Here is a 144,179-nt window from a genome sequence, read left to right as displayed (position 1 = left end):
ACTGTAATTCTAGCAGAAAGAAGGAAATGCATAGATTAAAATTATATGGATTATGCCCTATACAATGAACCACCAAAGATTTTAAAACAGTAGCAATTCCATTCATATTTAGAAGCTCCAACCAAAAAAAATTACATGCCATGAAAATTCTCAACAAAGACTTGCATGTAGCTCACATAATTGAGGAAGTACTAATAATAGCGTGTCTGTTTGCACAGGCAACATTTCCACTGTGGGCCTGAATTGTGATCTCAAACATGCAGAAGAAGATATTTTGTTGTGTGTTGCTGGTTGGAGACACAAAGTATTGGAAATCATCTGAGTGTGCTGCAATGTGCAGCCAGCCTATGCTGCTAAGGAAGCACTACGCACATCCATGCCACGCTGGAAACAAAGCATCTATTGAGTACTGCAGAAGGTGCTTGTGTTGTGGGGTTTTGTGAAGAACATAAAGAAGCACAGGAAATTAACCTGTGTTGCAGTTTTAGACAAAAATGAAAGCCCTTGCACTTCAGCATCAACAGTCAGTCATCATATAAAAATAACTTGTCCTGACAGATGAAAAGTATATTTCTAAGCTCCTCCGACACAAGCAAACTCAGTTCACAGCTACAGCTTCTCTTTCTGGCCTATGCTGTGTATGTTCAGGCCTGCTCAGGTCTCCAGATAAGCGATGCTCATACCCTTGTTTCTAATAGTGGCCATTAAAGGTTTTACCCTAGAAGTGCACGTATAGTAGCAGCAAGGGAGCCTCACATTTCTAAAGCTTTATTCTTTTCAAAGCCTCTAAATGAGCTGTATGTAGACCTATCATAAAGTATTTGCAAAATATTTTTGTTAGATGGTACTTACTATTAAGTATTTCGTGCACGTGCTGAAGATAACCCAGAATAATTTCACAAACTAAAATTTAGACTACTATACAGGAGAATAATCAACAAGAATGATTAAGGATGATTAATAATGACCAATATATAGCAGAAGTTATCTTATATACAACATGCACACATGGCAAGCCCACATTTGAGATAAGACGGTTCTTCATTTAAATTCCTCAGTTGGAAATTCAGACCAGTAATTAAGTCATAATCCTATATAATCAACTCACACAGTATCAGTAGTTCTGTGCATGGAATAAGCTGTAAGAACAAGCTATTAGGTCCACATAAAAGGCATTTATAATTCTAAGCACCAAAACAAGCACACAAACACCAGAGCTTAAAAGTCTGTTGCTCTTTTAGTAGTAGACATTAGTTGTCATTATCAGTAATATAATCACTCTCAATAAAAACACACAGCAAGGTTTGTTTTCAAACAACTCCAACCTTGCCCACTCTGTTGGAATTAATCAAAAATACAGAAGATGCTTATCCTTGAGTAAAAGACACCACAGAAAGATCATATGCCAGTCACACCCCTCCAGATCTGCCACGACACAGTCATTCCATAGCTCAGGCTGCTTCCCAGTCCTTGCGTGTATTTGGGCCGACAATGCTGTCTGTGTAAGGATTGCTGTCCCCTCACCGACCCCACAGTCATCTGAAAGGCAGTGCAGAGGCCAGATCCAGCCAAGAGCCACTTCCATCCAACTTGCCGCCTTTCCACTCAGGGGCTGGCTGGGAGACTGTAGACAAGAGGCAATAGTTCTTACTGGCAACACACAAAGTCCAGCTCGTGCCACATGCCTGACAGTCCTGCCAGCTGCTGTCATCTTCTTACACCAGCTAAATACCTCACCAGGTAGCCCCAGGCCACGTCCCTGTACCTGAGCACATGCCACACCACAAGCGACAACTGCCAACTCCAATATCTGCCTTAGCCTATGCAAAGAACCCAACACAAAGAGCAAAAGTGTGCCCTGTTAGAGAACATCCTGACATCTTGGTATGGACAAGACTATGGTGCTTAAAGTCAGGATTCCATCCAAGCAAAGCTTTATTCTGCACCCTTATTGCTTACGGGCTATATAAATGACCTTTGCACACGTGAGCGATCCTACCCTACCTTCCGTAAGTGAACACAGGGAAATTTAGTCATTTCAAATCGGTGGATGACTTGCAGAATCACACCATCAGCAAGGACTTTCCTTATTACTCTAAGGAAAAAGCTCCTAAGGGGCCTTTCTTCCCACCTCTCTCTCTGTAGATCAAGCAAGTGCTCCTAATGTTCAGAATTCCACCAGGTGCTGATCAGCACTAGCTAAGAAGTCTGGTGAATGGAGACTTCCTTGCATCAGCTTTCACATTCACAGGTACACCTAAAGTCACAACTGAGACTGCTGTCTTCTCAGTTTTCAGTAATGACACCAGGAGCTGGGGAGCTCCTACCTAAAATTATGAGCCACACCAGAATCTGCAGATGTGTCCTCCTGTTGATGGGAACTCCGATACCATTGCGGATGACAGGACCTACCCAAGGATCTGCAGCCGGGTCCCAAGATGATGAATTCATAAATATAACTACATGTAATTGAGGAGAGGGTCCATTTTTTTTCATGTTATTATTAATTATACTAGACACCAATTAAGACCCTGGCTTAGAAAATGTTAGAAGTAGATCATTATGTCACAAGATTCAGCTGGAGAAGAAAAACTACAAACCATAGAGGTCACAGCAGACAGATCCTGCAAGGCTATACCCAAGGACAATCCAGGCCTGCTCTGAGCTTTTCCAAAATGCTGGGATACTTCAATATCCAATTCAGTTCTAGCTCTTATTTAGAAGAGATTTTTAAACCTAGGCTTGGTACAAGAACAAACAGAGATGGAATGACAAAACACTGCAAGGTACCTCAAACTGAAAGACACAAAAGGAGAAGGAAGCAAAGGTTTACAGTAGTCATTGGCTTCAATTACAAGCCAGCACCAGTGTAAGATAGGAGAAAAAATAGTTAAACTAAAGCAGTGGTACAGTTCTGTTCTGCAGCTCTCAGGCAGAACTGTCACCAAAAATTACTGAGCACCTTGGTCCATACCAATACACATTCACACTACTGTAGCAGAAACTGTTGAGGCAGAAAGGCCAAGCAGGTACATCTGAAAGCAAAAGTTCAAGAAGCCCCAAAACATTAGCATTCACAGCAGTCATGAAGCGTTCCTGCGGGAACACTAGGAATCTATCAGCTGAGAGAAGCACGGGGTGAAAGTCTATGCCAGCACTCTGTCAGTGGGTCACCTGGCAAGCGATTCTGATTTACATCACTGAAAAGTGTTCTTGGAAGAACATCCTGAAACACACCTGGGAACAGAGTGGGGCCTCAAACCCAAGTGTGGAGGCAAAGTCCTCCTGCTGCCTTGCATCGCCAGGTCTGCTCACTCTGCACAGGGCAGGATTTTCCCGTGGAAACTCCACACTGATCCTGAAGGCTGTAACCCAGCGGGTGATGTGCACTACCGCCACGGACAATGCGCAAATAACCTATTACTAATTAACCAGCAGCGACACGAGGACGGCAGGCTACAACGCTGGGGAGACGGGAGCCGTCCCTGTTCTACCTAAGGCAGCTTTTAGCGGGGTAAACAACCGGGGCAGCCTCACGCCCCGCCAGGAGCCACGCGACTGTACCGCAGGGACTCACCCGACCACATCCCCGCCGCTGCGGCCGGGCGGGGCTCAGACCCCCCGGGGGGGGACAGGCGGGGACCGCCGGCGGAAGCCGAGGCCGCGGGGATCCCGCCCCAGGTGAGCGCCGCGGGCCCCCGAGCCTCCCCTGCCCTCCCCGGGCGGCACCGGCAGAGCCGCTGCGGGACAAAGCCCGAGCTCCGGCCGCACACCTGCCCCGCCGGCCGCCCGCTCCCCCCAGCGCGGCGGGGCAGCCCCGGCGGGGGCAGGTGCGGCAGACCCCCGCTTCCCGCACGGCGTCTCACCTCGGCCGGCAGCAGCAGCAGCAGGAGGAGGCAAGGCAGGGGCAGCGGCAGCCGCCTCATGGTGGCGGAGAGCGCTCCCCGCTGCGCGCACGGCCGCTCAGCCCGACGCCGCCTCCGCCGGAGACATGGCCGGGCTGCCGCCCCGCACCGCCCGGCGCCCCGGCCCTCCCCCGCGCCCCGCCCGCCGCCGCTCCCTCCAGCGCTGCCCGCCCCACGGAAAGGCGGGGGGACGGGAGCCGCGGGGGAAGCCGTGCGCGGGGCGGAGTGAGGGGGCGAGCGGGACAGCGGCTGCTGGAGAGCCGGGATGGTCACCTCCTTCCGCCGCCGCTTCTCACCTCCTCCCGCCGGCTCCTCGCCCAGGGCTTAAATGGCCGTCTTGCAGCGGGCGGAGGGTCTGCGGCTGGCCCTTCCCCGCCTTCACCCCTCCCTCTCTCCCGCCTGGCATCTGACATCTCCCCCCCAGCAGAGCGGGCGAGGAAGTGGTTCCCTCCGAAAGTTTCCCGGCCTTGGTGCGCACCCCCGGAGGGAGCGGCGGCGCGGGGAGCGCCCTAGCCCTCGGGCGATGCCCGGGGGCGGGTGATCTGCGAGAGGGTCGGCGGTAACACGAGGTTAACCCCGGCCCCAGGGGCTGCCCCGGCCGCCCCTCCGCCGGCGGGAGCGCTCCGCAGAGGGCCCCGGGCGGGGTAAGGGGCAGATGAGCCCGGCCGAGGGGATCGTGCGTTTGCTGCAGTGAGTGGATCCGCTTGTTGCACCATCCATCACCCCCAGCCAGTCCCCCCAAAAAGTCCTCTCCCGGCACTGTTTTGGACATGTTTTATCCTTGTCATCAAAAGGGACATGACATCATCAAATGCTATTAATTTTATAACCTTAACTTACTTCCCAGGCTTAATACGCTGTTTCACGTTTCATTCATCTTGGAGAAAGGAAAAGGAGAGGCAGGGACAGTTTACAGAGCATATCTTTGATTACGGAAACACTGGCAGTCGTCATTTTCTCAAAAGTTTTGAGCTCACATGTTTGTAATTTCCCTGTCCTTTCTGAGCCCTCAAAACATATGCATAGCATTAAGGAAGCAACTATTTCAACAGGAGTTCATGAGAAGACTCAGAAGAATGAGGACATTGGGGTTGTTCAGCCTGGAAAAGAGAAGACTCCAGAGAGACCATATTACGGCCTTTCAGTATTTAAAAGGGGTTTGTAAGAAAGATGGGAACAGACTTTTTAGCAGGGCCTGTTGTGATAGGACAAGAGATAATTTTTTATAAACTGAAAGACAGTCAATTCAGACTAGATATAAGGAAGAAAAGTTTTACAATGAGCATGGTGAATCACTGGAACAGCTTGCCCAGAGCAGTTGTAGATGTACCATCCCGGGAAACATTAAAGGTCAGGTTGTATGGAGCTCTGAGCATCCCAATGAAGATATTGCTGCTTATCGCAGGGGAGTTGAACTAGATCACCTTTAAAGGTCCCTTCCAACTCAAACTGCTCAATGGTTCTCTGAAGGCACATAGACACCTTACTGTTTGGGAGGTTGAGACTTATAGCTGGAGTTAAACAGTGTAGGGCACCCCTTCATATCAATAAGATTTGTAGGAAATAATTAATTACTTCAGAAAAGTATTTTTTTAAATGCTAGGGAGTATATAAATGAGGCAATAAACACTATACAAAAAGAATTAATAAAACCACCTTTTCATCAATTTCCATTCAGTGCGAAGCACCTGAGAATTGTTTTCCAGCTGAAGGTTCCTCCTGGTAAACCACACAGCTGACAGAAGTCTCACCAGCTGCCGTACTGACATAACTTCATCAGATCAAACCCTATCATTTGGAAATTACAGCTCTGACTCTTAAAAGAAATCCCTTGTAGCTGCTCCCTGTGCCTGGTTAGAGATCCAGTGGGTCTAAGCTGCCAAACTGCAGCTTCTGGCCAGGCCGGGTTCCACTGTCTGGGTTGCATCCTAAGTGCAACCGACTGCCTTCGTGGGTGACAGTGCACAGCTGAACTTGAGCAAGCACACTTGGTCATCCTTGGCTCCAGCCCAGTGAGAACAATGTGGTAGCTTTTTTAATTGCATGCCTTTTCAGTACAACAACCAGTAACTAATCCAGTTGCCCTTGAAATTCAGTGGGAATCTCTCCACTGATGTAAGCAGTAGTGGCAGCCAGCCCTGAAAGAAAAAAAATTCAATAAATTTAAAAAACTTGAAAAATGCACTGAGAGAGCAAGAAGTGGGATTCTGACCTGTTCAAATTTCTAAGTATCTCCAAACTGATGTTGCCATCCCTAGACTCTAGACATCCCTGGGCTCTCAAGTTCACTCATTCTTCTCTTCTTAAGAGGCCACAGAACCCAATTTAGAAGTGACAGGCATTGTATTTCTATGTTAATTCCTTGCTCCAGAGAGCAGCTGGGCAGCTACATCACTATTACAGGAAGCTAAACTCCTTTCACCACACCGAGTCTGTCTGGATCCGGTATAACTGGTGAGGATTTTCACATACAAGCTACATGGAATCTGTGATTAATTACTTTCTGATTAACACTTGTGGCTGAGTGTATGTCATATGACTGCTTGTGTGTCAAGTACCTGAACCAGGAGGCCTATGAAGTTCTGGGACACACTCAGATTTCTAGAGCATCCAAAATAGTTGAGGACTGCATTAAATTTGCTTGTAGAGATATCTAAGCAGAGGACTGTAGTATAAAATTACTGTGTATCTTTAATTTTAGGCATAACTAGTGCCATCAGTAGGATTTATGCACAGTAGGTTAAACTGGCACACACAGAGCATAGAAGGCTTGTTACTGTTTCAGATACCTCCCTGACTGTCTGTTATCAGATCTCAAGGAAAGGACTAACTCCTTTCCAGAGACATTTCTTGAGTGGGAGAAGTACTTTATCAGGGACTCTGTCTGCACTGAAGGAGTGAGCTGTGAAGATTCATTGACATTTGAATAGATTCAGATATGCTGAAAGTGGCTACAGAAAAGAGAAAAAAATGCCAAGAAACATCGGGCACTAAAAGGTGTAAATATTTTGTAACATAAAATAGAATTGCAATTTCCATTTGATTCATTGAAGGAAAAAAACCTGGTAGCAATCAAACTTTTTTTCTTTTTTTATGTACAAAATAAAATGTGTGTGTCCTCCAGACTGTTTAAAATTCTGGGAGGAATGTTCCAGAAAAGCTTTTCTGATTTTGAGAGCTCCACAGAGAAAGAATCACACATGTACCTGATTGCTTCCTTGGATCAATGTCTCAGCTCTTTATAGGATGCTCTAGTTCACAGATAGCTGTGCAGACCTCCTGAAAGAGGTGGATCTCAAAGAGCTGTGATTCATGCCAGAATCAGACTTCACATGCTGAAAATGGAAAAGAGACATTAAAAGCGAAATTTTTTTAAGTCTTCTAGGTGTTAATTGTTAAGCAGCAATAACCACCACATCACAAACAATTTCCTAGGAATTAGAGACTCAAGGTTGCCTTTCAGGCCACAGGCTCTTCACAGGTTGTTACTAATTTGCTGGAAGTTCCCTGAATTACAACTGCTATTGCCTAATTGTTTCTATAGCTGAGTTTTGTTTATTCTACAGGCTTTTATTAAAGCTATATGTACGACAGGGTTATAAAACTGGGTAGGTGTTGCTCCTGGGCTAAAGCTTCTACTATACTTTCATCTGGAAGTTAGTTTTTGCATCTGAGTCATAAAACCTCTTCAAAAGGGTGCATCAGAAAGAAGTGTTTCCACATCGTTATAATCAAGTTTTTGAACAAGAGACCTAAGCTTAAAAGTCACCTTGGGCCCCTGCACACAAATGCAGAAAGAACATGCAGGCATCTTACTTATAGGTGCTCTAGTTTGCACCATAAGGTGTACTACTAATGCTCTGGGCAGAGAAAAAGGGAAGACTGCAAAAATACAGTGACCCAAAGCTGTCCAATTTGGAGGAGTTACCCTGGCTGATAATATTTGTCTTTTACTGAGACTGGCAATAGAATACAGTTTAAAAGGAAAAGTTAAATATGGCTGTATTTAACTTCATACCACAGCCAGCCTTGATCACAATAGTGTGTTCTCATTAGTTATTCCCAGTTTCATTCATCACCTCAATGTGCAGTGTCAGCCATAAGAAGCATCAAATTGTTGAGCATCGTCAGGAAGGGTGTTGAGAGCAATGCAGAGAGCATTGTTTTGCCAATGCATAAAACCCAGGTGCACCCACATCCTGACTCATGCTTGTCACTGCTCTCAGCATTGCAAGAAGGACATAATGCACTGAGGAGAGGTACTGAGAAGGGCAGTATCTCTTATCAAGGGAGCCTTAAAAAGCTGAGGTTTTCAATGAAGAGAGGAGAAGGCTCCCTGGAAATAAGATGAATGAAAAACTTGTTCAGTAAATCCCATTTAACAGTTATAATAAAGTACTTTCTTACATGAGCTTGTAAAATACGTAGTCACGGCATGTTTTAAAGGCAAACAATATGAGCAGTTCCAAAAAGAAGGTAGACAAATTCATGGACAACATGTCCATAAACAGAGAGAAGGCAGAGATGAGTCTATAACTTTTGGATGCTGGGAATGGTACTCAGATAGGAGTCATATTTGTTTGCACTTCCTAAACAGAATTTCCTAATGTCACTGCTGGAGACAGGATACTGAGTTGAATGGATTCATCACTGACTGAGCAAGTAGCACATTCCTTAGCTGCTTACAGCAGCAACATCCAAACCAGTACAAAGTATAAGCATACAGCATATATAAAACAAGTGGACTACCCTTTGGCTTGCTACCTCAGCAACACAGGTAAAATGTAACAGTGTAAGTTACTATTCTCATTCACAAGGGAGGAAGCACTCTGTGCTATGATTTCAGACTGAGGTCCAGGAAGTTCTGCCTTGAAGTCCTCAGATTCAGACATTATGGGACCTCTGTGACTCACACAGAATGCCAAATGAACTTCTGTCCTGTCCAGCCTTCTCAGTGCCCTGAAGGTACATGGGCCCAAAGTGCTCCTTCTGGTTGACATTGCTCTGGCTCTTCTTTACACCACTTCTGACCATAAAAGAGCCCATCAGGCTTCCATGTACCACGGAACCCAGAGATGAGTCTTTTGGGAACAACCCACAAAGCAGAACTACAAGCCCCTTTTACATTGCAATAGAGGAATAAGCAGAAAATAAACTGAATTGTGCATGCACACAATGTGCGGCATTGTCACAGGAACAAATGCAGTTCTAATACTTTTAAATAACCTTGAAATAGAAAGACTGACTACAGGTCTTTACAGTAGAGGGATTCTTTGATTTTAGTTTTGGTTTGTTGGGGTTTTTTTACATATACACAAAAGTAGTAACAAAAGAGAATGTGAATTGGTACAAATATATTTTTGTTTATATATTAGTTCAAATGGAAGATCACAGCACGCAATTCAGTCTCTTTACATGAGCTCATCAGGAACACAAGAAATACAGCATAGTAAATGAGAAATCCTCCTTGAGAGCAGAGCTGTCCATGGGAAAGGTGTTACACTCCTGGAAATGTTAGTGGGATGAATGTCTTCATGAGTGCTGAGGACCTTCCTGGAGTGTCAATCTGCAGGCAGAAATCAAAGAATTTACAGCAAACACTACACTAACCTCAGCAGCAGCTTTGGTGACAAAGCAGAAAGTGGCTAAATATCACATCTGGGGATGGTCCTACCATCAAAAGTGATGCAGAAAGGTTTCAGATGCTGGGTGTGGTTCTAACCTGGTTTCTGCTGGTACAAGCTCTCCACAGCCTGTAGCTGCAGGAGGTACTGGCTAGAGACTGCTGTGTAGTATTTTAACTCTTAAGCAGTTTTTTTTTTCTCACATTCCTCACAAGGAATTAGAGGTGCATCGAGCTGCTGGCAGAGCCATCTTTCAGATGGAGTGTAAAATAAACAGGATATTCAAAGAAAACATGTCACTTTTTACGATGAGAGGAAAGTTAACTTGAATTCTGGTCAGGCCAGGTTTGGGATGGTTTTATTTTGACTGAGGGGGAGAAGAAAGACAGTTTTTATGTGCTGATGGCCAGCAAAGAAAACAAACAGAGAACAAGCTTTTTTGTTGGCTATTTTTTTTTACGCAACTTTCAAAAAGACTTCAAAGTGCAGTAACTGAAAATTACTTCTTGGAGGTGGGTAACACTTTCCATCTATGAAGTTCATTCAGTGGCCAGCTTCCTTTGTGTGGGAAGGCACATGGGTGGGAGGATATCTTTCACATAACAATTGAATGGAAAATATGCATTAAAACCCCACAGACTGCCACAGTCCAAAGCACTGAGTCAGCAGTGCCCTGGCAGCCGGGAGGGCCAACCATGTCCTGAGGTGCATCAGACAGAGCATCACCAGCCAGGTCAAGGGAGGTGATTGTCCTGCGCTGCTCTGCACTGGTGTGGCCCCACTTCAAGTTCTGTGTGCAGTTTTGGGTGCCACAATAAAAGAAAGGTATAAAGCTACCCTTCCAAAGAAGGGCTATAAAAATAAAGGGCCTAGAGGGTAAGCCATATGAGGAGTGGCTGAAGTCATGTGGCTTGTTCAGCCTGGAGAAGAGGAGACTGAGGGAAGACCTCCTGCTGGTCTACAGCTTCCTCACAAGGGGAAGTAGAGGGGCAGCCACTGATCTCTTCTCTCTGGTTATCCAAGGGAATGGCCTGAATTTGTGTCAGGGGAGGTTTAGGTTGGATATTAGAAAGAGATTCTTCACCCAGAGGTTGGGCACTGGAACAGGCTCCCCAGGGAAGTGATCACAGCACCAAGCCTGACAGAGTTCAAGAAGCATTTGGACAATGCTCTCAGGCACATGGTATGATATTGGGGGTTCTTCTATGCAGGGCCAGGAGTTGGACTTCAATGATCGTTGTGGGTCCCTTCCAACTCAGGATATTCTACGATTCTACAGCACCTGATCTATCTCTGACACAACAGAACATTTTTGTAAGTGACTCAAGTCATCAGCCTTTTAAACAGGTAATCTTCTACACAGGAAGGAACGGACTCTGTTGCAGTAGGAAAGAAGTCATGGTCCTATAGCCTGTCTCAAATGCAAGGTCCTGTGTAATCACTAGGCTTCAGCCACAAGTAATGTCATGAGTTGCAAAGGGTTATTGCACAATACATATACATCAGAGTTTTACTCAGACTCGAAGAAAGGACAAGAGTATAGGCTATATTCTTGCTACTAGGCTATACTGCTCAGTATAGGCAGTCCCTGTAGTATTACCAAAGGGCACAGTCATAGCTCAGCTGCCCCACAGAGAGCTCTGAGGTGGCATTTAGAGCCAGGAAACAGTGACTGGCAGGATTCTGGGAAATACCAAAAGCTGGCAGCCTGTGTAGCTGGCAGGAACATTTCCCCTTCTCCACCTGCCAATTTTTTTGTTCTTGTCTCCAAGCTCACTAAAGAAATGCATAGCTGTTTCTCAACATATCAGTGGAATCACTTTCAATCACTATTTATGTCCCATAAATGATGCCATATAATCCAAATGAAATAACACCAAGCTAATTTTAAAATTGGTACTACAAAACATTACCAGAGCTGAGTCTGCTCTCGTGAATGAGTGAAATCACCTGTCTCATGCAAACTAGCAGGTGTGTGTATGACTGGGGACCTCTGTCAAGGGCATTGGAAAACAGAGTGGCTGGATAGCTTATGCTGTCCAGAAGTCCCATCTACCATGATCTCCTACAACACATCCTACCCCTTTTAAGAACTGAAACCTTAAGAAACTTATCAGAAAAATCATGGTTGTGACACCACTTGCAAAAATACCGATACTTTAATAGCACCAAGATTTCCACATCAAAGGATTAACATTCTAGAGTCACAGATGACTGCTGAAATCCCAAAGTGACAGATACCCATTAAAGAAAGAACAAATTAAATGGTTAAAAATTAAATGTGTTGAAATTTATGACAAAATTACTGAGCCACCTTTTCCCTTCTAACATTACAAATTGGGGCAGGTGGGTGCAGTTTGAGTGCTAGGCTTTTATAACATGTTTTGCTTGTGTCCCCCCCAAATAATAATGTGGAAAAATGATGAAAAATTGCATCCTTCCAAGTAGGATGCATGTCAACTACATCAGGAAAGGACCATTTATGGATATCCTAGGAGACTAATTGGTATCTATAAGTTATCTATAAGATCATTTAACTTTTGGTCTATTGCAGAGATTGCCCCTAAAAGTTGTGCTCATTTCACACATAGTACTGAAGCATGAATTATTTCCATAGCAATCTGCATTTGGCAATACTGTAATAAAGTGGGAGAAGCAGTTATTTGAGCAATAAAACTACTGGCTGGAATACAACTGCCCTGTTTTACATATAACCAGTATTTTCCTGCACAAATACCTGCTTTAAGGTAAACACCTCTTGCTTTTTACAAAGGTATGCAAAAAAACTGTCAGAAGTAAAAAGGCAAAAAGGAAGCAGTGAGACTGAATCCCTGGAGTGTTCATATCCAGCACTGAGAGACCTAGATCAGCAAGATATCCTAAGACTCCTCTTGCTGGATATCATGTCCTTATTTATTGTGCTCAAACCACTGTGGTTGAATTGGGAAGGTTTCAAGCATCTGGGCAGCAACACATAGCAATTGAGCTTAAACAGCAAGATGGCAAGAAGGCTAGAAAGACATCTGCCTGGGAAGAAAACAAAAGCTGACATAAAAAAATTATCAGTTCACATCCCAGCTAGCATGGCTGAACTCCCCGGCTCTGAATTTGCATCCCTGCACTTGCAACTCTAATACCTGGTGATGTGCTCTGATCTTTGTTCATTTACTTGTCCTGTCTGACTGGAAATTATGTTTTGGCAACAGCCTGCTATTTACTGTGGCATCACAGCCGTAAATATCCTTTAAGACCTACTGAGGCTTAGCTGGCCAAATTCTTATGCTGGCCTTTCAACTCTCAATGACAGCTGAGTGCCTAGCTTGCTTACATCCTTTCCAAATATCCCTCGTTTTGGTTTTTGATAACATTTTTTGAAATATCTATTTTTAAAACTATCTCCTTTTATCTACCACTTGAACAGTCAGTGCTGTTGTACAGCCTCCTGATGCTACTGGGAAAAGCTCTGAAACTAATGCCCACTAAACTCTAGTAAATGAAATAATAAGCTACACATCAAATGATGAAGCTTTGCTATTGCTGTTCGCCCATGTTCTTCTAGCATGAGAACAGCAATGATACACCAGCATATTGCTCTTAGGATTAATAGTTTCCATGTGCAATGCTTCCACCTGCAATTCCTCAGTTAAACAGGCTGTTTTGAACATTACTTCTGCTCTGCAAGAAAACAAGAGTCCAAACGGCAAGGAAGCCACATCCACAACTAATAATAATTCCTGTGGAAGGTATAGCACCTTTTAAAAACTGATGGATTAGATTCAACCTTCTTCAATAGGCACTCACCAGCAATAGTCCAAGTTAATTTTACAGCTGACAGCTTAAAAGGTTGGGTGAATAATCTGTTCTCTTAAAATGGAAAACTTCCATTCTCTGAAAGATCCTGGACTTCCCAAAATTCATCTATACAGATATAAACGCTGTTGCAGCAGCTTTACAGGATATGAAAACAGGCAATCGTTCCTTTCTCTACTTGCCTTCCTTACTCATTGCTGCAGAGCAGAGTAACTCCAAAGCACACTAGTGCAGGAAGGCAATGGCTCTGTGGACCACGTTCCCTACCAGAGGTGATGTGGCTTTGCTCTCTCTTTTATTCCCCCTGAGTCGTGGCTAAGAAGCTGTACTTGTCACCTCTGTTGTTAGTTGAGAGATTAAGCACTTAACTCCTTTCAAGTATATACTATATGTGGTTCTACAGCAGCACAGTTGCTCAAATTAACTGTGTCACTGTAAAAACACTACTTTTGGGCAAGACATAGCAGCGGCCGGGCAGAATGGAACCAGGAAGAGAATAGGGTGAGGGGGGAAAGAGATATCAAGGGCATGGCAGAGAATTACTGCCTTTTTTCTCCATGACATTCATACCTCCAGGTGACACCAAAGCAAGGAAATAAAGATTTTTAAAGCAGCTGATCAGGAATAAAACAAACACGAAATCAGGAGGTGAAAAGCAAGGAAACGTTGGAACTAGCTTTTTTTCTTTTTGAAGGAACATTGCTGCTGCTGTACCATCAGTCTGAGTAGAGGTAGGACTCAGTCTATGGCTGCAAGCACTGCAGAAGAGGCCATAAACACAATGCATGGGTTTTCTGTCAGACTATGCTGTCATCTTCCACAAAGCAGACAGTGCTGAGGCTTTCTGCTAGGACTAAGTTCTTCAATCCCAGTCACTGGCTTCTTTGTGCTAATGCACTCTAAGAGCAACACTCAATGACAGATACTGGGGAAAAAAATCATTGTCATGAGAGTACTCACCATGCCCATCTACCACAATGATTTGACCAGCTTTGGCTGGGTCCCAGGCAAGTAGGTGTCTTTTCATTTCATAGCAGTATGTCCTTTTAAAAGATTTCTAATCCCTGTAGTTCAGGAAAGCAGGAGATAATGGAGGATGTGCTTATGCTTCTTAGTGATTATCAGAGGGAATCATAATGGAGCATTTGCACAATTAATTCATTTCCTATATCCAGCATACTAAATTAATCTAGGGAATAAAACTGATTAAATTTCTCTTCTAGGAAGCATATTCTTTCTGCACCAGAACTTGATCTTGCATTTACTATTTATATATGATTTAGTGAGATAAATATGATCCAATTTAAATGACTGGTTGCAGCATCAATCTTACCTAGTCTGTAAGCCAGTTCTGATTCTACAGGAAGGATGTATCTCCAGTATGGAATAATTCTTTGTCTAAAGGTAGAAGATTCAAAATTAAAGTTAAAACCATGAATATGTTGATCTGAGTAACCAAGAGATTCTGATTAACTATCAAAACTTCTGTTTGCTGCTGTCCTTCTCAAGAGGTCCTCAGGCTTTGGCTTGTCCAGGTCTCAAGACACAGGAGGATTGATCTTGATTGCTGTCTGCATGCTCATTAAAACTTTTGGTTTCCTAAACAAGCCTTATAGTTAAGAGAAATAATTTGGATTTTTCTTTAGAGGATTTAAGATTTGGTGCAGTAATTCCTCCCTTTCTTGTATGAACTTACTTTTCTGGTGTGTGAACTTACCTTTCTTACCTCGCTGGACCTTGGGGCACTGTATGGGCTGAGGTTAATGCATGCATAGGCAGAAGAAAAGTAAGACCTATAGCAGAAAAACAGAAGAGGTGGGAAATTTATTTAGCAGTCAATGGTGGTGCTATTCCTTTCTAGAGGGTAGTTGCCAAGTACACTGTGTATTTTCTCTGCCCTCGTTCCTCAGCCCTCCTTTTCTGGACACAGAAGACTGCAGTACATGTCCTTTTACTTCTATAACTCATTTATCCACAAATGTGGGCCATATTCCTTCCTTATATCCCACCAGCTACAGAACTTGCTTTAGCCATGTGAGCTTTACTGCCTCATCTAGGCTGTGGCAGCATAAGCTGGAAGAGAGCTGTTAGTCAGCAGATAACCTTGCTCTCAGGATGTCCTGCCAATCCCCATTCCCTCCTCCGACAACATCAGGTAGGCACCTGAGAGACCCCAATTGACTAGTAAAGCCAGTAAGGAAGCATTTGTATCAAAAGCAGGAAAGATTCCAAGCTTTTATTTAAAATAAAATATGATTGGATCCTGGAAACGTGATCCAAAAGCTCCCTAAAGGATCATCACCCAGAAGGTGGGAGGGGTGGGGCAAAAAGGTCAAAGAACACATGATTTACAAGTTCATTTCATGGTCTCTGAACACCTGGCAGAGCCAGAATGAAAGTCTGGGTTATGAGGAGCTTTTGACACTTTAGAGGTCACAGACTTTCAGTCCTTTGTCATCTTTAACTTGGATTGCAAATCGACATTCAAGATGCATAAGATAAAGACGGAACTCCTTGAATTCCTATGTTCCTGTTAAAGCTGTTCAGGTCCCAAAACTCTGACCCTAAAGCCCTGGCTTGGCTAGACAGTGCTGTTTGGACAAGGAAAGTCTGCCCAGGTGCTTTTAATTACTAGGAAAGTAGTTTTCCAGAAATAGCTTACTGGCTGTTTGCCAGATCTATTTCTTCCGACAGGAAAAGCGAAATGTAAACATCCAGCACTTCATAACAGACCACAGAAATCTCTCTCCAACTGAAGCAGGACTCTGGAAAGATTGTGCTAGCCTCGTCTCCTTTACAAAACCGTGGGCTACCCCCTAAGCAGAATTATCCCACACAGTTTAGGAGATTGCTGTTGGGAGATTCTGAGAGCGCCCTCACACTGCGGGAGACATTGCAGTGCTGAAAAATCCCCTGGCTTAATACAGAAATGCTGCTCGTGAGAGCAGAGCAAACAGGGAGCTACTGTCATGCAAACACTTAACAAAGCCTTTGGGTACTGCAAAAAGAGACCAGTTCCACCTAGTTGCCTACGAGTGGCAAAATTGGGCCCACCTGGAACTGATTGAGAAAGAAGGCTGGTGGATATATAAATGTCTGCTCTCTTTTAGCCCCTTCTTCAGCATTTATTTCTTGGCTACTGTCAGATTTTCCTGAACTTCAGAGCTACTCCTTAGTTACATGGTGTGCTTACTGGTGATACAAGTATAGAGGTATCTCATATGTTGTAACATCTCTAAAGGCAACTCTTTAGGAAGTATTTCACCTTCCCTTTCCTTGATCTGTGCCTGGGCATGTCTTACAGGAGGCAAAACCCTGGGAAAAGTATCTCCTAATAACTCTAAGCATGACACACATGGGGAGGCAAGAAAGCTTGTTTTCTGGGTTCTACCACAATACTCTGGCAGGAAGAAAATGAGACAGAGAATGTTACAGTGAATATATAGAGCTTCACTCTTTGCAGCAACTGCCAGGCAGCTCATGGCTCCAATTCTCACTTTGCATTTTTGTTCCCTGCCGGCATGGCATCTGTGCTCAGTCTTTCAGCATTGAAAGTTCCCTATTTCTGGAACCTGCAGCCAAACTCCATGACAGGAGATATGTTCTTATTAATGCTTTAGTTTCTAGTCTGGCAGTTTTTGGAAGACATCCAGAGGATATGTTAAAGAGCTGTAGGTTGAAATAAGGAAATTTTGATTGGTTTGATTACTCAGATATTACTCTTCATTCCAGTGATGCTTAGGGATTCTCAGAAGCAAGGTTTCTTTGCTGGTAAGCGCTATACAAATATGCAGGATAACATTTGCAATAAAGAGGTGATGGATAGAATAGGAGACACAGGTAAGGGGAGTTTTTTAGAGATGGCACATTAAGCGATTAAGTAGCTTGCCCAAGATCGCAGAAAGAGATTGTGTGAGAGCCAGAAACTGAGACTATGTCTGCTGAGTCATACAACACGAGTTTACTCATCTGAATTTTTTCCCATTGCCTAAATACCAAGGGGCTCAGCTGTGATATAATACACACAAGTTGCTTCAATGGAACTGAACTCAGTAAACAGAGGGTGGTTTCATTAGCCTAAAGAAAAAAAGACCTTTATCTTACAGAGGGTGAAAAATAAACTACTTATTTGCAAGGAAGGCAGTGGCCTAGTCTTCTGGGTCACTGCTGGGTAGTGTCACTATTGTGCTTGGTTCATACAGGGAGATGACTCACTAGTGCTGACACTGTGATGCTGCTGTTGGTCTTTCTTGCACATCTGACTTCCTTGCTTTGGGCAATTTTTACAACTGTACCCATCCTCCACAGTCCTTCAGCCCATTCAAAGTCTCCATAGCCAAACTCAGGTCTGGAGGGAAAAATGTGAAAATAGTGCTATCTGCTACATGTACAGGTAGATGCCAAGGGAGGCTTCCAGCTAAATGAAATCCTTGCAATTTACGGTAAGGAGGATGGAAGAGGGCATCAGGAGGAAATTGCGATGCAGAGCACTGCAGATTACATTGTGAATTTCTCCTCTGGAGACCAGTTGTGAAAAAAACCAAAGGGATCATCTTGCTTCCTCTTCACAAGAGGTCAGCCAAGGCAGAGAGTTGGAGTCAGCCCCAGACAGCTGAAATTAGCAAGAATTAGCAAAAAATCCAGTGTCCATAAGTAACCTTTATAAAAATTAAGAACCTTATGTTGCACCAAATAATGCAAAGGAGAGCTTCCCAGGAGGAAGCTGTGGAAACATCAGCCCAGTCCTATTACACAGTCCTTCACATCTACCCACAAGGCAAACAAACAGCTAATTCAGTCACTGAAGAGATCTGATGCTTTCCGGGGAGACTCTGGGAACTGAAGAGGTGGTATGACACAGGATGGTAAAGAAAGAATCAAAGCTGGAGCAGAGGGTCCCACTGTGTAGGAAAAAAGCTCCAGTTGGCCAGTATTTGACTGTTTGCACTGTTTGTCCTCTGATCTGGCAGAGTTCTCTCAGCTCTGTAATTTGCAACGTTTAAGCAGTTCATTGAAGGCAGTGGGGCTGCATCTGGGCTTGGAGCATAACACAAACTCAACACGCTACTGCACTGCTGTCTTGAGGTGCTTCCCAAAAATGCAAGAATGAGCTTCTCTGGCTGGATATTTGCCTACACTAGATTTTTGCTAAACATTTCCCACCAGTGCCTATCAGCTCTGATGGGGACATAGCAACAATGTGGACTCTTGAGCAAGGTTGACTTTGAATTTACATATTAAAAGTCTGAGTCCGTGAGGAAAGATTTTTAGAAGGCCAAAATGTGTTAGAAGCCTAGCTAGCATTGATTTGCACATTCTAGAAAGAAAACCTGTGCCTCAGAATCCATATACATGTTTCTAGAAAAATAATTTGACTTTCAATTTAGCATCTGTTCTCACCTCCAATGAGACTTGCACATGTCTAGAACTTATGAAAAAGTAATGCATTCCTCTGTATGAGGCCAATCCTAAACATTTATTAACATAACTTGATATTCACATTTGTAAAATGTTGACCTTCTTCTAAAATATTGTTTTGCTAACTGATTTTTCTCATTATCTAAAAGTTGTTTGAGCAGTGCTGTAGAACTACACCAATAGGTTGAGTGTGTAAATCAAGACTATGTTAAAACAAACCTAAAAAAATTCCTGAAAATTTGGGTCTGTTTGGGTGGTTCCTACAATTTGTCTTTCTATAAAATGGCCTCTTGCCTGGCGAAAAATTTAGATGCACTTAGTTTTTGAATATTGTCCAATGAAAATTTCTGAAGGTTATTTTTTTCCATTTGAGAACAGAAACATGTCCTCTCCATGCTCCCCTGCCTGCAGCTGTTAAAAGATATATAAAAGCGCAGAAAAGAGCCCAACCCAAAACAGTAGTTATTAAACTTCCCCCTTCCTCTTATTTTGCAATAACAGTTCAGAAACATGCACAGTTAACTTTTCATCATGAAAACTATTCTCATCTAAGTTGCTAATACACCCATAGAACTGATAAGCTAAGAATATTTCCTGATGCTTTTTTTTTATTATTTCCATTTAGTATTTATTTCCATGCCAAGTATTAGTGTATTCTGTACCCATTTTGAAATTCATATCCAAAGACACATCGCCTGTAGAAATGCAGACTTTAGTAGGCTTTTTTTCTTCTCTTTTCTATCTAATGCTTTTGCTGGTTATGGAAAGTTGTTCTAGACTGATCACTCAGAGCGCTCTGAAAGAACTTTTATTAGTAACAAGCAAGGCTAATAGGCCAAGGCAGCACATAAACAAGAAGTTTCTTCTTTTAACATCAGGATCCCTGAACACAGGGATCTATTGATCTTCTAAACTGTAAGGCAGATCACTCAGCTTTCTCTATGTTGCCTACAAAGGCTGCTCTAACTTCCTACCGGGAAAATAATGTCAGACTGACTTCATAAAGCACCCTAAAAGTGGTTTGAGCTCTTATGAAAACTGGAAATTACATATCTATTCTTAATATTCTTATAAATATTACTAATATTGTCTGATTAATAGGCTGTTAAGAAAATTCTGTGTTATCTTCCTCTATGAGCTTTTACTGCAGTAACATTATGCAGATCCTTACTACATAAGCACACGTCGGTAGTGGGAGGAAGAAGATTTTGAGCCCCTGAGCACAGACACTCACACCACTTGTCACAGGACCCCAGAGGATCTCTGTGAGTGGGAGCTCTGTTTCTGCCCAAGGGGCAACTCGGCTGCTCTTCAGTCTCACAAGCATTGCTGGTATTGGCCTTGCTTGAGTATACTGTCCCACCAGTGAACTCCCTGCATTTAAACATGAAGCCAGGCAGGCTTGCTATCCCAGGCATCATGGTGTGCCACCTGAAGGCTCTGTTGCTTGGGATGTAGGAAGTTTGGTAGGACTGGCCACACTGGAACTCAACCAGGCAAATAAGTGACAGCTCTGCTACGGTGGCAGGTGTTTGTGTTCTGCAGGAAGTGAGGCCTGAGAGATGATATCTAACCTCCTGTTAGCCTGATATCCTATAAATGACAATGGCCAATAGCAGCACCCTAGGGAATAAAAGGAGAAGAGAATAACAGCATGCTAAGTATGTAGTAATGGTTTCCCAGGGTCTTTCCAGCAGGTTTTCTGCAGCATCCAATCTGCAGCTTGGGGTTCTAGGATGTAAAAATATAGTAATTTGTAGCATATCTGCATGGTTAGACGCTGACATTGATACGTTTTGTGGCAAAGAACACAATTCACCAAGAATCAAAATATAGATGTTTCTTCCTTCAAAAGTTAATTCAGACTTACAAATACCAGAATCATTTGATGAAAGCATGGAGAATTTTAGGGAAACAGAAACTAAAAAGCAAGAGAGAGGGAACTTCTCAGCCTGCCCTGACCTCATATTCCCTTGTCTGCACCCCACCCATTTGACACTGTTGAGCTGAAATTGGATCAGTAATATGATAAACTGCAAACTAGGTGAGGTTATGCCAGTAGTACAGGCAATCATCCTGTCTTAGCTAAACCATTTTCAGAGGAGAAAGAGGAAGGACTAGGAAGACCTTTGTAAAGTGCACAAGTATATCAGTGCTTTTACAGTCCTGTTACTGGAAGCCCTACACATGTTTCAGTTGATAAGGCAATCACAAGGCTTTCATTCTCATCTGAATAAGAACATTTAATCTTTGCAACATAAAGTCCCATGTGCTAAATTAAATTTCCTGCCAGCTCAGCAAACAGTTTTGCTACTTTGAACTGCATTGTGCATGCTTTCCTTTCATCACAGGATGCGTTCTGTCTCGGCATCAACAGCCAAGAGGGGAACAACCAGTCTGCTCCAGCACAAGCATCAATATCATGTGGGTTTCAGAATCACCATCAACCAGCAGACAACTGGGGTGGGATGCAAATGACCAAGCAAAGGTACCTGTAATGGGGGTAGCTATGTCTGAATAGTCACTGCAGATTCCTTCAACTGTCCACAGAGATAAAAGGCTACTTGGTTGGTACAGTGCAGTTCATCTGACACAAGCAGCTGGGCAGACACCATCCTAAAAGTGCTTCTTTCTCTGTATTGGTGTTTAGGGATATGTGGAGACTTAGCTCAGGTGTAGACAGCCACACTGCAAATCTCTGTGATCAGGAAGGAAGAATCTGACTTTCAGTTCCCCCGCAGTTCTAGCTAATAGAATTCTTTGCCACAGTAGGTTTGGGGAGGCTTCTCTATTTCCCCTGCTGCAGCTCACTGGTCTATGAGTGTTTCAAAATGCTTCATGCTTATAGGCTAAATTTTGCATATTCATTCAAGAGCCATATAAAAACCTAAAGCAGAGAAAGCTGGTTGTATTTTTCTTTCAAGCAAAGAGAGGGAAGAGGGGGAGAAGCTGATGGCACTATTGAAAAAACAGAGGTGTTTTCTTCATGTCATATATTCTCAATAAATTTAAAACATTACATCTTGGTAAAGTTCACCAAATATCTGTTCTGATTTTGTAATGAAGTTTTAACTGGTTTAATTATTTGTTAAACTCTCCTTATTTACATTTTTACTACACAGGAGTGGGTGACAGTTGTGATTTAAGAAGATCCTAAACAAACAGAAGTTCAATGGATGCTACAGTACAAAGCAAAAGGAAGACTGGGGGAGCAATACACAGTGAAAAAAATTTGTTAGGTAACAGAAATTCAGCTGCCTTTGGTTAGGTCTATTCACAGCTTAGTTCCTTGCCAGCTTTTTTTGCATCATTTGGAGTTCATATCATTTTAGAGATTTGCTGACACAGATTCAAAAGTACATGGATTTGGCTATTAAAATCAAACTCAAAAATATACTTTTCTTTGTTATACCAGAGAAACATCACAGGGAGATGAGTTTGACCTACAAACCTCAATTCCTCCGTATCCCAAACTCTAGACTTACTTGATCAGAATAACTGAACATGCCTGAAGAAAAGCTTAATTTGCTATAAGAAGGAATTAAATGTGTATAAACAGACACTAGGTTTTGGCAGGCTATCCTCTTTCCTAATCCTCAGTATTTCCCCAATTACTATACAGCCAATCGTTCTACATAAGTTGTTTTTATCAACACTATAAGAGGCCATCTGTCTGCAAATACCCAGTCAAATAATAGAAACCAACATGAAAATAATCAAATTCAGCTACTGATAGATCTAAAAGATTTGTGTGCAGAATAAATATTTACTTTTTAGGCACTTCAACATCATTCTGGGAGTTTTCCAAGCATTTATCATTTCAGGGTGGCAGGGTAACAATTGTTTCTCCACCCATTTCAAGAATTTTTACTTTCAATCACCAAAAATGATGTAACATGAGGCCTTTCCAATCTGCATCATGTTATCACACCCCCAAAATACTGAGCATGCTGTGAGTGTTACAAACTTATAGAAAACGAAAAGGCACATTTTCATCACAAAAATCTTGTCTCTCTTAGAAGTGTCTTGTCTAAAAGATCAGAGTTCCTCTACAGAACTATGGGTGCAAAAATGGGCAGGTCCTCTGGATGGGTTCCCTAAATCAGTTTAGATGGATTTAGTTTAGTAATCTAAACTAAAATACTTGGATTAACTGAACAGTTTCTGTTGGGAACTATTTTGGATTTGGTTTTAAACACACTGATTTGCATAGAAGCTTCCTTTGGTAGTTTCAGTTTGAAATCAGCATTGTTTGCCATAATCAATATTCCTATAGAAAACAAGAAAGAAGAGGCAGAAAAATGGGGACGCTGCATAGAATAACCCTCTGGCCAGTGCTAGAAAATATAGCAACTTGTATCCTATGGGTCACAACAACCACATGCAGTGCTACAGGGGGAAGAGCGTCTGGAAAGCTGGCAAGGGGAAGAGGACCTGAGGGTGTTGGTGGACAGTGGCTGAACATGAGCCAGCAGTGTGTACAGCTGGCCAAGAGGGCCAGTGGCATCCTGGCTTGGATCAGAAACTGTGTGACCAGCAGGGCTAGGGCAGTGATTGCCCCCCTGTACTCGGCACTGGTGAGGCCACACCATGAATACTGTGTCCAGTTTCAGGCCCCTCGCTGCAAGAAAGACATTGAGGTGCTGGAACACGTCCAGAGAAGGGCAACAGAGCTGGTGACAGGCCTGGAGCACAAGTCCTATAAGGAGCAGCTGAGGGAGCTGGATTGTTTAGCCTGGAGCAAAGGAGGCTCAGGGGAGACCTTATCACTCTCCACAACTTCCTGAAAGGAGGCTGTAGCCAAGTGGGGGTCAGTTACTTCTCCCAGGTAACAAGTGTTCAAAAAACATGTGGATGTGGCACTTGGGGACATGATTTAGTAGTGAACACAGTGGTGCTGGGTTAATAGTTGGACTTCATGACATTAGAGGTCTTTTGCAATCTTGACGACTCTATGATATTATGTCATTATTCTCTTCCATCCAACATTTTCATGGGGATAGGAGAGATTGAAAGGATTAACTAGGAGTTGCAATAGATCTCTGAGCAATGAACATAACAAAATGCATGCCAGTGTGGAAGAGGGTGGTTTCCCTTCCTGTTCAACAGTCTAAGAAATGATGATGATCCAACGTTGTGTAGCTATTTTTCAGCTACCTCTCGTGTTTCACCACTGCTCATGCAGATGCCTAAGAGAGAGGAATACCCACTTAGCCTGTGAAAGAAACAGCTGGTAGTCACAGTGCCTCCTCCCAGGGAAGGCTGTTGCTGCACTGCACACAAACAACTGTAGAGCTGTGCACTTCCCACTTTGCCACATGTAGGCTGGAGCTCCCAGCCTGTTTGTAGAGCAGTTACTTGTGTTTGGCCCTGATGCTGGAAGGTAAACATCCAGAAATGTTGCAAGCACATATGATTGCTCTGTTTCCTTGATTTTCATGAACTTGCCTCAAAACTGAATATGCCTCAGTGGCCATAATGATTCTAACTTGTAATTGTAGGTTTAAATAAAATGTCAAAATAAATAAAAAGCAGCTGATCACAATGAAAGCCAATTTAATATGATGAAGAAAGGTCTGAAGTCCATTTATGGAAATGGACAAGATTGCCTCTTGAATGATTATCTCTGCTTGAACACAGAGATGCTTTAAATAAAAGCCTGTCTTTTCTTAGAAAACTCTGCCTTCAAAATATATTTCTGGTTCTTAAGAAGATAAAATATACAGGAGAAATATCTTTTCATAACTATTTTACACTGTAGATTTATGATATACTGAGAACAATGACCACGGCAACTAAAAAGATACACATACAACAGGTTTGTATAAAAAAATTACATAAATGTTTGCAATATGGTCCAAAGTATTATCATTACTGCTTAGGGAACTAAAACTTTTCACCAGGGATTACTACAACTGCCAAAAAATCAACTATTATGTAATAGCTGAAAAAAAGACAGAGAAAGAGGGAGAGGGGAAAAAAAACCCACTCTGCATCTCCTCATGGTCCCTGGAGTATCTGTCCAGACCAGATGTTAGGAGGGAAGGATGTGCTTGTACAGCCTGCTGCACAACAAATGACAAAAGGATTATGCTTCTTACAATAGGGTAAATAAAGAGGTGTCAAAAATGCTGGGGAACTCATGCTCATGGAAGGCAATGGGGAGGAAGAAACTTCTGTGCTTAGCTGTAGGTCTCACCTTCAAAAGGTGAGGGACTGGTATCCTGGCTGTGATGTCTGGTAAATCAACTCCTCTCTTTTTGTGCCTGGCTTAAGCCAAATTGCAATTTTAACTCATTCGGAGTCATGTTAAAAATTGACTCATTAATTTTAAAATCAAATAGTCATATTAATAGAAATAAGTTATTACATGTTGCTATACAATAACGTAGTTGTTATAAACTATATTTGTATCTGCTTTGCAGATGAAAAAAAGTGGAAAACAGTTCTTCAACTGCAAAAACTACACTAATAAAACATATTCCACTTCCTGCTTAAGCTATACTGTTCTAAGGCACTTACCACCCACGTAGCTCAGTAGAGTGAACTTCAGAGCACAGAGAGGGACCAGCAATAAAAAAAGCTCTTCAGCTGTTAAAGCCACACACCATTTTGCTGAGCCTGAAAAAAGGATGGACAAGTAGCAGGAGAGTTAATGTCAGGAAATAATAATAACACTAATACTTCACTAATTACTCTTTTCCTCTGCACTCGATCAAAAGTGAGATTAGGACTGCAGCTAACCAAAAAATAAACCCCAAAAATTTATGTTAAGAATAAGAGGATGCATCTGTTTCCTGCTTTAGCCAGATCTGCTCACCCTTGCCATCAGAATAGCTGCACCGAGACGCGAAGTTCTGAAGATTAAAGCTGAGGGTCACTATTTTTACTCAGAAGAGCTCAAGAAAATGCGTAAGAGTAGTTCATTATGTCATCTCTGCCTGTGACAATGCAGAAGTACTGCCAAATTGGGAAACTCCTAATTGTGAAAAGCTCATCTGAGTGAATGCAAGTAAGAGATTAAGGAAATATCTGTCCCAAAAGAGTTCTTTACTGCATTTATGGAAGTCAAAAAGACAAGCTTACTATGGATTTAACTAAGCACAGCATTGACATTTGGCTTTAGCAGGACTTTGCCAGTATGTCCAATGTGTCTCTGTTCCCACAGTGAAAAGTCTTTTCTGTATTTTAGAGCTGAAAAAGAGATATTTTTAAAAAGGACTCCTGCATTTAATTTTTCTTTCACATATCTCCAGTTTTGGCCCATCGGCAAGATTTCTTAAAAGGTGAAAATTGCTACAAAAATTATCAGAGTGGGAATACCTAGTCACACTGACAACTTATAACCATCTGTTACTGGTTACTCATGAATGGCTGGAGTCCCCTAAGCACTGCATGTATGGATAGAAAATGAGAAAGTGCCTGCCCCAAATAGCTCAGAACAGACATTGCTAAGATTTGCACAAGACTGCAAGATGTAGACAGTAGAATTGGGAAATGAGCCCAGGTTCTCTCATTTCAAATCCAGTTCCAATTCATCTTTCTATCTGAAATAGATTAGAAACATTCCCTGTGTCTATAAGGAAAAAACATCTGTATCACTGACAAATATGCACAGGGTTTTAGTATTCTATGGCTAAACACAGGAGGATGTACAGATGCTGTGAACAAAAAGATTGAATTATTATTTAAGCTGAATGAAGGTGGAGGCTCTGATACTGCCTGCACTGTTCCAAGTGATAGCAACAGAAGTAATCACTTTGTTTCAGACTTGTCTCCCTGTGAAGCCTCTTGTCCTAGAAGAAATGTGTGGATTTTACCATCCTATTTTTCCCTTCCCTAGTATGCACCCCAACTTTCTATCATTCTAGCAACTTTCTATCTTCGAGTTGCCTGAACCAGGTGTCTACAAATCTGAGATTTACAGAAGAAAACTACCTTTGGAACCCTTTTTAGTCGTCTTGTTTGGGTTTTGGTGGGGTTTTTTATCCAATATCTCAGGATCTGGTTAGGCAGTGGGACAATCTGAATAGGGTGGGAGAAAGGGAGAAAAGATCCCTGCTCAAACAAACAGTCTGTTCCTGCTCCTCACTGATTCCTTGGCCAAAAGACCTGCTAATATCACAGAATCTATGTTGTAGACATAGATTCATGACATCTTGAACAATTAACAGACAGTGACTGGAGTTACTACCCTCCTAATTCAGACATTCAGTTAGATGGAACAAATTCCAGCCCAGGTATATGCCTGGATTACTGTTATATATGCCCCATCCCTGGAAGTGTTCAAGGCCAGGTTGGATGGAGCTCTGAGCAACCTGGTCTAGTGGAAGGTGTCCCTGCCTGTGGCAAGGGGGTTGGAACTGGATGATCTATCTTTAGGGTCCCTTCCAACCCAAACCATTCTATGATTCTATTGGAGCCTCAGAGACATGGAGGTACAGGAGGTTCAGAGAAGCAATGTGCAGGAATTGCAAGTATTGTTGCAGTGATTCCTTCTGTAGCAGGCAAGCAGCAAGAGCTGTTGTGTCTCAAGGAGACAGGTCTGTATTTGTCCTACTGATCTGCAATCAGACCTGTTTCTCAAAATCCTTCCATACAGAACATAGAGGAGGTCATAGCTATGACTACAGGCCAGGAGCCGTGGCGGTGACCATGGAACTGCTCTGTGCTATGTCTGCCTTCATGTTGTACCACCACTGATTCCAGAGCCCAGGAAGTACTCACACAGAGCCTTTTACCCTAACTTTGCAAGGAATTAGTTCTTGGAGTGAAATAGCACTTAACTGTAATGTAAATGAAAAACTGTGGAAGGTAGTGCCTGGCTTTCTGACAGCAGGATTCACAGTGGTTACTTTTGTCCTTTCAATGAAAGTGATGTAATTAGGGAAAACATGGTCAGACTGAGTTTGCTTTACTGAAGGAGGCAGAACTACACTGATGAAACACATAATAGAGCAAGGAAAAATCAGCTCTCCTTCACAGGTCATGCAGCACTCACAGTGTCGTCTTTGAACTATTTTACAATGTATTTTGAATAACACCTTACATATATGCCTGGAATAAAACATAGTAATCTTAACACTACGCTGAGTGGATTTTGTAAGTGGTTACCTCATAAATCCTCTTAATCAAACAAATGTATCCAGGCTAAAGATTGAGATTGTTTTTTTTAAGTCACCACTGCCGAATTTCAACTGTAAGGGAAAGTGTTAGATGTGCACTTTCTAATGTTACTGCTTGGCCTGCAATGAGATTATGGCATCGTTAAAATGAAGGAATTCCTGTTCCGTGGTGTTGTTTTTGGCTGATCCTGTATTGTGAGTTAACTTCATGGGATGTATTTTCTTTAGAACAAATTTCCTTCAATTCAGCAGCAGAGGTTCAAGCTGCTCTGCTAAGAGTTTGTGACATTTTTTTGGAAGTAGTTATGAACCCACCAATGCAAAGTTAACAGATTGTCGAGAACACTCCCTTGGGAATGACGTTTCTAATTTTTCTTTATCCTTTATCTTTTGTTTATACCCTTTTCCCTTTCAAGACTATATCTTTCCAGCCCAGAAAAACTGTTGTGTGGAGCTTTTGACATAATCCTAGAGAGCTGCAGAAGAACCCAGAGCAGGGAAGAAAAATCTAATTATCTGCTGGAACGGAGGCCTTGAGCAACAGAGATTCAAGAGCAAACCTGCAGTCAGTGGTTACTGTAGACTCTGTTCCTGGCTCTTTTGCAAACTCATTGGATAATCATAGTCAATTGATTACAATGGGGTATTTCAGACCCAGCCATAAAGATAATCAACAAATTGTCAGTGGTGCAATTGGTGCAGAACAACCTGCAGGTCACCTATGGAATTATCTCTAAACAAAAATAGGTTTGTGTTCCTATGCTTCACGAAGGACAGAAGCAGCCAACACACAGTGTAAAATTGGAATGAGCTCTTTGACAGAGTCATCTGGATCATGACAAGAGTATGCCATTAAGTATTTAGTCAGTGGGAAGAGGTATGTGATTGTAGATAACATAGCAAAGTCACCAGTCTTGGTAATTACAGGTAAGAAATCAGTATACTCAGCCAAGCAGTGGAGAAAAATGCATTATTAAAATAATGTAGCATCAGTAAGAACAAATAGTGACAAATTCTTTTGGTTTCAAGCTGTTTATTTTTCTTTGAAGTTCTTTATATTTTATAGGAATGGATCATTTTAAAAAATTCTGATTGGCTTACTTAATACAAATGGCTGTCCAAGCCTCTTCAAATTCATTGAGGAAGGCAAAGAGGATTAGTTAAATTAAAAACACCAACAGAAACAGTCAATGAATGACCTTGTCTTATAGTCCTGTTCAAACATACACCTTCCTTAACAAGTGCAGTAAACTGCAGCTTTGAATTAGATATAGAAAGAAATATCTCCCCAGAAAAGTAGGATTTGACTCAGCTGTGAAAGCTGCTCTCTTTAATGTGGCAACAACAGGAATACAAGGGCTTCACATTCCCCTTTTATATGTTTAACCTTTGACAAAAAGGTTAAACACTTTCCTCACAACTGACTCACATCAGGAAACGCAAGAACTCTACTCTCCAGATGAAGCCTGGCTGGCTGAAAATGCAATGTCAGCATCTAACTGCATTAAAACAAGGATTCCTTGTGCAGTTCCTAGTACTGCTACAGGGGCAGGAAGTGGGTCAGCAAGAAGGTCTTTTACAGAGAGGAGAGAGATGAAACGGTGACAGGAACAATAAGGAAGTTCAGGGTGGAGGAAGAATTGGCTCCAATTACAAACATCTCACTGAGATCTATTTTAAATACGTTGATGTATTAAAATCCCCTTAGCAACATAGCAGGAAAGTTTACAAAACATTAAATGGAAAATCTATGAAAGCTTTCCGTGTTTCCCATTCTTTGTCTTACAGATATTTTAGGGCCGGATTCTCATCTGGTGTCAATATGACTAATTCCCTTCGCTTGGCTGATGAATGTAAGCTCAGGTCTGGGTAGGGGTGTTGGTTTATTCATTGGAACACCGGTGGCCAAACTCCTGAACCACAGCAGCTCCAAAGTCAGCCAAATCTGCAAGTACTTAGTACATCAAAAATTTAGGGCTGGGGACCAGGTAGGGCCATTGATTCTTACTTCGTGCCCTAACTGTCATGTTCTTCAGGATAAATACAGGCCCTGTGAGGTGGGACAGAGTTGCTTGTGGAATGCTGAAGAAAAAAGGCTACAGGAAAAGAGGAAGTGCTGAGCACTGACATCTACTCAGGATAAAGCATAAAGAAATTATTGGAGGTGAATCCAAGGGTGACTCCTCACTTTTTCTTAATATTTGGAGGGATCACCTACACAGGTAAGAGTGCACCTCCAGAAGTGCAGTTCCTCTACTTGGAGTATGTTGAAGAATGAGAAGAGACACTGTTAAGAACATGGTAATCAGCATCTGGAAGTAAGGTCTGCCTGCATCCATGGACAGACCATGCCTGGTATGACAGCAGGCAATAGAGATCCTGAAAAGGTGTTGGTGGAGGTGGGTGGTGCTACTCCCCTTCTGCATACTCTGTGAGGGAAAGGAGAATGGAGGATGTGAAGAATCAAGCACTGTTTTCAGGAGCAGATCCTGGAAATCCTCTCTGAGGATTGCCATCTGCCCCAACTTAATCTCTCCACTCTAGCACCCACTGCTTTGTTCAGCCTTCCTCATTCTGTACCTTGATTTAACTCATTCTTCTCTGGCAGGTGAAAACCCACTATAAAAAGTCATAGGGCTCCAGGACTTTTTGCTCCTCCAGGCTTCCTAGCTGCTCCACCTTTCCCTGCCACCAGCAACCAGCTCACCCCACTGCCCGGCTCATCCCTCTCATGACATCATATGGCCTAACACTTCCCATGCTTTTGGTGGTGACAGCACATAGGGGAACATTTCTCCTGCCTGAAGCGTGCATTTTAGGGTAGAAGGGTGAGCTGGCACCTCCGCTTGGCCTAGGACACAAAAGCTCTTGAAAACCACAGCACAGTGTAAGGAACTTAGGAAATGGTTGTGGCCAAGTTCCCGGTTCCCTTCTGCACAGTGAGGCAATTGTGAAACTCTGCAGCTCAACACAGCATGGGATGGTGTCCGAGTGTTGCCCAAAAGTATTCCCTTCAAGACAATGTGCAGAAAGGATGTGAGAAAGAGGCCATTCCAGGACTCTCTTGACTCAGAAGGAACAGAACTGCTTGTCACAGCAGCACAGACCCCTTCAGCCAAGCTGGTGTGGATGCAGGCTTCACAACATATTAGGGCATGGAAATGGAGTTTTCTCTGGATTGAACCTACAAGGAGGTGATCCTAAGCCATGAAATAAAATTATAAAGTAAAATCAGACTGTAGTTGTTATCTGTCCAGCATATCTAGCGTGACAATGCTCTACTACCAGCTGTCCTGAAGGCCTGTCTCCTGCTTTCTTCATTATGTGTGTAGTACAGCAAAGGGTAAATCCCCGCTCTGGAACCCTGTGGAACTTTGCCCATGATCAAGGACAAACCCACTTTAAGGGAAGCAGAAACTGGCTCTTGGTTCAATGTCCCTCCCACACCAAAGCCATATAAATGAAAAGGAGCTCTTCTGCATTAGAAGAGTGTTCAAAAAAGAGGAGTTTTCCTGGCCACTGGGATGAAGAGGGTGAAAAGGTATTGTCAATACACTGATCTGCAGCACCTCTTGTATTGCTCAGTGCTAACAGGGGACACAGCCACCACCTCAGTGTTCCCCAGCAGACCCACCACTGCACTAAACTATAGGGTTATACTGGCTTGACTAATGGCAGTGAGGACTGTGGCAACCAGCACATTCCAGAATCATCAGGCACCCAGGCATTTTGGTATCAACTGTGCCCATCCTGCCCTTCTCACAAGAAGCCTCTTAAGCTGTGTATTTTACATCAAGCCCACAGCATCTGCTACAGAAATTGCCATAGAAACGCAGCGTTTCCTGCAGCTTGGTATATGATGCAGCAGGCACCAGGTGGCGATGTCATTACAAGATTAGCAGCGACACTGCAAAATCATATTGTAGTAGAAGTGTTAAAATTGTTACCTAGGCACTTTCATATATCATTATCGATCCAAAATTAAAATTTTACCGCTCTCTAGCAACTGTCTGGTTTGTCATGTGCTGACTTTCAAATCCTCTGTAACAGGATAGATTTGACCTTTAAAAGACCAAAAGGAAGCTTACCTCAGTGTGGGATAACTGACAGCTTTCAGCAGGAGTTTCTGAGACAGATTCTGAGTGGGTTTACTTGAGTTTTCATGTGTGTTGCAAAGAGTCAGAATAACTTGTTATGAACTCCTGCCCTGCTCGTGGAAATGGCAGACACTGCATCACTGTACTTTGCAACAATTTTCCACTGGGTGAGAAAGGGGGAAAAAGGAGTGGGTAGAGCAGTCATGTAAAGGCTGAGTCAGTGGATAAATGCTCACTTAGTGGAACAAGCAGAAGAAAGTAATAAGACAGCAACGAACATCCCAGCCTGCTGATTGGAATAGCTGGCACCAAGCACTCAGACCTGTACCACTCACAGGCTCTCCAATTGAGATTCAGGAGCAAACAGACCTCAGGCCTGTTTCTCCTCTCGTCAGGAGTAGTAGATTAAAGTCAGAAGAGCTATTCTGACATCCATTCCCATATCTGGATGCCAGATGGGAAATAAGTAACACATTTTTAAGAGTGACAGTGACTAACCATTGGAACAGACTAGCAGGGAAAGCAGCAGATTCTCTGTTTCTGAGCCCACACTGGATGCCTGCTTTGTGCAGGCTGTGTTTTAGCGAGACACACAAAGCTCATTGCAAGGACACCAGTCTAAAGTCTATGATTAGAGAACATACTATTCAATCTGGCTCTTAATTTTATTAATCTGTAGCAGTCCAGAGTAAATAAAGGGAGAACTGGGCCCTGCATTATTTTTTAGCAAGTGGTGCACGAACCAAGCTTCTGGTGTAAACATTTGCAATGCAGGATTCAAAGGGGATTTTTTGTAACTCATCTACTGGTATAACTACATCATTTGAAATTCACATTACCTCATCTAAACTGGTTATAACACAAGTGAATTATATATTTTTTTTTTTGAATGAGTACCTTTGCTCTCCATTGTGATTTTGGATAACCAAGATCAAGGCAAAATCCATGACCACAACACTGGTTTTACTATTGCATTTCAGCTGGTTAATACCACTTAAGATTCCAGCCAACTTTCAGGAGATGGACAGAAGTCATTCAGGTAGAATTTGCCTCTTTTTGCAATAAAGTACAACTTTGAAAGTTCAAAATAAATAATAGTAATAACAAAGATTCATTGGCACATCATCTCTTCCAGATGGCAAAGCCTGTGAGCTAGTTTAAAATATTTTCTTATAAAAAAGACATATATTTCTCTCCAAGCAACTAATATAGTTTGTAAATGTTTGTCTATATGTTTTCAGACACATACATTTACCTCTAGTGAACTGCAGCACAAAAATATCCAATGAAGATGAGCCCGTGCTCCTGTAACTGGCAATTGACAAAACCGATTTGGAGAACTTCATCAGCTGAGTTTTGTAACAAGTCTAGATGAACCAGCTTTTGATAAATGGGCTAGATTTAACAACAATGAACATGCCACTGGCCATAAGGTTTTCTACTGGTTCAATTAATTCTGATGATCTGGAAGAGGTAAGATATAATATTTCTAAACTGTGACATTTTATTCTTGGTGTGTCATTATTATTCATTCAGTATTCATTGTATTGCATCTCATCTTGATTAATGCAGGGGATATTTGCATGGATTTCCCCTTACTTGAATTAAAACTGTGCTATAATTCACAATTGGCATAACTAATGCTTCCTTTTTCAACCACATAATCTATTCATTACAAAAGTATATAACAGTCTTATTGTCTGCTCATTAGGAAGTTGCATGAGAAGAATAGACCAGAACTCTGTTTCTTGAAATAAAAGAAAAGCTTACTTTCTTCTGCCATTTAAATCTGTAGAGGGCTATGAATATTTGTGAATTTCCCATACATATATGTGCTCATCTCCATCTCCAAGCATCACTGCACATTAAAAAAGGAACTATCCTGTTCAGAAAGGAGTAGTCCAGAATAGTCCCAAGACACCTTAGTGGACTGTATGCAAGAGAACACAGTGAACAAGCACTTTGTCCATCCAAAAGCTCAATTTCCAGTCACTGTGCCATTCTGCCCCCTGTGTAAAACAACTAAAGCTATTTGGGATCTCTGCTGCCTTCCACCTTCAGAGGTCAGCAGAAAAGAATACTTCTTTACTGTTCCCAGGCAGACAAGTCTGAATCCCCAAAGGACTGACTGCAGCAGAGCAGGCTAGAACACTTCCCCCTGCCATCACAGGACCCAGTCTATCAGTGCTGGTGTTCAGGTAAAGCTGACTCCTTCCAAAACCTCAGCTTTGGGTCCCAAATTATTAGTGGTTTTTTTTTCAAATTTTGACATCAGACATAGATCTACATAATCAATGTCATTCAGGGATGAAGTCATGTGCCATGGTCAATGTGGTGAATGAGCCCACTTTTGTTCCCTATTTTACACAGTGCTGCAGAAAGTGGACTCTTCTGCTTTCATAAGTTCTAATCCTGCCTGAACATTTGCACTCTCTTGGGTCGTTGCCCCTTTACTTGAACAGTGTGTTTTGTTCTGCTTCAAACAACAAACCAAACTAAGCATTTCCTCACAGTACTCTTCTAGTTTTACCACCTCTTTTACATTGAACAGGATTTTAAGACAGTGTTCCAAACCCATTTTTGACATGTTCTTGCACTGCACCAAAGTTAAATGTTATGTTCCCTGGGGTAGGCAGATACTCATTCTCTTTTCAATTAGTGGTGCACTTTGTAAAGCACAAACAACAGCCAGCTATTTCAGCAGAGCCGAGCCTAAGCTGTGTTTTCCTGGAAAAATGTATTACCAAGCAGTAACAAACACAGCTGTCTCTTTTTTGTTTTGGGTCAGGTGGTAGGAGATCTGAAATTAATTCAATCTCCAAGATTGAAATCATGAATGAACATAAATAATATGAAAATCTACCACTTGGGGAATTATAGTATATGTTCATTTTTCACTGCCTCTCTCTTAGGAACAAGTTCTACTTTCTATTAAACCAACATAAATTCACAGCAACAGCACTGATGGTGATCTTGCACTCAAGTATACCCTTGTATATCAGATTAGGGGATGGCCCTCCATCCAAAGGTAAAAGACATGGTATGAAAAATGCTGATTACTTATTAACAGTGTAGTGCCTGCAGTGTCACTACCAGCTGAACTAATACATATTTTCCAATTCTTGAGGATCATTTACTAACAAAGCTTTTAAATATGTTTTAAGTTTAAAAAATAGGATCCTAAAGAAAGCACACGTTGCTTTTAGTATTTCTCCTCACTACTTTGAGATATTTCTTGAAAATCCAAGAGGAAACACCGTCCTGCTCATAGTATCCTCCCTAGATGGTTGACTATGGACTAACCAGCTCCATGATCTCATGGACAAACCTCTAGCCCCAGGATCCCAGCAGCCAGAGCCTACTGCCCCTCTGCCATGGCCTGCCCCTCTCCTAACCTCAGTCTCTGATCTCTCCATCCTGCTTCCTGTGCTAAACTTCAAGCTGGGAAAGTACCACTCTTTGGGGCAGTCTAGAAAATAAGTCTCATAAGGGATTGAACAAAGCCTGTGTCAAACACTTTGCTGGGACTGATGAGTGTTGGGCCAGGGCTTGCCTCCAGGAGCCATGGCCAAGCTATAGCTCTGCTGGCAAAGCTGCTTGCAGATACTTTTCTGCAAAGACTAAAGGAGTTTCTCTGAAAGTATTGTTACATAAGGGTGCCTTCCTCCCCACGCCTCCAGACAGCAACTACTCGAGCCAAACATTGTAGGGTAAACCTGCCCTCAACCCCTCTACCTCTTCCCGTGAACACAACAGCACTCCCCTACAGCTTTTCCCCACTGATGTATCAGAGATCAGTTGTGCTCAGAGCCCTAAGCAGGAGTCTGACTTCAGGAATCAGTAGACCCACAGTACCACCAAGCAAAGGTATGTGTGGTGGGACAGGAGCACAGATAATGCACAGCTGCCCTCTCCACTGCAGCTGCTCCACTTGGGACTGAAATCTGAAATGTCTGGGTGTTGCTCTTTAATTAACAACTCAATCTCTCATCTAGAATGAGTTATTAATTAAAGAGGTTACTTTATGCTCCAAAAAATTCACCTTAGCAAGCAAATCCTCCTCCTTGTTCTCTGTTACCCTCCCCACCTTGCCCTATCTTCACACCTTTGGCTCCTTATCTGAAATTGGCACCTAAGTCATTGTCTGTGAGGGTGTAAGGGGGTAATTTTCCTTCTGTTTTATTTTTTTTTCCTTTGTGGAACTGCCCTTGCCATTTTGCAGATAAGTTCCCAGCTCCAAAAGAACAGTGCATGCCTGCTGTGGGTGTTATGTGAACGGAAATGATGTGGTTTGGATTTTTACATGAGAATTCCAGGAGAAGGCAAAATGTTGCAAATAACCTTCATAAATCCTTTTAAACAAAGCTCAGGAAGTGTCATAATGATTTAGCTCTCAATATCTAAGAAGAAGTTCACACTGTTCTCTGACTCCTGGTAAGTATGTTTGCTTAAGATGTAATTGAAAAAGTACTGTGTTACTGTTTACATGCTCCGTTTTGTATCTCCTGTCCAGGCACAGCTCACTGCTGGCAGCTCTTAATTTGTACTCTGCAGTATTTCATCATCCAAACAACAGTCCCTCTGGGGCTACAAAATGAATGGCTGGAGGGAGATAGGTACGAAGCAAAACGTCTGGGTAAGGCTAGAGCGAAAAGCTGGTGACATCTATGGAGCTGCGGAGTAACTGCAGTTTCCTTTGCCCTTTCCTCAGTCATTCAGGGTGAGAAACCCTTTACTCAGCGTGGGATTCCACACTTAAAACACCAATCTGCTTATTTGTTGTCCTGTACTGCCTCAAACACTTATTGATGTCAGTGCAAAATCCTGCCTAAGATTACTGTTTTTTAAGGAATGCTCTTTACAGATGGACAGACAGAAAGTGAAGAACCTGGCTTGTTTAGTCCACGCTGGTGATGAGTATTGGTTGGGAAAGAGATACATTCTCTACTGTAAAATACCAGTTTTAGTAACCAAGTTTAAGGAAACAAAGTTAATATTACCAACCAGAGATGTAGTTTCAGGACAGCAGCAGATGTTGCATCAACCTTTGACACCCAAAGACATGCTGAAATGAGATTTGGAAACAAAAAGAACAATGTTTGGGGAACAAGAGTAAAATTTAGGAGTTTGTGACAATTCCCCTTGCCAATCTGCCACTGAGCTTAAAGACAGGATAATGGATGAGCTGTTTGGAGCTGTTTTGTTAGCATTTGCAGTTATAAAATTCTCTCTTGTGTCATTAGTTTTTTATGAAGAAATTAGTTTTCTACAGTCAAGTCTATTTACTTCTGTTTCTCCCAGGTAAGTTTTATACTGTTCAATAAAAGCTCACCTGTCTTCATAAATAGAGAAATTCTTCTTATTTAATATATAAAAGCCATACCAGAACATCCCACATTAATTTCAAGGTGTTAGACATAATTTATTTTCCCTACTTACAACTATTTTTACTTCTATTTTTATTGCTTAGCTACCCCAGGAAGGCTGGGGTTCCAAGACATCTATTTAGTGAGAAATGGCCTCAGTCTGATGCTCCAATACAAGACAGAGAAAAAAAAATATTATCATTCTTTTTTCTTAACAGAAAGAACTGAGGGAGATGGTAATTTTCTCATACACTCCAAAGGTCTGTGTCAGAGATGGAATTTTAATTTAGATCTCTTGAGTCTCTGCAGTGCCATTTCTAATGTCTCAGTGAAAGCAGACTTGAATTTCTGTCACACTTCTGAAGGTAGCAGGCCTCACACAGGCCTCCATCAGCTTCCATACATGACTGCAATGCCTCGGAGAGTTGCTCTGAGTGACAGGAGGCACTTTCTTTCCCTGCTGGCAAGATAAGTGTGTTTATTATTTTCTCAACCTGCATTTTGGAAGGTTACTTATGCAGGCTTAGAAGTTCACGTGACTCTTCTGTGCCAGTACTCAAGAGCCATGGTCCCTGCTGCTGAATATTTGCAATGCGCTTTTGATCCACAGCTTTGAAGAGAGATCTATCAGAGAAGAGGGGTAACTGCCTAGGCTGTCTTTTCTATAAGTATTTATTTATGCTTATAAAACCAGATGGGAAAGGTGCCCATCCTGTGCCCTAGGCAGTCCTGATGATTATTTGAAAGCACAGCATAACAGAAAGACAAAACCAGTAGACACACAGCAGTAACCTTTGCTTAGAACCTATATCAAAACTGAGAGAGTAATATAAAAGAGAAATATCCAGACCTCCAGGGTGAAAAAAAAGCCCATGCACTAAGAAGCAGCCATGTTTCCAAAAGCCCTAGAATTTGCCAGCTCCTCTAATCACAACAGATTGGGGAATTCTGCAAAAATACAGGGTACAAGTTCCCAGGTCAAGCAGTCTGACCAAAACTGAGCAGGTCTCAAGAACATCCCGAATGTGGTTTAGCTATGCAAATTAAAACAATTAACAGTAATTTTTCTTGATGACTGAAGAGCTTCTCGAAATTTCTGACCTGGAAAGATCCAGTAATTTGCTCATCATTGGTCACACATATAGACAACTCCATATGAAAATTCTTCACCTGCTCTTCTCTCTTGCTCATGCTCCTAAAGGTACCAGGGATAAAATACAGCAGCTTCACAGTCTCTGCTTTAGTAAAATAACATTCAAACACAGGATGCAACCATACACATTAATGTCACTGGGAAAAACCAAAACCAAAAAACATTGACAAATGCCTTGCCACACTCCCGCTCCTTCTGAGGCTTTTTTAGTCGCTCAGTGCCATTCGTGGAGGCTGTTGTTTTCACTCAGGAGGTGGCAGCTGCCTTGAGAGAGTATTCCTGAAGTACCTTAAGTGGCTTTCAGAGGAAGAGGTGACATTTAGATGCAGGCAGAATGAACCAGGAGGTTCAGAACACCCCACTGGTGGGGTCGCTTAGAGCTCAGAGTGCCTCAGTATACAGAATTACAGCCCTACTCAGACAGGAGGTAGGAATTGAGAACCTATTTTCAGATATATCCCAGTAAAATCCCAGGCACTCCAGTTTGCAATTTTTTTTCTTCCTGAAGTTGAGTTCACAACTAAAAATTAAACCTTTTACTGTAAGAAAATATGCTATTACTTTCTTCAAAAATCATGTCCTAGTTCATAGTCTCTGTAGCTGTTAATTTTCTAGAAGGTCCAGATTGGTTTCTGTAGGTTCTGTGTATTCTAAGCAAGCTTTTTGAAATGTCCCTGCATTTGGCATGTTGGTAAATATTTGGACAGCGTGAAGGTTCACTGAATTTACTCCCATTAGACCTGTATATAAATGCCTCAACTAATGACCAAATCCACCTCAGGAGGATGGGGAGAGTTTGCTAAAGTCATTGATTTAGGTTTGGAAAGGCATTTTCCAGGTAAAAATATAGACTAGCTTCAAGCATCATGAACCACTTATGCCTGTGACAGAAACACAGGCTTCTTGAATTTTATGTTAACTATTCTTTTCCTCACAAGGCACAACCATTTCACCCTATCCAGATTCCCAAACTCATGTTAGCACTATTCTTGAATATCTTGCATTCTCACATTTGTCCTGCCACATATTCTATTGGATTTCACCCTGACATCACTCACATGAACATGGTAGATTAAGAGATTGCTCCAGTTTCCTGATGCCAAGAGCCCTGGACTTTGCTTCTTCTCACCAATAAACTTCAGGTTTTTGAGCCAAACTGGAATGGTTCCAAGTCACATCAATGTTAATTTGCACATATAATCTTCAGCTGCCCTGTGCTTTTTTCCCTTCAGTCCCAGCTATCTGAGTTCTCCTATTAATACTGAAAAGGCACAATTACCAGTATGCCCTGGGACTCACCTAACCCTAGGCAGCTTATAGAAACCCATTGGGTTTGCATGACAATCATGAATAATTCTCATGACACGTAGATAAGTCAAACATAGAGACAAACTGAATTCAAATAAAAAATCAAAAGTTCAGGAAGTATAATACAGCCAATTCATTTTGGGACTACAGAAATATCTGAGGCCTCCATTTCCTAATCAGCACTTATTGTAACTTTTCAGCCCACAGAAAGGAAAGCATATCAATATTATCATGTTTGGCCCCATTCCTGATAAACACAAATTTTCAAATACCAGACTTTCATGTGGAATAAAATGCTTACATTTATTTGCTCTTTTACTGCAGAGAGTGGGAAAGAATCCTAGGCATAAGTAAATGAACCTCAAGATTACTTTTGCTTTTAGATGGAAAGATGGAGGCATAAAGAGACTGAGCTCTGACTGATTCAAGGACAAAAAACCAGTAAATCACCCAAATTACTCTCAGGAGCCAGGAATTCTGACTTTTTGTCCACTGCTGTAATGATTAAATGATGATGCCAGCCACGAAAAACCATATAACAGGAGAAGGTGGGCGTTAGAACACCTGCAATTCACAACAACTAGACTAATCATATATAGTCTGTGTAATCTGAATACTTAAAAACATACTTTCTCCAGCCCACAGAAGAAAATTGTATCACTCCATACTCCTACGATGCATTGTACTACATTTCTTGTTAAAACAGTATTAACAGTTTGTGTAACACTCTTACTAACACATTCTTAAGTTAGAAATGGGAAGTGAGTAATAACACAAGCAAGAGCATCTCCTGCGTTACTTTTGTGTGTGTATACAATATATTAGTGATATGTGTTACTACTCTGAATCAACAAGAGAGATACTAGATAGCTTGATTCCTGGGTGGTATTAAATTCAAATGGTCACCCTTTTGTTTCTCTCCTGCTCTCAGGGACATTGCATCAATAAATACAGACAGGACTTCCATGCTGTAAAACAGTTAATGTCCAGAGAATTGAAATTTAAATGAACAGATTAAAATAGTGTAAATTTAACAAACAAAATGGATCTCAAATAGAATGGACTTTGAAATATGGATCTACTCATGTCTCAGTACTGCTTTAGGCAAGTCTCTCACCCTCACATTGCAATGAAAACTGGAAAGGGAGCTTTCAGTTGATACTTTAGCAAATAAACAGGAACTTACTCTTAACTCTTCTGTTTCTCAACTGTTGAACCGTTCCAGTAGCTATTTGCATTCAAACAGCTGTTGGTAGCCACATGAGGAACATGGAAAGATTGAAATCAAACTTCAGGTCTTTTAAGACTCAGTCCACTCTGGATACAAGCAGACATAACTTGCATCAGCTTCAAAAAGAATTGCCCTGGCTTCTGCCATCAAGTGTGACATTTGAGCATATTTGTTTTATATACTAAGTCAAATATATGCAGGTATGAGTTCAGAATAGCCCCTTTGAAGTTAGGCCTGGGGGCAAGAGGTTAAGGAGGCAGTAAGGCAGCTTTGTGCACAGCCATGCCATTTAAATAAATTACTGAAGTTCAAAGTAAAGTAAGCTCTAAAGAATTCAAGAAACTCCGGTACTTCATAGTCTTGACCTATCATTTAGGTTTAGAAGGAATTTTCCTATTACTTCAGCTAGAATTGCTGATATATTTGAATCTTCAGTGACTCTAATACACAAAACAGTACTGCAGTCCTGTCAGACAATGTCCTATCTCAACCCTCCAGACCAGGAACAAGACAGAGTCCTCAGGGTGTGAGGCCTTTTTCTTCCCTCATATACCATCCACTCCACTCTCAGTAAAGTCACAGTGCGTGGGGCCATCTCTGGTGAAGCCTGAGAGCACACTGAGTCATTAAGCACTCTTTGCCGTTTATCTAAGTCTTCATAGGAATTGGGTGGCACTACAGAAAAGTCAGGCTACAGCTCCAGAGACAGGGTCTGCAGCTTGTCCCTTTGACAACTCCAGCCAGAGGGAGACTTTTTTCAGAAAGTAATAGTTGAGAGGTACAGTATAGAAATTAATCCCTCCCTTTTCTCCTACAGTACCAAGCTACCAGGTGGGTATTAAAAAGCCAAGTAAAATCAAAACTGTTTTCAACAGCACACTTTCAATTAACCAGATTCCATTTCCCTGACAAAGTAGCACTTGGCAATAGGCCCTAATGACCAGTAGTCACATAACCAAGCTTGTTTATTGCTTTGTTCCAATAATGTTGTTTTATATGGAAAATAGATGAAGAGGTGAAGTGTAACTATTGACATTCAGGAACAGAGCAATAGTCCAGTTTGCTCTGAATACTACCTCTGTATATGTTTTACACAGAATGTTTATAAAGGCAACCTGAAAGAAAGGAAGAGAAAAGAAAATGCACATTCTTACCCTCTTTAGTGCCACAGTCTTAACCACTTTTGTTTGAAAACTCTTTACCTGACCCCACGTGGTCATGTCATCACAATATCATGAAATGTGAAAATCAGTATTCTGGTTCAGCTCCAGCCCTCAACTAGACACCAGTGAGCTGCTCCCTCACTGCCCTGCCAGCAGGACGGGAGACAGAATCATAAGGCTAAAAGTAAGAAAACCCTTGGGTTGAGATAAAGACAGTTTTACAGGTAAGGCAAAAGCTGTGTGTGCAAGCAAAGCAAAGCAAGGGATTGATTCACCCTTTCCCATGGACAAGCACGTGTTCAGCCATCCCCAGGACAGCAGGGCTCTACCACATGTAATGGTCACCAGTGAAGGCAAACACTATCACTCCAGACATCCCCTCCTTCCTTCTTTTTCCCCAGCTTTGTATACTGAGCCTGATGCCATATGGTAAGGAATATCCCTCTGGTCAGGTGGGGTCAGCTGTCTTGACTATGTCCCCTCCCAGGTTCTTCTGCACTCCCAATCTCCTCACTGGTGCAGTGGGGCGAGAGGCAAAAAAGGCCTTGTCTCTGTACAAGCACTGCTCAGCAGTGAAGAAAACATCCCTGTATTTTCAACACTGTTTGCAGCACAAATCCAAAACACAGCCCCAGACCAATTACTGTGAAGAAAATTAACTCCCTCCCCGCCCAAACCAGCACAACCAGCAACTGTCAGAGCTGTATAGCTTGGAGTAAGTACACTTGCTTTCTTTAATAATACCCATTTACTTCTTACTTGCTGCTCATCCTCAGGCCTGTGAGAGTCCACTCCTGCTTTATTTTAGGAAGATAAAACAACAGAGTAGAAATATAGACACAGGGTAGGGATATAGATGTTGTATCACTCTATGCAGTGATATAACAGTTGGCCAGAGGTAAGTATTTTATTTTCTTAAGATGAAGCTCTCACTGCAGTTTAAGTTTGGATGACCTTTCAGTTTCTCTTGCTGAATTCTATGCTGAAATGCCATATGGATCCTATGTCATTACTCCTACTGTGAGTATCACACACACCAACTGGCATGCTTTCCCAAGCACTAAATAATGGAAATTGCTTAGTTATTTCTCAAATGGTTATTACAGAAAATTAAAATTCTGTTTCTTGAAGTATATAAACTTTAACAGCGTTCATATTTTGTATGTAGAGAGGTAATAAATTGCATGGTAGACAGTACTGTTAAGCAATAGCAATAAGGCTTTGCAAAGACAGCCACCCCCAATTGTTAGTTTAAGTAAAGCAGGCTCAAATCAAGTATTTCTGAAAGTGTATATTTATACTCTCTATATTATTTTTTCCAGCTATAAGTAAGTTAGGCTATATTATGGTTACTTGTGCAGAAAATTTGTGTAATGGCACAAACAGGCTAAGAATTAAAGATACATGTATCTATTGAGAAGACACAACATTAAGAATGGGTTCCTGCACATAATCTGTAAATAGCATTCTAGAAAAATGATTACTTTCATCTACTGCAAAAGGAGTAGAAAAATGCCAGCTGCACTGGAAAACTTTTACCTGACAGAGGCTATTGCTGTTTAGTTGGGTTTTTTTAATTGTCATTCTTCATTATTAATACTTTTCAAAAGGGGAAAATTTAACTCACAAGCCCCTACATGTCACAGTTTGGAGTAACTTTTGAGCACTGCCTGGTGAGTTAAGCTTTGACACAACAGGCAGAAAGAAAGGGTGCTGCTGCTGGCAGTTCAGTAATGCTAAGTGACAACGAGACTGGGAACGAATACCAACTAGAAAAATTCAAAGAAAAAGCTTGACAACAGCTTCAGGTGCCAGACAAAGCAGTCTTGCAGAGCATATGTCAGCTTCTGATGACTACATACAATATGTAGGTCCTTGGTTTCTTGATCAAGTTATTTTCAGCAAAGGGATATATATCTTGTCTTTACGTTACCTGCCGTGACACACCAATTAAAATTCTTAGCTGATTATATGCCCTGAAACCTAATTAAACCAGAGACAAATCTTGTCTTTTACCTATATATACTAAAAGGCATTTTCTAAGACATCAAGATACTATTGAAACCAAAAAAGTTAGTTTCTATTGTGGTGATCTCCTAGAAATATGATACCAATTTATCTCTGCTCAAGGTATTGATCATAAGGCCCTAATCAGTTTGATTTCCTCAGTTTAGTATTTTGGCCTGCCATCCCTCAAGGTCACCATTATTCATATACATCATATACATATTCATATACATGTCTCTGTGCAGCCATAACTGCTGCTATATACTGGCAATGAATGAACTTCAATAGCAGAGGATATTTATTTATCACAGACACATGGAAAGCTTGAGAAGTACCACTGAAGTGATTATTTTCTCAATGAATTGTCTGAAATCCTGTGTTTTCAAGTATTTCTGACTTTGGTAGAACTATTTCAAGTCAGAAGATACTTTCTAAGAAACATTTTTCTATGGTACTCTTGGACCAGATGCACTTGCTTGTACTTCTGCTTCCAAGGATGATTTTTTACATTAATTTTCTCCATTCTGGAGCAAGAGGACTATTAAATCAGACAGATAAACAGGTAAAAATCTTTAGCCATACTCAGCTATATAGATTTCAGCTGTCTCAAGTGTCTATCAGTGCTGCTTAGCAGCAACGCATGCTGTGAAAGGCTTGTTTACTAATATTTGCAAGACTACAACAGATGTACAAAATGAGCTAGGCTACAGTGAACATTAAGAAAGGGCAGCTGATTGTTTAATCTAGAGAGAGGGAATTTGCTAGAAACACCGCTAGCTGTTTACTGGCATGGAAATTTTTATAGTCAAGAGAAATATTCTCTACAGCAGCAGCCTTTCCTTTTGGACTTGTGCTTTTACCCCCCTCCATTCCCTCTGGAATCACAGCAGCTGAAGCTAGACTATGGATTTTTATTGGTGATTTTTATATGGCGATTGCTGTTGTTTTTGCCAAAACATTTGTGATTTGACTATTTGTATGTAAAACATGCAACAGCATGAAAGAAAAATGCATGCAGAGCCAACGTTTTGAATGCTAGAAGTGGACAGAAGGGATCCTGCAAAGGTCAAATGAATCTAGGGATAAGTGGGGTACTTTAATACTTTGGGAAGCTCGACATGCATTAAAGGTCAACATTTTAGAGTTGACCGTACACATCTCATTGATTTCTTCACAGTTAGGTTTTCACAGCAGCCATTGGTACTTTTTCTTATTGGATAATAAAGAATATTTCATGGGCTGTGAGTAGATATACATAAATACATATATGTGACATACTGTACTTTTCAATGGATTGCATTTCTGTTTTATCATCTAAAATCCAGCTCATGTAGTTTCACGCTTTAGTAAGAGTCTCACATGCTTTGTTATGAGTTGGTGTAGAAAACTACAATCCTGGCCTCAGAAATTTACTATCCAATTTAGAAGAAGATGCTTTAATCAGTGACAAGTATTAGGGGAAAATGGAGGAAGAACAATACAGGTGATAAGATCAGGCAATTACAGAAGCTAACAAAATTGTTTTGATTTTGAAATTTCCCCATCAATTCTTAATACCTAATATTTAATTTTTTTTCCTACCTGATTTCAAAATCAGCCTTGCACCAACTGAGCAATCCTGAACTCACAAGAGTTCCAAAAAGTGAATTTGAAATTTTAAATGCATTGCATTTGTGGATTCTGTCTGGAACTACCTGCCAGGACCTGATACTGATAATGTGTGGAATACCCAGAGATTTCCTTAAGCAGTCTCAAGTTGAACAGTTATTAACACCAAAGGTCCCACAAACACCAGCTGCTTTTGAAAATATATGCATAGTTCCTTCTCAGATTCACACATAAAATGGTCTAAAGCTCTTCCACATCTCATTATGGGACCATTTTCAAAATTGTACATTCTCACAGTACCAGAGCACTTGTTCTCTCCTTCTGCAAAGGTGTCTTTCATGCTGTACCTGTAGAGGTCTGGAGGCATGATCCTCTGAAAGCACTATGCCACCAGTATACTTTTTGTCCTCAAAAAAAGAAATAGCAAGCTGCCTTTCTGATTTCCTCTGAGCCATATGCTTCAGCATCTTGAAAGCATCCAAGCCAAGACTTCCTTTGCTTTCCTTGAACCTCTAAAGTGAGATGACCTCACAGTCCCACTTATATTTTTGGATTTTTTTATTTCTCACATTTGTGTAAAATGAGGTTTATAACTAAATCCAAAATTATCCTTCCAAAGTTTTGAATCTGACCACATTAGCCTTCTGCGATGTGTGTTTATCAAAATAGCTGCTGGTGACACAAACTGAGAGAGGGGAAACCCCAGGACACGCACCATATGGTGGCAGGGACAGCAGCAGAAACAGTAAGAAACAGTAAATACTAATTAAAACAATTCTTCATGGTTTCAAGAGGGCTTTTTCATGAAGTATTAATAACTGCTGGTTAGTCCTTCCCTATGACTACTCAATTCTGAATAAACACATCTCTTTCTCAACTTTGGGGAAAGTTTTTTTTTCCTCCTTCTGCCTCTTTTAACATTTGAAATATAAGGAGTATTACAGTAACCATGGTATCCTGATGACATAATGGTTACCATGAGAACAAAGCTGAAATAGTGTCATCAGAGCCCCTTCTCACTGCTGTGTGTTGAGTTTTATATTTAATAGAGATGGCCAAACTGCTGCCACCCAGCCTGGCCAATTCTATCTGGCTTCATGGTTTCAAAGCTCATAAAAGCAAAGCTGCCTTGTGCTGCTGCCTTCCACCTTAGTATAGGTAGTTTCAGAGCAGCTGTACCACCAGCTTATAAGATTAGTCTGCATAGCAGGCAGGTAAGAGTATAACTGTTGTAACAGATTCTCCTAAGTCAGTGGCACATGTCATGACCGTAGGACATACTCCAATACAGCCTTTGGCCATGTGTAAAATGGCAATTCTTGGTCTTCATCTGCCAGGCAAAACAGATTCTAAATCGTGTTTACTTGTCTCTGCTAGAAGATTTCTTTGCTAACCTATACAGGGTCTCTCAGTGTGTGATTGTCCATGGTCCTGTCCTGTAATAACCTCTGCCCAGAGACAGCTCTGCACCCACAAAGGGATCCACTGGCCTCAGGGGGTACTAGCTAAGTGCAGAGATGTGTCACACTCAGCCTGTTATGGGACAAGAGTGCTGAAGCAGCCAGCAGGACTCAAGAAAACACTGTGACTCAGGATGCACACGATTCATCTTCCTGAGTGCTTCTGAGTGCTGCAAATTCAGAAATTGGTTCAGATTCTCTGTTACCATCAGTCTGACTGCTGTGAACACGAAGTGGTACCTTGCTCTGGGGCCAGCACACCCCATTGCTACAGGGCAAACAGGCACTGCCAAAATGCTGTACCCAGAGGGTAGCTCCAGCTTCAGGTAAGTAAAAGCTATTCCCACCTAGTTTGCTTAGAGAAGCTCCTCTTTCTTTTACTGCAAGAACCACTGGACATGACTCACTGCATATTGTTTGTTCATTTTGCTATATATATTTCCTAAATGCTATTTTAGGTCGCATTTGTCCCTTATGCTCCTACCAAGTTTACTGTACGAAAACAACCCTATAGTTTTAATTTCATATTTAACCCAAACAAATGTGGCATGGTTCTGTTCACTTCAATAAAGCTATCTGGATTTATATCATGCATACAGAAATAGGAAAAGTGGGCAGATAGAAAGACATGGAAGGCACTACAAATCAAAGAGGCCAACGAAGCAGGCAACATTTTATATAAAACTCCTTGCATTCTGCCTCTTTAACAAAATGTTTCCACACCAACCCAAGTCAGTTCCTGCACATGGTTCATATGCATTTCCTTCCTCCTCTTACCAGAATCTGCTTCACAGGCTCTTCCTAGAGCTTCTGGCCATAAAGTTGGCCATAAAGTTTCTTTTGTAGCCCCTTTTCAGTACTTACTACCTGACTGGTTTATTTCACTTGTTTCATACAGTTCTTCCTTTTTCTTTGCCTTCACCTTTTTGGAAAATCAGCATACATACAGAGTCATTTTCAAAGGCTAACTGCAAAGATTCCCTCTAAATCCTTAGAATAGGACCACTGGAGGTCATCTGGTCCAGTTCCTACTAAAAGCAAGACCAATTCGGAAGTTAAGTGAGGTTGTTCAGGGCATTGTCTAGCTGAGTTCTAAGTACCACCAAGTATGGGGATAACACAATCTCTCTGGGAAGCCTGTGCCAGTTTTTAATCAGACTCGCTGTGAAAGTGAAAGTAGTCACGATTTCCTTCTATCTGGTCAGAATATAGCTCTTCCTACAACTTAAGAGCACTTATTTCTCTCTGCTATGCAGAGTCCAATTCTGTCTTTGTTACTTGCTATTAGGTTGGTGAAGACAGTGCTATGATCCTCCCTCTGCCTTCTCTTATCCAGATTTAAAAAAGACCCAACAACAAAACAGAACAACAAACCTCGGTGCTTTCAACCCCTCTGCAGCTGCATGGTCTGGTTCCTAACCATCGCAGGTGCTCCTCCAACAAGACTGTCTCCAGTTTTTTAATCTCTCTCTTGTATAGGGAAGCTCAGAACTCCTGATGCAGGCTCACAAGTATCTCACAGAATGGAGAGATCCCTTCCTCCAACATAGCAAATATGCTGTTAACTAGCATAACCTACTATGCAGCTGACCTTCATTGCTGTAAGGGCACACTTCTGACTCAGGTTCAACTTGTCATACATTGGAATTCCCATATCCTTTTCTGCAAAGCTGCTCTGTGGCCAGACAGTCCCCATCTTGTTCTACCGCATAGGATTACTCCATCAATACAAAAAGTACGGTACAAAAATACAAGAGTTTGCACAAAACTTTACATTTGCCTGAGAACATCATGAAGTTTCTGTCAGCCCATTCCTTAGCTTCTTGACAACCTCTGAACAGCAAACAGCAGCCCTAATGTGGTTTCATTTGGAAATGAGGGTGTAGTCTGTCACCTCGTGTGTGTCATTGATATTAATGTAAGACAGCAACAGCCCCAGAGGAACATCATTAATAACAACTCACCAGATAAATTTTGCATTGTTGACCACTACCCCTCAAGCCCTGGGGCTCAGCAAATTTTTCACCCGCCTTGCAACTCACTTGTTATTCCATACTTCCCCAGCTGTCTACAAGGATGCTAAAGGAGACTAAGTCAAAAGCCTTGGTAATGTCAAGGTAAGCAACATCTACGGCTTTCCTCTTGTTCCCTGAAGTACATTTTTCATCACAGAAGATAATCACACTGGTTAGGTATGGTTTGCCCTTGGTAAGCCCATTCTTGAACCCATTCAACCATCTCTGCACGAGATCCATCCTGTTTAAAAGAAGACATAGGCTGAAGTAACCAAGAGAGCAAAAAGAAATTTAAAAGCCTGCCAGGTTCCACTGGACTCTTCCCACTGAAAGCAGTATGAATCCTTTGCTTACACTGCAAAACGGAAAAAAAAACAACAAAGGGATGTGGCCCATATGTATCAATATGGCCAGATTAATGCATTGGCTAATTTGCAAGAACTGAGCCATCCAGGATTGAGGCCCAGAGCTGTTGCATTATTTATTAACTGTTACTTTGATACTTTCCCCCAAGATCATGCAAGTCCACTAGGGACTGTGTTGCTTTATCAGCTATGTTGTCCATGAGTCCCTACTTCTCTTTTTGAAAAGAGCAACTGAATGGCAACAAGAAGCATGAGAGCTACAGCTGAACAGTTCAGTGTTTTTCTGAGGGTGTCACCTTGGTGTTTGGAGAGGACTTTTGCTGCAGCAAGCTGCTCCTACTCTCTCAGCCACAGATCCTCAAAAAAACCCACAAAGATCACTTGTAATGGTACCTGTGATTCGATAAGGTTTGCTGTTATGTCTAAGGAGAACTGGGTTGCTGTAAAGTCGTGGTTGCTAATGCACGTCAGCTGTTCTGCTGCAGATGAAATGCAGGGGAAGGAAACAACCTCACTAGTGCACCTCAGGTAATATTTTGACCTCAGTATGTCTATCTTGTCATAAAACTAAAATCTTTACTGACTTTTACCTTCAGAAGGCTGATTTGCATCTAGGAACCTGAGGTTTAAAAATATATATATATAATCCGTATCAAAGACAGTTCCAGAGAGCAGCCTCAACCCACATTTCCTCCTCTATTAACAGGAATTTCACCAAAAAACCCCATGTTGTGAGGGCCTGACTGGCTTTGCTGCAAGCATTTGGAAGTCACAGAATCACAGAATCCCAGAATGGGTCAGGTTGGAAGGGACCACAGTGGGTCACCTGGTCCCACCTCCCTGCTCAAGCAGGATCATCCTAGAGCACTTTGCACAGGATTGTGTCCAGACAGTTCTTATATATCTCCAGTGATGGAGACTCCACAACCTCTCTGGACAATCTGTTACAGGATGTGGTCACTCACACAGTAAAGAAATTCTTCCTCACACTCAGGTGAAACTTCCTGTGCATCAGTTTCTGCCTGTTGCCTCTTGTCCTATTGCTTGGCACTACTGAGAAGAGCCTGGCTCCATCCTCCTGTCACCCTCCCTCGGGATACTTATACACATTGATGAGTCCCCTCTCAGTCACCTCTTCTCAAGGCTGAACAGGCCCAACTCCCTCAGCCTGTCCTTGTAAGAGAGACACGTTCCAGTCTGTTCATTATCTTCGTTGCCCTCCGCTGGACCTGTTCCAAGAGCTCCATGTTTCTCTTGTACCGAGGAACCCAGAACTGGAAACAGTATTACAGGTGAGGCCTCACCACAGCTGAGGAGAGGGGCAGGATCACCCCCCATGACCTGCTGGCAATGCTCTTCCTAATGCACCCCAGGATCTCATTGGCCATAAGGTCACACTGCTGGCTCATGGGCAGTTTGTTGTCCACCAGGACCCCCAGGTTCTTCTCCATAGAGCTGCTTTCCAGCAGGTCGACCAAGGTCTAATGGGTCCCAGGCCCAGCAGGTCAAATGGGAAATAAAACCCAAAGCCATTTAGAAACCAGATGGATTAGGTATTTCAGTGACTTCCTGGGCCATTAAATCAAATGGACATTGAGCATTAACAAGGACACAAACACAGCAGTGTATCAGCTTCAAATATTACACATGTACAGCTATTCCCACCTTAATCCTTACCCAGGATCCTTAACAGCTGCCTCAGACACAGCTTAGTACAAGTGCCTCACTCTAAACAAGATTAAACTTTTATACAAAATTCATCTATAGCCTCTGCTCCACAACCATTTCAGTGGGTGCCCGAAACTTATGTAGGTAGCACCTTCTGAACAATACTTCAAACTCAGCTCATCAGCCATGCTTCACCCAAAGTTCAACCCTGATCCCAGCTGTAACCCTAAGTCAGCAACCTCTGCCTGCCTAGGAGAGAGCTGCTGCCACAGTCAACACTGAAGTCCCTGGCATAGCCGGCAACAAACTCAGCTCACTGGTCACTGAATCTCTACCCTTCACACTCTGCCCCATGTGTGATGTTAGCCTCACCACAATCTCACACTTAAACCCTTCCTAATTGTGTCAGGGTGACAAAACACCAGATTGCCACCAGCCTAACTCAAGCTCATCATGCCCTCATGGCTCAGCCATATACTCAATCCCAAAATATGGCCCCTTTCCTTCTGATATAATTTTAACAGAGTAGCTGGTTGACCTATTCCAGCATGTTCTCTGCAGTGAGCGGTTGGCAGAGTACAGGGTATCCAAATTTTGTTATTCAAAATCGGTTCAGGTAGATTTGGGATGCTTTTCAGCTAAAAACCTTCAGAGAACCACATGTGGCAGCACATGTGATTTTAATGCCATACCTCCTGCACTTTGGTAAGCCCAAGAAGCAAAATGGTTTCTCAGAATAAAACAGAGGAGCCCCGCTGCCTCAGCTATTTGCTGCTGCTGGCCCCACACTCCTGCAAAGCTACAGTGCACTCCACAGCAATGAGCAATAGATGTCTGGTACAGCAACCAGGATCATTTGGGACTAAGGAGAACTAATTCCATGGTCCACTGCAGTCTTTCTGAACTCTAAGAGGAGGTCCCATCATAAGCTCATTCCAGGTTTTTATGACGCTGACTTTTGGAAGGGAAGAGGATACTAGGCTAGTCCAGTAGTAAGTGATGAGTCTAGCTTTTGTCTCTTACATCAAACTCTGACTCACCCTGCACTGATACCAACTCGAGTTCTCTTTTAATTGGGAAAATCGCTAGGATAGTACTCACTGCCAGAATTCTGGGTCATAAAGTCATTCTCTGACTCAGAAGAAGGTTTACAACAGCTGTGGCAGTGATATATACTGTAGGTGAGTCATGTTGAACTATTAGCACAAATATAAGAACCTTATAAAACAAATAGATAAAGAATTGAACTGACCTATCTAAATTATAACAATACATTTGTTATTTTATAGCAAAAGGCTTGACAATGTTTTATTGTGCACTCAGTTTTCAGAAATGCAAAATTTAAAAAATGAAGTTACTAAGACACTTCTCATCATATGAATCCAAAAGAGCTTTTTTAAATTCAGAGGTTAAAATTTTAGCTGATACAAATTTTCTGGCAGGCATTAAATTTGTGGAGGCATACTGATTTAAAACAGCTCAGAATCTGATTCTAGATTCATGGGATGAAATCCCATGTTTATTGATTATGTAACTGCAAATGCAGATTTGTCTCAAGTGCAGCATGCAATGTATCTAACAGCATATAACAAAATATTCCATGCATATTCAGAAGTAGAAAATGTCCTGCTCAATTTAAATTGTGTGAGATTTAAATAGATAAATACTATTGGGTTTTCTAATCAAGGATTTCAATAGATAAAGTTAAGAAAATGCATAAAATATTAAATAACTTAAATGAATTACTGACCTTCAGTGAATGGACACTAAGGTAATTTCACTGACTTAGTAGGTCCCCATTACCTAAACATTTAATCCTTTGACTCTCCAGTAAGCTAGGCTACTACAACTAACACCACAAACCAAGCTCAGCAACAATCATGCCAAAGCACTGGGAAAACCTCTGGTCTCCAGCCAGAGGTTGTGAAATATGTGTTTAACAAGTCACAACCATCTGTGGGACAACTGATCCTAGGGGAAAAAGGACTACAAGGCTATCCTGCAGTACCAACTAATCACTGGGAAAACCAAGTGGTCTTAAAGCAATCTTTGAGATCACTTTCTCCCTTCTATTAACTTCCGGCCAAGAGTCCTAGTCCAGCTATTAGGTGCTGTTTTTTACAGTATAAAATGGGTTGCCTTTGGTGGAGTAAAGTGGGTTTATAGATGCCTACATATAAGGCTAGAGTCATGGCTCTGGTGTGAGAAGGCAACCACCATCCACCTGAGGGAACAAACGCCAGAGCAGGTATAGCAGTGTCTTCAAAGGGCCTGTGGGATCCCTCTGAGATGCTGAGGGTGCCTCTCGCAGCCTGCGGCCGGCGGCAACCCACGCTGAGGAGCGGCAGCGGGGCCGGGGGGTCCCCATCGCTGCCCGCCAGCCCATCACCCACCCGGGCCGAGCGCGGGGCCCTCGCCCCCGGGGCAGCACTGCGGCAGCGGCCCTGGCCCGCCCGGGGGCTGGCCCGGCTGCTCCCGCCCGCTGCCTGCCTGTTTCATTCATGCTTTCTCCTTCGCCATCTCCCTCTCCGGCTGAGGGGAAACGGGAGCGCGCGTGGGCGGCCGCTGGAAGGCTCCCTGTCAGTCAAGCGGCCGAGCTGAAAAGAAGGCGAGCGAGGGAGAAGGAGGGAGAACAGCTTTCCCGGGGGAGGAGGCGGCTGTTGTCGCTGCCAGCCTCACAGCCCTTCCCGGGGGCATCTGCAGAGACGGAGAGGGGGGGGAAGGCGGGAACGGTTTTGCACTACAGACCTTCCTGCTTGGGGAGAGAACGGCTCTTTCCTGCCGCTCGTCACCTGTCCCCCCCCTTCGGCACACACACACACTCAGCGGCGACGGGGCAGGGGGCGACAGTCGCCCTGTCTGGCGGAGGGGCTGGTGCCCCCGGCGCTGGGGGGGCTGCCCGTATCTGGCTGCCGGGGGCTGCGGGGGCGGCGTGCGGGAGAGACGAGCCCAGCGGGTGTCAAAGGCGGGTGGGTACGTGGGGCGGCGTGTCCCCCTCATCTCCCCCCGGGGCTGGGGAACTTCCCGGGGCTGAGGGGCGCTCCGTAGTGCCAACACCAACCGCAGCACTGGGGGGGGGGGGGCGGGGGGGGGGGTTCGGGGGGCGGGCTGGGGGCAAGTGGAACGGCTTCGGGCGGGGGGCGGCCCCGCAGCGGGCTGAGGTGGGCTGGCGCTCGGTACCGGCAGGGGAGGGGAGCGGAGCGGAGCGGGCGGCTGCCAGTGGTGCGGTGCAGCGGGGCTGGGGGCTCGGCGCGGGAGAAAAGACCCACTGATCCCCTCCCCGCGTCGCAGCGGGCGGCGCTGCCTTTGTGCTCCCTCCGCACCTGAGCGCCGGGCTGGGAGGGACGGCGCAGGTGGGGGCGGGCACCGGAGGCAGCGGCGGCGCATCCCCGGAGCCGGGGCGGCGAGGTAAGGCAAGGCAAGGCTGTGCCGTGCTGCGGCGGCCGCTCCCGGGGCTGCGGGGAGCGGCTGCACGCCGGGGGCTGCGCCTCCGGGCGGCGGGGGCGGCGGGCGGGACAGGTCTCCCTTGCTTGGCTTTTCCTGGAGCCGCTTCCTATTTCGTCCTGCTGCACGGAGAGAGATGCAACAGCGGCAGCCCGGTCCCCCGGGGAAGGTCGGGTTTTGGAGGTGGGCGAGCCGCATCAGCCCGGCCGGTGCGCGGAGGGGCTGCCGGGCGAGGGGCTGGGGCCGGGGGGAGCAGCCGGCGGCGCGTTCGCGTTCCCGCTCCCGCGGGCAGGGCTGGGGGGGCCGCACACCGGAGGCGCCCGCTCCGCTCTCCCGCTGCCCGCCGGGCGCAGGGCCCGGGGCGCGGTGGCGGCGTGCACAGGGCCAGGGGTTTTCTCCCGTTTTCCCCCACCTAAGAACGCCAAGATCCGCGGAGCAGACGCCGGTGTACGCGCTTAGCGGATCTTGCTTGCGAAGGGGTGGGAGATTCGGGGGAGGCTGCTTCAAACCGGCACAGTCGGTAGCTAACTACCGGCTGCAGTTAAAATTTTAGCAGCAGCAACAGCTTTGCGATGCTTTCCGGGAATACTGCTGTCTGAGAGCTGATGTTCCAGGCAGCCCGTGGTACGCTGCCGCTTTCTACTAGATGGCAGTGCTGAGAGCGGGATAGTTGCCGTGGTAGGTAATAAAGTGCTGGGAAGCTGGAGACTTGTGTGCAGCTGGATTTTGGTGGAGTTATGGGTGGAACAGAAGACAATTCACATCTGCCCTGTGAGCTCATTTGCAATTAAGACGATTTTTTTCAAACCTTACATATGGTTATCTTGTTATTCAATCACGTTTTGGTTAGACTGCGATTGTTACATTATGTTAGAAAGGAAAAAAGAAATTTGGTAGGTTAAGCTCTTTTTACGAAGTTGCCAAGGTTCGGATCCAGCTCTGCTGGCTGCCACCTGATCGGCAAAGATTTGCAGCTGATGATCAGATTCTGTGCTTGTGTTACAGCAATACATTACAGATTCAGAAGAAACGAGGCTTTATTACCCTCTTTTTTTAATTTCATGTCGTATATACTGAGGAAGCATTTTTTTTTTATTTGATCACAATGTTAGTCAGTTTGACATGATAAATCCTTTGTTGTATGAATTATGCAGTTAATGGCTCAGGTTCCAATATTGGACAGACCTAGGGCTCACGTTGGTTTCAGAAGTTGTGTGGTACATGACAGAGTGCTGAATTTTACCGTGTAGAATATCTGAAGTAAATTTTCTCACTGTTTACCCTACATTTCCAGTTTGTTCCTTTGGAGTAGCAGAATGCAATGATTTTTGCCAATGTTTTTATTGATATATTTGAATTAGGGTTGTATGTCGAAAGCCAAGGATTGTTCAGGGGCTCAATATGTGCCCATTGAGAGAGAAAATTTAGCTTGTTGACTTCAATGTGAATAAAATGGACACTAGAACTCTTACTTTACATTTGCATATAATGAGTCTAAACATTTTCAGTAGGTATGTGCAGAAAGGTAAGCACAGCACATTCATTTGTTTTATTCATTTTGTTATAACTGAACAGACATTATTCTTTGTCGTATTTTTTCACTGGTTTGTAGGGGTTTTTTTACTGCTTATTTAGCATTGTTATGGTTTAAGGGATAAGCTTTAAAATATTTGTTACTCCACTGCAGAAAGAGTTGCCAACTGGATGTCATGCATGTAAAACTAGAACAGGAGCCTTTAAATAGCAAAACTATCAATTCAGTAACAATTTAGTGTGATAAATGGCAGAATACACAAAAAGAATGCAAATCTGAACAATTATAACATGCATCTTTTGGTATTGATATTGATAAGGTATAAAGCACAAAAGGAAATAAGCACGTACAACTTTTAAGTACCTAAACTGGTTCGAAAAGGAAGAGCTGTTTTCTATTGTGCAGTTTATGCTTAAAAAAAAAAAAGAAGGCAGAGTAGGGAAAAGATGAGAAGTTTTTACAAGCATCTATTTTGTTTTCTGGACCTCAAAATTCCATTATGTAGGAGGACGCTTTCCAGTATCTGCTTTCTCAGTATCTGGAAAGGCAGATGTTAGTGCAGCACTAGCAATTACACTGACTTGCAGCACAGCAGAATAAAACCCTCTGTTCTGACTTTCTGCCTCTGTCTAAAACAGTCAGCCATATAGCTCTGTTTTGGGCTTGTCAACAGAAGAGATGACGTAGGGAAGTTGAGTTTGTTCAATGAAGGGAGTGAACGTAATGTACAATTAGGAAATCTCTGTTCCAAGAATAAAATGAGTAAATTTGCCTAACAAACTGCATTGAAGAATTCCGTTTGCTTGGGTTTACCTTGCAGTTGTCCACAAACCAATCTTTGCCAGAAGTCAGGTAGTTTTGCTAGGTTTGGTTGCTTGTTCGTTGCCTAACCAAATCACTCTGTCCTTTGGGATGTTGAGTCCAAAGGCAGAAGAAGCAGCAGAGACTAGAGCCCTGCAGGCTTTTGTTGAACAACCTTCCTGACTTGTAGCTTTTTAAAAAGTGCATAACAGAATCCCAACTTCACTAAAATGACTGAGAATTTTGCTCTCACAGTTTCACAGTTCTTTTTCAGTTTGCTTCTTATCCTGTGTGGGCCACAGCAAAATGTGGCTGACATGACCTGAGATTCAACCTACGATAAGGAATGGATTCTTGGTTTAAACTGATGATTATAGAGTTTATCTTTAGTTTTCAGAGATAAAGTGTTTCTGCTTTAGAGAATATTTGAGACTTCCTGCAAACAAAACATGCAAGTGAAATTTAAGAACTGAAGGGTTGATTTGTACTAAAGCATCTTTAGCGGAATAAGACCAGAAGAGATGCAGAGTATGTGTGTGCTATATGTATGTGTGCTACCATATAACAAGTGAGCCCTAATATTTAAGAAAGGCAATGGTTTTGAATATCTCTGGAAGGTGACAGGATTTTTTATCTCACAATGGAGCTCATGCTCTTTTCAGACTCCTCCCTTAGTCCTGTGGAACCAACTTGTCCTGTGATTTTGAGCAACATTTTAAAGAGCTAGTATAGTAATAATCTGCTTGTTAGAAATCAAATTCGAACTCCTGTGTTGTAAGAGTCCTGATTTGTGACCATCTAGAATGACAATAAGTGGTATATTATTGGTTTGTGTCTTTTTTCCTTTTCACCCTTCCTTGTTTGGTGACCTGCTACACGTAACCTGACTCCTAACCTGTTTGGAGCAGGAGAAGCCTTTCCTAACTTGTTTCAGTCGGGCTCAAATCCCTGTTTGCAGCTCCAAGAGATGGGTGTAATAGAAAGTAAAGTCTGACCCTGGTTTAAGGTCATGGGTAGCTGCCCAAAATATTTAGTATTGTTAAGAGTTGGACCTCTAGCATAAAAAAATTGTTTCTTGTTTCTTTGTGATTCAGTATCATAACTGCTTCATACTGTGTTTCACTACAGTGTTTATGGGTATAACAGCTAGATAGTGCAAACTTCTGTATTCTTATAGCAATTCTGACCTGTGGAGACAACTGTATGTGCTAATGGGAACTTTCGTGTTTGACACACACTCACCTTTTAGGTATAAGCAACTCGATTAAGTTACAGAGAGATTGTGACCTCCCTTATCTGTCATCAGATAAACACCTTCAGACTAGCCTTGGCAACCACTTGACAATATAATAAAGCCATTTAGACTGTCTTTTCTAAAAGAATATCTGAGGCTGAACTCGAATAGCAGTGAGTGCTAGAATGAGTGAAAACTGCATGTAATATCTTTTATGTGCATGCATGTGTTTAGCATGGAAACTGTCTTCATAATACTGTGTGTGCAAACTTGGTACTTCTAGATGAGGCATAGTTTCAGGCAGGTTCTGAAAGCTTCAATGAGAAGGTACTAATCCCTGCAGTGTGCAGAGCCTGCTCCTTGCTAGTTATGCCCACTGTCACACCCACAGCTAACATGTCGCTCTCTAAACTGATGTTCTGTGTGCATCCACTGCTTCATCAACCTGCATAAGCTATGACACAGCTAGTCTTAATTACATTGCTTTTAAAAAATCATTCAAATGTAATTCATATATCACTAGAATTGTTCTACCACTCGTTTGTCCACAGCTCATGTTTCATTAAAAGTGCTGATGGGCGCTCAGGACTCTGAAGACAGCAGTTTTGTGCAAGATAAGAATGTTCCTTAAAGAAGGTGATGGGGGGTAGAACTCCAGAGTTCCTGGCAGACACTGACAGCATAAGATGGCACCATAGTCTAGTCTGAAATTGTAAGTCTTAAGGAGGACTCGATGTCCTTGACTTTACAAGGAGTTATTTCACTGAAGAAAATTAATAGTGGGCTAGAAACCACTAGAGTGGACTAGGAGTCTTGGATACTAACACTGCATATGATGCCTTGAAATACATTGCACAACTGTAGCCCCAGTGTTAAATACAAAAACCACCACCATCCTTGGCAGATAAGTGATTGATCACTGCCCTGGGGGGGAAAAAATCAGTGGATATATAGTGGGCAAGTCCAGTGGACTTAGATTTTTCCCTTTCAAAAAGTGGAAGAACCTTATCTCTGCCTTCCGTTTCCATTCATCTTCATTACACAGTACTTGTAAGAAACAATAAATGTAGAAAGAATCTTGCAAAGTGTTTCTATTTGTAAGTAGGCCATTATCAAATGCTGGCTTGCATTCCTACAGTACCCCGAGAGATGAAGGAGATGGATGTATGTCACTGAGAGATGGAGGGCTAATTTACATATGGAAATTTGCTAACATTAGTGCACCAAGCTTATTTTCCATACATGCATGCCTCTTACTGAAACAGGCTGTGAATGTATATATGCCTCAATATTCAGAGTGGCTATTCTGGTAGGTAGCCATGTGTAGACAGATCCTTAGATTAAAATTACTATTCCAGGAGTTGGTGAAATTAAATCTAAACTTAAAGGAAAATAAAACAACAAAAGCAGCCCAATAACAATGCAAGTAGAGGTATAACAAGAGCCCAAAGATCTTCAAAGTACATGTGCTTTGGCAAAGATATGCATTTTCATCTGTGAACCCAATATGAGAATTTAAGGTTAAATATCCTCTTACATCTGCACTCCTTTGTTTATTCAGTATATGTATAGTGAACAGAATACTTTCTATTTAGAAGAATAGACACTTATCTCTTCTCTGTGGTGACCAGTGACAGGACCCAAGCAAATGGCCTGAAGTTGTGTCAGGGGAGGATTTAGGTTGGATATTAGGAAAAAGGTCTTCACCCAGAGGGTGGTTGGGCACTGGAACAGGCTCCTCAGGGAAGTGATCACAGCACCAAGCCTGACAGAGTTCAGGAAGTGTTTGGATGATACTCTCAGACACATGGTGTGACTCTCGGGGATCGTCCTGTGCAGGGCCAGGAGTTGAACTCGATGATTCTTATGGGTACCTTAAGGTATAAATACCAGCATATTCTGTGATTCTATGAATACTTTGTATTTACAGCTGTTTCTTCAGGTAATGATGTATCATTTGTTACTACTGCAGTAGAAAATGACAGACATTTGTTACTTCTTGAAATGTATGTTTATGAAATCAGAACTATACCTAGAAATCACCATGTCCCTAGACCCCATGAGTTCCGTGTGTCTGGAGATGTATATACATTTACTCAAATGCAAGGGATACAGGTAAAGATAACTTTCATCTTATGTGCTATTAAGAATTAGATGTTGAAAATTGGTATAAGAATAGCACTAGTCTGTAAACTGAAGTGAGTAAAGTATAAAATTGTTTTAAATAAATGGCAGAGGAGGAGCAGATGTGGAACGGTGGGGACTATTGATGCAAAACAACAAACAAGATGCTTGTAGGAAATAGTCCTTTCAGAATTGTAGAAATTTTGCTAAAAATCAATGAGCAGTTTAGATTTACTTTGTAATACACAAGGTATAAGTTATGTTTCTCATATCAAGCTCTGAAGTAATTGACAGTTATTTGCACTCTGGGACCACATCAGCCTGTGAAGTCATTGTAAAGGAGAGTCAAAAGATATAACAAATTCAGTGCTGGTGAGATAAAATATATTCTAAAATTGTGATTGAACCTAAATCTAAGCAGAAAATCTTTTCTAAAACAATGTTTTTATTGAGGAGATATAATTTGTGATATTGTGGTCACCTTCAGTTATTTAATTACTTGTTTTTTAATAACCTACCTCAGTTGTTTCTGAGATTCTTAGAAGCAGAAACTCAAAACTTCCACATCCTTGAAGGCTGAACAGGACCATTTATATTTATTAATATTAAGGTTGTACATACCTTCTTTCATTATTGAAACTACACCATACTACTTATTGTTTCATGCATAGCTTAATTCCCTTCTGATTTCATCTCTTAGCAGGGACAGCTTAGATGAATTTAGATATTGAATTCATTTGGACCAATGTATACCTCTCTTTCAAAATGAGGTTGTATCTCTTTTTTTCCTTAATTCCACGCTCCAGAAAATAATGGTCCTTGTGGTTTATACCCTTAGAGAAATGTTTCCTTTTTCCCTGTAGATAGTTGCTACTCCCCTTCAGTGGGAGACCATATTCTGTTTGTAACACTAGAGATGTAATCCTCTAACAGTATCTTAGAGTTTGTTAGAAAAAAAAATGCTGCCATTTTGTAAAGACACAGAGAACATTTTCAGATATCATTGAATAACCAAAAGACTTTTGGGGGAAAAAAGCTCAGAATTTTGCACAGTGAGGGTATTTGTTCTGAATTGTATCTCCCAGTTGCTATAAATAATAACCATTTTCATAATAGATGACTTGCAGTCTGTAAAAGCAGGTCATTCCTATTACTACCTTCTTTCTCTTCCTGCTGTTTCAATGGCGGGAGACTTGTAGCAACCAACAGCATCGCAGACTTTTTTAGGTGGAGGTGACTGCAAGTTCAGGGGAAGGCTCCACTGGTATAACAAGCTTTGTGTCTTTTGGGGAGGTAGGGTTAAAAAAGCTAAACAAACAGTTACCTTGCTTTTTGCAGCCCCATTTGTGCCACCTACCAGCTTGCCTGGACCTCAGCTTCACTTCACTTGTGTAGAACAAGGCTTGTTAAATGAACATTAAGGGGATGGGGAGAAGAGGACTTGAGAAGTTTCTTCTTTGGTTGAGAGAAGTACAAGGGACGAGAACAGTCTATTGAACCTGCTCACTGATCCTGGCTGGTTTCTGAAAACAGGGTTGTGACAGGCAGTCCATGGGTTGTAGGTTGACTATTGTCCTGTGCTGCTCTGGTGACAACACAAACAGCAGAAGATTTTCCACACAGCCACTCTGGAGAACTGTTCTTACAATTCTCTGTTGAGTAGCTGCCTATTCAAAAGGCAGGTCACCGGATCTCCCTGGATGCATTCCATGTTTCTCAATCAGTAATAAAATTTTGCAGCTCATACTGGTGTCCTGGGCTTGAACAAAGTTTGGGCTGTTTAAAATATAGACCTATACTGCCATAAAATAGTACAGAAGGCAAACCATTGCAGGCCTTCTAATGGTAGCGAGAATCCATATGGGCTTGAGATTTCATTTTTCTCTGCTCTTGCAAGATTTAGGTCATAATGTTTAGGTTAGGACACTTAGAAGAAAGCTAGACATCTTGATTCAGCCTCCCTAAGAGAGTACTTGTTTTACCAGAGATATTGTTTGAAGCATTCCCTTGGATATGTGATAGCACTTTTGAATTTACTGAATTACACTTGCTGTTTGTTTTGTGGGGGTTGGTTTGTTTGTTTGTGTTTGTTTTTTATAATATAGGTAAATAAGTTATGCGTAGTATGTGTTTTTTTCAGCATCATCCAGAGATTCTGGGAGCTGGAATCCATTTTATTCATCAGGCAGTACATTTTTTTTCTGATAGTTCTGCATAGTCCTTTTTACTTCTGGAAACAGAGACTTCCTGCTTCCTTCCTGTACTTTGACTGGTTGAGGACAGCTAGATTTGGTTTATTTCTTTCCCAGAATGTCTTCCATTTGGTACTCCAACAGCATCTGTTCCCTCCTTTTCAGTATCAGTTGCAGTGTATATTACCAGCCTGGGGCTTGGCTGTAGCTGTCTCCTTTAGGAGCAGAGCCTCCCTTGCCAGTGGAGATCACTGCCACCATTCCATTACACTGACTGAAGCCTTTGCTCCTTAAGTCTGAGAATAGCAAGCCAGAGAGGTGGAATAATTTAAGTAGTTGACTTGTTTCAATCCTCTTCCAAACATGGAAATCACAGCCTGCAAACATTTGTGAGATGAAATGTTGGCACAGACATGATAATTTCTGTGAAACTGCAGATGTGACTACTTTGTTATGAAACTGCTGGGAGCTTCAAGAATTATTGTAACAAATCCTGTGACTAAAAAGCATATAATGGCTATTTTATTCTGCTGGTGATTGCTTTTGCATCTTCAGTGCCTGTTTAGAATGGTCACATAATTAAAAAAGTTAATGTTTTCTTTTAAATTAGAGGAGGACTTCTCTTATACTTACATGATGCCTGACTTGTCCTGACATACACAAGGAGCTGAGTGCCCAAATGCTATGTGTATTTTAGCCCATTACTTGTTGTCTTAAACCATGTTTTCAGATGCTACTCTGTTCTTTGTGGTAAATTACTGCAAGCACCTGTAATATTCTCCATGCTATGTACATTTGCTAACATCTCAAATTTCTTAATTATGTATTTTATCCCTGAAACAGGCACTGCCATTTGCTCTTTTAACTTTTTTTGAGCTTTATGCATCATGTACAACAGTGTATGACTTGAATTTTTTAGGAAAAAAACATCATCCCTTTGAATTTCCTGTGTGCTCTCCAGCACCCTAACCCCTCAGACTCCTGACTGGAAACACTATAGATCTTGGATGTAGTTTTGACCACTTGCCACAGTTCTCTGTGTTGCCAGTGGGCAGCAGATCACAAACGGAGATTCAGTGGTCCAAAGCTATGTAATGATGAGAGAACCAGAAATTAAAGCAACAGTGTTTTATTTGCAGTGTAGTCTGTGCAGCTCAGAACATCAATTTTCAGTCTGTTATTCTTGAGTGGATTAGATTACATTATATTAGTTTGCATTAGTTTAAATTGAGAACTGTTGCTTTGTGTTAGTCCTGGGCATGACTTTAAAGTCACACTTATTAACTTCAATAAAAGGGATTTTTAACCCAAAAAATTTTGCCAGTTGTAATATACTGATTCAGTCATGATGCTGGTTCCAGTGTTTGGACAGAAGAGCCCACTGTCTGTGCATTCAAGATTTAGAAAAGGATTCTATTCTGCTTGGCAAGCTTGCTTAAAAGTTCCGCTCACACTAACTCTGGCTTCACTGTGTTCTCTCACAGCCTGTTGGTGTTAGTCTGGTGGCCTGGGATTTGTAAAGCTGTGTCTATGCGATTGCTGATTACGCTGGGAAGAGAAGGCAGTCCAAAGCTAGCTGGAATAGCATCTGCTGTCATTTGGGAATTTGCTTTATTAAGGCATCCAGCTTACTCCCTCAGTTGTTGATGCTGAACAGAAGTAAAAACTGAGAGTAAATCTCTGAGCTAATTTACTGTCTGTCCTTGAAGCCGGATGTTTATTCCAGTTTGGAATATCGAGTTTCCTATCTGTGTCTGTAGGCTTTTCTTCCTTATTTTTTTTTTTCCAGGTGATACCAATCTCTGCTACTCTCTGCATGGCTTTCACCCTGTCCATCTGTGTCCGTCAGCTCTCCAGTCCAAGTGTCAGCTCCTCTAGCTGTGTATTTCCCTTCCTCTCAGAAAGAGCTGAGTAACCCTCTGCCACAAAGGCTTCAAACCAGGGAAGTAGAAACCTCCCTCTCCACTACATCCTGTCAGATTAGCAGCTACTGATTTATATTGGTATTGTCCAATTATGAAAGAAGCAGCTTTTTCCCAGCAGCTATAGAATCCCTGGTTTGTGAGGGACTTTATCATGGGCTGAAATGAGCTGATGGCCACCACTACAGGATACATGAAAGTAATTTGCTTCTGGTTTCTTACTCTTTTGCAACTGATTGCTGTGGACATCATTCTGATTCTGAGAACACAGCAGGTATTTGGAAATATCATCTTGATGTACTGGTCCTGGAAAATGCCACATTAATCCATCCATCCATTTTTAGGCCAATTTCCTGGAATATCGAACTTAAGCATTGCGTTTACCTGGTTGTGATTGCCAGTTTTCTTTTTTTTAGGAACTGATGCTTCATAAGTTACTAGAGGTAAAGATGAGCAGAAATCTGAGATCCTGCTAACATGTCAGGCTAGATAAAGCCTTGCTTGCTAATCACAGTGATTTGCATGGTATTGGTCCTTTGTCCTAGAGAAATATTTTTTTTTTCCTGTTGCTCAAGAATTGGTCTCAGACCTTAGATCAGTGTAAATTTCAAAGCTCCTCTGCTGCGCTAATCCCTCGTGCTTTGTTCTGGAGCTGTTAATTGATGATAATTCTGAATGCATAATGCATTTTGTTTGAGGATTTCTAAACCTTTTTCTGGCAGACTATTCTCAGTGACACTGGTTAATGTGTGGAGTGGTTTTGGGGAAGCGAAGGGATTGAAAAGCAGAAGAAGCTGTTTCTCTTTTGTGTCTTTTGTGTGCAGGGGTGCCATGAAAAGCAAGCGTTGGAAAGGGTGAGAGACCGATTGTTCCTTTCCCCCTCTGCACCTGCCAGGCTTTCGCATTTGAAGAGTATGATGCAGTAGCAGGGCCCCATCTGCTGATGTTCCCTTTTATGTGAGATGTTTCCTTAAAGAAGGGGTCTTACCTAAATGACTTTGCTGACCTGTGTTTCTGTGTATATGCCGTATCATATCTGTGGGCGTGTTGTTAACTACTGCACAGAAAAGGAAGAGTGAGAAACCAAGTCAGTGCTAGAGCTGGAGAAAGTAAGCACCCCTTTTAGTTGTACGCTGGTCATAATTGCTAAGCAAGGTTTAGCATCTTCATAAAACTTGGACCAAGATAACTTCAGAAGTTACCCCAAAATGAAGCTTAGTTTCTCTTCATGTTTAACTTCGATAACAGAAATCCCACAGGTGGCAGAGGGAACAAGGTCAGACTAGGTGGTGTTGGCTGGCAAGTTGGGAAATTTCAAGGCCTGTCCACACAGGCCATAGGTTGTTTTTTTTTTGTCTGAAAGGATCCTGATACTCAGCTAGGAGGCAAAAGCTTCTCTTCTGTTTTGATTTGAAATGGTGTCTAGGGAAGAGGAAAACAGTATTGGCAGCAGCTTCTTTTGCTTTGAGCATTATGTCTGTATATTCCCTGAAGAACTCATTAATTTTTAAGGCTGTGGCAGCAATAGGCTAAATGGATACAGTAGTGATACACTGATGGTTTGATATGGTGCATTCATCCTTTTGGGATAACCAGTTCTGCTCCCTTCAGATATGTGCGGCACCCCAAGATCAGTGGGTCAGTTTAACCTGACAAGGCGGCTGTTTAGCAAACAGGAAGATACCATTTGGAAACAAGAACTGTTCTTTCTGGAGCATTGTCTGCCTTCTGATTGAATCCTCCATAAGATTCATTTACCATGACAGTAAACTCTGCCTATTTGTAGAAAGAGGGAAATTATTCATGAAGGTCAGGCTCACCATGGTTTATGCTGGTGGGACAACGGTGTGTGAAACAGACAGGTTCTGAGTTGTGATTTCTCATCAGTAATTGCTAGTCAGGATAAGTGTCAATTGTTGACTTACAGGGTCTTAATGTTAGTATGTCGTGAGCGGATAAGTTTTTCAAATGTGGTGTGCTTTTCAAAAGTGGTAATGTTTCATGTGCATGTTTATGTGGCCCTTTGGTAGCTTGTAATATCCAAATACTTAATACAATTTAGTAAAATTAAGACAATACTGTCCTAATGTGGGAAGTCTTACATCAGACAGGGTGGGGAGCTACTGAGTCCTGACCTAGGACTTGAGCTGTTATATCTAACTTCCTTTCCAAGAAAAGTCATAGCAGGTTGCCACTGCCTCCTGAGCTACAACCTGGACTCTGTGAGAGCCACACTGCTTTTTTTTCAAGGGGAAGGTGCTTTGAAGGGGTAGTAGTCAATGCTGAGCTGCGAGTCAAAAAACCCCAAACAAACAAAAAACCAAAACAAACAAACCCCACAACCCCCCACAAAAACAAACAAACAAAACCAAAACAAAACCAAAAAACCCAACACAACAAGCAGGGGAGGCTGTGGCATGGCCCTGAAGCCCTGGTACCAGTGTGCTGTCACCTGTCACACAGCCACAATGCATGAGGCAGGATAAAAGGGGAATCCTTGCATGCCCCACTGTGGGTTGGCTGGGGTTCACAGGTGGGACAGACCTGGCTGCAGCCAAGGCCTGAGGCACTGAAGGTCATTCTTGGGCATATATGCACCCTTGTGAAGGTAACAGGAGTATTGAAGGATACAAAGTGGTGTATCACAGGACATGGAGAGGCACTCAGGAACAGCAAAGGATGCAAGCAGTCAACCGATGCGCCTCCATTTGGTATTGAAAACACTTACTGGCTTTACGATGAGCTTACCATCCTTATTTTTAACCTTACTGGCCTTACTTGAGTTCTGAGACCATTTAATGCAGACTTGGATGGGCATGAAGTGCCTCTGTCTGCTCTGCCCATTTTCTTAATGATGCCTAATGCTGCTTCCTCTCCCCACTACTGCAATCCATTTCCAAGAACTAGAATTCAGAAGCATGCACTCTGCTCCAGCTGGTGGGGTTGGAAACGGTAGGAATACCAAATTGGATACAGTATGTTTTGTAGTTATAAAAACAATGCCAATACTGTGAAATACACCACATACAGACATCCAGGAAAAAGTAATTGTCCATCTAATGCAAAGTATATTCTGTTCATAAAGCTCTTATATGCTTATTTCATCGTGTTTGCAAGTTTATAGTGCTTATCTCCCAGACCCTGGAGTGTAGATATCTTCAACCTTGTGGTGAAAGAAGGATCACACTCTCTAAACACAGATTAACAGAGAAAGCATAGACAGGCTGTGATCCAGACCACAGAAACAGCTACGAGCTGTAATGCCTATCGGACAAACATGTCCTCAGGCACTGGTGATCCCTCATTCTTTGGGGGGATGCTGGCCACTCGTATGTCCCACTCAGACTAGAGCCAAGGGCTCTTACCACCTCCAAGATTCAGTCTTAAATGCCTGCCAAAATGTTCTCTGCCTTTGGAACTTGAAGTGGTTCAAAGCTTCTCTTTTTTTGTATTTTTAAATTAAAACATGAAATCCAATCTACTGTGGTACTAATATTTTCTCGCCACCTCCCTTCCAGACTGGAATCCTGTATATCATGTTTCAGTAAGCTTCAGGAATGTTTTGCTAACATATAATGAGGGATTTATAACCTAAATGCTGACACAACCTTAACTAGCCTATTGCAAATCTGACAGTATTCATTAAGGACTCTCTAGGGTGCAGTATGCTCCTTGGTGGACTGGGTTCCTGGAAATTTAATGGCAGTTTGTGAATTGGCATCAAATTTTGGTTTTAGTCTATCTCTTGCTACTATAGAAAACAATTTTGGTTCTGACAATGTGAGAGATTCTGTTTTACTTTGCTTTCATGCTGTACTTCAGGAATGAGGATGAGTCAGCTGGTGAAACAGTACAAAGAAAGATTGCTTTGTGTCCACTTACTCTTCTAGAAATTAAGCAGGATATTCGTGCCCAGCTGTCAGTAACCAGTTGAATTCCTGTCTCACCTGTTGGTGAAGCTCAGTTAAGTTCAGAAAAGGCATCTGAGATTTGTGTGTAATTTTAGCTTTGTTTCTGTTCAGTAACTTCATGGAGGTTGAGATGAACATTATATGGTGTTGTGGGATTTACTTAGTTCTTGGTACATCTGGAGACTAGATTATTTTGCTTCATCGCAGAAAAGTGTTGAATTATTTTTATTGTAATATGATACAATATTCTGCACTACTTACACATTATCCATACAGCATCATTGTGCAATAACTTTCTAAATAACTTCATGTACTGACATAGTCATTCTGGAATAGTTATTCTTAAAATACTCATCCTTCTATACTGTGACATAATTTCTATCTGTAGACAAATTCATAAATAGTAAATAGTTCTGGGGAACTCTACCTGTAAGATCCTGGCCTTTGTAGATAAAATATCATCTGAGATCAGCCACCCTAAATTTGTTACTTGCCAAATACCTTCCAGCCACTTCATTTAGATACTTAAGTGAGAACCAATATTTCTTATAAAAATCTAGCTCTTTTTTCCTTTTCTTTTTTTTTTTTAAGAGAGAGTAAATGAGTTAGTGGGTCATTTAAAATGTTTCACTCTAAAAACAACTGTCCCTTTTCAAGCAATTTTATAGATTGAAAATATGCTGCCCTGACCCCTCCAATTTAACATTAGCCTCAAAAATAGCCTAATTTTTTTTTTATTATTGTAGATTACTACTGAAAACCAAAGCTTATTTAGTGATGATATTTTTCTTCTGTGTTTTCTGCTGTGGGTTGACTGACTTGTGGATGTACTTGACTTACACCTTTTGAACTGAATGAATGCTGGGAACCACGACAGTTTTGGATACCTTTACTCAGTTCCTGCAAAGGATAAAAATAGGTGAGGCAGTTAGGATCTGCAGTGCAAACATAGTTGTCAGTGGCATGGGGGTAGGAATGTACCCAGTTCTTTCAAAGTGAGGCTGGTATAGAGAAATTTATGTTTGTTTAATAAAATCTTCACGTGACTGAGTTTGATGCAAGTTCTTAATGTGATCTTAAACCATCTAGTGAAAGTGACTCTAAGTATTTGTTCATGTTTCCACAAACCATTTCACAAGCTCTCTGGACATACTTTGAATTCGAACTTAAGTACTTGCATTTGTATATTACCCATGATATGTTTTTGCTCTTTGTCACTTATGACCTGTACTCTGGATCACCCAGAAGCAGCAGACAAGCATGCACCTTATCTGATCAGCTTAGAATTCCATGACCAGGGCTGCACCACTTGTATTGAAATTCATGTGGGTGGGAATGGGCATTACATCATTTTATCCAGTGGTTAGTTTAGAGAAAAAGAAAGGGGAAATTGATGGCTGTGCAGAGAGGTGGATGCAGAGCTGAATAAAATTGGTAAAAGGGTGAAGGGCCATGTGGCAGAACAATAACTCCTTTTTTCGTATCAAATTTCTTTGATACGGCTGCAGTGTATATCATATGTGTCAGTGCTAATGGCCAGAAGGTGTCTACCCCTCTTTAGCCTCTTAGAAAGATGACCTTGAAAGATTATGTGGATTTTGCTAAGGTTGTAAGACTGGACTCCAAACTGTGCACTCTGTGGATCTGATATTCTTAATACTCTTAAGAGTCCTAGGCAAAAGACTGTAGTAATTTCAACACTTGCTGTTGTGCTTTGTGAAATCCAGTGAGAGGGAATTATCCTTACTGTGTGAAGACTGAGAACTAAGGGGGGATATTGTGACCACTGGTAGTGGCAGGCTCTGTAGCAGAGCTTTTGTCTGTTATGTGGGAGGCTCAGGTTTCATCAGAGTGGGGAATTTAATTTCCCCATTTCAGTGAGGTTGGATTTTTACAGAAATGTAACTCTATGTACCTTGCAGAATCTGCAGGAGAGCAGAGCTGATTTATGTTGAGACAGATCTCCCACACGGCTGTGAAAACAAGTGCACAAATTCAGAATAGCTGGATGTAAATCTGAAGTAACTGTCATGGAGATTGATGTTCTCTCTAGGAGTTAATCTAGATTTACATCAGGGTAACTGTGACCAGAATCTCTCAGGATTCATCTTTGCTAGACTTTAGTAACTCACTAAATTAATTGCTAATTAACTTGAGATGGTTGATTATTGTGGATGCTTCCCACATATTTCTTCTGCCTTACCGTCATAGAATTTAAAGACAGAGCTCCACTATATCAAACCAGATCTTACCTATTCTGAATTCCTGCTTGTCAAAGACTGTTTTCTTCACCTAGATATGAACACTCTGAGTGCAGTCAGCAGACGTTGCATGAAAGCGCTGCAGTCCTCAGAAATCTAACCTTGTGCACGTTTGGGTCTAAACCAGCAGAGACATGGCAGCCCATACTGCTGAAGGCACTTAGAATAAGGAAGGGGTTTAAAGAGGTCCTGCAAGGACCCTTGAAGGCTGACCTTGCCAGTTTCTACAGTGGAAGGGCAGTATGAGTCTTCTTCTTGACATAAGTACAGCAGTCAACTTGAAGTGGTTTCACCACTGAGACATCTAAGAAACAGCATGAGCTACCTCCACTCAAAACACTCTTTCCCTTGTGTATCACTTGCTCTGGTGCTTTAATTCTATACAAAACAGATTGCACCGTGAAATACCTCATGGTAAAATACTAATTTGCAGCATCCAAAGCCATTGGGAGGGGAAATGCCCAGATTGATTCCTTCAAAGTCTGACATTGAGGCACCTGAAAATTCTGCTTCCTTTCCACTTCGGATTTCACCATCAACATTATGCTAACAAGGCACACCTCTCTTGTACGTGTTTCGTATGGTTTTTATGGGATGCCGGAATGATGGGGTATGTCTGATCCTGCTGTAGTTGGGGCAAGGAGGTTTTATGACAGCCTTACTTGAAAACTAAATCCAGGTTCTGCTCCAGGTCCTTCCAAAATGGAAGCAGAGCAGAACAGTTAAAGCAAGTCAACTTGAGAACCTCTAATGTCCTTGAAAATAGTAAAAGGATCTGCACTAGGGTTGAAAGCAAAACTAAATTCAGCCTCTACTAAATAAAAGGTCCTTGTTCTTAAATAAACACGTTGTTGATTCCCACCAGAAAATGTGTCTAAACAGCATGAATATAAATGTCACCCTTGTCTTTACAGATGCGCTTAACAACCACCCTGGCCTTGGGCTTCACTTTGAGCTGGTCTGACTCCTAACAGCCTGTAGTTTGAGTTGGGAGGGCCTGGTCATGCTGACTGATGAAGTGCAATGAAGATGTAAGGATACAATAAACTGGTGATCATCTTCCTTGCCTGCATATGAAAGTAAAGGCATAGTGCCAAGCAAATATGCGCATTAGATGACTAACAGCTCCCACACTGTCAGTGTAGGCAGGGAATATGCAATGCAGCCACATATGTGTCTCAGAACCATACTGAGTGCTTTTTATTCTTAATGTTTGGTTTTGTTTTTAAATAGGAGTTCAGATCTTTGAGCAGGATGTTTATCTCTATGCACAGAAAACAATATTGGTCATAGTCTTTAATATACAATCAAGTTTTTAAATCTATCAGCTGATATATCTGTTGTGAGTGACATCAGAATTTAAAGTAATTGCTATAAATGTTCACTAAGATAGCTGTGCATATCATGTGTAATTATCTGAGTTTACCTTTTTTAATGGCTGGAAAACACTTTTTTAGAAGAGTGAAAATTTTTTTCAAGTGGAAATGGTGTTGGAAAGTTTTGTATTCAACTGTCCTGGCTGAGATTTGATCTCACTTTCTTTGATAAAATTGGTGTGAGGTATTCACAAAAATTAGTATGCTGTAACAAATGAGTTGAATTTCATTTGGTACTTGCTTAGCTATAGTTTTAAAATGTACATGTAGATACTATTGAGCTGAACACCCAGGGATGTCCTGTAAATCCCTGTAAGCAGAGTGCAGTTCACCTTAGCATTTAATCTAGCGGTGAGCTTCCACTGAAGAGCATCCCCTTTTCATTCCTCCAATGATGTCTAATCCACCCCCCAAATTAATTAGTTTTCTGTCAGTTCTTAAGCTGAAGCAGCAGCCTTTTTGCTGCATAGATAGGGAAGACAGAGGGATATGATGCAGTAGAGGAAAGTGAACGGGATGAAACAAGCCCTTCTCTTTCTGCTGAAGTGTAAGGTTAGATCATCTTAAACTCAAGATGAAATGAACCTTAAGTGTTGATGGTTTGGACAGTGGACTCATTTAAATTCCCCAAGAAATATTAAGGACCCACTGAGCTAAGAACTCTATATATGCAAAATTGTAGGCAGTGTCTTGATCTGAATCTTAAGAAAATGTAGAAACAATAAATCAAAAACAGACTCTCAAACTGCTACATTACAGTTCTGTGGCCTGACAACCAGATGATCAAGAATTCAATGAACAGACCTCTGTTGTTCCCAGAACTAAAAATTCTCCAAGTTTATCATGCTTTTCATTAACATCTCACAAACATACAATATTGCAGAAAGCAGAGTCCCAGAATACAGATAGAGAAAGACCAAAGTCTTCAGATGTTTTCCAGGACACTCTCTCATTGACAGTGGCAGAATCCGTCAGCATCCATTTAGCACTGAGTAAGTCTGATGACGAGCTAATTTTTATGAGTTCAAGAAGTAACAAAGCCGTATTTCCCTTACAGAGCTATTTAATACCCTGTGTAATGTGGATTAGTCCCTATTTACTCTATTTTAAGCACCTGTTTCTTCTTTCTTGATCTCTCTGTAAGTTGGCATCTAGATCCCTCATCCTAGTTACAGTATTTTTGCCAGTAAAAATTGCTGTTTTGTGGACTAGTAGTTAGAAGGGGTTGTGTGGAATGACTGGGGTGACAGTCCACAGATAGTCTGCATTACATAAACTGTGCTTTCCACTAAGGTGGTTAATTAAACTTGGTCTTCAGATCCCAAGACAGAAACCACTAATGTGCGCGTTTTATTTTAATAACGTTTCTGCTCCTCTGCCCCGGGAGACTTGGCCCAGTCTTCCAGTTTGTCTGTTCTCAAGAGAGAGAAAAGGGAATGTAAGGACTAAAGGAGAGTGTGTGGCTCCATGTAGTCTCTTTTCAGGCAAGTAGTCTTGTCTGACTGGGGGTTGTAGATGGAGTGAGGGAGCATCTTACGACATCACTACAGATTGCCTGAATGTTATGTTCTTTGGGAGAGATTCTATGTCCTTTCCAGAACAGGGAAAAAGTGAACAGTAGCAATAAACTATTTTATGATTTTGTGTTCCACCCTCTGGATTTGCATTACTCTTCTGTGATGATGCTCCTGTACATTAACCCGCTATGCCACTCTGTCAGTGCCAGGGTATATATCCAGATAACCGTGTGTACAATTTTTTGCCTGGATCTGGGCAGACCATGTCATTGTTTTCAGCAAAAATTAACTCGGTAGCTTAAAAACATGGGATTTTCCTCATTCAAAGCACAAAGTAAAGTTCCTGTTGCTTCTATGAAATAGTCTGAATGTGCTTCGGAGTACTTTCTACTAGAAGTTTTGAAATTGCTTTTCAGTCCTCTGTGGCACATCCTCTAGAGTTTTCACACAGTGCAAAATTAGGTGCTGAAATCTTCCCTTAACTTGAAGCCTGATTTTGCTGGCACTTATGCACATGAGTAAGTGCTCCTGTAACTAGTTTTAGCTGCTCATGTCAGAATAACAAAGGGCACGCAGGAGTTTTAAAAGGAAGGCCGTGCAGTTGTATTGCCTTTACTGTTTAAGGTGAGTAAAACTACTTGGCCTTCACGGTTTTCCTTGTAGTCGTGGGCAGATGGAAGCATGTCTTTGACATCACTGTAAAGTAGGTGTAAAATGCTGCCAGATCTGAATATTGTTTTCACATCAGTTTTGCATTGATAATAACTGCAAGGTGTAAGTTAATTGAGAATAAGCCTTTATGCATTTTCAGAGGCGGGAGTTATTCCTAACTGTCCTTGCTTTAGTGGTATTTTCTTTTGATCATTCACATGCTGTTGGAGAGACAGAAATTGAGTCATGTTAGGCAATAGATGGGCTTATTTCCTTCAACAGTGTAAACCCACACTTTTCCCTAAGTTATATGACGGGGAAAGAGGAAGTAGAGAAGAAATGTTTGACTTTGGAGTCAGTGTAGAGAAAAGAATTCTCTAGCAAGGCACCTATACTGAATGCAGACTACAACAGTAGCATATATCTCATGAAGAGATAACTCTATAGAAGAGTACAGAGCTCCAACAGTTGTTCATGTTCATTTGGCCTCTCTGGAAATGACGTGATACCAAGTTCTTTGCACACTGGGTTTAAAGAAAACAGTTTTATACTGACATTTGTATGTTGTGGTGAACCACAGGCACTACGGAAGGTCGAAGAACAGCATTTGGGGCTATTGTCATTGCAAACAGCTTTATGTTAAAAACTGAGAGTGTGGTCAAGTTACCTTGTGTTAGCTGAACCACAGTATCTGTGTGTACACATTCTTAGTCTGCTTTTGTGAAAGCACTAAGCACTTCTGGCTCGAATTTTAACTATCTTGTCTTCTGTTCACATTGGACTGAGAGTATGCAGAGTTAATTACATTTCCACTTAACAGAAGTAATAACGTTTTACACTGGGGCAACCTGTTCAGATACCAGAGCCCTTTGTGTCACAAAAAGGAAGCGTAAGGAGAGCTGTATAAGGAGGTATAGTATCCTTTATTAGACCACTTGATGTAGTTTCGGGATACAATTTGGCCTTCAGTAGTTAGCCAAGAGGCACCAATTCCTTTTATCCAGTGGCAGTCCCTTATGAACTCCAGTTACTTCTTGGTACCACACCTCATGGCTGTTCTGCTGGAGGGAAGTGAGTGCACTGCAAAGCCTATTTCTCGGGAGCTGTTGCACAGAACTGGTGATTATGTCATCAACAAGTTTGAGGAGCAGTGGGGGTGCTGATGGTATACTCAGAACTATCCAAACCATCTTTTTATAGTACTTGTTAGTTGTTTTTAATGGCACCTGCTCTGTAAAAGAAGGGTGACTCCCTTTGGGTCTTTCCTGCAAGACATCTTTTCTGGTTTTGAGCTTTGACTGAAGAATTCACATTAGAAAACAAACTTAATAAAAACATCTAGCTGAAAATAATTGGTTGTCATATTTTCCTGTGGAGGAGGGAGAGGTGTTTCTAAGTGGCTATAAAAGTATAAATACCATCTGTATGCTTTATGCTTATTTTTTCTGGTTTTAAGAATAACTTTTGGATTACATTTCGACACTGTGTACATAGACAGTAATTCTTATTCTTGGACCTACATAGTTCCTCCATACTATGTTTGTATTACAAGTGAAAGAGACAGTATGTATCCAGGCCTTTACAGCCAGTTTCATCCTTTTACTTAGTAATCCCTTGTCCTGGGTACTAGAGGATTGCTTAGTGCTAAGATGGGCTATATAGGATGAGGTGATTTTTTTCAAAGAGTTGTATCAGGTCTGTGGACTTCAGATGAGACTGTGAATGAACTGGCCTGATGTTTGCAGTGTGAGATCCTTTAGAAGTAGATGACAAATCACATAAGCCTTGAAGGCAGAGCACTTCATAATCTGGACAAAAAATGCATCTCTGGCCCCTCCCTTAGCTGAATGAGTGAAGAAGGAAAAGGTCCTTGCAGTTTGCTAGAGGTCAGTTTCTCTCTACATGCCTGCATGACTCTCTTTATCCATGTCTTTGCCATGCTTTGAGTGGCGTGTTGGACACACAGTCTCTGAGGCTGTGATGGACTGTTTCCAAATTATGTATTCAGTTAGCCCCACTGCCTAGTGAGTATGACACATTCAACAGTCCTTCACAAAGAAGTAGTAAGGGGTTTGTCTTGTACTCACAAACCTTTAAGCCCTCTCTGAGATTTTAGTGAAATGGGGTGTTCTGATTTCAGGTGAAGGCTTTTTCCATATGGTGCGGATGGCTCCTTAGAGAGCTTAGCTTATGAATTGCTTCCTTTTCCTTAAACACTAAAAGACTTTATGGCACATACCCTTTGGACATGTGGAAGGTTTCAGGCAGATTCCAGTTCCTGTAAGCAGGGAATAAGCAAAAGCAATGGTATCAGTAACAATACAGGAATACATTTGATCTCCCTTTCGTGTTTGACCTCACCCCACACATCAGTGGCTTGACATTTTCTTTATGGATGAACATCACATCATGGTCTTTTAGAATTTATTGTCATGACAAATTGTGTGTAAAAGCCCTGAATGGTTCTTAGACTTCTGATAGTGTTAAAGCTTCAATTTTTCACTTATTCTTCAGGATTCTAGTGCATGAAGGACGTAAATGATAATCCCAGAGGACCATCTGTCCTGGAGCAGACATTGGAACCAAGCTACTATGTGACTGAAAGAACTGAGTGCAAGTCAGATGGTAAGTAGACAAGGAAGATGAGATATATCATATTAAACCTTTAGTACAGGTGAAAAATACACCCATACACTGCTTCAGAACTTGTCCTAATTTTCTTGGAGAAAGAAAGGAACAAGGAAAAAAAAAAGGAAAGGAAAATTCGTTGCAGGTTTTAAATGTTTTTCAGTGCCCAGTTAGCGTGGAATGTCGCTTTTGCTAGATCTTTTCATAGTGGAGTATATATTTTAATCTAGCTGTGGTTCTCATGTCATTCAAAGGGTCCATTTTACCTCCATTGCCTACTTGATGTGTAGGAAGTTCTTTCTAGCTCAGATTTCTAAGGAAGCCTAGAGGATTGAGCCTTTGTTTCCTAAAACCTCTGTAGAAAGTCCTTTTAAATCCAGTCCATAGCTGTCTCAAACACTTTTAAAAAATTTATTTATTTGTGGTAAGCAGTAAGTAAATTAGTTTTGTTTAGTCATCAAGGAAGTGGGTGTTTCCAATTCTGGACTTTTTTCTAAATATACTCTGTCTCTTACAGAAAAATGTTTCCTGTCTGCACAGTGAGGGCTCTTGGAGCAACAGGGCTTTGTACTTCGAATCATGTATCCAGTGTATATAAACCTTTTTTCTTTTTATTGGTTAGTGGATTTATTTACTGGTTACAGTTGATGCTGCCCTGGACCAGCCTTTCATACCATCTTGCAGACTGTTGCAGTTTTTGGTTGATTTTATGGTAGAGGAGCCTGTTCAGCTGGATGTGAGTGGGCCTTTGGTGTCAACTCCACACTGTGAAGGAGGCCTAGTTTATGAAAAAAGGATGCTGAAAACCTTTATTAGGGCATGTTTGGAGGGCAAAAAATGTTCTGTATGCAAATAAGCTGTAAGGTGAATGGGTTCATTCAACATGCTGTATGCTTTACTTCTTAAAAACCATTTATGAGCTGTGATCTTATATTATTTATATAACAATCCTGAAAAGCTTCAGGTAACATATAAATATTTCTCCTGGAAATTTACATTCTCTTTACAAATTTAGATATAAGTGGTCAGCTTTGGCCAAACTAACAGTCAATGCTTGCTGTTCATTTGATGGCAGAAAGGATGCACTTTCTTTTCTATAAGCTAAGAGAGTCATGTTAGTATTTTACACTTTTTGGTGTTTTTTACATCCTTGTCCAGACCCCTTGAGAAGACTGTTAAACCTGGGCCATAAAACATCAGTGTCATTTAAGTTTTTATTGAGGTTGTGTAAGTGTGTCAAATAATTGGACGCTTCATTATGGTAGAACATGTACAAATATACAGTAAATGACAACCACACACTTTTTGCCTCACAGCACTTATCCTTGATAGTTTGACAGAAGTAAAAACACGTTTTATGTTACCTGACCCTTGTAGTCATAGACTATATTGATTTCAAAGCAAGATGTAAACACAGTTCTGCTGATTATACAAAATAATGAATTCAGATATCACTTTGCAGAGTTTATCAAATTTATCCCTGCACTGAAATTTGTAGTAAAATGAAGTTAAAAGTATGGACTTAAACCATGAGTGAATTTGTTCCATCCACTTACATAGAAACCACACACAGGTCCTGTTTTTTTAACTGGATAGTTAAGAAAAAGTAATTTATGTGCTATAAATACAATATATGATCTTTAAGCATAGTGAGGATATTCAGAGGTCTTTCATGTTTCACTTCCTATGAACCGTATATTCGTGCACAGAGCCTGAAGGTTGTTCATGGAAAGGATCTTTAATCCAGCAGTGATACTGGCTTACTCTTTATATGTGGGCAATACAAAGGGAAGTTTTTCAAACAGTTTTGTTTTTATTGCAGAAGAAGGCGTGGGTAGTTCTGCCTTGCAGAATAGCTTAGCCTGGAACAACCCTTATGTGGGAGGGCAGAAAGAAAAGATCGACAATCATTTATCATGTGACACTGAAGTGGAATAGTTCCAACAAAAAGACTTGTGCTAAAACTTTCCAGCTGAATGTGAACTGAAGGTCATGCACTTGCCTTCTTGCTAACATGATAGCACCAGCATGGAAGCACTGGTAAAGTGCTGTGTGTGTAGGCTGCCCCTGGCAAGTGCGCTTGCTGAAAAGGTACCCTGTAAAGGCCTCAGTCTGAGGTAGCTGAACAGGCTGGTTTTGGCAAAGATGCTTAGAAAGTATCCCTGACGCTAATTTGAGGGAATGCTCAGGTGTATAAAATGCAAATCTATGTCTTTAAAGCTGATGGAAGATGCTCTAATAAATGTTTGAAGTAAAAGTCGTTGTCCAGGCATTGTCACAGGACTGTAGTCTGCCCCTTGTTTCAAATCTGACTAAGAAAATGGTATCATTCAGTTGAGCTGTCACAAACACACTAATAAACTTCGCTATTGTATAAAATGTTATATATAATGTGGCCATAGGTTTTTTTGTAGTTCCTAAGTTGAGTAATCAATAAAAATCATACAAAGAAAATATTATTGCTTTCATGGCAGGGCATGGGAGCTAATGAGAAGCTTCTAAGCCATGGCTTGATTAGGGTAGGTTGGAGGGCAACTTCAAATTCTGAAAGATACCTTGAAAAACTGTTAAGATGTGTTTATACCAGCCAACAAATAGGCATGGTGAAACTATAGAATGATTTACTAGATTGGAAAACAGTCATTTTAATTAACTGGAAGGCTATTTATTTCATAGAACTGCCTCTTGTTCACATGCTCACATCCAACATAGTGTACGAAGCAAAAAGTAGGCAGAGTGAAATTAAAACTAGATGGTGTTCCTGAGGATTGAAAAGTTTTGCTGTAGCTGCACAACATAGTAATGAGCTGCTCTTGTGCGGGTGGAAAACAGGATACAGATAAAAGAGGTCACATGAGTCTGTGGGGATGAGCAAAATTAACATGCTATTTTTGAAGGAGTGTGCACTCGGGTTGGCATTTTGAAGCGAAATTCTTTCAGTTAAAGCGTTATTAAAGCAAGTTTATTCTGCAGTGTGTACACAAAACACTAAAGAAAATAAAACTGGTGGAAATCTATTTGTCTCTTAACAGCATTTAAGAATCAGAGAGATGAAGCGGATGTGGCAGTTTGCAGTGCCAAGGTACACTGTACCTACAGTGTACAACTGTACATTCACAGGGACCCTGATTTCAAAAGAGTTAAATTAAAAATCAGTCTATTCTTTTTGACAAGTATCTATTTGCTGAATTATCATGTGCCACTTTTAGTTCTATGGTCCTTATTAATTTAGTACAGTTTTAGTACAGTTTTTTTCAGTATTATCATATCTTGATGAAGTGCTGGATAAGTTCTTAGGTAGTTTTTTGTTGGTTTTGTGGGTTTTTTTGTTAATTCTTCTTGTACTTGATCCGTTCTCAGGCTGGACAGGTGGCAAATGACTTGACTTGGTGCTGCATAAAATGGTTATCTTGCTTCACGCTAAGAGGTATAACTTTGGTAGACATGCATTTGTAATTTAAAGACTTGAACCCATTGATGCTCTCCCCTGCTGTATGTTTATTCCTCTGCCAGCTCCATTAGTCCAGCACAGCAGTCACAATATCAAGGATATCTTATTGTTGAATAGCAAAAATAAGACTGTTATTCAGACTGGGATTTTATGAGGCATTTAAGAGAACTGATTATTTGCTTTCTGCTGAAGTTCCAGTGAAAGTTGGAATTTTTGGTCACCTTTCACGCATCCTGCATGAAAAGACAACAGAATCCATTTGCTGATATGTCCTGGATCTCTGTGTCGCTGAGTACCTTTCTAGGTCACCATGGAGAGATTGCCATTCATCATGTCACTGTAACTAGAAAACAGTGAATCCAGCTGGTCTCTGGCAATGCTGACAGCTTAGAATTGGTGAAGTATGCATTGTCAAATTATAAACTGCTGCAGAGATTTACCTGGAACTTCAGAAGTCTTTGCAGGCCACATCAACTATCTTAGAGCATGCAGGTTTCTGAAGACAGCAGTTCGTAATGGTGTGCTATGAAGTGGTGTCCACTGTCTACAATCTAACAGCCCAAGTAAAAGACATACACAAGCTGATCTACCACAGTGTTTTGGTGCAAAGCTCCAGCTTGTGATTTGGGTTTCCCCTGCACAGTTATTCTAACCACTGTGCTGCTGCTTCTCCAGCAGCTGTGAGTCTTTCCTTGCTTTGCAAGAGGATGTACATCTGTTTTCCTCCAGGTGCATTCCATCCCGCCTCTTTCTTTGCCAGATATGCACTGCATTTTGAGTTGCAGTGACAGAATGATTTGGGGTTTTTTCCCAAATTGATAAGATGAAGCTGCCCCTTATTTGCTTGATGAGTCAGTACTGTGCTTGCAATGATAAAATAACCAACTGAAGTGGAACGCACCTGAGTTTGGCCTCACATTCACATTCATTTGATCACACCAATTATTTGTTTTGGTTTCAGTCTTTGAACCTTAATACAAGAATGTTACTTGAAAACTTTAAAGATTTATTGACAATCATGAGCACATACTGACATCGGGGCATACTTAATAAGGTATGATTCAGGAGTCCTAGCAGAAGTGGGCAGCTGTATTTCAAAAGTAGATCACGGAGTTTGGTTTTTTTACAGCTTCTGTCAGTCCCTAGGAAGATTGAGGTCCTAAGTCCAAAATAAAAGTACATTCTGCTGTGTCTCTGCTAGTACACAGGCAGCAAAATAGTATTTCTGGTCTGTCACTCTCCTCCAATGATTATTCAGGACTCTTCTGTCAGTCCTCCTTTCACCATTCATATTAGGACAGTTTGCTCTGCTCTTGCCTCTCTGTGTAGCTCCTGCATTTTAAGCTTGATCTTCAGGAATAGGGACTGTGACAGAAGATAAATCTAATCACATGCTCTTTGTTAGAGTGAGGTCTGGAGGGCATCATCTTTGTCTTTTTATTTCTTGGTTTCTGCTGAAGGAAATATAGGCATATGGACTTGAGGAGCGCAACATCAAAGTCAGGTACAACCCTGCTCCAGATGATCATAGGGGTGAAGAACTGTGCTTTGTTCCTGCTGTGCAGTTAGATGTGGCAGCCTACGCACCTGCACCATGACAAAAAACAGGTGGGACATGGTGGGATATTCCCTGAAATGGCATTGCTTGGCTTGGCATGTCTACCTGTTCCGCCCCTGTGAGAGCTGACAGAACTATTCTGTCAAGTTCTATTAGGCCCTGACTAGCACTGTGATACTTCCAATGTGGGACTTTCTCAGCTTTTGTGCAGGTGCAAATATCATAAACGTCACTGCAGTTTAAGGTTTGGAATGATGGGCTGTTCTCACACTGCCCAGTATGCAGTTTTTGATGTTCTCACAACTGCACCTGTGTTTTCTTAATTGTGAGTGACAATAGACACATTTGTGTGCTGTATCCACAGACATGCAATTAAAGGAAGCAAAAGCACATGGTAGGCAGCAGTTTGAAAACTGTGTCAGTCTCAGTTTCAAAAGCAACTCTGCAGTATTGTGTCCCTGTCTTTCAGTGTGAAAGGGATTCTGTATGTTAAGCTGCTTTTGAAAATGAAACTTAGGCCCATCTTTTGAAGAACAATTAAAGTTGTTTCAACAGAACCACAGTCTTATCTGGCTGGATTGGGGCTTTTGAAAATTTGGCCTCTTGATGCCCTAAATGAGCTAGGGAGAAGATATCCACCATCATGTTTCCCACTAGAAAAATGAATCAAAATCAATATCTGATTTCTGCAGCTTTGCCTTTGAAATGTTCCATTAAGAGCTCACAGTTGAAATTGGGAAGTTTAACTAGACATTTTTTCTGTTTCAAAGTTTAGAGCAAGATATTCCTGAGGAGAGGGAGGGTAGACTGTCTACCCTAACTCTGAGGTTATTTAATCCCCAAGAGGGAGGAAGTTTTCAGTGTACTGTACTCCTTGCATATGCTACCTTGTTTCATTTGAGCTATTGCCAGATGCTGTTTTTAGTCTCCACTGAGTGCTTCTGTCAGGCTTTCACACTCCTCCTCCTGTGGGCTTCTCTTCTATGGCCTTGTATTTATTTTCCTTCTTTCATCTCTTATTAGATATTCTTATTTTCATTATTCTCAAGCATAGTCAGACCTTCTTTTGTCACCTGTATTTTGTCTTCTCCTTTCTCTGTTTGTTACTGTGAGTCCATTATGGAGCTTAACTGATGAGAGTGGTTTTATAGGACCTGGTTTAATGCATTAGAGCGGATATTTCATAAGTCAAAAATACCAGAGAGCCTGTTTCATGGATGTGAGATCCAGAACAGTGCAATATTTTGAATTGGGCATGTTGTCACATACTAAATTTTAGGAATGCCTCATGGTCAGTGTTTGGATTGGTGGACTAACTGATTAACTAATGGACAAATTAATTCCATAACAAGTTGAAATAAGCTGAAAATCAGCCTGGTAAAACAACTAGTGAGTTTTGAGAACAGAACCTTGCTGATATGTGTGTGTCTGCGGCAGTTTTATAAACTTATTTTAGTTGAAGCAAACCACCCTTTGGAAGTCTAATGTCATCACAGCATTTCAAACTTCTACTGTTTCATGCTTTCTTGACCTCTTCCTTACCAGTTTGTGGATTGTGGTTTCATGCTTTCCTTACATCTGCTGGTGACATCCCCATGGGGAAATGCAAGAAACCTCAATAAGCAAAGTAGGTCAATATGGATAACATTAGGAGCTGATTTGTCGGGGAATACCATCCTCAAGAATTAGAGGGTTAATGACGGAATGTTTTCTTCATTGTATCACTGTTCTGTCTTGGAAAAGAAGTCTTGGGAACCTGAGACCTGCTTTATATTTGTGCGTGTTCTTGTCTCTTTCCACCTATACATGATCTCTGATCTTTGGTAATCTGGACCTGCTCTGTGTTTTCACAAGGTAGAGTTCTTAAAGGAAAAAGGAGGGACTGCAAGGATTGGCGAGCTAACAAAGCTGATGGAGAGTAGGCATTGACTCATGCTCAACTGTCCAAAAGCAGTGAGGAGCAGTCTCCCAACCCTGCTACTTGAAAAGAGTTGTTGGAGATGATCATGGCATGGTCTTACCTGTTAGATTTATTAGATTTTTCAAATGCAGTGTGTTGCACTAGGAAATATCGTTGAATGCAACTTGGGAGTTCCCCATGGCTCTTTCACCACAAAATGCACCTTCCAATTGAGATCTGGCCATGTTGCCAAAAAAGAGCCATATTCAAACATGTTATTGAAGGAAAGAACAGAAAGGGGAGTCTGCCTTGGTGAGCCTTCCTTAGGAGCACTCAGAGTGCAACTGAGGATCTTAAACTTTCAGATTAAGCAGAGAAAGGAGAGATTTGGGCACTCCATGAGAAGAGCTTTTTGGGAGGACGCAAGAGGAGTTGAGTAAATACTGACATGTTTATTGTTTAGCAGTGCATTTTCACAACATCTATCAAGCTTCCTTTAAAAATACTCAGCCAGCTATGGCTTAACTGTAGATATTTTTCGTACTTACTTCCCAATGCAAGGAATTGGCATTTTAATTTCACAAATAAATCTACCAGCTCGTTAAACTTATCCACCTGCTCATGCAAATGGAAGCCCAGCAAATTCAGTTTGTTCTCATGTGCTTTTTCATCATAGCTTTCTGGTTATCTTCTAAGTTCTTCATAGTCTATTGTGTTCAGGTTCTGCATTGCACTGTATTCTATATAATTTCGTCCCTTAAATTGCACCCACCACTATGATAGGTGGTAGCACTGGGTTGTTAGACTGTTCTCCCCATGGGATCTGAATGCCTCTTCACTGTAGGCTGCTGGCTTTCTGTGTGCTACACCTCATGCTGTGGTAGCAAGCAGCCTGGATATTACTGTATTGTGGTTCTTTGCACCTACCAAAGAGCATGAATGCTTATCCATGTCGTTAATGACATGGATCTGGTATTGCTTTATTTTAAACTCAGCTGTTTAGTTAAAAGAATGTGTTATTTAAAAGAAAAACGCAATTTCACCTGAAAGTAACTGGCCAAATGAAATTTTATTTAGTCCCAACAATAGATGCCATTTGCTGTTGATGATTGCCATCATGGCACGCTTTAAGTGAGAACAAACATACTACCCCCCTCCAATACACACAAGCCTTTTTTCCTAACAGATTTATTCATTAAGCATATGTTCAAAGACTACAGCTATTACCACTTTTAAATAGAACCATTTTTTCGTTGCTTTTCATGGATAAAATGCCACAGTGTTATGAAAAACCTATTAATGATCCAGATTTAATTAACTAACATGTTCTATTAAAAGTCCTTTCTATTCAAGTTGTTGGACAATAGGCAGATAAATACTGTATGTTGGAGACTGACCTTCAAATGGCAGTCCAAAGTTGCTGCCTTGCAAAGTCTTTAGCAGTTTGTATGCCTTTACCTTCCCTCTGTGTATGTTAATATGGTCTCTTACTTCTGAGCGCAGAAATAGAATGGAAGGTGGTTAGACTGCAAGGCTTGGTCCCAACTTCCTTGCGTGGGCAACATTTCTGCTGAAATAGGTAGAAGTTTCATCTGACCAATTTTACAGCCTTTTGAGAAGAGGGATGGCACTCTTGAGAGACACTAAATGCCTTCCATTTTGTATGCCTTCAGTGGGAGACAAAGAAAAATAGAGAAAGCTTTTTCAGAATAGATCATTTTTCTTTCTGTCATGTTTGTTCAGGGGCTCTCAAAATGGCCCCTTTTAGCATCCTTTGTGCTCGCTGGTACTGACAGGTTCTGAATGTCCTTTGCCAGGACATTGAAGAGCCTGTGTTATTTTCTGTAGGGAAAAAGGCTTTTGCAGCAGCTCTAAGGTGAAGCTTCCTTTGTTCTTGAGGTTTTTCTGCATGCCACTAAAGTGCTATTCCTATGGGATGCACATATAGGTTCGATGATGCTATGTCCCTTCAGCTGGTAAGATCATTTCAAGATCTGTAGAGATGAAAGGATGAACTATGTTATAGGTATCCCTCAAAAATAGGACTTGATACTGCCTTGCTTCATCTTTTGTCTTTTGTGCCTCTGTTCAGCATATCTGAAATAGATCACAGGGCTTCTACCTGGGCCATGCTTAAATGCTCTTGTCCCTTCTTCTTATGATCTTCCCAACATAATTAGGGCTATCGTGGTGGTTTGACCCTACCTGGAGGCCAAGTCCCCACCAAAGCTACTCTGTCACTCCCCTCCATGACAGGATAGGGGAGAGAAAACATAACAAAAGGCTCATGAGTTGAGATAAGGACAAGGAAAGATCACTCACCAGTTACTGTCACAGGCAAAACAGACTTGACTTGCAGAAATTTATTACCAATCAAAATCAGCAGGATAATGAGTAGTAAAGCAAATATTAAAAACTCTTTCCCCTCACCCAGCCCTCCATCCTGGTCTTAACTTCATTTCTGATTCTCCACCTTCTCCCCCACAGCAATTCAGGGAGATAGGGAATCACATGCTGTTTCTGGCACTGCTTCCTCCTGAGGGAGAGGAGTCCTTGCCTTGTTCCAGCATGGGGAACTCTCCCATGGGAGACAGTCCTCCATGAACTTCTCCAATGCAGTTCTTCCATAGGCTATGGTTCTTCACTAACTGCTCCAGTGTGGATCCCTTCCAGTCAATGTGGTCCTTCAGGGACAGGCTCAAGTGTGCAGGGTCACAAGTCCTGCCAGCAAACCTGCTCCAGCATGGGCTCCTCTCTCCATGCGTCTACAGGTCTCTCCCAGGAGCCTGCTCCAGCACAGGCTTCTCACAGAGTCACAACCTTCTTCTGGGCATCTACCTGCTCTAGTGTGAGGTCTTCCACCCCTGTGGACCTCCATGGGCTGCAGGGGCACAGTTCCTTCCCCATGGTCTGCACCATGGGCTGGAGGGGAATCTCTGCTCCAGCACCTGAAGCACCTCCTCCCCCTCCTTCTGGACTAACCTTGGTGTCTACAAAGCTGTTCCTTTCACATATTCTCACTCCTCTCTTCCCTGGCCATATTTACTGCTGTGCCATAGCTTCTTTTCCTTCTTAAATATATTATCACAGAGGTGCTACTACCATGTGATTGGCCCAGCCTTGGCCAGCAGTGGGTCTGTTTTGGAGCTGGCTGGCATTGGCTCTGTTGGACATGGGGATGCTTCTGGCAGCTTCTCAGAGAAGACACCCCTGTAGCCTCCCACACCCTGCTACCAAAACCGTGCCACACAAACCCTTCAGGAAAGGATCAAGCAAGTTTGTTGAATGCAATTTTCAATGGGAGTTGAGGGGTGCAAGGAAAAAATCTCTAGTAGAATTTTCAAGTAATATGGAGGAAGATAGAGGTGGGGTGGTTTGAAAGCGCTGCACTGGTCCTTAGAAGCTAAGAATGATATTTACAATATTACTCAGTCCTTTGTTCTTCATATGAAGTAAAGTGTGGGAGGAGACTTGGTATGAGGCACTTGGCATCTCCTGTTAATGCAGATGAAGTGTTCTGGGTAGCATAGCAGAAATATAGCTCTGTGGATGAAATCTTGCTTCCCATTGACACGTACTGTCACTCACCCTTCATAAAGACCATGCTATGGAAAGCAATTGACTACTCATATTTGAAAATATATTACATACCCAGCATGTTTCAACATGGAGACAAGACAGTGGCGCAACTAGGAGTTATAAGGATATGTTTGGTGCCTTTGTGGTGACCTGAATTATAAATGTTATGAAATCAGGAGCTTCTGAATGGAAAGAAATGCTTCAATCAAGATCAGAGACAACAATGCTTTTATAATTTGTGTTGCATAGTCAAGGAGGTAAAGTAATTTGTTGTCTTTTCATCCTCAGAATAGGAGATACTGTGAGACCTTTTATACCTCTAGCAATGGGAGGTTTTAAGTGGGCCTCCTTGTCAGCTGTGCCTCCCACAGATGCAGCATACCTACCTTGTGCTTCCATGCAACATCACATCATATTCAAGTCTTCTCCAGAAAGGTCTAGGATTAAGGTATAAAAAAGCATTTCTGCAGTATTTGCTGGAGTACAGAATGAAAACCCCTGGGCTAACTGTGATCCCAGTCTTACTGTGGTGCTAGAAGTAGAAAAGCTGTGCTGATGCAGGATCCAAAATGGTGCTTGCTTACCACCTTGGAGACCTGTTGTTTAATGTCAGCTCTTGCTGAGGTAACTTCAGGTCAAGCAGAGCCTTGGGGTACGTGTGTCCACTAGAGGTTTGTTTCTTTGAATTGTTTTGTAGAGTGAAGCTCAGGTCTGCAGGCAAGTCATGCAAAATCCTCCCAGAATAATTGCAAAGCTCATCACCAGTGTGTGCCTTTTTGTCTCACCTTCTCTGACAGAGATCCGTAACAACTTGTGCATGTCTGCTTCTCTATCTAGACAAAACATTGCTCAGTGCATGTTTCCTCACTGGGAAGAGGATGAGAAGGCAAGCTGTTGCTTTCTTTTTTTTTTAGTTTACTATTTAAGGCTGTGTATCCATGTTGAGAAGCAGAGTATAGGAACCCAGATAGACTAGGCACAGGTAAACAAAGTGGACTGTTACCATCTCCTACATGCACTGTTCCATTTTTGTGCTCCTGTATGGATAGCTAGGGAGAAGGAGAGGTTGAAACTGTTATGCTTACCACATTTTATTAACCTAAGAATGCCCCTAATGTGAAGGGACTGCAGTTACAGGGGGAGCAGAGCACTGAACTGGAAGCAATGATATTTAATTGTGCAGGGTTTGCATTAATTGAGTAGCCCTGGATGGAAATAGGGCTCTAATAAGGAGATAAAATTGAGTGTGGATGTCCTGTTTCTGGATGTCCATGCCCTAGCTGTGCAAGTGCTTATTCTGAAGCCTAAGTTATAGTATTTGAGTGAGGCTGCTGCTTTCTGAGGAAGCAAAGCAGCGCAAGCATAGCCTTTTTAAATGCATCAAAGAAAGTGAAATGCTTATACTTGGCATAGTACCCTTGGGGCATGTATCAGGTTGGTGACTGAAGATGATTGTTGAGACTGGTCTTGATATAATTTACTTTGCTCAGGAAAGAGAATGTCTTTGAAATAAACATTGAATGCGATAGTGGCTTTCCTGAATGTTTTTGGTGAAGGCTCCAGGGCATAAGATTTGAGTCACTTAGTAAAGCAGGCTATCCCCAAATGAATGACATCAAAATGTTCACATTTGAACCTGGCAGGAAGCCAGCCTATCACCCATCTGCTTCAAGGTGCAAACCTTCTCATTCACCAGAGCAGAAAGAAGATCTAATACCTACAGAATGCCAGGCTAGTAAGTCACTGAGGTGAAATTAGAAACACACAGTGGTATTAGCATTACAACTGTAGAAGTTATTCATTTATCAGGAGAAATATGCTTTTTTTCCAACAGTACCAGCGTGCTAACATCAATTTAGATTATAGTAGTATGAATAGTAAACACTTTCAAAAGTGTATGATACTAGAATGTGCTCATTTCTTTCATTTTCAGAGTCACTCTTGTATTGCAGAGGCCATTTGACTGTTTTTAAATCATTGCTATTTTTTGATTAGGCGTTCAGGCATGTTTAAGTATATCCTGCAGTTTAAAGACTAAAGGCACAAAAATTATAATTAGGGTTTGGAAGAGGAGAGTTGGTTATCCTGTTTCAGAGAGTTCAAGCCTGTACATTTCAATCCACATCGTTGTGCTGCTGACAGTTGTCCCTGGCTGTGTTGCCTGTGCAAGGCTGATTCATGAGCAGTCAAAGCCTTACCTCTTCAACTGTGGAATTACAGAGCTGCTTTTTGGGTTTCTATTTTCAGTGTTAAAAGGAAGTTTTCAGCCTGGGATTAATTTGGGACAACCAACTCTACTGAAACTCAACTTGTATTCTGTTTACAAAGGCTCAAGGCACCTCCAGGTTATCACCAGGCACTTGAAAATGTTCACTGAAGAAAACAATATAACAAAGAAATGTATTCTTTATTTAAAAGAACCCAATTTTTAAAAATTGAATCTAATTGTTAAGTGGTAACCAGATGTACCTTCTGTGAGGGGGTTAGTAGGAAGGGAGGAAAGAGCCTTATGCAAAAAAAAAAAAAAAAAAAAGGCAAAACTAAACTAAAACCAAACCAAAGAAGCTTTGAATAGAGCCCTGATTGAAAGGTGGCAAATGCTAATATGTGTGGGTGTGATACATGTTAATATTCACTGTCTCTGCCCGTGGAGGGTCTGCACTCACTTAAGAGCCCTGCTTTGACACCGTATTTAATATTTTGTTTCAAAGCAAACACTGCTCTAGGGGCCCTAGCTGCCATGAGAAATGGCATATCCTTTAACTTGACTTTTCACAGGAGAAAAGGAAAAAGGACACTGCTTAACAACACATCTTGTGTTTAAGACCTGTAAGCATTAGGAGAGCCATTAAGAATAAACGTCTTGTGTATTTGCTTTAGTAGTGGGAGTATGATTTAGATGTGGATAAGGGCATAACTAGCCTTGCATCAGAAATTAAGAGCAACTCCCCCCTTATTAGAGAAACATAGCAGTTTATAATGAGTGTTGGACACCAGCAGTCAGACCCTACAGATGGTACAGTGGCTCCCATATACTTCCCATATGGTTGCTTTATCTGACAGTCCCTTACTGCTTCTGATGGCTCCTAGCAGTTCATCTTTGCTGTTTTTCTAGAGCAGAGAGCCTGAGGATTTTGTTTGCTTCTCGCTCCCATCTAAGTGAGGCTTACACCTGGTTCGGAGTGGTGTCAGCTGGGTGTATCCCGAGCTGCTTCTCCCTCGCAGCTCTGTTTCATGTGAGTTATTATAATGGCCAGTCTTCGCGAACGAAGATCTGGGGAAAGGTCTTTTACCTTTCCAGCCTGCGCAATGGATTTTTTAGGTGAGACACAGCCTGCGCTGAACTGAGTCCACCCTTTAATCCTAAGGTTCATCTGCCGGGGCCAAGCAAGCTTGGACAATGGCAGTGAGGTCCTCAGGACGTAGGTTTGTTTAGAGTGACCTTCTCATAGATGGATGGCCTCACAGGGCTAACGGGTTCCATCTGCCCGGGAGACCGAGGAATCGAACCCGTGGTCGCAGCAGTGAGAGTCCTGCATGCTAACCACTAGGCCACCAGGGGTCTCCATGTGAGTTATTATGGACTAGAGATTTGGTGAGATGGTTAGGTAAGTTAGTTTACTAACCCACTAAGGTGGGTTAGGTAGATTTTAAAGCAATCTATAACACTGTGTGGGACTCCAGGTCTGGGAGGGGTGCTGTCTGGAACATCTTGTTTCTTCCAGACAGGAAGAGTTAGATGACAGCTCAAATGAAGTCTGCCATACTCAAACTTCAGTGAAACTAAGTCTCTGGTGTCAGGCTGCATCTTTCCCCCTTCAGGAATTACTTCATATACCAGAGTCCTGTCTTATAAAATTGTCTTTTCCAAATTCTTTTAATTATTTGGGGAAAAAAAAGAAGCCTGTATGGAGGCAAGGGAATTTGAGAAGATTTTGAATTTTTCTTTTCTCTTTCCCATATTTCTTTTCCTCTGCAGTTATCATTTTTTCATGAACTATTTCTTGAGCAAGACCACTCACTCACTGGGGTGGGGAGTGGAAGTTGATATAGAAAGGCATGTTAATGCTATGCCATTAAACTCTCTGAGACTGGGTTTTATCTTTGCATTTCAGGTCTATAGAGTGCAAGCACATTTTCAAGCAGATTTGCACCAGAATCACTAAGAAGCAAAACTGAACATTACCTAAGAACAGATTGTTTCTCACAGGGCTTACTTTTTGAATCACTAACTCTGCTTAATAAAACAAATCCTTATTTAGCTTCTAACAAGCCCTTGGTTTTTCTAGTGAATGCTAAGACTAGCGGTAGGTAAAAAATTAGTCTGAAAGTTAATCACAGTTGTCCTGGTTTAGTATGAAAGTTAGTTTCAGAAGTGTTTTTTCAGACATTGATTTAATAAATTAGGAACCTCCTGGACATTTTTTTCATGGCTTATAAACTGTACTGTCCAGAAATCTAATCACAGAAAAAATACTACCTTGGTAATTTAATTAAATGTATGTTTCTATATGTACAGTCCAACCTAAGAGTAATCTGGACCCTCTGTAACCATGATAAATATATTTCTTGCCATTGATAGCAGAGTCCCTTTTCTGTGCAGGAATTTAATAGGTATTAGGATATGTTGATTCCTGTTATGCTTGAGTTTTATGAATCCTGCAAGAAAATGGCTAAAATTTTTTTCTTCATCTTCTCAAATGATGAAGGTTGGAGCTGGTGGACATTTCCACTGCAGCAACTCAGCTGAAGATGCCCTAAGGAACTGGAATCTATCCAGATGGTATTTTCACTTACCATTGTGGCAGCCAGACAATTACTACACAGTACCTGTTGGACTTTTGAAAAAATCATAGCAACTTGAAAGCTCTTATAAATCACAGAAAAGAGGGAAAACCTCAAGGCCTCATCTGTACCCTAAATTCTCAGAACATATCAGCAAGCACATAACATCAGTGACTGATTGGGAATCAGATGAGGTTTGCAACTTGTTTGCTGGCCAGTCTTCTCTTGTTGAAGAATAGGGGGAGGCAGTTTGTCTTGCAATCTGATATTTCTCTTCTCCATCCCTCTCTAGCAGCTTGCAGGCTTGCTTTTATATGTGACCCTGCGGTATCATAATAATGGTCCTGGGTGAACATGAACATTTTTTTTGACTTCACCTCTTTCTCTCCTCCCACCCACCCCAGATGAAGTGGCAGGTGGACTGAGTGGGAGCAGTGTGAAATGAATGCAGAGAAAATGTGTGACTCAGCAGTTCATCAGGGAGCTGCTGAGTGGAAAGGCAACTATTCTCCTCGCACACTGGCATCAGGTTGCTGTTCCGTCAAAGATGAGAACAGGCCACTTACAGATGGAGCTGTGTGTCCCATCAGCATGGTGAACTCTTTTCAGTAGAACTTATTTCAAGTAGAGAGGAAAGTGTCTTTTTTGAGTTTGTTGCCAAGGAAAGGGGAGAAGCATTAGGCTAGAAATACATAGACCTCGATCCACTGCCTGTCTTGCTCACAGATTTTATACATGATTTTATTGCTTGCTTTTTTTTTCTCTTGATGTGTTTTTCCCTTTTGGTAATCAAAGTTTGGCTTAAGCAGCAGCCAGATTCTACCAGTTGAGCTTTAAAAGTGCAAGTCTCCAGTAGTTTTCCTGGCTAGTAGGTGACACCCCTTTTCCTCTCTGCACTGTTGTTCAAAGAACTCCACAGAGAACATTTGTCTTCCTCAGAAGATTTAGGTATGGTAGCAGCCACTCATGGACAAAGCAAGTGAGAAGGAGAATTAATATTTGTGTGTTATCCTGTTGCACAAGGGTAAATTAACCTTCTCACGTCAGTGTGAGGGAAAGAGCATTTCTAAGGAGTTTTGTAATGATACAAGAAGTTGTTTTATTAGCCGTTTCAGCGACTGTCGTTCAGAAAGGAGAATTGAAGTAGATTTTTCTCTGACTAATCAACAGCAGGTAGACATTTTATATCAGTGATTGTACTTGTACTAAAAGCTCAGTTTTAAAGCTGTAATGTGCATCATTGTCACAGAGTTTTCCCAAGACACACTTGCAAAAAAAGCAAGAATGAGGTGGTGTTCTCTCAAATCTTCAGAGAGCCTGAAACAATGTCACTTGAGAGCTGTTGAGCAGCTGAATTCCTCTTGATGGGCATATCAACCCAGGAATTGGAGTGAATTAAATACAAATATTCTTGACTACTTCCAGTGTGATCATTTTAGTGAAAATATTCAGCTTTCCCAAATGCAATCCTTAAATGTTATAAATTTCAGTTGTTCTCCATGTAGCTATAAATACCTCTAGCTTGGCCCAGCTTGTTCTACAGTCCAGGGTAGATACACTTAGTGCAAACTGAAAGCATTGTAAGCTGAAATTCATGTCAGATTAAGTAACATAGGAGACTGATAACTAGGTTGCTGGTCATGTAGGCTGAAGAGGCTTCCATTGCTCTGTAATGTGTCAGAGAGGGTAATTCCAGTTTCTTGGACCTCTTACTTAAACTGATGGTATGCCAGGCTTATTTCTTCTTTAAATTCGGTTACGCAGAGGTGACTGAAATCTGCAGTTACAGTTTGCAGTCCTACAAAGGACCACTGGTTTGATCTAACCGGCTTCCAGTTAGATACCAAAGTGACTTTAGAATTGCTTTGGTGCCTGGCAGCGTTTAGTGGTAAATGTAGTGAGATACATGGATATCTCAGGGTTGTTGCTAGTGTTTGAATTAAGCTGTCTGATACCTCCTGAAGTAGCTCTCTATGTGTTTTTGCATTACAAATGCAAGATCTACCAAACACAAGTTCTTGGCAGCTAAAACTTGGACTTTATCCAGAGTGAAATTGGAAGTACTGAGGCTATTACATTGTTGTAAATCCCTTCTATCTCCAGTCAGCCAGTAGTAGGTAGCTGTAGGGTGCATCTGTGAATATTTTTCTTTGCAGCTCTTAATCTGGATACTTTTAAGGACTAGATGCTCTCCTCCTGAATAGTATTCTATTCAGCCTTTTGGAAAACATAATTGTATTGAACTCTTGTAAACAGAGCAGGTCAGGGATTAAGCAGAGTAACAGTTGTCATGATCGTAAAGGTCAAAAAAATTAATAATGGAGGAGATGCATTCTTAGGATAACAGCAAAAACATTCCCCGCTTTCAACACAGATCATGAAGTCTTTAGTGTTATTTTTGACATAACTTATCAGATGAGTTATGAATGAAGAGAGCATCAAGAAGAAACTTTGCTTGGTGGTGAATTTGATCTGTCTGTAAACAGTAATGATGCAGCTTCTGTCATGTTTACTACTTAATATATTAGATTGCAGACTATAAAGAAGTTCAGTAGAAGTTTCAGAATTATAAAATAGTGATTCACGAGTTGGTTTCCTGCAGAATGAGGAAAAAATACACAACTTGTGTTTGCTATGCAGGTATGAAAGGTCCTCTTCCTCTTACCCACTTTCTCCCATACCACTGCAGTGCAAAAGAAAGCTAATTATTTGGTTTCCATCCTTATCATTCTGCAGTGACAAGCAAAAAAAAAAAAATGTTTTCTCAGACATTACCTTTCTCCTAAAGCTTTATTCTTTGGATAGATGGGCCGTCTTTTTACCCTCCAGCACAAGCTGCCTTTTGTTCATGTGCGCTGTGAGACTACTCGTTCAGCTTTAGTGTGTCTTGCCAGCACCTGGACTTGGCTGCAATCAGGATGTCTTATGATGTGTGTTTTTAACAAGGTCTTGACCAGATATGTGATCTGTGATGCCAAGGGCTGTGTCCTGCTTATGCAGTTTAGATGCATGTCAAAAGAAGCACTTGCAGCCCCATATCAGTAGTGTACATTCATCTACTGTTCTGTCATCAATAGCAGGTCTCCCTAGCAGTTAGATGGAAATTGGAGACAGTGATTTCAGTGAACAGTTGTCTTTTGATATCTGAAGATCTAAAAGCTATACATGTATTTATGATTCTGGTGTGAAGTGTTGATAATCTTGACGGACGTGAAGTTTGGCTGGTGTGTTCATGCTTTGTGATGCTCTTATGCTGTGGTCCATTCCCATAAATTCTTGCCACTCACGGCCATCATGAAGTTCCTTTTAAAGTGTTAATTTCATTAGGAAATAACAGCCACTACTTGCGGTTCTGGGGACTTGTTTTTTGTTTTGTTTTGTTTTGTTTTTCACTGAAGGCTTTAAGTATGAATCAGTTGAGTTCCAGAGCTGCTAATGCCTCACCCACAGCAGGATTTGATGGGATCCTGGCATGTTTGTTACTGTGAGGTTTGTTGACATTGCTACAGTGCCTTTTAGCATTTCAGTTAAGCCTGGTACTCTAAGCACTTGTTTTTCTGAGAGTGCATATAGGTGTTTTTTCATTCTTCTGCCTTTTATGTACCCACATATAAAGTCGGAAAATTAAAGATATGGAGACACAGGGGTTTTAAAATGGCCATTTTCAGAGTTACAGAAGCCAGCTTTTACCTCCTGAGTGGAGAAAGATGTTTCCCTATGTATTATTCCATAGCAAAGTGTTGTGCCATGTATTTTGGCAGCTTGTATTGGTGGCAATACTTAAGGAAGGAATACAGGATGAATGGATCCCTGGCATGATCCAGAAAGTTCCTTACCCTGAACAGCAAGGATGAGGTTAAGTTTATGGTGCTGTTTTGAAATGTCTGGTTGCTTTAACAAGCCATATGGCTGCTACAGATGTCAGAGACCTTTTAATTCTTCTGCCAAAGGGGTTTTTTTTCTAGCAACCGTAGTCCTGCACAAAAGCAGAAGTACTTGTGGAACCTGAATCCCAATCTTCATGATGCAGGAATGGAAGAGGATATCACATGGATGTTATGTTTATCTGTCAGTCAAATCACTAACAGAGGAGAGGCACAATTCACTCCTGGATGTAGTCATCCTTGCCAGCTCTCTCCAGACCTTCACATTCACCTTGAGACAAGAAAGCTTTACTGATGTCTCACTCATTTATTACCTCATCTGCACACTGAAAGAATCCGAGGCCCATCAGGGCAAATAATACAGGAATATAGGATTGCAAGATGAAGTGTGAGTGGTAATTGCAGTATTGTTTAAATCTGACATAGTTAAATCAATACAGAACCCTAGGGTGGGAATCATTATGTTTGTTAGAATCTAATCTTTTGGGATTTGGAAGAGCAAATGTTTGAGTGAACTTTAATTAATATGGGCTTTTTTCTTTATATATCCAAGACATGTATCATAATCATTTCCTTTATACATATGAATACAGGCAGTTCTCCAGTATTTTAGTTCTTTCCCCTCTTGTATTTTCTTGTATTAGTGCAAATACTTGTTCATAACAGTTTCAATTCAGCAGAGCTGGAATCCTGGGCTCCCAGGTCCATAGACCAGGACCTTACGCAGTGAAAATAATTGAAAGTAGAAGTAATCTATTGTCTTTCATATAGGGCAGTCATAAGAAGGAGAATTTGACTCCTCCAATTGTACAGATGATACTAAACCACAATGGAATTCCAGGAATTGGACTTCTGGGCTGTGGAGAGGCATAGATTCCCATGATTACAGACACAGAGCAGTCCCCTAACTTTGACATCTTTGTTCCAGAAGGCATGTGGTTAAGTGGCCTTCACATTGTCATGTTAGAGTCAGGATTTTGTTTCTAGCCTAGACACTAATGACCTTGTAAAATCTCAGGCTGTTACAGATATTGGAACAAAGAAATTCTATTTACCTGCTACATAAGGCAGGTGAATGAGCTTTTGGTCAGATAAAAGAAATCTTCTGAAATATGAAATATTGTGACTTACAAAAACAGTTGAAAGTTGAGCTTGAAATCTGCATTCCCTGGCTCCTTGTTGGGTTGTCTTCCCAATGATATTTTAGTTCTGCACTGTGTATATTTTATCTTGAGCTTTGGGGAGCAGTATCCAAGGAAGAAAGTCATCGGAATTTGGAAAAACAGTAAATATGTTCATTAACCATTCTTAGGGACAGAGATGTATTATTTCATGTAGATAAAGGAAAAGTAGAACTTAAAATATGTTTAGTGAAAATAGAAGGCTAGAGACTTTAGGAGCAAACAATAATAAACTATATGTAAACAGATATTTCTGAAGGTTTAGTTGTCAGCCACAGGTGCATGTCTCTCTGCAGGGATGACAAAAATAATTTCTGACATCAAGATTCTGTCCCTGCTAAATTTCAAATTCCTGTTCCAAAACACAGAGCATAAACATCCCACAAAAATAGCAGGAAAAAAAATTGACAATCATTAACAAGTGTTTTCCCCTCAATTCTTATTCGAATCCAGTGAGACATGAACCAGTTTAGAAGCTTGAAAATTTGCAACTTTAACTGTTAAGATTTAGCACATCATAGAAATGAAAACAAAGGTCAGCATTTAAAGTATTTAGGCAGCCTTAACTGTGGCTGCTTAATGTGGCTGCTGTGTTGTCCTCCTGGAGAACTACTGAGTCCAGCTCTATGTAGTGTGATATCAGAAGTCAGGTGTTAAACGTATGGTCAGTGTCCCTGGACACCAAGGACTGTGTCTGTCCTCTCTGAGTTTCTTGGGGATGTTTGTCAAGGACTGTAGATTACTGGCTGGAAGCCTGAAGGACTGAGAGGTAGAGCTCCCATGATCTCTTGAGCGGTATTCCAGAAACTTTCTGCTTTTCCTTTGAAAAGCATGGTTTTCAAGTGGTTGTCTTCTAGCATTAAAAGACACATTGATGAAAGTGAAGGGTGGGATTGTTGACACTTGTGATTTTACCTCTTTAGTTCTGTATTTTTCCCTGTTTTATTGACCTGTATTTAATATAAAATTTTGATAGTGTTTAAAAAAATTAATGAGTCCTTCATAGAATGCTTTTGGTTGGAAGGGACCTGAAAGGTTGTCTAGCCCCAACTGCCCTGCCATGAGTAGGGACACTTTCCACTAGACCAGGTTGTTCAGGGCCCCATTCAACCTGGCCTTGGCAAATGGTTGACTTCAGCATGGACCTGTGGTATGAGATACATGGGGTTATGTCTATTTAGATGCACATTCTCCATGTTTCCTGAGAAATATCTGTGTAAAGACAATGAAATAGTTACATACAACCGGTTATAGCCAGCATGCCTTGCTGAGGCCATTGCTCATCATGAACTGACATGAATATTTTGAAAATGAGAAAGCAGTAACTTTGAGCTCCTGGGGAAACACCTCGTAGTACACTGCAGATGTGCCTTCTTATGTCTCTGGGTCTCCCCAGTCATTACATTGTGATGACCCTCTTGTTACTGGGCAGCTGTGGGAATGGAGAACCTTGTAGATGAAGCCATCAGTGTTTTCTAAGCACCTTGTTCTCGTGTACAGGCATGGATGTCCTAAGGTTTGTTTCGGGGGGGGAGGGAGAACAGCAGCAGAGCGGGAATAAACATCTCGTGTTCCTGTCTACTCTCACATTTTTCTATTTTAGAAATCAGAATGGGATATTTTCATGAATTCTTACTGTGGTGAGACCCTCAACTGATACACAGATCCTTATGTTTCATTTGTCTAATTAGAGCTGTGGATACTTATAGGTGCTTATCTGACCTAGAGTTACTGTTGTGAGACATTTAGAGAAATGTATGTTGAAAAGAACTTTTTGTAGAAACTTAACCTCAACAAATGGTTTAGGTTGGATATCAGGAAAAGGTTCTTTACCCAGAGGGTGGTTGGGCACTGGAACAGGCTCCCCAGGGAAGTGGTCACAGCACCAAGCCTGACAGAGTTCAAGAAGTGTTTGGATGGTGCTCTCAGGGACGTGGCGTGACTCTGGGGAGGGTCCTGCGCTGGGCCAGGAATTGGACTCAGTGATCCTTGTGGGTCCCTTCCAACTCAGCATATTCTGTGATTCTCTGAAACCAGGGAAGGACCAATGATGTGGCCTTTCCCTGGAACACAGGTGGCTGGCTTAGGCTTAAGGCTACAGCACTGTACATAGGGCAGCCTTGGGCCTTTCCTCATGTAGAAAGATGCAAATCAGTAATACTTACATCAAGTGGGTCTGATCTTTCACTCCTTTTAGCTTACAAATTAATTTATATCTACACAGACTCTATTCAAAATACAGTTACTGAGGGACTAGCCACTCCAGCAGTTATTTCCACCAAACAGAATAGCATTACAACATTATTAAATAGTTCTTGAGTATGAATTCATCCAAGAAGTAGGTTATTAGAATAAAGTCTATTTTATTGGTGCCTTAGGACGCTCAGCCAAAACCTAGAGCCCTTGAGCACTATTCAGACTCATAACATGAAACAATCTCTACCTTAGAAATTTATAATCAAATTAGACAAAGCAGACAAATTAAGGGCAAAGAGAGAAATTGAGGCAGGAAGGGACAAAATGGGTTCTGTGCCACCATTTAGCTGGGAAGTGTGTAGCTAGGCAATAGCACAGATAGTTTCTTCTAAAAAGTAAAAATGAAAAGGTGCAGCAATGTAGATGAGAATTTATTAACAACAAAGCCCAGAATCTGCACCTCCGGAAAGAAAGGGAAAATAATTTATCCGCCCACACTCACTTTTTTCTGACGAAGGCAGGTGAATAAAGCTGCACTAATCGAGTGTGACGCTCACAATCCTGAGCTGCACTTACTGATGCGGAACTGAGAGGTAACCATCGTCTCCAGGAAAACAATAGCCCTCGCAGCCCCCGCTGTGCCTGCAGGGTCACACCCTATTCATCCCCTGCACATGTCATTTTCACGTGAAGGTTGTTCCAGTCCAGCTGGTATGGAGTCAATGGATGAAGCTGAAGGACAGCAAGGAGAGCTGAAGAGGAAGGAGCAGTCCCTGAAAACCTCTCAGAAAACAGCAGTGCTTGGTTGGCCGCCCCGATGGAATGAATTGATGCCTGGAGGCAGCATGTATCTGTTTGTCCTCTCACAGATACTGGTAAGACAGTTTACCATAGCTTTGAAGTGCTGGGCCCCTCCTTTGGCTTGGGAGGTCTCCTCCTCATTTGCTGTAGATGTAGCAGTGGACATAGGTGCAGTCCTCTCATTTCTGCAGCCACCTCTTTGCCTTGCGAACAGCCCCTGCATTTTGATGTCCCAGTCTCCCATCCCATTTACTGCCTCACTGCAAATGCCTCCTTTGCCTAATGACTGATCTCCCACCAAATCCATTTTCTGTAGCTGGTATGTATGGGGGTAAACACTCGTCTTGTTATCAAGTGGATTGGGAGGTGTATCCCAGTAAAGTTGTGGTGTGCCCTTCACAGTCGGAGATGAGATTATACCTCTCTGTGAGTATATTAAGTATAGCATCATGGCTTTTGTAGTTTTATGTTACCTCTGGTGTGTGCAGCACCCATAAGTGGTTCAAATGAAAAGTTCCCATGCGTGTATGTTTGTGTGTGTGTGTCTATTTATGGTGATGTCTATGGGAAAGTTGCTTATTTGTGAGAGATTTCAGAGAGGCTTTAATAGTCTTTTAATAACATAGTAATTTCATTGAATTATCAGTCTGATCTAGAAGAGTTCAGAAGTCGGAGGAATCTGTTGCTCTTTCAATGTACACCTGGACAGTCCTTTTTCTAGTGTGGATCAGAGTAAGCCTGCATAACTCAGTGATGCATATCTAGTTAATAGTGGCTGAGCATGTAGCCTTCAGTCTTCTTATTCTTGTTAAGCTACAGCCTAGAAAATACCTGACTTCTTAAAGGAAAAATGATAATCAAGATGAAATCAATGCTAACTAAATTAGTCAATTATGCAGTCTTGAAATGAAAATGTATAATGAGAGGTGCTCATTATGTCTTTTCTGATTGATTGCACAGCTTCTCTGCATGATGCTGTGGTACGGCACTTACGGGACCATCCCAGCAGCTCAGAATGCCTTTGACCTGCTCTCGTACTTGCTTACCCCATTTAAACAGGTTTTGTCAGATCAAGGGGAGGTAAGTCCCTGTACTCCTCTCTGATTGTGTAGTTGATGTCAGTAGCCTTGGATGGTGCTTCTAACATCTCTTCTGATTAAAAGTGTAATACACATGTATTTCATATATTACAGTGATTGCATTGTGTGTCTGTCCTGAGAAGGCAAAAAGAATTTTCTGAATCAGATCAATATTTTATCTTTGACATATAGTGCTGAATTTTTGGCTATGATGTTAGGTCAGCGTAGCAGATTTTTTTGTAATGTGCTAATAATTGCAAATGAAACAAAGCAATAAGAAACCAGCCCACTAAGGTTTAGTCCGCAGTAAAGGGAGAGCTGGAACTTCATTTATTAGGATGAATAAAAGCTTAAATTCTGGAAGAATGGATCAACCTACATAAAAGGTGCAAATCACAACATAGTCACAAAAATCTATTTTTGTTGAGTGTTTAGAACATATCTATGTGCAGTAAATGTATTTCAAGTGTACTAGGTGTACAGGTTCAATTATATCTACAAAGCTATACCAGTAAAACTGCTTGGCTTCTCACCATGACATAATGACACGTATACCAGAATGATTCATCTGATAAATTACTGGTAATTATACCCAGTGCAGATTTTTCTAGTGTGGACAGAACCTTAATTAAATAGTGAACAGCTACTTTCAAAAATCAGGTGAAATATATTTGCTATCATAATGCTTAGATTCATTGTACATAATCTTTGTAGCAGAGGCTATGCAGTACAAATAAAAAATCTGATTCTGTGCCTCTTGTGACTGAAGTAAAGTGGCAACTGTTTTCTGTTTCCTCTTAGCAATGTTTATGAGCTGCATGTCGCCTGCCCTTTTCTGGTTTTTTTTTGAAAGAAGCACTTTTTCTTTGCCCTTTTGCTGTTGGATTTATTGTGCACAGAGCTCTTCATGGACTGCTGCCTGTGTCTTATTTGTAGTGCCTGAATCATTAACAAATTGCTGTTCCTTACAGAAAATCACTGATTTGTGTGATTTTGACTTAAAATAATTGTTCAGCATGGAGGAAACTGATTCCTAGAACACACTACAAGAACATCCCAAGTATGACTGTACATATGTTCATGCATATTTTTGAGGACTGTTTATTATAGCACTGTTTATCATGCAAATTTAGACTTGAAAACAGTAAAGGCAAAGAAATCTTCTGTCATTAAAATAAGCAAATGGAAGCTCTTAACTCCAACTTTTTCTTTAGCTGTACTAGTGGGACAGAAACAGAGTAGAGTTCCTTGACCACTGAAGCCCATTAGAACTGAATTTTGCACCTACTACTGAGAATAGGCCAAACTGTAAACTACTTAAATATGGCTAAGACACTGGAATTAATTTCACTTCCAGTGGTGTGAATTAGCCTGATGGTATTTCACAGAATGTGTATAAAACAGAGAGAAGTCTTCTGTGGCTGGATTTTATGTAAGGACCTCTAAACACAGGAACAGTACTAAACTTCGTTCAAAGCCCTTTGCCAAAGTATAAAATTGCACTGACTACAGCAATGAAGCATTGGGTCCAGGCTGAAAAACTGATTTGTGGATCCAGATCTCAATTTTGGCAATGCATGAGGGTAGGAAGCAGAATTCTTGTTTGCCTTCACAGCAAAACCTGGGGTTTAGACTTTTTGAGTTGATGGGGCTTGGAGATGGTTTCAGTTTCAGTCTTCTCCAAAGCCTGGCATTTTTTCTGGTGGTGGTGGCTTTTCCACAGATGAGTATGGTATGACTAAATATTCATGGGAAATAATACACAGTTTGCCAAGAACATGCATGCAGACACTATACTGTGTCCCTAAATATTTCATGAGTCGTTGTCTATTCTGTTGTTTCACAGAACCTGACTACAATTGGGAGCATTGTGGTATCATACATCCTGCTGTCTTTAGCTTCTCTAGGACTGCTGGTTGTAGGATCTCTGGTAAGTTATGATACTATGCAAACTATATTCATGCCCTTTTTCAATGAGTTTTTATAAGATGTCTAATTTACCTGAAGTTGTTGATGTTATGCCCAAGTTGATTGCAAAGCAACATTTTTGGGGCTGTTTCTATATGACTATCTGCTTGCTTTATGTAGAGAAACCACTTAACCTTACTCAATTTCTTGATTAATTGGGGATCACACTGATGATTTTTATTCTTTCCACCCACAGATGGGCAAAAAATTTGCACTTAAATACAAGGGATGTGGTCCAGTAACAGGACCTTAATCCATTGACTTCAGTGGCAGAAAGAGCTGTTCCAGAACATCAGTGTAATACTGAATGTAAAGCACTTGTAGATGTAGGCCAAGACCCCAGCTGCAGAACAAGCTTAGTGGCATGACTACAATTAATCTAGTTAGCTGTCAGCTGTTTGGGAACAGGAGGAGAATATCGTGTTTCTCCACTGATTGTGTAACTGGCACAAAGCTGTGTGGTAGATGGGGAAAACTATGAAAAATTCTCTCTTTTTAGGGAGCTCTAGTTGAATGTGGCTTTTCATACCCCTGTATGCTGTTCTCTTAGAGTGGGAATGCAGTTACTGAAGATGCAGGTGGAGCATCACCTCCTGTCCTTACAGAGGTGCACCCTCGGGTAGCTCAGGAAGTTGAAGCTGTACTATTGATATGCTGTTTGAGTGATGCACAATGAAGTACATTATAGAATCATGGGACTGTTGGTGGGAAGGGACCTCTTGATCTTCTAGTCTAACATCCTGCTTGAAGCAGGGCTGTTGCCAACGCTCAATTAGATGCATATTTCTACACAGGTTTTGAAAACCTTCGTGGAAGGAGTTGTACAGCACTTTTGGGGAAGAATTTTTTTCCTAGTGTCTGATGTGAATTTCACAAAGCTAAATGTCTGAGCTGAATTTCTGCAGTTTGTGGCCATTGTCCCTTGTGGTATCAGCTGCCACTACAAAAAAGAGCCTCCTCTTTGCCAGGCTGAACAAGCCCAATTCCCTTCACGTTTTTCAAAGGTGCTGTACTCTGCACCCCTGACCTCTTTTGCAACCCTCTACTGGGCCCACTCCAGTTTTTCCATATCTGTCTCAAACTGGAGGACCAAAATTTTTAAACAGAATTCAAGGTGCAGCTGTGTCAGTGCCAATAAAAGGGGAACACCTCCTTTGATTTGCTGGCCACACTCCCTGCTAGAAAGTATGTCATATTATATACCATGGTTAAGTTCACTCAGAGGCAGCACAGTGGCAAAATCTTCTGTTTAATGTGTCAGCTGAATATACTTTCTAAAAACCATTCACAAGGCAAAGTAATTATAGTTAATTTCTCCATTATTGTGATCATTGATGCAGGCAAGGAAGTTAGGAGGGTTTATGCAATTTTCTGCTTTTTTGATGCTGCTGTTCCTTATCCGGATTGATTTTGTCCTCAAAAATAAACTTCTGATGATTCTGTAATTGCAAATATTAAACTTAAAAAAAAAGGAGATATCTAAGAATTCTCAAGAACTTTATGAGTTCCAGGTAATTTTGCAGCAAAACATTCTGAGCTGAAAATCTGAATAGGAGGGGTGTGATTTTCTGCATATTCAACTATTTCTCAGTGGATGCTGATCCCTTCTTGACACAGAAGGTAACAAAGTAAAAGCTCTGTGTGCCCAAAAATTCTGATCTCAGTTTTAACTACTTTGCATTTGAATTCCTTGCAGGTGAACGCGAATACTAGTGTAGATGAGAGCAGATTTTGGCCCATTTTTAAGCGTTGGCTAAAACTTTTGTAAAGAAAAAAGTTTTATAACAGTTTCCATGTAGTTGAGTTTGCACTGGTTTGTGTTCCTGTGGTCTGTGCTAACAGTCTTCTGGCTGGAGTAGAGGCACAAATGTCACACGCTGTGTGACTCTGAATAAGTCACAGGGCAGCAGGGTATGAGAAACATCCTGTGAATTCAGACCAATGGTCCATCTTGCCCAGTTTTTTCTCTCTAATGCGGACATTAGAAAGGAGAGTTTGTTTAGAGAGAGCACATGAGCCTTGTCCATTCCTGCCTACCTGTTACCTTACTCTCAGACATCTCAGGTCATGCTGCTTTGCAATTTGCAAACATCTGCTTCTAACAAGAAGGGAATAAGGTATAAAATAGTCATTGGCAGAACATTGAAAATAATGATTGAACCAGGAAGAGTTTCTAGAATCCCAGCCTGGTGAACAGCAGATAGTTGCATGAAGATAGTTTTCTTTATCTTTCCCTTTGTTTTCTTTATTTTTCCTGTGACTCTCGGCTGAATCATATCTCTCTCTCTCATTCCTCCTTTAAAATGGATTTTAAGCAATATGCTGCCTAGAAGGCACCTTGAAGGGGTCTTTTACTTTGAGGAGTGCCTTTATAATCAAATCTTTCTTTCCCAAATGTACCCTTCTCTCTTTATAGATGGACCTAATAAACCAGTCCCACTCTGATGTACATGGAATTATAGAATGGTTTGGGTTGTAAAGGACCTCAAGGACCATCTTGTTCCAACTCCCCAGCAATGGGAAGGGACACCTTCCACAGGACCAGGTTGCTCGGAGCCTCATCCAACCTGATCTTGAACATTTCCAGGGATAGTGCATCCACACCTTCCCTGGGCAACCTGTTCCAATGCCTCGCCACCCTCATAGTAAAGAATTTCTTCCTAATATCTGATCTAAACCTGCCTTCTTTCAGTCTGAAGCCATTGCCCCTTGTCCTATAATTACATACCCTTGTAAAATGTCCATCTCCAGCTTTCTTGTAAGCTCCCTTTAGCTACTGGAAGGCTGCTCTAAGGTCTCCCTGGAACCTTGTCTTCTCAAGGCTGAATAGCCCCAACTTTCTCAGCCTCTTTTTATAGGAGTGGTGCTCCAGCCCTTTGATCGACTTCATGGCCTCCTCTGGAATTGGTCCAACAGATCCATGTCTTTCTTATGCTGGGGGCCCCAGAGCTGGACACAGTACTCCGGATGGGATCTCATGAGAGTGGAGGGCAGAGAACCACCTCCCTCAGCCTGCTGGTCATGCTATTTTTGATGCAGCCCATGATGAAGTTGATTTTTTCTGGGCTAAAAGTACATATTGCTGGGTTATGTTGAGCTTCTCATCAACCGCACCCCCATGTCCTTCTTAGCAGGGCTGCTATCAGTCCATTCATCCCCTGGGCTGTGTTTGTGCTTGGGATTGTCCTGACACACATGCAGAACCTTGCACTTGGCCTTGCTGAACTTGATGAGGTTCACGTGAGCCCATCTCTAAAGTCTGTCCAGGTCCCTCTGGATGGCATCCCTTCCCTCCAGTGTGTCGACTGCACCACACAGCTTGGTGTCGTCTTCAACTCAACTCTTGAGTGCCAAGGGTGCACTCAATCCCACTGTCCGTGTCAACAACAAATATGTTGGTCTCAGTACTGACCCCTGAGAAACGGCACTCATCACTGGTCTCCACCTGGATATTGAGTCATTGACCACAACTCTTTGAGTGCGACCATCCAGCCACTTCCTTATCCACCAAGTGGTCCATTCTTCAAATCCATGCGCCTCTAATTTAGAGGCAAGGATGTCATGCAGGACAGTGCATTGCACAAGTCCGGGTAGATGATGTCAGTCGCTCTTCCCTTACCCACCACCACTGTAATCCTACTCTGGAAGGCTGCCAGATTCGTCAGACACAATTTGCACTCAGTGAAGCCCTGTTGGCTGTCACCAATTACCTCCTCATTTTCCATATGCTTTAACACAGTTTCCAGGATGCTCCTCAATCCTCCATCGGGCATTGAGGTGAAACTGATTGGCCTGTAGCCCCCCGGGATATGTACTAAATAGCAAACCAGTGAAAAGCAGCTTATGCATTTTTGTTTTTATTCAGCAACTATGGTAATCTACAGTACTACTTTAGCACTTCCCTAGGAAAGGGAGTAAATGGGCCTGTTTATATGGGTACTTTGTTGCTTTAATGCAGAGCAGTAGCTGCTGGGCCATGTAGCAAGGGTGAGAAATGTGGTTAAGCGGATTCTCAGAAGTGATACCTGTCTGGTCTGCGCACATGCTGAAGTCCAGTTCATTCCTGTATTGGGGAATTTTAACTCTAATACCTGTAGAGCAAATGTTTCAGGAGAGCAGACATCAGTTAATGTTTGAAGCACCCAGGTACCAGAATGTGTTGGGTGGTTTAGCAATCAAGGTTAAAACAAAAGGCTGGATAGAGTGCTTGAGGCTTGTATTAGTGATGATGTCTGTCTTCTGTCTCATAAAATAGTGTGTTAACACTCAGGCACCTGCAGAGAACCAGCACTGAACTGTTTTTCTGAGTAGGTTTTCAGAGTGGATTGGTTTTCCATTATTTGTTGTTACCTCATCACTTTTAAGTATAACTTAATTTCTTCCAGTGTCTTGGACAGCTCCTTATTTGCCACACACTTCTTTCAATGTAAAGAAAAGATGTTTTGTTTCTAAGGGGAACTTTTTGTTCCTTTGGATTTATAGAGGGTTGAATCACCAGTAGAATCAGCCCTGTGTCACCGTACCAGTCCTAGAATCTGTAACAGAGAATTGGTACCTAGACCTTACTCTTAGCCCTCAACATGAGCATTGATTTTGGTACAGCAGCACTCTCCAGCAGTACAGAGTTACTGATCACTGCTCAGCTAACATAGTCTTGCAGTATGGCTAAGAATCATGGCTAGTGCCATGTGGGATTGCCAAACTCTAGGAGTCAAGGAATGAAAATAGATCCTCCAGCTTCTTGCTTGTCATGTAACAGGCCAAGAATGTAGGACAGACCCAGTTCAGACTTGGCCTGGAGATTGTGTAAAATGAAAGTCTAGTAATGGTGTTCCTATGTTGTTCCTATGTAATTCCTGTGTACTCTGATTAATTGAAACAAAAAAGCATTTTGTAACTGTCAAATGAATACAGCTGCTTTGTGAGAATCTAACATTGGCTAAAGTTAGATACGGACAGAAATTAAAACTTGCTTCACTTCCTTTCAGTCTTTAGGCTCAGAGAAATGACAGTACGTGAAAATAAGATAGGCACAAGAAAACTGTTCTTTCAAATCCTATACAGGCTAATGTGCTTTACCAGCCTAGGAAGAGAAAGAAATTTGACCTTTAATGGCACATTTTCCAAATTCAACTGTCCGTTTAAAAACCATGTAAGAAAAGGACAGAAGAGGCTTTACTTTGGAAAAATAAGACCTGTTCTTAGTCTCAAAAGGATTCATGGCAGTACAGTTACAGTTTGTATGACATTTATCCTGAGTGATGCTACTCCTAGATGGATGAAGCTGGCCTAAAGTTCCAGATCCTGGAGTCCACAGTTGGGCTTGAAATTTTTAACTGAGGCCTATGTGAAGGATTTAAACAATCTACTGATCTGATTTCCAAATCATATAGCCTGCCACAGCATCAATGCAAACCAATATGATGCAGAAATTTCTTAGCTGCATGCCATTTCAAACCTTTCATTTATTTGTAACATAACCTTTAATATTACATTTATTTTCCTTCACAAGACTTATTATTTAATGTTTATACCATGTTCAAATCAGGTAATTAGATTATAAAACAGTCTTTACCAAAAACTGATAAGGGTATTCTGAACCTCAGAATCAGGTACATCAAAACTGAGGCCTTTTTATAAAATGATGGATTTATATATAAATTTTGGGTATAGTGCCAGGTTATCAAAGTTGTTCAGTCCGGTTATATTTACTTTTCTTAACTCAGCCACTTGTAAATTTTAGATGGAAACCCATTAAGTCAGGAGAGGTATGATTTGTAGAATATTACAATAAATTTTTATTTTGTAAACAAGCCTAGGAAGGATAAGAAACTGAACAAAAGGACAGTGATATCACGTTGGCTTGCATATGATGGTCACAAGCACATTCCACTTCTACTGTATCCCCGAGTTAAGCCTGGGCAGCTCTGTGGAAACCTCTGTGGCTGAAAGCAGGTTTGAATGGGTAGATGTGAATCCTTATAGCATGCACGACAAAGCTACTCCTGCATGGAACATTCCTGTCCTCTTCAGTACTCTCTGATTCTAATACGTTATAGTGAACTGGGATACTGCCCTGAAGACCCATCCTCTGGGCTGTGTGGAAGGGCTGGCAACAAGCAGAAGGCTTTTTTAAATGTTTGTTTCCTTTAGTTTTGGCATCTACTCAGAGCCCGACCAGACCCCCCCTTCCCGCTCCAAGAGGACAGACGCCAATCTGTGAGCCGGCAGCCTTCATTCACGTACTCAGAGTGGACAGAGGATAAAAATGAGGATGACTTCCTAGATTTGGACCCCGTACCAGAGACTCCGGTCTTTGACTGCGTAATGGACATTAAAGCGGAGACAGATCCAGCTACTCTAACGGTTAAATCCGTGGGCTTGCAAGAAAGGTAGGGTAGATGTGGCTAATAGGGGAAAGTCTGGTCCCAGAATTTGCAGATTTAGCAGTTCAATGCAAAGCAGGAAGCTTTATTGCCTTTGTGAATGTCACTTTAAAATGGGGTTTAAAGTCAAGCGCCTGCTTTATTACACGTATATATATATCTATTTATAGTTGTTTCCTGTCTTGTTTTCAGTCCAGTCATAAATATAAGCATATTAGCTAAAAAAACATACAGTTTCTAGGCAGCTGTCAACAAGTGCTATTCTAAAGCATCATTTCTTTCTTTTGAATATATCTATTTGTGTTTCATCAGGTTTTTGCCATTCATCATGATGGCAACTGTGTAGAATGAAATCCACTATAGGGCGGTGAAAGCTTCTACCTCCGAAAGAGAAGGATCTTGTAGATTTTTTTTTTCTGTCACTCATGCTGGAGGACAGTTCTCCAAAAGAACACCGTAGGAGGAGTGGTCATCTGCAATAATTCTTGTATAAATGAGTTAGTCCAAAAGTAAATGAATTTGTTTCAAATTAACCCAGTAATGAAACGTCAAAGTGAGCTGGTGTTCACTGCTTGAACCATCAGGGCAATGGAGCTTCTCAGAGAGATTCACAGCTGGTAAAAGGCAGTATCAAGATAAAAAGAAGATTTTTTTTTTCCTGGTTTGTGTTCTTTCCATTTTATTAGTGAAATCAGAAAAAGGTCTTGATGAAAGAATTCCTGTGAAGAAATTCTGCAAAGGTGATGATGTTATAAATAAGAACGAGGCTACTGAAAGGCCCAGCATGGCAGAGTATCACCTTTCTTTATTTCTAGGTTTTCAGGCTTAATTGGATTGCTAACTGTAGTTAATTCTCATACCTAAAACTTAAAACAAAGGGCAGAACTTGGATTTTAAGGAGTATGATGCTGAGTTTCCAAATCTCCACAGGACACAGTAGAAGGGATGTTACAGAAGAGGCTTTCAATTTGCACTCCATGAGCTTAGAATGTTTTTTCTCACTATATACGTTGTTATAACATTTGTCCTAAAATTTCCTATCTTTTATTGCTATATTCCACCTTTAACATGAGATTGCAATAGCCTCTGGGGCTTATCCCTGAACCTCCTGCTATCAGTGAGTTTTGTTGTTTCTTTCATTATGGCAAGATTGGGCTTGAAAAGCATGAATCATTTGTGTTCTTCACTATCCTTGATTCATTCCATTTCAGTCATTATAAAGATGCTGACATTTCTTCTCAGGTGACTGCTAGCCTGCAGGGAAGATACTCACTGTATTGAGAGAGTTAGGGAATATCAACTGGAGAGTATCAGCTGGGGAGTAAACAATTGGTTAAAGCAAAGAATTACAATTAATAACCTGTCAAAGAACTAGAGGTGGGAAAAATAAAGCATTTGCTTGAAATTCTCACACTAGGTAGAATGTGTACTATGTGTACGCTTAAGATGTAAAATAAACTTATTTTCAACATACACGTATGCTTGAGAAGACAGACATCATTTCAGGTTTAAGCTGTGCCCTGGCAAATTTCATTTACATTAAGCATTGGACACTTTACCTGTGTTTGGTGTTGTGTTAAATTAGCTACCTGTCCCTCTTTGGAATCCATTCTGCTTCTCTCTCTTATTTCCCTCTCATCCTTTGACTACCTACACCATTAGAGGTGTAGTCAGTAGTTAAATTCAAACACCACTGAATGTTGTTAAAGAAGAAATCTCATTTCCTCATGCTGAAGAGCTATTCATGTATGTAACCTCTTCTACCTTGGAAGAACTAAAAGCATTCATTATCAAATGCATCTGTTTCTGGGGAGAAATGTGGTAGCTGTTTAATAGCACAGGGAGGTAAGGTCAAAATCCTTTGAAAGATATCACTAAAGATTTGATGTCTGCCATTAGTGGTCATGTTTCATTCCAAATCATTTCCCCATGACTGTGAATCATAACAAGAGGCTGGCAGCACATTCTTTTGGAAAAACTCCTGAATCCAGGAAAGGGCTGTGACCCAAGTAACAGCTTCCATGATTTTCTCCGTGAGCTGGTAATGTGATTTTTCAACAGCTCCTGCACACACCTCCTAACTAGATTTTGCCCGTTGAGATTCATCAAAAATAGGTTTACTGTGTGGATGTATAGAACACTTATCTAGTAGTCATCATATTGTGTGACTTTATTTTTATGTTAAAGATATTTAAATATAGATTCACTGATGCCTTTTGAATCTTACTTTTGTCTATGATATGTGAGATTGGCAGAAGCTCAGAAATATGTTAAAACCGTACTCAATAAACAATGTAGGCATTTTGACTTTTTTTTTTGTTGTGTGGCTAACTTACAATAAAGCCACTAAAAATTCTAAACTCGACAGTATCTCTGTTTTCAATGTAACTGTTAAAATGTCGGGACCTTCATTTTAACCTTCTTATTATATAAATTTGTGGAAAGAAAATTTTTCAGACATAAAAATTGTTTGCTGCAGTGGTTGGCTTTTCATACCTTTATGGATGTTAAACTGGTAGTTTATCCCAGGATCTTACCCCACCGATCAAAGTGTCGGCCTTCATGTTTCAGTGCACAAAATCATCTTCTGGTCTTGTCTATGCAAGAAACATCACCCATTTTTTACAGTTAATGACCAAACTGTACCCATGAGAACCAGCTGGGTGCTTTTCTGAAGTTGTTTATCTGTCATTGGGACTGCGTCCATTGCTGACAGTGGTGGGTCACTCTGTTCTGCTGTAAGCAAACTTTGACCGCTCTGTTTTTGCAGGAGAGGTTCAAATGTTTCACTCACGCTGGATATGTGCACCCCAGGCTGTTCTGAGCAAGGTTTTGGCTATGTCATGTCACCACGAGAACAGTCAGCCCGAGAATATCTCCAGACAGCATCAAACATTCTTACTGAAGAGGAACTGCACAAGAAAGCACTGGATTCTTTCATACTCCAGGCAGAGTTCTTTGTGAGTATCTGACTTCTCTCTTTTAGGAGCATCAATACAAATTAGATGATGTCTCTCTCCTATGAACCTTGCTATTATTTTATGCAAGTCTAAAAGTAGTGCATACAAACTCCACTTCCACCAGTGAAGCATTTAATGCAATTCCAAAATTTGTCATCCCTTGAAATGACAATATCTGAAAGCTTTCATTGATATTGTCATTTGAAAACTAGAGAATTAGTTCTGGCACTGACAACAGCAAATCTTATTTTTCACAAGTTTTTGGGTTTTTGCTGCTGGCATGCTACTTTTTTATTAAAAAAAAAAAAATCAAAGTTTTCACTAGAGTGCAGAAGAAAAGCCATGTTTTCTGTAGGCATAACTTTTTGAAATGTGTCTGGAATTGCTCTAGGGATGAAATTACAGAATCACAGAATATGCTGAGTTGGAAGGGACACACAAGGATCATTGATTCCAATGCTTAGCCCTGCACAGAACCATCCCCAAGAATCACACCGTGTGCCCGAGAGTATTGTCCAAATGCTTCTTGAACTCTGTCAGGCTTGGTGCTGTGACCACTTCTCTGGTGTACCTGTTCCAGTGCCCAACCCCCCTAATCCACCCTCTTTGCTGCTTAATGCTTGATGTGGAGCTACTCAATGTTCTCTGGTTAACACAGGGCTATTATTTACTAGTTGTAAGCTTGTCTGTCAGTTACTTTTGGGATTTTGAAATATGTTTCCTTGGCTCACTGTATCCCTCATGCTTTGGCAGAAAGATTCTTTGCCTCATTTTGGGAAAATATACTTACACAGATGAAGCAAGCAGTTAAAAATTGGATTTCTGAGTAGTTTAGGACAAAGGTCAGATACATTTTGGTGTAGTGAGTACTCTGGCTTTTTAGATCTTTAAATGCCGTTGAGTCTGTTCCCTACTTACTTGGATGTCCACATGATAGGGATTGTCATGTTTGTCATGTTTATTATACCTGACAAAAATAGTAGTATGCAAAATGCTGCAGTGGCTGTGTTATCTCTACTAGGCAGGGCTGTAAATTCCTGTTCAAGATGGGAGGTAACCAGGGCACAGACTTTGCGTTCCGAGGTGTTGCAGGGCATGTGATCAAGAGCTACTGAAGTTAATACTGCCAAGTCAAATATTCTCTTAAGCATGGAATCTCAGCAGAGCAGGAGGAAGATTATGTCTGGCAACATAACAGCCCTTTCAACCTGTCCTCTTCATGACCTGTAAGTTCCTGAAAGGGAAGGAGTAACGCTCTGGGTATCACTTGCTGTGCTCCCTCCTTGTGCGATTTCAGGGTTTTTTTCTCTTTATAAGAAAGAGGTATGGTCGGGGCTTCTGTTTTAAAATAGAACACCAGATATCTGTGGTCCTTAATTCACTTAGTGCTGTCCAAGTTGGAGCAAAGCAGCTTTTTTGTAGGCATGCCCTGATTCTTTCAAGGTAAAACATCTATTCCTGTTTTAGGGAGGAAATGTTCACTTAGTGTGTGAACTGACAGCTGAACTAGTCCATATACGGTTTCATCAGTCTCTGAGGTACACTGTAGCTTTCAAGCAAAGCAAATAATGTTAGAAGGAGGAAAAAATATGCTTCATTTCTCTAAGAGATTTGGAATTAGTTTTTTCCTGTTCATAGAATCATTTAGCAGCCAAACTATCCAAAGTTATTTTCATTCTTTAATGAAAACTGAAAAAGCACAGATAAAAATGCAGTGTAATCAAAATGCCATTTCTGTAATTAAATACTGTAAACTAGTTTGTTGGGGTTTTTTTATGAAACAATTATCACCAGCCAGCTCTGCATTGTGTATTTTCACTCTGTCTAACCTGCTTGGTTTTCGAGGTCCAGATCCATGATGAAGCAAGCAGCTCTGTTTCAATTTGGAAGAAAAGTCAGAGGGGACATTTGCAGGGTTAAATCCTGAAATTCTAACAAGATTTAGAATTTTTACTCAGGTAGAAGTCCTGTTGATTTCACCAGGAATTGGCTTGAGCAGTGACTGACTTAAGACTCAAAAACGAGATCACAGGGCTTGGCTCAGGAAGAGTTTGGAGTGACTAAATACCAAGTAACAATTGAGAAAATATGAAGGTTTTGTTCCCATGCAGGTCTCCAAATTGATACAAAAGTACTTCAACAAAATGTTTTTATCATTAATTGCTTCTGGTTAAACCCAACAGTATTCTCAGTACTGTGTGAGAGAGAGAACAGATAGTCTTCTAAGGTTCCAGAATTGGCCTCAAGCTGCGGCAGGGCAGGTTTAGATTGAATATTAGGAAAAAATTAGTCACTGAAAGGTGCTCAGGCACTGTAACAGGCTGCCCAAGGAAGCGGTGGAATCACCATCCCTGAAAGTGTTCAAAGACATGAGGATGTGAGGCTTAAGGGCATGGCTTAGCAGGGACCATGCAGGTGCTAGGTAAATGGTTGGACTCGATGATCTTAGAGGTCGTTTCCAATCTTAATGATTCCATGTTTCTATAGTCCATAGCTCTGCTCATCTTAATTTTTTTTCCCAGAGTGAGGCTTGTCTTACTCAACCCTGATTCCTGTTACCACTGTGTCCAGTAGTGGTGTCTCAAATGCAGTGTGCAGCAGGTGGGAGGACCAGCTCTTCTTCCAAGTTCCCATGAGCCATATCTCTGCTGAGGCTGGTTAACACATCTCTTCCCATCCCATGCCTACTGACTACAATTGGTGGAAGGTTCCCATTTGTTTCTGCCTGACATTGACTGCTTATTGCAGTAGATGTGCAGTGGAGACTACAAAGCCCCTCCACCTTTGTGTGTTCTTTGCACCAGCAGTGTAGAGAGCAGGTAATCCCTGAATACCCATTTGCTGTCCTTCTCCATGGAGCTTGACAGCATGATGAGCAAAACCAGTCACGCTCCCCCAGCTCCACAGAAACAGGTCAGTATGCCAACATGCCATAGCGTGTGTCATACTTTGTTGCTGGTGTGAGTCCCTAGCAAATTATTAACTTCCACTCTCTGAGAGGAAGCAATGTGAGTCAGAAAGGATGGTGTCTGAGGTCCATCGCTCTTGGAGCAGTGTCTTGAGTAGCACCTTTTGCTTAGTTCTGTGCCTACACTTGCAGTGCAGTTCTAATAATATTAGGAGTGAACATAATGCTGTCACACGTTAGTCAATGAATTAGGCACTATAAGAGTTTTCATATTAAGGATTTCAAAAAAAAAAAAAGCCAGTGACAGTAAAAGGAAACATCAATCACATTTTGGTGGTAAATTGCTAGAAGTACTGTACCGTATGTCTCAGTTAACTTCATCATTTTGCCTCCCTCACAGTGAGGACATAATGGGCTTGGGATTTTTATTCCTCTTATGAATCTAATAATACCACCTACTGTCTTGTTATGTTTTTGTTTGGTTTTTTTTAACAGGAAATTCCAATGAACTTTGTTGACCCAAAGGAATATGATATTCCAGGCTTAGTGCGTAAGAATCGCTACAAAACAATTCTCCCGAGTAAGTTTGTGCTTTTAAGTCACTCAGGTAGGGTGGTTTATTCCACATGCTGGAGGGCTTTGTGTGAAGTGTACTGTCACCACAATGTATCGTCCAAAGGTCATGTTTATGAAGCAGGAACACGGCTTCAAAGTATAAATCAAATTTCCAAAGAGGTACAGAGCATGAAGAATCTCAGTGCTGCTGATTTTCTGTAAATCTTTGGCTCTTAAGTTATTAGAATTGCATCATTTGGCGCTGCTTAAAAATTCCATCCAAGATTTTGGTGTTCATTCAGATGTTACTTAGTGATTTCTTTGACTAAACTCCTTTAGAAGGACTAAACTCTAGCAATGTTATTTTCCTTGCCAATGTTTTCTCAGAATCATGCCTCAAATGCAGCCTGAGAATATAGGGAACTGGCCTGATGGCATTAAGATGACACAGAAAATAAAAATATTTTTCTTTTCTATTGCTCTAATTTTATTTGTAGCTAGGAATAGGAATTTTGAGAAGTATTTTGGTACAAAGTTTTACAAGTCTCATCATTTTCCCCTCTCTCGTACTTAAAGTTATTTTGAAAAGTGAAACGATTGGATGTCATGCCTGTTTTTTTGCTCTAAGTCATTGCTGGAAGATGCCACCAGTAGCCATGGTAACTCTATTTGCAAAGTCCAAAAGGTTCAATGCCAGGTTAACACAGATAAGTGCAGAGAAGTCAAAAATACCTAACATTTCAGTCAATGAACCTGGATTGGAAATGGTTTCAAAAGATATTTTTTTAATCTGTCTTTAAACTCCAGCAGCTGCAGCTCAGTGTGTGCAATGCTTCTGATGACTTTACTCATACCTTTGACAAGAAGCATAAAAACATTCAACCACCTTTCATTATTGCTGTGCTAATGACTGAGGTGAATTTTTCAAGTATTAATTCACTGTTTTTGCTGGAAAGGGAAGATTGCAAAAGTGGCTGATTTCAGATGTCCCAGGTGCCAGATTTCTAAGTGATCTATGTATTCCGAATTTGGTATCTAATGTGTACTTTGAGAGCAGGATCCATTTTAAATATGTAATATTGGATGTTTAAACTGAAACATCAGAATTGCTGCCATTTTGAAAACTCTGTTCCAGAGTTTTAATCAGATGACTGAGTATGGCCCACTACCATATTTTATTAAGAGTGATCACTCAGTGGGCTAATTATTTGCTGCAAACTTTATCTCAGCCACATGGATATCTGCTAGCAGCCAGTGTTGTCACTTTGACCTCTCCATCTCAGCTAACCCTTCCATCTCTCTAAGGGTGAACAACCCTATCCCAGGGTTATTATGATCTGAGTATTTTTTCTGAATGACTTCAAAAACTTGTAACCTCTGTGCAACTTTGTCCCTGGCTGGGGCCAAAGGATGGCTGATATTACTGAGGAAGGAAGAGGGCAGAGTGTTTCCTCTTATCCTACTACCTCTATTTCGAAGGGCTTAGTGCTGGCAGTAAAGTGGGTAGCAAGGAGAGCTAAACATTAACTTTATGCTTCAAAACCAAGGATCCCAATAAATATGAATCTGGTCCCTCTGAGGACAGTGTTTCATGTTGAGTGTGTGTTTGTAGTACTGTAGAAATTACTGTGTGATTGGTCCTTAATATGATATTAATTTTTGCTTATTTTTTTGTCTGGTTTCTAAGCAGGCTGAATTTTTTTATGAAAAAGTCATCTTTGGTTTGGTTTTAATATTATCTTGGTGATATACACTGTTGCTCTTTACTGAGGCCTCTGTCAGCAGAAGGCTGTTTCTTATCAATTGTAACACACTGTGTAGCACTGGTGAAAGCACGAACGTGGGCCTGTGTCAGTTTGCATTGAAATCATTGCAAGAGCCATTGACTTCAGCGGGAATTGGACTGAGCTTCTCAAGTGAAATAATGTTTTCTTTTGTCATCTTATTAGAACAAGAATAATGCTTCATAAACAGCCTCAATGAAGGAGACTCAAGTGCTGGAGAGATTTAGAGTACAAGAGACTGTTAATATTCTTTAATTTCTCTTTAACCATTATATTTGTTAATAGCACATCTTGGAGTTTGGTTCCTTGCAAGATGAAACAGGGAAAGAGTTATTGTCATCTGGCTTGCCTGGGCACAAGAAATGCGTGCTTATGGTTTGGGAGAAAAGCTGTTTGCTGTCATTTCACAAACAATATTTCAAAAGTCTTTCAAGCCAGAATGAGTCTGTTGACCTAGCATACTAAGAAATAATTTCCTGGAGCAGAAGACTGCTTTTCCAGGGTCACACTGAGACACTGACCCTGCTACAGGACCAATTAAGTGGGCTTCAGAGAGCGGGTGAAACTATCAGAAGGCAGCAAATTACCCCGACCATCCTTGGTTTTTTTTATGATAACTTTTTAACATGCTTATTTTCCAAGGCCACTGACATCTGTTGTGATGGCCATGAGTGCTTGTAAATTTCTCACTATACAAAATAATCATGTGTGTCTCTTTCCTCTGAGGAACTGATAAATTATTACTTGTCTCTTTACACCTTTCAGATCCTCACAGCAGAGTGTGCCTTACCTCAGCTGATCAGGACGATCCCCTCAGCTCTTACATCAATGCTAACTACATCAGGGTAAGAGCTCAGTAGTCCTGTGTGTCTGCCTAGCCTCTGTCAGCTGCTGTTAATGTGAACAGAATTGCAACATTCACTGGCTTTTAAAGGCATCCTAGCTGATCTGATTGCTCTTCTCTCCTGCTTACATTAGCTGAAAACCAAATCTCAAAGTGCACCTGTACAGATTCAGACCAGACAGAAACATACTTCTGCAGTTCTTGATGCAAATTCCTTGTCAGCTGGCCTAACCAAGGCACTGGATAATCAGCCTGAATAAGGCTTTGACCTAGCCAGAGTCACCTCAAGGCTGTTGGACACTCTTTGCTGGAATTACGTGAGTCCATACTGTGCCTTCACTCCATGTACACGTGTTCAGGAGAGAGATGGAGAGGAGAACTGATGCCGCAAAGTCACCATTTCAACCAGCATAGCTCTCTGTTTTAAAGACCAAACCATCAAGGTTGTGGTGGACATCCCTGTTAAAATTGATCTCTTGTTGTTTTGTTGGCAGGGCTATGGAGGAGAGGAAAAGGTATATATTGCTACTCAGGGACCGATAGTTAATACTGTCACTGACTTCTGGAGAATGGTGTGGCAGGAGCGTTCTCCCATCATTGTCATGATTACCAATATAGAAGAGATGAATGAGGTAATGGTGTTACATTTAGTCTGATTTTTAACTGTACTCTAGTAGATATTTTCGACATAGTCACTAAACCAGCAAATAGAAGTTAGTTCAATGGCCTGTGCAATCAGAGCCAGCATTAAATTCTTCGGGCTCAAAGAAGATGTGGGCTTCTCTTTCAGTTCCATTTACTGTAAGTCCTGTTTTGCTGTCTGACTCAGCCTCCTGCTGGTTTTGCCATTTTCATCTCTCAGCTGACCTGAAACCTCTCCTAACTCAGCTCTATTTGCAGGCAGTCTTTGAAGTTCTCTCTAAAGGAATCGAAAACAATAGTAGCCCATAACTACTAAGGTTAAATATCTTCAATCAGTAGAGTTGCTTTATCTTGCATTTATTATGATTTGGCGTCTATATGCACATTTCATTGAAGCTGTACCTGATTTCTGAAAAAATGCTAGTTATGACAATCAACAATTAGAACTGACTTGGATGTGGAGGACCTTTTCCTGAATGCGTGTAGGAAATATTTTTAAAATACTGAAATGCTGAAATTGTCTGTTTGCCACCTAGTTTCAGAAATAAAATTGTCATTGTGTTTCTGCTAATCCACCTAAAGCAATTTATTGTTTTTTTCAGTTTAAAATACTGCTGCCCTCCAGCTGTTCATTACTTGCCTGCTGAAATATTTGCCCTGTGGCAGAGTTGTAATAACTATGTGCATGGGCTTCAGCTCACAGACATGTAGCTGAGCTTACATCTGCCTTTATTGGCAGTGCAAGATGTGAGAAAGTAGTCTGGGCATGTGTTGTGCTCTGCATCCTCCCTCACCACTAGCAGCAATGTGTAGTGGAGATATCCAAATGTTGTTTCTTAAACTGCAGTAACAGTATATGTCAAGCTTGTCCTTGAGAACCCATTACTATTTAGGTGAGAGAGTTTCCTATGGAGAAGAGGCTTTAGACATTTAGAAGCCCAAGAATATGGGCATACATCCAGCATGCACACAGAGTTATAATGGCTTACCTGCTAGCTGGAAACTTAGCGCCCACAACCAGGCATGCGCACAAACCTTTAGCTTTTCACAGTTATAAAGTAAATAGATTTAACCTTGAACTGCGCTGAAAAAAAAACGAGAACAAGATGGACACAAGATTATCATGCTTTGCAAGTGAAAAATGTTCAGTTATTACAGCTGGCTGATTGGACATGTACTGTCAAGGCATTGCTGATGCAAAAAATAGTATGCTGCTGATCTAAAAGTTTTGTTTTCACTAACATTTTTAAGCTTGCATATGCCTCTGTCTGAGCAACAGCACTGAAGTAATAACTTGCTTGTTGATCTAAGTTACCAGTTTCTGGCACATAAGATGTTAAAATGTCATGACAAAGTGAACTAGAATCTTTTGAGGACTTTGAGGTTTAAAGAGGAAATACTGGTCCTGAATGACATACCTTGTGATAAGCTCTTCCACTATAGTTTTCATGGCAAGATTGTATACCACAAATGCAAAATAACCTTTATGTCTGAACTGCCTCTTAACCATACTGGCCAAGTATTTTACCCCTCCTATCAGTCTTGGGAAGCAGTGTGCTGCAGTACTGATGCACTACATAACTGGAGCTTGCTACAGCCTAAATATCACAACAGAGCTGCTGAGTCTTTTCTGAAACCTTTTGTGTCAAAAATTAAATGGTGTCAGGAATCTCACCCATAAATACCGGGTCTTGTCATGTAAATGACTTCTATATTAATTTCCTTTTTCCGTAACATATATATTAAAATATGAATAACAGGACTCAGAAGTACCTAGATTCAAAACCAAAACCTTTGTTCAATGATGCTTGTAAGAGGGGCTTTGCGTTCCTTCTCAGTGCAATGACTTCACTAATGAGAGTATTAAAAGCTCTGTACCTCAGCCCTCTGTCACTTCTAATCTGAACTGACAGACAGCCCACAGAAATGAGTGGGCCATCTTACTCCACTCCTTTAAGCAGAGCGATGTCTGTGCTATTGATAGCTGCTAGAGCTCTTGACAATTTTTACAGTGGATTCTGCAGTTTATGAGAGAAAACACAATCTGTGTAAATAACTTTGCAGAGACAGTGGGCCACACTCCCAGTGGGTTATTAACTGAGGCACCGTGCAGATGGAACAACACTGATTCTCCCACACAAAAATTTTTACTCAATAACTTTGCAAGGTACTTTTCTGTTGTTAGTCTTTCTCCTGAAGCACAATTATTTTTGGTGGGGGAGAGCAAAATGATTCAACTTGCTTCCTTCAAGATTGTGTGCAGCTATATGAGAGAGGAATCTTACAAGCATCGTCTTTACCAAAGTTTGTTGAATAGTAGATACCTACTCTCCTGTGATAACAAGATTGCTTCTTGCATTATCACAAGGGAGCCTTTTTCTCAGATTCTTCCTCATTCACGTCATTCCTTGACCATGAAGTAATTTGTGCACCATCTTGAAATGCCTGTCTCTGCCTTTACATATGGATCAGTTCTGGGAATCTGCATACAAAAAACCAGTCTTTTTTAGTCCTCCTTACAGGATGGGAGTGCTTACAAATTTTTAGCTTATCTTTAGTATATTGGTACCACAAAGTGGATTTGCAACTGGACTATAGTTTCTGAATCTCTAATTGTCAGATTGTGCTGGCTGCATCTCTGACTGGTTTGGGGCAAAATCAAACGTACCAGTCTAATATCTCTCACTGCTATTGCTTCCTTTTAGTTCCTTAGCTTTGAAAGATTCTCACTGACAATTTTAAGTGGATTTTGATACGCAATCTGTTTCTCAAAACATCCCTAGTCATGTTATTTTATACAAAAACTTATGCAAATGATCATTTTATATTCAGAGAGCACTGAGTCTTTATAAAAAAATAGGAAAGCTGTATTTTGTGTTTCCATATTGGTAACTAGTGTGTGTTATACTAATCATTATTATCTTAAGAAAGGGATTAATCTAAAAACACAAGCACATTGCCACTGGTCTCCCTAATGAACCTTCAAAATGCACATCAGCTGCACAAAGATAAATAAGGATGTGTGTATTTAAGAGATTTGGTTAGTAATTACTTGATTTGTGCATTTTTAATCAAGCAATCAGGCTATTATGAGTGCAGCAAAAATCAGCTGAAGTGTGGTCCCTGTTTAGAAAGTGAAAACTTGTACTTGTTATAGAAACAAAGTTTATTCATATTCATCTATGCATGTGCTGTATCCAGTTTCAGAGGAGCAAAAATGAACCTCCCTCGATACCTGCTTAACTAGATTTATTTTATATTGCACACAGAAATGCACAGAATATTGGCCAGAGGAACAGGTCACCTATGAAGGCATAGAAATCACAGTTAACAGAGTCATACAAGCAGACGATTACCGCTTAAGGCTCATCACCCTAAAGGTAAATAATTCCAATGTACTTACAGTAGTTTAGAAGTCTAAACCTATACATTGAGATGTTCATGGAGAGCCATGTAGAAATCTTCTGCGAGGTGTACTGCTGTAGAAATACCACTTTTCATTACTGAAGTCGTCGTAGCTTTGCTCGGCTCGTTGATATGAAGACTACAGTAAAATAAGCAGTCAGAGATTGCATGTGTACAGTCTGAAAGCTACCAGGCCAGTTGTAGTAGGATGGCGTTCACTTGGTAAGAAACCAGTGCCTCATTTTGTGCCTGTGTCCTCTGAGTTCACTGGTCATTTAGAATGACATGGTAGCTCACAGAGAGCTTCTTATTAGCCTTTGCAAGTCACACTACAGACAGCACTTGTGGAGTAACACACCAAACTCTGTGGTGATGTTCCGTAGAATTCAAAGGCTTGTTTATTCATAGGGCCATGGACCTGGGCAAAGGGCTACTAATTACTAACAGGGAATTTTTAACCTGCGTGGTATCTTACATAATTTGTAGTATCTATGGGTAGGCTCCTAAGAAATATTCTTGTCTTTTTATGGTCATTATTAGGATGCTGTCAGACTGAGCTGTTTATACTTAAGATGACTTGTGCTACTAGCAAGAAGTGGAGGAGTTGAGAACTGAGCAAAAAATGTTTTAATTTTGCTTACCTATTTTCAGTTTCTCTCAGCACTGGGACTACTGGTCTGCTTGGCACTTGTCAGTGGTATGGTAGCACTACTTCTGTTCCCCAAGGCTAAACCCCTTTCAATAGGTACTATGCTAATTTATTCTTTGAGTAATTTGTCTGACTTGACTTCAAAGATACTTTAAGGGATCATTCTGCTCCAAGACACTAAAACTGTTGATGACTCTTAAAAATATTTTCTCCACAACATTCTTCATGCTTACATTTCTAAATATTAGTGTCTTTCCAACTAACTGAGCCGTAACCATTCCATCATCTTGTTGATAGGAAACTTAAACATGGGTTTGATTTTCTAAGTACTTAGATACTACTTGGTCTAAACTACTGGAGTCCTATTTTACAACTGTTTTCCTTGCTAGGTTCTAGAATATCAAGCTACATGTTTTAATAAGAACAGTCTATTTACATAAACTTCATACATCTTTCATCTACCAGATCTATCCCTGACCTCAGTATAACACCACAATTTCTTTCCAAGCTGGAAAAACTCTTCTTTTATCCAACCAGTTTCAAGTCTCTTCAGCCATATGCTAATAGGCAGAAAGCCAGCATATGATATCCCATGTCTGGGATGTTCAGAGTGTGGAAAGTCTGTCACTCACGCTTTTGGCTAAGGCAGCAAGGAGAAAATCACACTCCCTGACAAGTGGGAAGTGACACGTTGCAGAGTTGCAGCTTCATCCGAGTTAAACAATGTTTTTTGTTTTCAGTATTAGTGTGGCAATGTCTCTTTCTCCACACCCCAAGCATCAGGATGTGAACTGTTGAATTCTAAAGCTGAAATAAAGATTCCATTTGTTAAGTTACCATTGCCTAGAGCTGTACATTTATCATTTAATAGCAATAGTGGAGTAGGAGCTCCAAACCATGCGTATATTAAGTGACTTGGTAGTGAAAACTGGAGAAGCCATGAACAGACTTCTGTTTTCCCTTTAACAGGAGTGGTCAGAAATATATGATACCACCACCAGCAATATATGACTACTGCATGTTTTACAGAGTGGACTGTCATACTTCTCTCAGTATAGAGGACAGGATTTGACAAGCTTCAGGAATTTATAGAAAGCTCAGGCAATAGGCAAGGTTTGTTTTCCCTTCTCAGAGAAACCTGCCAGTGCCTAGTCACTGATTCATGACCTCAGCTACAGCATACGTGATAATAGACTTCAAGCCATCACTTAAATTTTGCTTCCTCCTAAGTGTTCCTATGTCTTCTCAGTCTCAAGGAACCACCAGTAGAAAATATTTCGTTAAAGTCAAAACAGAAGTGTACAGAACCACAAAAGTCAGGATTCTCTAAGCAGAAGCATAAAACTTTTATCACCGTAGGCAAAACTAAAGACATCCAGAGTTCATCATTAGAACTTTGGCTGTTTTCCATTGCTGTCAACTAAGCGACTTTATGTAGTGATTCATGTTTTTCTTTGGATGACTTTCATCTTTTACTTTTTTCTCTGTGTTATTGACAACATTTGTATTATAATTTTTCACAACTGAGCTAAGAATCAAGTGTTCATAACTTCTGTGGCTCACACATAGTCACATTCAAATGCAACTGTGTATGTTCCTGTTTCAGAGGAGTGTTGATTGGATTTACTGAAGTGAGCTCAAGTACTATTCATGACAACTGGTAATGCTCTCTTAAACAAAATATTTTCTCATTAGGGTAAATAACCTAAGGCCAGGCTCTGTGCTACAATAGTAAGATTCTCTTTTCCTAAAGTGAGTTAGATGTAGCTTTAAGGTTCCTGTGGCTGTTCTTCAATGAGCATTTTAAACCCAGTGTAAGATGGAACAGCATCTCAATGAAGCAGACCCTCCCGTTGCCCAGCTCCCTTGTTCCTTCCTTTATGCCATCTCTCCCATGTTCCCTCACAAGCATTTATATGACTGTGTGGTAAGCCAAAGGGGGAAACCAATAAATCCATCTGAAAATTAATCCATCTCAAGAAAGTAAAAAGATTTAACTTGATCACTTTCCCAATCTAATTCACTGTGAAGCTGTGCAAAAGTTCTGTCAACCAAAGAGAAGGATGGAAAATGGCACAATCACAGAGCACTCTTAACATTCAGTCACTGATAGTCATAGGGAGAGACTTGGGAATACAGATGACAGAAACTATTTTCAGATTTTTGTGCCTTGTTCTTTGAACCAAATTTGTCTTTTTTTTTTTTTCCCCTCCCGTCTTCAACTCAGACAGCGTTGTGTTGGAGGGAGGGTTTGGAAGATAACATTTCTGTTCCTGGACCTTTTGAAAACATTTATTTAGCCCTGTGCCAGCTGGCTTATGTAATGGCTGTAGGCTAAGGCCAGTTGCCTGAGCACCATGTTACTATTTTGCACCTTTAGAAATCAGACAGAAGGATATCACTTTGAACACACAAAATCAGAAGCGCACAGTGCTACTTGGCACTCAGAAAAGGAAATGGCATATTTGCTATTTCATAGCCATGCTGAGACAGAGAATCAGAATTTGTGTCTCTCAAAAAGCCATGGACTGCAGCTAGAGACAATTCCAACCTTCCATAGAGTCTCTGAATTTCTCACAGTGTCTAAGAGAAGAGTAGAATTGACAGGAAACTGATGTAAGTCTGTCTGTCAGAAGAGGTAGAAAAATAAGCTCCCATCTCTCTCCCTCATCTATTTATCTAGCTATCAGAGACAGAGATATGGCTCCTGGCTCTCTGTCTGTCAAATACATTATGAAAGCAATTATGTCACAAGCACAGCTCTGGCTTTGCTGAATGAATCTGTCAAGAGGGAACAGACTGCCTGGAGTGTTTTGCACATGGCTCTTGGCACTAAAAGAGCAGAATACTTTAGGAGGGAGGAATTTTTTTCTTTTTAAGGCAGTTTACTGAAGTGCAGACACGATATTTGAAGTCCAGATTTCTATGTTGTGTGGCCTCCAATATGGATCTCTCCATTAACATTCACATAATGGTTGGGTTGGAAGGGACCACTAAAGGTCATCTGGTTCAAGCCCCCTGCTAAAGCAGGTTCACCTAGAGCAGGTTGCATGGGATTTCGTCCAGGTGAGTTCTGAATATCTCTCGAGAAAGAGACTCCACAACCTCTCTGGGCAGCTTGTTCCAGTGCTCTGTCACCCTCAAAGTAAAAAAAGCTTTTCCTCGTGTTCAGATGGAACTTCCTGTGTTTCAGGTTGTGCCTGTTGCCCCTTATCCTGTTGTTGGGAATTACTGAAAAGAGTCTGGCTCCACCCTTCTAACACCCTCCCTTCAGATACTTATACACATCAATAAGGTCCCCTCTCAGTCATCTCTTCTCCAGGCTAAACAGGCCCAGCTCCCTCAGCCTTTCCTTAGAAGTGGGGTGCTCCAGTGCCCTAATCATCTGTGTGGCCTTCCACTGGACCCTCTCCAATAGTGCCTTGTCTCCCTTGAACTGAGGAGCCCAGAACTGGACACAGCACTCCAGGTGAGACTTCACTGGGGCTGAATAGAGGGGCAGGGTCAACCCCCACAACCTGCTGTCAATGATCTTCCTAATCCACCTCAGGATACCCTCGGCCTTCTTGGTCCCAAGGGCACACTGCTGGCTCAGAGGACAGATTGTTGTCCACCAGGACCCCCAGGTTCTTCCCCACAGAGCTGCTTCCCAGCAGGTCAGTCCCCAGCCTGTGCTGCTGCAAGGGGTTATTCCTCCCCAGGTGAAGGACCCTGTACTTGCCTGTGTTGAACTTCAAGTTCCTCTCCGCCCAGCTCTCCAGCCTGTCCAGGTGTCACAGAATGACAGCACAGCCTTCTGGTGTATCAGCCACTCCTCTCAGTTTTGTATCACCAGCAAACATACTGAGAGTACACTCTATCTCTTCATCCAGGTCATTGATAAGTAAACTGAACACTACTGAACCCAGTGCTGACCTTTGGGGAACACTGCTAGCTGCAGGCCTCCAGCTGACTCTTCAACACTGTTCACAACCCTCTGAGCTCTGCCGTTCAGTCAGTTCTCAATTCACATCAGTGTTGACTCATCTAACCCGTGCTTCCTGAGCTTACCTATGAGAATGTTATGGGAGACAGTGTCAAAAGTCACTGTCCCCTCATCTGTCCACTGCTGTCCCTTCATCTACCCAGACAGTCACACCATCACAGAAAGCTGTCAGATTGGTCAAGCACAGTTACTCCTCCGTAAATCCATGTTGAACACTCCAGATAACCTTCTTTTCCTCCTCATGTTTAGAGGTGACATCCAGGGTGAACTATTCAATCACCTTTCCGGGGATGCAGCTGATGCTGACTGGCTTGTAGCTCCCTGGGTCCTCTTTGCCTTTTTTTAAGATTGCAGTGACAACCCTTTTGCTTGATTTCTTACCCAGAAGGATGCACCAATCTTGAGCTTTGAGGAAGTGATCCTTGAATATTAACCAGCTGTATTGGACCCCCCATCTTCTAGGGCTCTAACCTGAGGGATTCTTCCAGTTAATTTCTTGAAGAAACCAAAGTTAGCTCTCCTAAAGTTCAGGCTTGTAATCCTACTTACTGCCCTTGCTTCTTCCGAGCAGGATCCTGAATTCCACTCTATCTTGGTCACTGCAGCCAAGGCTGCCCCCAACCTTCATGTGCCCAACCAGTCCCTCTTTGTTAATACAAGGTCCAGCAGCACACGTCTCCTCTTTGACTCTTCCACCACCTGTATCAAAAAGTGCTCTGCAGCAATCTTCTGGACTGTGTGCGTCCAGCTGTGTCGTCTTTCCAGCAGATTGATTCAGTCATCTCACTCTGAAAGGGAAGGCCATGTTTCAGTATCAATTTACAATAAGAAGTTCTTTTAAAACTTTGTGGTGTTTGTCTTAACTGGATTGCAGAAAGGAGAAGAAGTCAGAAACTTGAAACATTACTGGTACACGTCTTGGCCAGACCAGAAGACACCAGATCAAGCCCCTCCTCTGCTACAGCTAGTACTGGAAGTGGAAGAGGCCATGCAGAGTGCAGAGGAGAAGAATGCCCCAGTGATTGTTCACTGCAGGTAAATAAATGTTGTACATAAATTCTAAGGGCTTCTTTTCATGGCATAGTGCAGATACTATAATGTAGGGCATAAGTCAGACATTGGTGATCTTGTCCAACTGCTTCTGAAATATGCTTGGAACTTCAAATATTTAATGACAACGGTTGTCTATTACCCAGTGTTGCATTCAGATACAGATTGAGATGAACAGAGAAGGTGCTGGAGGCTCAGTTACCTGTAAGAATGCTTTTATTTCATTTTCCTTACCAGTATTTTATGCCTTTAATGATCTTTAAAGCACCAAGTTAGCAAAGATTAACATAGTTTTGATGAAATTGAGTAGGAAGACACATGCAAGCAGAAAAATAAAAATATTAAACTTTAAGCTTCAAACTCCCTTTTTGTAGATTCCTCCTTTGCTTTAAAAAAAAAAATCCTTATTAGGCCAAAGACAATAATTTAAGTATAGCACGTAAATGAAACAGTGATAAGGCTGATTGCAGCAAGTACTAACCAACAGTCAGGAAATTTATGCAATTGATAGTAAAACTGAAGTATCAGTAAAAAGCCCTGGCAAAGATGAAAACTTCTTGTATGGAAGGAACAAAATCCTCACAGTGGTTTGAAGCCTGATGAGAAAATTGTAATTATCAATCAGAGCAGAATAAAAATAGATGAAGATAGATACTTCTGTCTTCAGAAAGAAGTAGGATGATGTACTTAGCACTTGTAGATGTGATGAAGTATGTTCTTCTGCGCTGCTAACTAGGGAGTGTGTTAAGCAACGACTACTGACCATCATTAAATCAGATATGCTGAATGATTTTCATCCAAGGGTATTTTAAAAAGTTGGTTCACAGACTCTAAACCATTAAAGTTTAGTATAGTTGAATGTAGTTCTCGGAAAATTTGAGAAGTTCCAGAGGTCTAAAAGCAAGTCCTGTTTTGCCAGTGCTTAGAAAGGTTAAATGTGATTACTTGGAAACTACAAGTCATTTGTCAAAGCAGTTATTTCAGGTAAATAGCAGAAAGACTGATAAGAGGTGCAGTTATCTCGCCTGGGTAATCTTCCATAATTTCAATAAAATACATTTTGCCAAAGAGATTTTTGTAAGGAATTTTACTTCATTTTGCATAACATTTTCTAGGAAACAGCAGATGGTTGCTCTCCAAAATCCATAGTAAATGGGTATTATACAGTGAGAATGTTTTAAAGAGCCTCTTGGCATGAATGATTGGTTAGCTTGGTGCCATCAGAGATCCATCTATAGGCTAATATGGAGTAAACACTAGTAAAAAGTTTGTATGATACCACATGTGCAGGTTTTCTGCCTATGTTTTTAAACAGATGTTAACAAATTGGGAAGAGTTCAGATAAAAATAAGAAATGTTTTTTAAGAAGGTCCCCTTTGCCCTTGGAAATCTGTGACTGTGTAAGAGCTCCTTGAAGCATTATGGTATTTGCTGCAGGTGAAGCTACTGGTCACCATGTCACTCTTTCTATGCATATTTGTTTTGTCCTCTTGTAAGGTTCATCCTCAGGACAAAGTAATAATCTGGGGAGAAACGGGGCACTTTTATTTGAAAAAAACTACTAGGAGGCATGGTGAAAGAATTATAAAGTATTTTATGTGGATACTGTGCCATTCTTGTGTAGTCTTGGAGGGATTATGACCTTGTGTGGGCCACTGAAAGACCTGCAGCTTCTCCTGGGACAAGTGCTGTCCCGTGCTGTTTACTTTATCTAAAAATAGGTGTTTTTCCCTTTCTTTGCAAAACTCTCTGGAATCTATATGTCAAGAGCTCTGGCTCTGTGCTGTGGTCTCTTTTGTTATGGTCAGCTAGAAGATGAAGGACTTCGTGAGCAGCAGTGAACCATGAATTCCACTGTTTCTTGTACATTTGTTGCCAGTGGTTTTGGATTATGACTTTCTCACAATGTAAATGAAAGCAGGATTTGTTGTAGTTGTGTCAAGTAATTATTCCTGAGTGTGCTCACTTAATTATTTCACGGATAAAAAGGGCTTCCAGCATTTGCTGCTAGTTTATTAGGTGATAAGAAGAATTCACAGCTTCTATAGCACTGTGCCTTTGAGAATAAATTCAATTCTGGTCATTAACCAGGAACTGAATCAGATACAAAGGAGTTCAGGAAAGACAAACACATTTCTTTATTAGCAAATTTGTTATATCCTGCTCTAATTCAGATAATTACTAGATTGTAGATCTGATCAGCAAATGGCATCACACTTACTATATTGCTGCTAGCTCTAATAATTTAACCAAGGGTTACGTTTTTTGATGCACTTGTGAATGAAAATAACTTTCAAAGAAGCTGTTAAATTAAGACTATCAAAGCAAAGTTTGCCTTCAAAGTAAGGGTTGCTGTCAAACCAAATCTAACTAAGAAATACAGTTTAACTGCTTTTTTTTCAATGGTTCAATGGCAGGTTCAACAACATATTGCATCAAGTGGTATCTAATAGTCCATTTTTAGCACTGTATGTGCAATGTTCACCCTTTTGCTATGAGTGGCTCACACTTAATTGTGTTATCCCACTGTAGTTAGTATCTTTTCCTAGTTTGGGCTTTCTGTCTGGGAGCGCTCACCTGGCAAAGGTTGGAGGGGCAAAAGGGATAATGGGGTTTGTACTGGTTTAATGGTACTTGTTTAGCAAGGAAGTTCCAAAGTCATTCTGACACCTCCACCACCTTTCTTTGCTTTTCCCTTCCTCAGTGCAGGCATCGGGAGGACTGGCTGCTTTATTGCAACCAGTGTGTGCTGTAAACAGCTGAAGAATGAGGGCATAGTTGACATATTGCGAACAGCCTGCCAGTTACGGTTAGACAGGTAAGAAAGCCTGTTTCCTTTCCAGAAAAATAAGAAGAAAAATGGTAACATTTCCCTTTATTTAAAGAGAAACAAATGGGAAGAGGAGAAAAACAAAGGCAAATGGAGGTCAAGAGAGAACGTCTTCATGTTCTAAACTGTTCTGACTTGTAATCTTTGCCTATTTTATGAACAGTAAACCTAATGAACAGCCATAGAACTGAGCTAGACTCACAGCTGGCATCAAAATCTGCATAGCTGCCCATCTGCATGCAGCAAGGGATGGCCTTTTACTAGCTGAGAAGTTAGCCCCATGTTCATACAGAAGCAAAGGCTCAAAGATCTGCTGTACAGATCTCTGCTGCTCTGTTCAGAGCCATGGGTCATGACTTTCCTCCCAGGTGGAGTAAATAAAACTGGTCTCACATACTGGGAGCTATGAGCCATGTTGGGAGAGACATTGCTTGGAGAGGGAGACAATCTGGAGTGTTTGGAGACATATGAAAGGAGCTGTGAAAATTTCCACAAATTCAATGGTTTCCAGTTAAGCATTTCTTAACACACCACCTTGAGTTTGATTATGAAGTAAACAGACTTGAATTTTGCACCAGAGATGTTATTTTTCCTCTCCCACTGGTTTCAAGTGCCATCAAAACATGTCTCAGTGCTCTCTCTAATGATAATGATAAATGTAGTCGGGGGAAGAGATGTCACGAAAAACATACCAAAGATTTTTCTGAGGGGAAAAAAAGAACCTCAACCCCACGCTGAACTTTATTTCAGAGGAGAAATTATGCTCAGTGGGAGGGAGAAAATGAAATGCTTGCTGCCCTGCTGAGGCTCTGATAGACAAGGACCTGCAGGGGCTTAGAGATTTGGCTATTTCAATGGATTTCAGACCAGACAAGGAAGGGCTTCTTGAGAAAAGGAAAACCAGAATATGAATAGTGAATGCTGATCATCCACAGACCAGTGAAATATCTGTCTGGATGTGAAATATCTTGTGTCTGTGACTAATGTTACACAGGAAAATAGCCATACAAATGAAGGTTGAAGATGCCTGCTTACAAATGAGTGTGATACAGAAAGCCAATTAAAAATAAAAGGGGGAGGCAGAGGGGAACTGGCAGTCATTTTTAGAGGCTGAAGAAGGGAAATCACACTTACAGGACACCATGGAGGGAAAGAAAGACTGCAGGAACTTCTGTAGCTGTCATGTACCTCTCAGGAGTGGGCTGGGGTAGGAAAAAGCCATTTAAATGTTGTGGGCTAAAATACTCAAGACAGAAAGCATATCACCATCCTTCCTACTGAATAGCACGATTTCTTCAAGGATTGAAAAATGGGGCTTGTAGTCTCTTGGAAGTCATGCTGCCATCCACTCTCATTTTCACTAAACCCCCGCAAAAACTCCATGTGACTTCAAAAGTAGCATGAGATGATGAGACAGTGTCTAAGCAGCTACAGGAAGGACGACTGCGTCTCCTCCTCTTGCCTGGTCATTACTGGCTAGAGAAAACAGGGTGAATGGGAAGGAGTCACCAGGTATGCAGGGAAAGAGGATTGCATGCAGGGCTGAGTAGATGTGTAAAGGAACGCCCCTCACTGCTTCACCCAGGAGTAAAGAGGTTGACATTAGCCCTGAGAACCAACTTTGACATTGTCATGGGTGGGAAGAGAACAAATGTTTCTTTCCCTTCATTCTCTCACAGATCCCTTGGAAAAATCCTGCACACTGGGCTTTGTATCAGTGGCCAACAGCTGATCCTAAAATAACCTATTATGACTAAGGAGAGGAAGTAATCATTCCTGCATCCTTCCCACAGTGCTGAGATACATTTGCTGTCATTGCCCACAAAGCAACTCAGATATGAAAGGTTTCTGTGGCAAAAAGGGGTGAAAATATAATTTCTCTATTCTGTGCCAAAGCCTGGACAGCAAGCACGTGTCATGGCATGCATATGTGTGGGAAGGGAGGAAGCCATCACATAGCAGGGAATCAGATAAAAAGGAAAATAATTTCCTGTGGTCTGAAATTCAACGACCACCTTAGTGCCTGTGTTGCTACAACTTCAGGGTGCAACCCCACTGTTAATGGAATTGCTTGGGAATTAATTGTCAGATATGACTAACGTTCCTTGTGTGTCACGGACTGACGTAGATGTATTTCAATGCTCTGTGCCGCACAGAGGGACTCAGAAATAGATCAACTGTGAGCTTGTATTAAGTAGAGCAGGTGGAGGGGGAGATGCTCAGCTAGGAAATATATTTTTTGGAAACACAGTGGGTGTTTTTCACCTTTGCTAATTGATGAGAGTTGGAGCATGGGTCCCTGCCCTTCACTGCTCATTGTTATTTCAAGGAGCGGCTTAACAAAATAAGTGCGAGAGGCTGGAGGAGAACGTCGTCTTGCCCACTCAGCTCCCCCTTACTTCTGTGGTTACTGTGTGACCCATAATTGTGAAACTGGGCCCCATAGAAGAGGGCAGTTCCCAAGGAGAGTGTCTGCTATCCATTTGGCTCAGAGGAAGGAACCTTCATTAATTTCCTCTGGTGAAGGTTTCTAAGGGAATGCACCACTTAGGCACTTCCTCAGACTGACACGGTCTGGTTGGCTCTGGTCACCCACAGGTTCCCTTCTTGCTCAACCCCACTGGTCATTTCAGCCTCCTTTTGGCACCGTGCCCCCAGGATCTGTGCTACAGCACCAGTGCTGGCACAATTCTGCATACACTTTTTGTGAGTTTGAACCATGGGTTCAATTGTTTTCCAATGCATTACCAAGAGGTCATATCACCTTTGATGGGGTACTCTTGGCAGAATTTTAAATGTTTGTTAAATCTGCTTAAAATTAACAACTTCATCCTGATTATTTTTGTTCATTTCTTTCTCCCCCTGTAGTGCCCATGTGTTGCTTAATACACTACTTGCAGAAATACACAGGTTAATGGTACATGGAAAATCAAACTGTTTTTGCTCCTGTTTGCACTTCCTTTCAGGTTTGCAGTTTTAAAGAGAACAGTAAAAGCTGAAAAACAAGCTGAACCAAAATAGATTACTGTGCTGGGAGTCTTTTACTATCAAGGTGTGCACCAACAGTCAACTCAGCTACAAATCTGAGTAACTTTAGAAAAGTTCCATTGTCTGTTCCAAAATCCTGCTAGCCATCCCTAGGGCATCCCTGGTGAACTTGCCAAAAAAGCATGATGTGGGATGGCATAGAGGAAAGAATCCTCATTGCAGAATGAGAAATTTGCACAAGTTATCTGGGCTGGGCTGGGCTGACCTAGCTCTCTATAGTCCCAAATTCAGTCCCTAGTACAGCTGTGAAGTCTTGGATAAGCTACTTCCCCTCTTTATTTCCCCTGCTCCCATCTATCTCTCTAGAGCTTTAGGATGGGGATTGCTTTTCACGGTGTTTAAAGTGGTTATTGGAGTACAGGTGCTCAGGTAACATGAATGTAAATGACGATGATGTTGCCTTACGGGATGAAGGCCTCTGACAAGGAAAATGTATATAAAGCCCATTCCTGTTCTCACTGCCTTCTGTTCCTTGCTTAACAGAGATTTTTAAAATGGAGCTCAAGGTCAGACTGCAAGCTGGTTGCAATCAAGGGGCACTTCTCACTCATTTCAGGAAGCTTTGGAATAGACCTTTAGTTTGGAGCACAAGCTTTATGTTAGCTGTGCTATTCCCTCATGTGCTTGCTGTAATAAGACTGCTATTTCCTTCCCCTTTTTTTCTTTCCTTTTCAGGGGAGGAATGATCCAGACTTGTGAACAGTATCAATTTGTCCATCATGTCATGAGCTTGTACGGAAAACAGCTTTCTAGAACAGCAGAAGAATAAGTGTCCATTATATTCCTAAAGGCTAAAGCCAAGAGAACTTTTGACTGCATTCAGATATATTTCAGATCTGATAAGAGACACATGGTAACCTGGCTGTCTTAGCTGGAAAGATATATTATTTTACTTTGATATTGCTTTTATGCTCTTGTTTGCATTGACATTTAAGAGCTGAGGTACACCTTGTCTTAAACTATGTGACAGGACATAATCTTCACCAAAAAAGGCTTATTTATACTGTAAATAAGAATAGTAGCTTCATTTGTTACAAAAGCAAGAAAAAAAATCAGAAAAAAATCCACTGTCTTCAGTTTGCTACTTTTTAAAAGAGCATTGCTAATATATCCAAATACAGTGTGAAACATTTTGAATTGTCATGCTGAAATGTGCCGTATGTTGACTAAGCTTGAAAGTAACTTTTTGCCTCTTTCTGATTGTTTTTACTTATAAAATTACCGAATACTGTGTATATCGTAAACTTTCTGAGCCTCTGCATTGAAAGATTCAAGTAGATTCACATTGAAACGATGTTTCACACATCATGTTTGCTTGTTTATTTTTTCTAAAGCAGTCCACCACCAGTGTTATCAGAACTAAAGGGGAAAAATATTTCAATTATGCAAGTCAAATTCTTACCTTGAATTCTTACCAGCACTGTACCCCAGTACCATGACAGCTGGCTGAATATGAGACGAATAGTAGAAATAAATCTGAACATAAATTCTTCACGCTTTACCTTTTCTTTGTCAATATTTTGGCATTTCAGTCATCTGGCAAACAGATTTGATTTTTACAAATAGTTTCTATTTTTACACTATCAGACCACAATCAGAATACAATTTCCCCTGAAATCTGAGATTCAAAATCAGGTGAGGAATTTTGTGAGTTCGTATTTATTAAAAATCTAATAATAAAATCACTTGTAATCTATGAATTTAAACTTCTTTCAAAGCTTTGAAGGTGACCAGGTGCCCAGTGCTTATTAAAATTAATGCAAATTCTATAGGCACCTTTATAAAAAAAAATCAGTCTGAACTTGTTGGCTGCTTTTTGATAAATTTGCCCTCAAACCAAATTTAGACAATCATTAGCCCATTCTGACCACTAGTCCAGGCAGCAGTTTCCTTGTCAGTAATACAGCCTGCTGCCCATGTTTTTTGTTTTAGAACTCAATCAGGCTGTGAAGACTGTATTTTGTGTTTAAGGCTTACAGGTAAGCACACGTTTAAGTACTTCATTAAGAGCAGAGAAAAATGGAGGTATGCAGGATCCTTGACATGAAAGATGAGTGTTTTATGAATAGAAGCTGTAATGACCTACTAAAAATATTTTTGCTTCTCTTTATTGTAACAATAACCAAAACCCACTGCTTATATTAGTGCAGGAGATTCTGCGAATTTACTGCACTTCCTAATCAGGAGAAGGTAAAGCAGCTCTCAGAACGATAAGGGCTGATCCTGCTCCCACTGATGTTTTGTCATTGACGTCAGTAGGTGCAGGGTAGGGCCTGAAATGTTATGCCTCCAACTTCTTCACTGTGGGGAAAGTTTCCCATTATTTCAGTACACATCTTTGTGTTTATTCTGTATCCATGAACCTGTAAAAATCCTGTCTGCAGGGTTTGCATGAATGTGTGGCAAAATGTGTTATCTTTAAACCTCTTGATTTTATTGCTGTATTTAAAATATTTCCTTCAGTGAGAAGCTAGCAGGAAGAACTGGCATCCTTTTTTAAAATACTGGTGGTAGTCATTAAATAGAGCAATAAACTTAAGCTTTTGAGCATAACATGACTGTTAGTTTTATGTAAATCTTGATAGCTTTATTCTCCCCACTGCTACTGATTTCTTCAAAGGGGTAACACTATTCCATCTAAGCGCTCCTTAGAAATAACAAAATCACCACTGATGTTCTAAATAACATTGTAAGTGGAACTCCTTATAAATGTTTTCAGCTGTTCAGTGCCCTTCAGTGTCAAAACTGGCTCAATGAATAAAATTACTTGTCTGTCATCAGCTTCCCGTGCATCTGCTAAAGAATATTTGTGGATGATTTATAGGAGTGTGCATAAAGGAGCTAAGTTCAATGTGTAAGTTGCCTCCTGCACAAGGAGACTTTCTAGAGGAGAATAGCTTTATGGCAAATGAGGTATGAAGGGCTCTAAGATACTGACCTTGAGGTCCTTGCGCAGATCCTCAGCAGGTGTTGGTTGGCAGTGATTCGCTGACTTGAGTAGAAGTGAACAATTTGTACTGATGAAGGAAATCCAGCCTGATGTCCACTCCCATTCTACATGTGTGGAATGCCCTGAGAGAGTGTTAATTGATAAAATCGGGCTGTTTTGCATCAATTCACTGCTACAAAGCACATGTCAGCCTAGTTGCACAGTCTGGTTAGGAGGGTTGCACTACTGCCATCTCATACCAGGCAAGAGCATACCACTTGTCAGGATCAAAATATTCAAATGCCTCTTGAAACGTTATTTTATCTAACAGATTTGGAGCTAATCCTCCTATTTGCTCTTTGGCCTTATTGTAATTAACATATTTCTGTCTCTTTTTCTCTTTACTGTTTTTTAAATAGAATTTGAGGTCTGAAGGACCTTTTATCAGCTGTTCTGACATCTTCTAACAGCAGAGGTAGTCTTAAGAAGCGCTTAAGATTAGCAGAAAGGAGCTCTGGCTGTGCACAAGCACTTGAGATGAGTGGGGCTGCTGCTTCTGTAATCAGTATGTTTGAAACCGAGCTGACAATAGGAACTAAACTAAGCTATGTGTCTTGCTAGACTTGTCTTTTTACTGGGCACTCTTTCTCTGTTAAATGAAAATTCCAAGCATACATCATCCACCTTCTCCAGCTCACTGTCCAGGCCTCTGTGAACTGAAGACTACAGCACTAATACCTACAACACAATTGTTTCCCAGAGAACTGAGTTCCTCTCTGCAGGTGGGTAAGCATATAACAAACCTGAGATGGTTTTATTTAGAACCAACTGTGATGTCTTCTGTCTCATAAGCTTTTTCACACTTTGTGAACAGGGCAGACCCCAGCTCAATGCCCTGCTTTTTCACTGTTCATTTGGTCATTGGTCATCACACTTAAGCAATTTTATTATCTTGTTTATACTTCTGTCATGGTAACAGACCAATGGCACATTCCATCCTTTTGTAGGTAGTGAGATCAGCAGATACCAGAGTTATGTAAAAACAAAAACTTAGATGCACTTGAGCATAAGACCTGTCCCCAGATAAAGTACATTTCACTCTCTGAAGGATCAAGATAAAAATGACTTGGTCAAATTATTCTGAAATGTCAACTACCCAGCAGTCATATAGAGTAGAGAACTGCATTCCTCGCAAGATTTTCAAAAGTATCTGTTTATTCTGGACTTTTCCTCTATAATTCATCTACTTTGGAAAATCTTAACGTGTGAATTTGCAGTTGCAAAATGAGCTTGAGAATGAAGACATCACTAAACAGGACCTTGCTTCCTGTCACTTCCCTGCTGTCTCTTCAGTGGAGAAATTGTGTAGCTTGCTCATAGGTGGCCTTAAAAAGTGTATGTCTGTTGGTTGTGAGTTGGCAGGTTTTAGAAGTGGACCTGAACTATTATGTTTTCATGTGCTCTTTCCCTGGAAGCCAGTTTATACAAAGGGGTATGATAAATCTACAATTTGTTAATCATAACCATGTCACTCTATTTTTGACATGAAGTATGCTTTATAGATTTGCTATGGAGAAAAAACAAAGCACTTTTTCAGAGATATGTGGGGAATAACCTTGTTTCTTCTGCCAAGTCTGTAGATGTGCTGTGTCTGCAAGAGTGATTATCAACTTAGGATAATGTAGGGCAGCCCAGGAGTCCTGCAAGGAAAAAAAAATGCTCCATTCAAAAGCACGGAAGAAATATGTGAATGAAAGCAGCATTTGCAGCTTTGTGCATAAGGTACAGGCAGTCGCATGCTCTAGGCAACACAAATGTTATTTTCAGGTGTCTCAAAGTGAATTTCACATATTCAAAGAGGTTAATTCCTTTGGTTACATGCAAGGAAAGAGAAAAGTCCACTCTCCTTTGAGCACTGACACAGATCAGGCTCCAGCACCTGAACACAGCAGATGCTACATTCTCTTGGCCTGGTGTGAAAGTCACAGAAGGGGTTACAATTAGATCTGCCCAAGCTTGTGTGCCATATAGTCCCCAGCAGGGCAGCAGTGTCAGTTTTACTCAGTTGATAGTGAAGCTGAATGAAGAGAAAGACTGAATTATTTACTCAGAATTAAAAGCCGTGTTGGCACCAGGGCTGGCAATATGGCTCAGAGCATTTGAGAAGATAAAGCTTAAACAGTCTGGCAAAGGACTCAGGTATTGCAATTCCTGACCATTTCTCTCTGCTGGACCATGCTACTCAACTTCAGTGTTCCCTATTGCTGCTTTATCTCTTATCTGCCTGTTGCTGCTTAAGCTTAAAATAGAATTAAATGTGCTACTGTATTGCACTAGTTTTAATCCAATATGTTGATAGCCTGTGTTTTCCAGAAATCATCTCTGCCCTTGGAGAGAGCCTGTCTTGCTAGACTGCCTTCAGAGGGCTCAGCTTGTTCTGCCTACTTTGTCATCCCAGAATTTTGGAGACAGAACTCTGCAGTTATGTGCACCTTACTGAAGGAGTTTCTTCTTTGAGAAACAATAGCATTTGACTGAGTCAAAGTTTTCTTATTATGTCTGACCTTAACTGCCCTAGTCCCAATAGCAGCTGCAAGGTGTCTGCTTTCCTCTGGAAAGGCAAAGGCAATAATTCTCTCCAGGGATCAGAGGGGAAAAATGCTGCATAGATCCTTTTGCTCCTTCTCCTTTGCATGTTTAGCTTGTTTGCCTCTGAAGTGGACACAAGGAAGACGGTCGGGAATAAAGTCAAAACTAATAAAACACAACAGAAACCTCTTGTAAATTAGTTTTGACTCCTTCTATCTCAAAAGAAGGAAAACCAGATACAATTAATTTCACTACATCCACTCTTGTCTTCTTGGTCTTTAGGCTGTTGTGAGGAATACAGAAAGCAAACACTCAAGCAGTGCAAAGGTCAGGGTAATGAAGAGATCATTCAGAGTCACCCCTCCCCTTTTGGAGGCCTGTGTGTGGCAGTGTGGCCAAAACTGAAAGATCTTCTCATTCATGTGCTTTGGTTTTTCCCCACAGTGGTGTGTGTGCATAAGCAGATGCCTGCTCAACGTGCCACGGTAGCTGGTGTAAGAACAGATGCATGAAGGAGGATTCATGAGCACTGTGAAGTGAACATAGAAGGGCAGTGCCTGGTTTTTGAGTCAGTTTGAATAGGTGGGAGGAACTGAATTGGGTTGGCAGTGTTTTGTTTTCGTTGGGGAAAATACAACTTTCAGCCCAGATACTAGGTTTCTTTGTCTCTAAATCAGGCTCTTTTGGCTGAATTAGAATACTGAAGAGGTAAATGGAGGTTGGTTTCTTGATACATTTATTAGACAAGCAATTAATAATACTTTATCCACTTTACAACATGACCAATCCCATTTCCATGCACTTCTGATTTGATCTGTGTTAATAAGAACATGAGCTTCTAGGCAAGGGAGCAGAGTGTCTGTCTTGCTGGATTCCTTCTTTAGCTTGTGAACTACAGCATGTGTTTATTTTGGCTGTCTGTATGTGGTATTTTTTGCTCACTGGAAAAGTTGACAATGTTTCAACCGCTGGATGTTTTTCCTTGTTTTTTGTGAAACTTTTCACCTTCCTCTTTCTTTCGTAGACTAGCAGAAATCCCCTTAAAATCATCCAAAAACAGTGGTATATTCCTGGAGGGGGTGGAAGGGTGGGGTGACCATTGCTTTTTCCAGAGTTTACCCCTATAATCGTTCCCATCAGCCTATGGAAGTTGGCTAGATTTTTGTGTTCTTTGGTTTTATAAGTTCTTGTGTTTTGCAAAGCATAACCCAAGTGCCTGCTGCACCAGACTCCCTTTTCAAACTAATTTAACATAAATATGGAATAGATAACAGCATTCTGTTCCAAAAAGAAATCAAATGTGGGCAGTTAAGTGGTTAATTGCCACTATATTTTTGAGCCTTTGTGTCAAACAAGATTTGTGGTTTGTGTCCTTCAGAATGGATAGGCCTGTGTAGATGAAAAACAATCTCCTGTACCTGCACTGTGTCAGCACTGCTGTGATTAACACTAGTAAAGTGAAAGAAATCTAAATACACAGGCTGAGATCTGTAATTCATTCCCTCCTGGAGAAAGTACCTTGCTCGTTGGGAATGAAGTCCTTCTCCATAGGAAGAAGGGTGACAAAATCTCAGACTTATTAAGGAATGGAAGAAAACCGATTAAAAAATGACCTCTGTAATCTAAAGTTGTGAACTGATTTTCTAAAACACCTAATCTCTGCTTCAGTAACTGAATGAACTGGCTGGACTTGGAAATGATAAAAATTGCTGCTTGTACAGCTATAAAATAAAAAAAGCTAAAGCCTGGAGGTGTGAAAGGAGCATTGGGGAATGACTTGAACACCACAGCAGGATTTCTTGGATGTTTAACTGTTTGAAACCTGGACCCACATGTTTTGTTTTTAACATGAAAAACAAGACTGGTAAATTGTTCAACAGTCTGCTTTTGAACAAAGTTTTGAAATGGTGTGAAAATCAATCACAAGAAAATCTAGGAGGTAATGTTTATTTTTAAATAAAAAGGTATCCTTTTGACCTATAGAAGGTTTATTCCTACTAGCCTCATGCTTGAAGTTTTATTGTCGTGTTATTCCAAAAATGGCAAACTACTGAGGCCATTGTAAAGGATGTAACAACATAGCCCACAAGAGGCCAGTATGTATTTAAATTTTGAACTACACAAAGCCATATTTGTCCAGTGTAAAGGGATCCAGGAATCTTCCTAGGAATGTGACAATCTACAGGACTTCATGTGAGCTGAGGGACACAAGAAGGGTCAGTAATGGTCTTGAAAGCTCCTTTCCCTGAGGATGAATGATCAGGAACTTAGCAGCTGGGATAAAAAAGTAAAATAGATATTCTCAAGAATGTTGTAATACTTTGTGTGGTACACGTCTGCTGATGCTGTTAATGTTGATATTACAGCCATGTGAATTGTGTGATAGCCACACTGTTACATGATGAGTGAACTTAATCTCTCTGCAGAGTGCCCATGGGTGGACTCGTGTTCCTGAGACCAGAGGCCTATCTACATTATCATTTTGTTTTCTTTCTTGCACACAGTCGAGGTATGTGCAAGCTGAGTCTTGGTGATAAGCAGTAACAGACAATGTCACTGGAAGTTGGTTCCAGTCTCATCAAGAAACAGGAAATCTTGCGATCTGAGGAGGCTTACAGAAGTTCATTGCTTACTATTATAGGCAATTTTTCTTATACAGTGGTTCCTCCCCCAGCAGAGTGTATCAGAGCCTGCTCCTTGCTGGTCAGTCTGACTGGAAAAAAAATAGCTTTACCTGAATTCAAGAAGTAGTTAATAAAAACACAAACTAAAGGGATTCATTCTGATAGAAAAATGAAGCTCTTTGAATCCTCCAGAAACAAAACAGTTTCAAGAAGGAGGATTTGTCTTAAACTATGGGCATTTGTCTAGACGTAGGACATGAGCAGCACTGAAGGGCTTAGTGCAGCTTGTGCAGAACAGAGTAAGTTCTAATAGGACTTAGGATACATCCAGTTTTGATGCCTTTCTTGAATGACATCTAACATCAAAGCACCTTGCAGCACTCCTGCGCAGCAAGGCAGCCCAATTTTCTCATTGTGTAGATGACAAGATAGATACAGAGAGAGCAAGTTACTTGCCCAAAATCCTGCAGAAAGTCAGGAAAAAAAAGCAGGGAATTGATCAGCAGCCTCCTACAGACACTCTTCCTGCTACACAAAGCTTTCTCTCTCACAAGTTTAAGGTGATGAGCAGTTCTCTGTGTAACTTTGTGTTTTGGGACTTCTTATTGTATCCACTCTTTCCTGTTCCTGGTAAATAAATCCTGCAAACAGTACCTTACTGTTCTGCTTAATTAACATAATTTTTTCCCAACTAAAGAAGTTGTTTCTAGGGAGTCTTCCGCCTTACTGGAGTCTTTCAGCATGCTGATGTGCTCCTTCGAGATCCTTGCTGGAGAAAGCATTCCTGAATTTGTGGGAAAACCTTGTTTATTGACAACACACAAGGGTGAGTAACAATTATTTCTGGGGAAAGACCTTTAGCTAGTACATGCCAATAACTAATTGTATTTTCAGGTGCTCTTAGATATATTCACTCATCTCATGCAAGGAAATACAATCTGTCATCCTCTGTAACAGAAGAGTGGTAAACAAAACCAGGTGCAAACTGCAGTTACTTATCTCCATCCTCACTGTTTTTAGAGATTTTTTTATGGATCAGTCAGATCAGTAGGAATGCTGCTGTTCATTTTAGCTGCTGAAAACTTGTCCTTACTGATCTAAATACAGCAGTTCTTATTTATGCAAAACTCATATCAAATTATTTGGCTGGGGCTGGAAGAATGTGACCTTTAATGCATAAGTAAATAGGCCTTTCCATCATGTATAATCTCTCCCATATGACAGATCTGTGACTTCTAAAGTGACAGAAAGATCATATGAGTCTTTATTTTTTGTGGTATATTATCAGAAAAAGTCACAAATCATTCCCATCAGTGTGCAGAGAGTTTCTAATGAAAAAATTTCATTCCAAAGTGGTATCTGTGATGGATGTAAAGTTGTAAGAAGTACAGTAAGTAAAACAAAGCAAGGTTAATCTAATCTCTTCTATAAAGCAGAGAAGAAAGGAAAACATGATTTAAAACAAACTCAAACAGAGAAAGTAGGTAATAGGCCCCTGTTCCATTTCAGTCATTCATTCATTAATTTGAATGTTTCTTCTTTAATTTTAGGAGACAAAGCAATATTCTGAGCTAAAGCTAAAAGTAAACCAAACCCTAATGTAACATGGAGTAGAGAGAGTGGGTACCAATAGAAGAAGGGTCCAGAATGTTTTTGACAGTATTTTTAAGAAGCTTGTGCCATAGGCTTAT

At 41.2% G+C, this 144,179-nt stretch overlaps 2 protein-coding genes across 6 annotated transcripts in view; one reads left to right on the top strand and one right to left on the bottom strand.

The window, feature by feature from the left end:
• PTPRJ (protein tyrosine phosphatase, receptor type J) overlaps nucleotides 1–3,960 on the bottom strand; it is a 66,371-nt gene extending 62,411 nt beyond the window's left edge. The window contains exon 1 of the mRNA XM_027701811.1: nucleotides 3,867–3,960. Within this exon, the coding sequence (XP_027557612.1) occupies nucleotides 3,867–3,926 (60 nt within the window). The 5' untranslated portion in view covers nucleotides 3,927–3,960. The remainder of the gene's footprint in view (nucleotides 1–3,866) is intronic.
• Nucleotides 3,961–54,455: 50,495 nt separating this feature from the next.
• PTPN5 (protein tyrosine phosphatase, non-receptor type 5) lies at nucleotides 54,456–137,121 on the top strand. Of its 5 annotated transcripts, none has more exons than XM_027701786.1 (14): nucleotides 54,456–54,484; nucleotides 76,805–76,915; nucleotides 100,146–100,327; nucleotides 101,214–101,333; nucleotides 103,179–103,262; nucleotides 109,454–109,692; nucleotides 112,457–112,646; nucleotides 116,050–116,134; nucleotides 118,659–118,738; nucleotides 119,232–119,369; nucleotides 122,649–122,759; nucleotides 128,293–128,453; nucleotides 131,173–131,286; nucleotides 135,022–137,121. In XM_027701786.1, exons 2-14 carry the CDS (start codon nucleotides 76,816–76,818, stop codon nucleotides 135,113–135,115), a joined length of 1,698 nt encoding a protein of 565 aa, XP_027557587.1. In that variant the 5' UTR covers nucleotides 54,456–54,484; nucleotides 76,805–76,815; the 3' UTR covers nucleotides 135,116–137,121. The 5 variants fall into 5 exon arrangements, with proteins under 5 accessions (XP_027557587.1, XP_027557570.1, XP_027557563.1 ...); XM_027701769.1 differs by lacking the exon at nucleotides 54,456–54,484 and adding an exon at nucleotides 54,572–54,731; XM_027701762.1 differs by lacking the exon at nucleotides 54,456–54,484 and adding an exon at nucleotides 54,825–54,950.
• Nucleotides 137,122–144,179: the final 7,058 nt, after the last annotated feature.

This window comes from Neopelma chrysocephalum, unplaced genomic scaffold (assembly GCF_003984885.1).
Source record: "Neopelma chrysocephalum unplaced genomic scaffold, ASM398488v2 Primary Assembly neopelma1_24, whole genome shotgun sequence".
Taxonomy (NCBI): Eukaryota; Metazoa; Chordata; class Aves; order Passeriformes; family Pipridae; genus Neopelma; species Neopelma chrysocephalum.
The sequence above is the reverse complement of the archived record's forward strand: the minus strand, read 5'-3'. Positions and strand labels throughout refer to the sequence as shown.

Excerpts from the sequence above, each read along its gene's own strand:
- PTPN5 (XM_027701786.1), top strand. The coding sequence starts at position 76,816 with ATGAAGGACGTAAATGATAATCCCAGAGGACCATCTGTCCTGGAGCAG. Across the intron at positions 100,328-101,213 it reads TTGTCCTCTCACAGATACTG|CTTCTCTGCATGATGCTGTG; the intron begins GTAAGACAGTTT and ends TTGATTGCACAG. Across the intron at positions 128,454-131,172 it reads CCAGTGATTGTTCACTGCAG|TGCAGGCATCGGGAGGACTG; the intron begins GTAAATAAATGT and ends TCCCTTCCTCAG.